This window comes from Atractosteus spatula, chromosome 5 (genome assembly GCF_055471065.1).
Source record: "Atractosteus spatula isolate fAtrSpa1 chromosome 5, fAtrSpa1.hap1, whole genome shotgun sequence".
In the NCBI taxonomy this organism is placed as follows: domain Eukaryota; kingdom Metazoa; phylum Chordata; class Actinopteri; order Semionotiformes; family Lepisosteidae; genus Atractosteus; species Atractosteus spatula.
In genome coordinates, this window is record NC_142710.1 from 37,581,311 (window position 1) to 37,725,489 (window position 144,179).

General features: G+C 36.7%; 1 pseudogene; it reads right to left on the bottom strand.

Moving 5' to 3' along the window:
* Positions 1 to 36,451: 36,451 nt before the first annotated feature.
* Positions 36,452 to 104,127, bottom strand: LOC148835055 (uncharacterized; annotated as a pseudogene).
* Between the last annotated feature and the right edge of the window lie 40,052 nt (positions 104,128 to 144,179).

The following is a 144,179-nucleotide window of genomic DNA, read 5'->3' on the forward strand; positions in this document are numbered from 1 at the left end:
TTCAAAAGATGAAGATTGGCTTTAAGACCAGGCAAACACTTGGCAAAAGGAGGTACTAAATAAAAGATTACATTAGGTGTTTGTGGACATCGATTGCATGTTCCCAATTGTTTTAGGAATACATTTAAAAGTGGTTAGGAAATGTAGTTAAGAGCATATATTTTAAAACAAAGGAACAAGTAATAGGTTTATTCCAGAGAGAAGAAAGAAAACACGACGTTTCGGCTGTTGAGCCTTCTTCGGGTGTGTGTGTTTCTTTGCAGTCATCCCAATGGGCTTCTGCAGAACCAACAATGAAACAAATCAGACGACACATGTGGAAAATAAAGGTTTTGAAACCAAGAAAGGGGGTCACTTCTTTATACACAGGGGTTATGGATGTTAAAGGCAAGCCAGCCATGTTTTGGAAGCTGATACCCTTGCTTCTTTCTACGAGGAGCTGGGTGAAGCTGATCTTGGATCGATTAGATTACTAATTATCAAACAGGTTAGAAGGGCTGTATGCTGTACTGTATACTTCTTTTTATTAGGCTCTTAAACAACTAAAACATGTCTTATGAGTAAATTATTAGTTAAATCTGAGGAGCAATTAAAAGTTATAATTTGAATAATTAATTTAAAAAGCGGCAGTTGAAGGGTTCATGGATGCCTAAATTGGCTTGTGGTAAAAACTTCTCACTCTCACAAATGCAGAGTACAGTATGACTCAGGGCTTCTGTTCTTGCTCCCTTCTCTGTGTTGTCTTAATAAAAACTGCAGGGGGCAGTATAGGCACTACCATGCTATCCACAAATAGACATCAGGACCTGAAACCTGTAGTAGTAACATAAGTTTTGTTTTTAAAATTATTAAAATTGTATTACATGAATTGGGAGCTTTTGATAGATGTTCTTCTGTACAGTTTTGACCTGAGGCATTTAATTTTCTTCCTTTACTTTTGTGTACAATTGGATTTAATAATCAACAAAAAGTAGAGTACAGGTGTACTGGAGGTATTAGATATTCTGGAGGTGTCTTGCAAGTCTTTCATTTAAGATCACTGCAGTACATAACAATAAATGTGACATAAAGGGTAATATACACTATAACAATTTATGTCTAAAGGCTCAATACCTTCTTTCTTCACATGGGCAAATCAACATTACCTAGAACTTTTTTCAGTTAACTATTAGATTCATGTTTCTAAGGCAAACAAGACAATTGAAGAAAGTACGCATGCACATTCTTTAATCCATGTGCTTATGATTAATTAAACCAATGATTTTTCACAAAACAGCGCATTTTTCAGGGTTTGACAAGAAATAAAACTATATTAGATTGATCTGTCAATCAGTGACAATGACATGGAACTGACTTCAGTGTACAAATATTATAGTTTTTAGGCTTTACCTCTACCAGCCTTAATTTCTTACACACCTGGAGAAAACATTTAAAAAACATTAAAAAAATCACACCCTTTGACATTTCTTTTCCATAAGAGCAATCAAAAGGATGCAGTTTAGTAGTTAAAGAAAATTGTTAAATAAAGGACAGGAAATAGAACTATAGACCTGGACATAAAAACTAATTAAACCATTCAGTAGTCATCACTATTCATTTTGAGTCCATTTCTTTGCTTGGGGTTGCAAGGTTGCCTACCTCATTGTCATTCAATTAATCAGAAGGGCAGCTGAAGCATACACAAATAGTACAATATTTAATGTAATGTAAATGATTAACATCAGCGACATTTGCATCATTGTGAGTTATTGTTCTAATGCAGGAAAACAAAAATGCTCATCCCTTGTTTTCACATAATTTCCCCAGTAATTTTATGAGGATCAAAAGACTGCTCCTCAAAATATGAATGATGCATAAAATTCCTCCTCTTCCAGATCTACCCATTCAGCTGCACTAAAGGTATTAGTTTGCGTGGAAACTGCAAGAGAAATAGTGTTTTTTTTTTCCATCACAAAAATACTGAAGTTCTAGAATACTGGAACAACATCTTTTGCTCTCCCTTGATCTTACTGTACTGTATGTTCTTTAAACTTGCAAATGTATCAAGAGACAAAGTAGGCATCAAAAAATAGAAATCATTCTTGAAGACACTTTGGGAAGATAGGAAGACATTTGTTTGAAGTGCAAAGATGGAAAAGCAGCTATTGCACTAGAGAAGAAAGCTTTGAACAGTATCCCATTAGTATTGTAAGAGACTCAAGTAGAGCCTTCAATAAGTACTGGCCACACAACATCTGATGTACTGTAAGACTCATCTGTCTGTACAGCTTGTTAAATGTCCAACTAAATGATAGAAAAGAGCACAGAATGTTCCCCCAGTACAATAGATATAGAAACATGTCATTTGCCATTCACTCAGTGCCTGTATTCCCTGTTGCTTCTTAAAGAGTGGCAGCTCCAGCAGAGCTTCAGATAGGACCCACCTCCATTCAGTCCCACTGAGAGAGGATCATGAAGTGCAAAATTACATTTTGTCCTGTAAATATTTGTCTAACCACATAAAATAATAGCACTGGTTATGTACTCAACATGTCATCAAGCTTCATATTAACAATTCCAGCTTGTTATTCAAACCCACGCACATTGCCACATTGCAGTAAAAGTACTTATGGTGTGAGGTGTGCCTTTTTCCTGACTTTTTTTATGTAAACCACGTTGCACCCACAAATCACACATTATTGTTGATGTGAACCAAATAAAAATCAAACACAAAATCTAAAACGCTTCTAATTTAGGACACTATCTATCTAATTTAGATATGTGAAATAAAAATATAATTTGGATTACATTATCTAGGGATTTATACTAGATCTGGCTATTGCAACCCTATCATTTAAAAGTAGCTCTCAAAGTTATTATTCCTTTAGTTAACTTCAACTTGTGTTATGACAATGGGATTTGCTTCAGGCAAGCTGAGAGTTGTCACTGAATTCTCAAATCACTTGCTTTTGTGTTTTGAGGCTTCATAACGATATATTCAGAGGTTATTATTTCTGTGGAATGTTTTCTTGAATTGAATCATGCCTACACGAAGAAAAGAAAAGGACCCAGTCACAATTTGTTTTTTATTTTTCTGAAGAAAAGAGATCCCAATACGATAACCAAATGTGCTCAAAAAATGTTTTAAAGGTATTTTAAATGAATAATTCACTCACCGTTTTAGCAAAACCTATCAATTTAATATAAGTTACAACAAAGTAGAGAAGCACATCCAGAGAGGTCCTTCAAAGGGGATTGCTGTGACAAGCACTAATCCTTCTCACTTAGCTATCACAACCTTATCCAAAAGTGTATGCAGTGATAGCCCATGTGCTACAGAAAAAGAAAAGTAAAATGTACTGTATAAAACAAAATGGAAAAATTCCCTTTAAAAATACATGTGCTTTTTTTTAAGGTAAAGGCTATTTTTATATAAGCAAATAAAAGCTTTCAGAGAAGTGTCTAATGTGTCAGAATGTAAGTATATTGAGCATCAAAATAATTTATTAGAACTGAATCAAATTCACAAAGTTATTATCAGGAAAATTGCTAATTGTGTTGCAGGTGCAATGACATTTATTATGTCATTTATTGACATGACATGTATTATGTTGCAGTTGCTGCCTTGTGTGATTATAACCCATTATGCTTGTAAAGCCTGGACATGCTTGCACCTCTTCAATAACCTCTAAGCCCTAGATAACACATTTTATCCTAGAACATTCCACAAGTGCTCACTTTCACATCTTGCAAGAAAGCCATTGTGTTGTCGAACAGAAATGGTAGCAGCAGTAGTCATCAATGTAGAACTGTGCAATCAGATTGCCATCAATCTAGTTGAGTTCTGTAATGACTAGCACTCTTGCCCAGACCATCACACTTGGACCTTCCCATCAATCTCACATGTAGTCTCCTAAAGCATAGTCTAACAATGATGGAGTGCATCTGGGACTGAATATCTTGTCTGGTTAGAAATTTCTGTCTTTAAACACTCAATGTCCAACCATTGGTATTTTTTTCTCTTGATAAGTGGGGCATGTAAGTTTCTTCCTGTGTTTTTTTTTTTGCTTTTCAACTAGCTTGTCATTTTACAGAATAAATAACTTCATCATTGGGTTCTACTTAACACTAATTAACACTCTCTGGGGGTGTTACCCTGGTGTCCTAGCCGAATTTCCGCCTGTCCTTTACCTGTCCTAATAACACCCATCTAATGTACGAACAGGCTTCACTACTCTGTTCTCCTCTCCATTGATAGCTGATGTGTGGTGAACGAACACAGCACTGCCACTCACCACTCACATTGGTGGTGGTGGAGGTGAGTCCCTTTTACCTTTAAAGCCCTTTTAGTGGAGTGTCTGGCAAAGCCCTAAATAAATATGATGTAAGAAATTATTATTAAGAAGGTGATTTATTGATTATTCTGTAGTCCAAGTCAATGACGTGTATTAATGGTTGATCATGAATGACAATTTAATCAAAATAATGCCTTAATCATTATCCAAAACCATATACTGATTTCATTATACTGTAGATACATTATCAACCAAGACCCGTGTTCATTTACATGTTAATTAGATCACTGCAGTTCTGGTTTACTTATACCTAAAGAAACATGGAGGGTATGAGGTGTTGCATCATAACAGAGCAATTCTGGCAAGCAAGTATTCACCTAAACAGAAAGAAAACAATGCAGGCATGCAACCTTTTTCTTAATCCGTACAGTACAGCATATTGATTACTGAAGTGGAAAATACACATTGTTTTTGCAACATTCAAATTCTGATTGCTATTATATATGAATTATTATCTAATTCACATATTACCTTTTCTTTAAATGGTTTTGTTGATCTTCTCATCATTATCATATCAGCCTGAATTTCCACAGACTCTGGTATTTCAGCCTCTGATCAGCTACCTGTATATGAAGGGGCTCTGGGTTTTGTCATTTGAATGTCGCCAAATCAGAAACAAAAAAGGGCATTATGTTTTTGAGGTATGTTTTCTGAAGCATCTGTGAAAACAATGCCAATAATCTTGTTTTTACACTCTGAATATATAAAGACTTATCAAGGAAGGTACATTTGCACTAGACCCCTTGAACTATAAATCAAATGCGATTGAAATAAATTGAATGCGCTTTCATGCTCAGATGTGTAGGGTTCATGAAGTCCATGAAATGCAAAGTGAGTGTCCAACAGTAAGTATTCTTGCTTATTTAAGGACTACATTGTGCTGAAGAAACCTTATACAGTATGTATTACAGCTGTTATCACTAAATTAACTTACATAGTCAATACTTAGTACCAACATTCTTACATAAACTTTGATGTATAAAAAGCTGATATTTTTATTCACTGTTCAACAAACACCCAACCATTAAAGATAATGCGATTTTCTGATACATCATTTGTAGCTGGGTTATATGTTTTCAACAACTTTGAGTTGAAGGCATTAAATATTTAATCTAAGCTTCCTATTAAGCCTACTTTCTAGTGTGAAAGATGCAGTATATATTTTAAAACTGTTATAATTCAGACAAGCCGCATCTCCTTAAAATCAATAGAACAAGAATTGTCCACATAATTCACAATTTAGGTTATTACTTTCCAGCCTGCATTCCTGTAATGAAATCAAGGCTCTGGATAGAATGCTAACACCAGCTTTGACTTTTTATTTGTGTAATGGATAGAGATGTTCACCCTGACTTTATAGATAATGTTTTTGTGCTCCTTATGAGTGTTGACACAGTTCATTTTTTTAATTTTAATTTTGTTCTCCAAAGCAGCAGTCATTATGATTTTTCAGTTGTACAGAAGCAAAACACTGGCTCATTTTTTTTCATGAGAAGTCACAGCAGTCTTTGAATTTCTGAAAACAGGAAAGCAATTTATACTAGATAATTGTAGTTGTGTTTTATTGTTTGTTTTTTAATCAGTTTAATGTTCTTTTGGAACTCAAGACTTGCATGATACAGTCTGTAAATAGATTAATTCAAACCTTTCCACTATTGTTTTTGCAGATCCTTTCTCAAGATTTTTTTTAACATTTGTTTTACAAAGTGTAACCACCATCTCACACAGAGAAAACCTGTTAAAACGCCAATAAAGAATATTGCACATCAATAATGAATTCACTTTGTTCCTGAAAAATACATCGATCATACATATTTAAAATCATGCAATCTAGCAGAATCAGTTATGTGAGAGCCCTCCTTTGGAGTAACAGCATGAGTGTCTTAAGTAGTCTCCAAGAAAAGATTCTAAGAATGTTTTCAATCAGGGACTTTGTGGGAAATACACAAAGAAAAAAATCATTTGGAATTAATTTAGTCTCTTTATTGGATGTTCTTTTTATTATCCAAAAGCCAAATCATGTGCTCTTTTTGTATGCTTTAAAATAGCAATCTTTTTTTCTCTTTAAATACTGTACATCATTTTTGGTCACATAGGAGTTTTTACTTTATACTTAATGAGCAACTATCAACAACAAGCAGACTGTATGTTAACTAAAAAAAGTACACTAGTCATGCTATGTCAGATATCTATGAAACTCCAGGTCTTGAGGTAAGGCAGCTTCTGCCACTACAGTATATTGCCAACATGAATGAATCATGAAACTGGTTCTTAATATACCGTAAATTATCAAATGGATCTACAGTTCAATTTGTCTTTCATTAAGATCCACATTTTCTTTCAGGTAACATGCTTTTAATATCCCCTGTCACCTGTTCAAATCCATACAAGTTTAGAAATGTATGTTCTTCCTTGACAGCTCTATATTTCAGGTTGTATTGTCTGCGGGACTGTCCTTAAGTCTAATGTCTGCTGGATGTCATCCACAGCTGCTAGGTTCATATCTTGTTATAAGCCTTCATGCAATGGCTTGAAGCCAATACCCTGTCTTCTTTCGTGAAATGGCTGACTGAGATCTTTGGATCAATTAACTGCTCACTACCAAGAGGTCTAGGTAGGCCGAATGGCCTCCTCTCATTTGTAATGGTTCTTATGTCTATTGTCACCATTTTTCCCACAGCTGACTTTGACATCAGAATGACAGCAGCCTCGAGGACTGAGCCTCCCTGCACTGAATGCAAGATAGCATCTTGAAAGGTAGTGCAGTGGAGTAACAGAAATTGAATAAATTGTCACAATGCGAACATTGAACAGAAATATTACAGACAAATCACTTAAACAGCTGAAGCAATGTGTGGGTATACATTTTACACTATTGAAGTAATCTCAGCAAACTGGCAAGAAAGTAGGGACAATAGTATTTCAAGGAGAATAATTCTTTTATTAAAGCCATTTCAAAGGAGCATAATACAATAGCCACCTTTTCCAGGGACAAAATGTAGACATAATTCTCAATTAGCCTAGGTCATACATAATATTAGATTTCAGAACAAATCCATAGACACTAAGAGTTATTAGAACATAAAAACATAAGAGGGATTATAAAGCAGATTAGGGTATTCTGAATATCTTGATCTGAAAACCTCATCTTCTCTTGACAGATCCTAGGGCATCTGCCTCAACACTGGCATAAAGGAGCTTATTCCAAACACACAAGCCTGTAGAAAAAATGTCTCAGTCCTATATATACAATACAATGTTTAATTTCCACTCATGTCCTTTCACCCTTCTTTAACAATTGAGAGGACACTGTTGTTGACTTTGTCATTACCTGTTCAATACTAAAGAAGTTCTGTTCCTTTAACCTATCCTTTTATAACATTCTGTAAGACCATGAATAATTATTTTCAATTTTCATTAAACTGATTTAAAAGTCATATTTCACTTTATCTAATGTGATGACCAAACTGCACACAATATTCTAAATTACAGTGGATCTTCCTACTTGTAATTTTACTACTACTTGTAAACTTTAATTTAATTTTAAAATAATTTCCTTTGATTTTAAAACTTCATTACTCACTGTGAGTTCTATTTATTATTAAATGTTATTTTTTCCACCTACCCAGACACCAGAATCTGAAAACTGAGTGTCTCAGCAAGACCTCGATAAATCTGGGGTGAAAATTTTCTCTTAGATCTCTCAGTCTGTATAAACCAGAGAGGGACCAAATGCCGGGAACTATGGAAAATATCTTGGCATCATCATGGAGGTTATATTTCTGATCAATTTGCTCTCTAAGCCTCTCTGTGATACTATATTTTCAAATCCAAAAATCAATGACTGCCTCTTCATTGTTAAGTTCCCAACAATGTATCTAATCTCACTGTCCTGATTACATGGGCACAAAAATCTTAAATGGTGAGAACCTGTCATATCAATATGGCTATAAATTTCGATTATCAATTTTGTTGCTCAACCTATAAATATTCAGCATAAACTAAGCACACCCAGTCACAGTGTAATGCGTATTTTTGTTGCAAACCAAAAATAAATTTTAGTCACTGGCCCCATTAAAAAGAGTAGGAGTACTCTTCCTACCTCGTAATTTCTGTTTAAGTTGAACTTTTGGAGAACTTTGTTCCATCAGTTATGAACAACATTTCTCTGGTTTTTTTTTCCGGGCTTATTTTCTAGAAAGTGTGACCATCTATCACAACTACAAAGGTAACTTTTTCAATATGAAGAAGGAAAAAAAGCACATAAAAGCTTCATTTTTTATTAAAAGTCTTTTATCAAAATCCGCACAGGAGGGATTTTGTCTAAGATTCCTCTCTTCTTCCGTCTGCAAATAAAGGCTAAAGCTGTTCACAATGACTGGCAAAAAGGAAGCTTAATTTTATTTCAGTGATGTTTTTAAAAAATACACATCTGGGTGCAGATGTTTTGAGCCTAGCTTCTTGCAAGCTGTGTTTAATAAGAAATATTTAGGGGGATCAAGTGTAATATTAAAGGCTACAAGGGTGAAATTAAGACTTTCCTTGCATGGTGGGTTAAGCCATTCCAGCTCGTAGCTGAAGGCTTCTAAATGTAAAGTACGTCAACACCAGAATTTGAAAGAACCTCTTTTCAGCAGGTTTACAAATACTAGTTACAATAGTAGTTACAATACTGTTAAATTACATTTGCTTTACTGATTTAACCATACTATGTTTACAAATACCTATTTAATGTCTGTTAGAATCTTAAACTATTTTCCATTCCTGGGCAACTTAGAGTTTCTGGACCCATTCTCTTTTCGAGTGGGTTTTTTTTGCACCATTTTCAATAAGCACATTCTTTTGCAAATCACTTTTGTTGTAAAATACCTTTTACAGGTTAGCAACGTTCTCAATAAATATGACCAATAACCCTGATGTCCTCACTTTCATTTGTTGCTTTAAAGGTGTTTTAAAAGTGTTATTGTTGCATGTACAGTAAGAGCATAAACTTTACACAAGCTGCAGTGGTTAGTGAAACAGAATGACCAAACTGGTATTACATGTATTTTGTTTTATTCGTGCTGCAAGGTTTACAAGGAGAACAGAAAGTATGTCTATCAGAAAAAAGAAACATTTATTTCATTGCATTTCATAACCTATTGTTGCCATTGATGCTATGCTATTCTTTTTAAAAACACAGATTGATTTAAAAAGACAAAAAATGGTTTGATTTGCATTCAAAAAAGGGGGTTTATTCAGTTGTGTTATACATTTAAAAAGAGATTGGTATATACTTGAGAAAGAAAAAGCAAGTATTAGGTGAGCTGCAAGTCATCAGACTTTATTTCTGAGCATTCAGAATTATTTCAGTCTCTTTCAGTGTTACCTGTTTTATTTCTATGAAAACCAAAATTTTTAAATTGCATTGCATTGTATTAAATTGCATAATTGCAAGAGAGTGTATTGGCTTTCATGGTAATGCATATATTTCACACACAGATATTTATAAGCTGATCTAAAAATGCAATAGAGCTCTTTAATGATTATTCTCAAAGTTAAGGTTCTACAAATATAATAACTTAATAATAAGACTAGAAAAGACTAGAAATTACTTTAAAGAAGGATTCAACTTTAATTTCAAATCATATTTTTGGGGAGGACAGTAAACACGTTTGTATATATAAATGTAAAATAATATAATCTATTGAACATGCACCTACTGTACACCTCAATGATGTTCAATGATTACTGTCTCTTCACATTTTCTAAATTGAAGCCTTGTCACGATTGTACCTACACTGTACTGTATCTCCTTTGTCATTTCTTAGTATTTTTTAACTGTTAAAATACTGTATGCTGTAGTTTCTAGGCAAGAACCTCTGTTGCTGTACATTTTTAAACCAATTCGTAGAGCAATTTAAATGCATACTAAAGTTTTTGTAATGGTAATGAGTTCTATGCTAATTCAATAGAAGGCAATATTGTCAAGATTGTTAGTTAAATAGAAAGAAATATAATATTATAGTATTCTCCTTTGCAGTTGCTGTTTTAAAACTGTGATCAATACAATCTATCATATTAATGTATACAGTATATGTTATTGCCAATATAAATATGTTTATATAATTTTATGCAATCCTCCAGTACTTCATTTTTATATGCTGTATATTGTTTCTTTGCTTTCAATTAAGATTATTAAAACAATTTTGTTAAACGAAATCAATATACATACAGTAAATCCTAAAAAAATACTTTCAATTTCATACTACCATTCATGGATTACTTGTTCTGTACAAGCTGTATATATTATTTGAGAGTTCTTCCTTCTTTCTCCTAGACTGTGACTGTTCATGCCAACTAGTCATTTCAACAAAACACACTCCACAGATCTCGTAAAAAAGAAATCTGATAGGACAGAATGTCAGTTCCTTTCAAATACAGTACATGCGTCACTAGATTTGTAGTCAGAACAGTAAGACTTCTTATTCTTCTGTGAAAATTTAAATTGTTGGCTGTACGAAGCAAAGCATTGTACAAGAGAAAGTAATATTTTTATTTGTTAGTAGTTAGATGTTACTCCTGAGAACCTAATAAGCCAAGCTTGGTACATTTCATTTGTTCCTTACCGGAATAAAGTAAGAATGTGGCTCATACTAATTGAGTTCTTTGGGAATCATGGTTAAGACATCCAAAAATACTCGTCAGCCTGACAGCCTTTCACATGCATAACCTCTGTTCTCTGCCATGGCAAGAGTGAGTAAGCATCCTTTTTCAGAACGTCAACTGTCATAAAAAATTCCTTGTGTCAACCATGAGCTCTAAGAGGTCACTTTCTCAGAGGCCGCTAGCCCCTTTGAGGAGCAAAGCAGGAGTTTTTTTCATGAAGATATTACACATTAAGATGCTACTCTACTGCACGCAACATCTTTTCAAGGGAGACTTTGATTTGTCTTTTAAAAAAGAGATGGATAAGGACTGAGAAGGGACACTCCTTAGACATATTAAATATATCCTTCCTTGCAGGGAAGTTTATAAAGTCTCACAAACTTCAGAAGAGGCCTCTTGTTCTCCTTTTATTTGGGTCCTGTGCCCACAGCACAACCATAAATGGTCAGTCTGCCCACCCTCATGCACACACATGGGTGTGTGGAATTAGTACTGTTGTGTTCCAAGGGCTCTACAGCATTGATTTTCTCCAGCAGCTTGTAGGCTAATTGCCCTTATCTAAAGCATTACCTGTTAAATGATTGCAATTTTAATCGCACACACTTTTGCCAGCAGCAACTGACATTTCAAAAAAGTTCATTATGCCAAATATTGAGGGAAAGGGCTTGGTGGCAAAATCAGACTGCTCTTCGTAAATTAAAGGGTAAACAGATTGAGGCTGATAAGTTAAACCTTGCTAGGCTATACAGCGTGCCTGGCACACACGTGCCATCTGCACTAACAAGCATAATCGATAATCAAGAGACCACGCTTTACACACATGAAAATGCCATTTCCGAGAACTGGATTTTATTTACATCTGCTTTAAGGTCAGTTCAAGAGGACTGTGCAAAGCTTAGTCAAGCTGAGCCTGCTACAGTACATTACATGCAAGAGCAGCAAAACCCTAGATTAATGACACAACTAACATATTACTTTGTTTTCCATCTTGTATTTATGGCACATTGATTTTCTTCTGTTTTCCAGCTATGTAATGCAGCAACTGCATTGATAAGCAACTGGAAAAAATCCTGTATTACAAAAGTCTTGCTTTCACAGTTTTCTTTTACATACAACAGACTGTTATGTTATTTCAGCAAATGTACTGAAAAAAGCCTTAATGGGTACCACTGTATATGTTCATTTGAATATTGTGTGGGATCAGACTGAAGCAGTATTACACTGTATTTATTTACAATATCTAATTTCAAGATTCTATTAAATACGTCTGTAGCACGTGTACAGTATAAGCAGTGAAAGCAGTGAAGCAGTGAAAATATCTGAAAATTTGTGAGATGTGCAGATTTGGCGCCACGGTTGAGCAAAAGGGGGAGTCGCCCCCTCAACTGAATTGTCCCGCCCCCTCATTTTTGGACAAAAGGAGTTTTGAACACTTTCGCTTACTTAACTTGCACTCTAAAAAAAAGTTATACTTTGTCAATGGTCAGATAACTACACTAACCCCAAATTCACAGTTACTACACTGGACTGTTTGATGTGCAGGAGGGCTATCCGTCCAGAAACAGCACATTACATAGCGTCTACGTTTTTGGGTGTCAGCATTATGACGATCTTGTTTGCTCAGGTGGACCGATTCCTTGCAGTCATTTATCCTCATACTTACAATCATATATAACTAGAACTGTAGTTATAGGCATTTGTGCTTTCTATTGGTTTTACAACTAGTTTTCCTTAACAATAATAATCGCGAGTGCTGATGAACGTGAAACTGTACTTCATTGCTAAATACCAGATTGCTCATCGTTATCTTCTATCATGAAGTGCTAATCAGTGGCATGGTTGCGAGATTTCACCTGGGTAGTTGCAACGGCTCCGTTTCAACCGAAATATCACCAACCCCCTCAGACGCCCCCCTGCAGACTTTTCCCCTGGTGCCGTCCCTGGAGATGTGTGATATAGATTTTTAATGCCAACACCTGGATTCTCCTCTAGAATTCCAGTGTCCAATATCACATCTGAAGGTAGGGATGTACATTGTACTTGTCCTTTAACTGAATTCTGAAAAATATTTTCTGGAAGGGGGTGGCACAGATGTGCAAAGGTTAGCATTGCTTCCTGGCAGCACTGGGGCCCTGCCTTCAGGAGGTTTCTGTGTTCTCCGTGTGTTTGAATGGGTTTCCTCCTGGTGCTCCAGTTCCCTCCCACAGTCCAAAGACATACTGGTTGGTAACTTGGCTTCTGGGAAACCTGGCCCAGCTGTTAGTGTGTGCCTATGTTCACGTTTGTGTCTGTGTGTGCCCAGCCTGTAATTTGTCCCATCCCATCTAGGGTGTGTCCCACCTAGCGCGTGTTGCTTTCTGAGAAGCTCTGGCTCCACCCATGACCATGTATCGAATGAAGCTATAAGAAAATGTGTAGATGATTTGCTGGAAGTTAAGTTTTTGGTTTTAAAATCACATTCTCATCACGACACTCAGGTATGACACAATATTATGCCCAGTAGAATAAATCCACACTTTCCTGACACAATTCCTAGGAGTCTTGGGAGGGATATCACACAGCTATAATAATAAATAAAATTTAGTATCAAGCAACAGTGTTTTATAAGCAGTAATGGTTAGTAATGTGATAATGACTACAGTAAGATGACTGATCAATTTAACATTTTTATGTGGTTTGTGATAAACAAAACGATTAATTAAAATATGAACGTACTACATTTAAGTGTAGTTACTGACAACTCTGGGCTTGTAGGTCTGATTACGGGCTGAGGTGCATTCTGTGTGGATTTTGCATGTTCTGTACTAGGTGCTCTGATCTCCTACTAACCCTGAACACATGTACAGTATTTTCGATGAGCTACCGTACATTGCCCCTAGACACCCTGATCACCAATACCTGAACAATTTGACCAATATCCCAATCACACAAGACACATGTGAATTTTTAGTTTTAATTAGTTTAAATATTTCATTTTCATTTGCAGTACAATGGAATATAAGATAAGATCAGATCACTTTATTTGCCATATACAATTTCTTGCATTAGGAATTCATCTTTTTACATACCCCAGCTTGCTTTCCAGGAGACACAGACACAGAGAGAAGCTAGGGGTCAGAGCGCAGGGTCAGCCATTGTACAGCAGCCCTGGAGCAGTTGGGGTTAAGGGCCTTGCTCAGGAGCCCAACAGAGTAGGATTCCGGCAACCTTCCAGCCACAGGCGCAGATCCTTAGCCACAGTGCCACTGCTCCACTTTCAATATATTGAAATAAAAGATTTTTCATCTAGTACACACTAAACGTGTTGATTTGGGATTCATTAACAAAACAAATTCCTCCCATTCCTCCCTGTGTTGAACTTGTGTGCTGAAATTAATCAAGCAGATAGATAGATACTGAGCAAGATACAGATTAAAGCACTCTACACTGTGAAGAGTTATCTCCTTATGTTTTTATAGTCTGCTTCACAAACCAGTGCAAATAAGAAGCTTGGTTACTTTGCATGTATAGTACATGTCCCTGTGTAGATTATGGTACTTTCATTTAAAAAAAACTTGGAAGTGATTAGTATACAAACAAAATATTGTTTCAATCATTTATCATTTTATTTAGAAATCACAAACCCTCCATTAATTTTGTTGAGTAATTTCTTTAGTTATTAATTGTGTAAAGAAACTATTGTGTAAAAAATGATGTTGTGGCCAGGAAATGTTGCGATATACTGTACTTAATACCACACATAATGTGCCTAGTGCATCTCTCCTCTAAATCCAAAATATCAGTTTGCATTTGAACTTGCATTCCTTTTTTTTCTTTCCTTTCCTTTTGTTGCTGCTTAATACCTGCCTTTGTACAGTAGTATTGTGGAAATTTCAGTCTTGGTGGCATAGTGAGCCAATTTAGTTAGTCAGATGATGGGGGGGATCTCTTCTTGTGATAAGAACTCTCGTCTCTTCTCAGTCTTTTGCAGTTCAAACTTCAGTGAATTACAGCAATGAGGACATGTTTGAATCTTCAAAACAACTTGTTCAGAGGTAAACAGCAATGAGGAATATGTTTTTGAATCCAAATCAACAATTGTTTCTTTAAGACTCAGCTCTCTGCACGCATGTCCCTGCCCGCAGAGACTTCTCTCATTTGGCATGCTGTAAGCTCCACATGGCCCACCTAGAGAATTAATTCCTACTGGAGAATCTGCACATCTCTCACAAAATGGAAATTTTGAACAGAAATTTGGGATGAGGTCAAATTGTAATCTCGCAATTTGTCTCTCTTACACATAAAAATGTATCCTCTGTGGAACCCTTTGAATGGATCTTTTCCAGCTCCTGTCCACCCCACCTCCATCTTCACCTTTGCAGCAGCCTCCCTGCCTCATTCCTCTTAAGTGTCACACATCCTCAGCCAGGCAAGTTAATGCCACTTACTACGTCAGCAAACAATTGATTTCACAGTACATGTATGCAGGAATAGTATAACAGCCATAAATAAGTCCCACCCTTCCTTTTAATTTCTCTGTCCATATTGATTATACTGTATATACTGTATTATATATATATTGTTTTTTACAAATCAGACTTTGACAGCATCAGGTAATTACTGTGGTTTTAGAGTGGTTTTATCACAATTGGAACAGAATTATAAAGTTATTAAAGTGACTAAAAAGCAAAAGTGAATTGTATATTTTCTGTTTTTATTTGTGTGATGTTGTCTTTGCAATTTAAAATAATCAGGCAGTTTGTCTTGACTTCACAAACAGTTTTATCATTTAAAACCTGCATTATCTTCATTACCTTATTCTGTATTGTGCCCATATAGGAGTTGTTTCTACATAGAGTAAATGTATAGGTTTTCCAGAATGTTTTTTTAATTTTTTGTACCACATTGTCAGCTATCAGGAGCTGATGAAAGGATTTCTTGTACATATTGTAGAAGGCAGATGAATGTTTACAGATATACAGTACAATACTAGATGTGGAAAACAGATAAAACCAATGAGCTTATCACTTCATGCTTATCTAAGTGCATAGCTGTTCTATGTAGAATTCACTGCTGCTGCCACTGTGGTAGGAATGCATAATATTTCTTCTCCACCTCAGGGATCAAAGAGCATACTGTAGGTTTGTTTCCATCAACAATGCCCCACAAGAAATACAGAGATGCAGCTACAACAGGCAGCAATTTTAAATGTTACAATTTGCTTTACAATAACAGAATCCCCTGACAATTCAAGCCTGGTATCATTGAAAGCAATATATGTTCTAATGAACTCATAATTTTACAACTAAGACTTAGCTGCAAAAAAAGGTCACACTTAGTCAGTTTTCTGTGCATTCTATAATGCCTCGAATGTCACATGAAGCAAGGAAGAGGAATATTGGCATGCTGCAGGCAGACATGTCATGTGCCAGTGTTGCCAGACACTATAGAGTAAGCCGCTCCACTGTGTCCCAACTGCAGAGAAGGTTTCAGCAGACAGGCAGGACAGATGATTGTCCAAGACAGGACTGACACATCAGACTGGTCCATCTGAGAGATTGCTTCAGATCTGCCACCCATACTGCAGTTGAAACTGCTGGTAGACACAATGCCAGCAACAGTGACAGGACAGTGAGGCTCCATGCTGCTGGCCTTAGAGCAAGGCAACCTGTCAGAGGCCCTCTGCTCACTCCTCCTAGACATCACACCCGACTCGCTTGGGCCAGACAGAGACTGCGATGGATTCGTCAGCAGTGGCATCAGGTCCTCTTCATGGATAAGTCAATCTTCAGCCTGTTCCACGCAGACGGGAGGGCCAGAGTATGGAGGAGGTGTTGCGTTATAATAAATAAGGAAGATCTATGGAAGAGTGCAACCTAGAACAAACTAAAGTACAGATTAAATGCAGAAAATGGGGCTTAATCGGGCACACAATAAGTAAAACCAATAACTAACACCACCAGGCAGGACCTCACTTGGAACCCACAAGAGAAAAAGATATGTGGAAGACCAACCATTCCAGTAAAAATAAATTGCAGAGAAACACTTCCATTTAATCGGCAGCAAGCATACAAGAAAATCTAATTCATACAAATTACACCTAATTACATGACTTTTATCCACAAGAGCAGTAATATATATTGCATTTATATTTTACCTCACTCAACATACAGTATAACTCTACCTTTTATAATTATATAGTAGAAGGAGAATCTTCATATTACCTCGACGGAGTTCCAGCTGCATTTGACATTTTCAACCAGAATGTAATTTTCTATTGCACTGAAGATATTTTTCCCTCCAGTACATCATGTTCATAGTAAACTTTCAAATGTACAGCCATTTAAGTATTAGAGGATAGTGCCATTTTTTCTGCTATTATTTCTCCATGTTTTATCTGCTGCAAAAAGGTTTTTTGTGTATAAGGCCAATTGGTTTGTATTGTTCAGACTGTAAGGCTCAGTAATCATCTGTTCCCTCAGCCTGCTATTTTGATCATATGGAGGCAAAGCCTGCAGATAAGCAGAATGTGTAATCATAACTCCCTGAAGACAGAGCTAACAACAGTTCTTCAGCTATGACTTACATTCTGATATTTATTCAGTCATTTGACAATACATTTCTTCTCATTCTATAGCCTAATGAAAGCTCAGATATTTTTTATAAAACTGTTTTCAATTCATCAACTTCTTTTCCAACTGGGATCCTGGAACATAGAGATTTAGTGTCAGCCAGAGGTGGAGATGGGGTAGCAGCTGGTGTTCACACTCAATCGTGCAGGTGTGCAATCTGGGGAATGGGGCAGGCGACACTGGTGTGAGGATCAAGCCTCCAGGTCCACCTGGCTCAGCCCCTTGCAGAAAGCAGCCTGTTATAACTTCTCTTCTTCCTTATGCACCCAGTGAATATAGCTACATACAGTACCTGTTAATTACAACCATTAAATAGCATTGCCAGTGTTTACCTGATCAGTACAGTAAATGAAATTGCCAATACATGCTTGTCCACTACAGCCAATGAATGACATTGTCAGTACATACCTGATCAATAGAGCTAGTGAATTTCATTTCCAGTGCATACAGTACCTGCTCAATACAGCCAGTGATTGACATTGCCAATTCATACTGTCCACTGCAGCAAGTTAATAACATTGCCAGTGTGTACTGTACCTGTCAACAATCAACCCAAGCCAAAGAATGCCAATCCAGAGCTGTTAAAATAAGGCATTGCTATGATTGATTCAGAAATCTGAGATTGGCCTTAACAGAAATTTGCTTAATCTGAATACTCTTTTTAATCAATAAGTTGACAAATTAAAAACAGACATTAGGATTTCTTCACTATATGTGAAATAGAAAACCTGTCAAGAGAGCTTTCTAAAGTAATTGACAAAACCAATAGATACATGTAAGCAGAACATGTTAAAAGCTATGAAAGTAAAACCCATGTGCTTGTATTTTCCACTTTTCTGGGATAAATAGTTTTAACAACGATTGTCTTGCTTCATTCGCTGGAGTTGTCCTTCCTCTTAAATTAATACAGGTACATGAGGTTTCATTAGCAACTCATAAGATTGGTTCTTCTCATTTGTGGTTAGTGTCAGCTGAGTGCTTGACTCAAAATGCCCAAGCAATGAGATAATTAGATTCTACATATTTGCCTGTGTATTCTGCACAGTTACCTCAAGATTAATTCTCTTCACATCATCACAATATTTCTTCATTGCAGCAAGCCACAAAATATTTTCATTGTTTTATTTTGTCTTTTAAAATAAGAATGAGTTTGTATGCTTCAGTGTTATCTGGGCAAATCTTTAATTCTTTGTATGGTATTATGTGGAGTTGGAATTTGTTCACTCAAAGGATTTGCCAGATTATTATTTATTTGCTTTTCTTACTGTGCAATATGTGCTAGAAATTAATCGATAAACACCATCTAGCATTCTGTGGTGACACAATGCTAATATTTGAGCTGTTCATCATCTGCATTTCAGAATAATGGATTTTGCACTAGCAGTACTGTATTAAACATGTTTATCGATATACTCACCATACTGTATATGGAGGCACATTGCACACTGAAAGAAAGGAATTAAATGCTGTGCTAATATAATCAATAACTTTAAATAAACTTTCAACAACCTCTTATCTAATTCAGGGTGTCTGAGAGCTTATTATGGGAAGCACTGGGTACACGGCAGGATTCACCCTGGACTGGACACCAGTCCACACAGACAAAAAAAAAACACACCATTTTTTTCAGAAGTCAATTAATCTGCCAGCATATCTCTGAAATGTGGAAGGAGACTGGGGCATCTGTAGGAAACCCACACAAACACTCGAAGAAAAATGTTAACTCCACACAGATAACACCCCCAGAATTTCAACCCAGGGCCCCAGAGCAATGAAGCAGTAATGCAAACCACTGCAGCACCACGCTACCATTTTTTAGACGAAATTAATAAATTCTGAACTGTGCAAATATAACATTGCCTCAAAGTTAGCACAGATATCACTTACTGCTGTCTATACTACAGTGCAGAAACAAACACATTTTTCCTTTGAGTGAATCTGAAGAAAATGCGGTCTGTGGTCACCAGATCTTATCATCCATATGCTTGAAAATGAAGCCTCATTTTCAGATCTAAATTTAAGAATACTGTTCAATACAAAAGGGTGAACTAATAAAAGGAGATCTTCAAAGTCAATGTTTTTTGATGAGAGCCATCCTTGCAGTTGTCAAGTAAAGACATATGTACTGGATGCAAGGGTGTAATGAAACACTTCATTCACTAGCATGTCCTGCATTCTGAAAACCTAGTACATCCCAGCTCCAAAGACGATGCCTGTGCTTCTCTGTGAAAACTTGTCCAAAACTAAAAATGATAAAAATAAACCTGTGTACAATAACTGGCATCCACCGAACTTTGGATTTTCTTAAGAGGTCTAATAATTCCATTTACTTATCAGCCCAGACTTAGATGGAGTTTTAATGATTCCCTCCTATTAAACACCAAGTCCATATTACAGATCTAACAGCAACTGAAGGAAATTCTGAGATTAGAAAAGGTTCCGATGCTCTGGAAGACATCTTGCCTGGTGCCAGTACCCAAAAAGGGGCACCCTAATGTCTTGAATGACTACAGACCAGTGGCACTTACATCACACCTAATGAAAACTCTGGAAAGGCTTGTACTGGACCACCTCAGAACCCTGGTGAGTACAGCACTGGACCCCCTCCAGTTCGCCTATCGGTCACACCTGGGAGTGGAGGATGCAGTCATCTATCTGCTACACAGAGCTAACTCTCACCTGGAGAAGACGGGGAGCATTGTGAGAGTTATGTTCTTTGACTTCTCCAGTGCCTTTAACACCATCCATCCACCTTTACTGAGAGATAAGCTAAGGGCGGCGCAGGTGGACACTCCCCTGCTGTCCTGGATTATAGACTATCTGACCTGCAGGCCACAGTATGTACGGCTACAGAGCTGTGTGTCCGAACAGATTGTTAGCAGTACTGGGGCTCCACAGGGGACTGTCCTTGCTCCATTCCTGTTCACCTTTTACACCTCTGACTTCAGGTACAACTCTGAGACATGTCATCTGCAGAAGTTTTCGGATGACTCTGCAATTGTGGGGTGTATTAGAGAGGGGAGGGAGGAGGAATATAGGAGCTTGATAACCAATTTTGTGGAGTGGTGTCATCTTAACCATCTCCAGCTTAACACCAGCACTCAGGTCCTTTGGTGTGTGTGGAACACTGCTACACATTTTTTATGAATCAGTGGTGGCGGCGGCCATCTTCTACGCTGTGGTGTGCTGGGGCAGCAGCATCATGACAAAAGATGCAAATAGGCTCAATAAACTCATCAAGAAGGCTGGCACTGTGCTGGGGATGAGCCTTGACCCCATGGAGGTGGTGGCTGAGAGGAGAATGCTGAACAAGCTCACAGCCATCATGAACAACACCTCTCATCCGCTTCATGGGACTGTTACTGGGCAGCGGAGCACATTTAGCAATAGACTGCTCCAGCTATGGTGTTCAAGGGAACGTTTCCGCAGGTCTTTCCTCCCGGCGGCTGTCAGGGTGTATAACGCTGCCCTAGGCTAGGACTGTTAGCCCTTCATTTGCTCCTCTATGGACAGCATTTTTACTCCATTGTACTTTTTGGACAATCAGTCTGTATAAACCTATGCACATTTTGCACATATTTTATTGTTTTTACAGCGACTATGATCAGCACATTTTGCACACACCTATGTATTTATTTATTTTTATTTATTTTGTTTGTCTTTTGTTTTATAACTATTCTGATGTCTGTTTTGCTTGTCTTGGGCTGGACTGCTGTAACACATCAATTTCCCTATGGGATTAATAAAGTATTATCTATCTATCTAAATCCATGAAATGAGCAGATCCAAATTATCAAATTATCCACAAACTCTGTTGGAAACAACAAAATGTTTTATTAGGCATTTTTGCATTACTTTCTCTTGAAAATAAAACTCTTCAAGAAATTAAAGATTCACTGAAATTTCAAATACAGCTTTGGAGAAGAAGCAAAAGGATAGAATACAACATTATTTCTTTACAGAGAGCACAATTTGCTATACACCAACCTAACAAAAATTCAAGCAGGTAGACTGAGTCAATGTCAAGCTTTGAGGTAAAACCAAAATCAAGCCAAAGCTTCTGTAGAAATCTGACACTGTCCTGGAATCATTACTCCTGACCTGGCTTGAGGGAATTTTAAACAGATACCTGCTGTTGTACATGACATCTCGGAAATAGGTGAATAGTGGAATAACATCATCATAAATAGCCACTAGGCCATAAGGGGAACGATTGTTCTTAAATCTCCATTCATGGTATTAACAAAGGGTGAACATGGCTGGACTCGGACTACAAAATCCTCTGTAACACTGTTGCAATTCAGGGCACTCCTTGTGTGTGTCTCCTTCAGTGTTCTCCAGAAGTGGCCATTTTCATTACAATTAAACTCATCTCAAACCTTCACTGGACTGTGCTGTGACTCCTTGATTTCCTACTGTATACTTCAATCAAGGATATAAGATCTAGTGGCCCAGTTAAAACAGACCCAGAACGACTAGTAATGCATTCAGATGGTTTTACTGTGATTTTTACTTCTCTGCCACCACATTTGATGCATACAAATGCAAATCCTTTCTGTGTAGTTTGACACTACCACATCTTGATCTATCAGACATTGTCACCATTGAAAAACCTGTAACTATAGAGGAATTGAAGGCTGCAGTCTGATCACATCAAAAGGGGAAGTCGCATGAACTAGATGGGATTCCATCCGTTATGCCTAGCATTATGGGAGAGGTGACCATAATGCTAGGCTAATGCTAATGCTAGAGGTGATTGGAATCCATTCATTGTGCAGTGGAGACTGGTTCATTCCACAGACCAGAAAATATAGCTCCAGAAAAAAATAGCTCTAATTACTCTTTTGTTGAAAAAGTAAAGACCTGCTGGAATATTCCAGTTCCTGCCTGTGGTGACATTAAGCTGTATCCTAAAGTTCTAGTGATGCTCACTTAATTGTCAATTTTGTGCAATTTGATTAAACTGGCTTTATAAGGTGGAGAACTGTATCAGAAAATATATGTGCGTTGTTAGATATTATCAACATTGCAAATACACTCCCAAATGAATGCATTGTTGTTGATGCAGAAAAAGACTTTGATAGCCTAGAATGGCCTTATTTATGGGAGATTTTTGAATGGTTTGAGTGCGGTCCAAATTTTATTTCCATGATAAAAACCCTGTATTATTCCCCTTCAGCTGCAGTATTAACCGGCACTTGTCAATCATTTCCTTTTCAGCTGCACAGACAAAACAAGACAAGGGTGTTCCTTATCTCCTTGCTGTTTGCTCTGTCTTTGGAACTCCCTGCAAAAGCCATCAGAGAACACAAAAGAATCTCCTCTATCATTAAATATGGATCAAAACATTTCATTGTCTCTATAGAGTACATATTCTTTTATTCCTCTCCAATGTAGAGTATTCTCCTCCCCATGTTTTATATTGTTCAGAGACTTGGGAAAAGTTGCCTATATCTTTGTTGTTGCATTTAAATACAGCAGTCTGCAAAATCCAATGGTCTAATTTTCTGTCAAGAATTGCTTCTTCTACTTAGGGGTAGAAATCTACATCACATTTCCTCTGTCTACTTCAGAAAATTAAAGATGATCTTCAGAAATGAAGCAGTCTTTCCATTTCAGCAAATAAATGTTTGCCTTTTTGTTTTTCCTGGTTCATACAGTATTTCACCATCACCCACATTTATTGAGGAGGCTCATTCTATGATTTCTAAATTACTTTAGAATGAAAAGCGACCTAAGTTTATGATCCCCGTTTTACAATGCCCTCAGTTAAAAGGTGGTTTAGGAGCCCCCAATTTTCATTTTAATTATCCGTCTTTCCAAATTTGAGCATCAAAGTACTGTATGTGTGTGGATAGATGAGGTGTCTAAAGTGCCTTGGAAGTCTATATATGTTTCCTTGGTGAAGCCATACAGACCCAAAGATATATTGTTTGCAAGAGTGTGTTGAATTAACACTCAAGTTTGGGAATATTATCCTGAATGTACTGCAAGTCTGGAAAAAGTGTAAAAAAAGATAATTAGTAGCCTCCCTAGATTTCATCAGCTACCGTATCTCCTATCTGGCAGTGTTCACTTACTGACAGAAGACAAGCCTTTTGCATCTACACCATCAAAGGCTGAAATATGTGTATGGTGAGACCAGTCTACTGTACATATATTTCAAGAAATCTAAAATATTTACAATCTTCCAGGCTCCTCTTAGTTTCTTTTATTGAGATTACAATCAACAATAAAGGGCTATGGGATGCCATGCAGAATACCACACCAAAACATCTAGCAGAAAGTTGAATTGATCCATGTAGCATTACCAAATATCAGTAACAAACATACCTGTATACAAATCTCTCATGGAGAGTACTGTACAGTACATGCATGAAGCCACCAGTATAAAAAACATGGGAGAAGGAAATGGAAAGGGGGTGGATTGCATCTGAATTGGGAAAAGATATGGTCAAATATCTTTAAAACCTCTAGAAATCTCAGTCACCAGCTTATTCACTTCAAATTAATTCATATCACAATATTTGTACTATTAGTACTCAAAGAACTTCTTTGTAGGAAAATTTCAATTCTATAAGGTTGTCACTCTTCTGAAATAATTACTGTACCAGTTCTGAATGCAGTTTGTGTTTGTATCATTTTGTTAGCACAATCCTTTAATTCTTGTACTAAATATGTATTTTCTGCCTTCACCGCATGGGGAAAATAAACAAGAACATATTAGCACATGGAGCAAACAGAGCATTTGGTCCTTAAAGCAACGAGAATCGAATTTCAGTGCATTTTAAAGAAATAATTAGTTAAATGGATGAGAATTCTTTATGTTTTGGTAGCCTAAAGCGAATCTTCAGAGATGAGAAACAGCCAACTTTATGAGAGACAGATATTCAAAGATTGCATTGCACTGCATTGTTTATTTACTCATATTTCAAATTCAGTTTAACAGATCGTGGGAAGACTCCTGTGCATGTTCTAATGCCTTGCCAGAATGGCTGATATAGAATGAACGTTTACATAAATGCTGACTATTCAGTCTCTGGGACAACGCTGCCTCAGTAATTTCCTTGAGACCTGTAGAAAAATTAGAAAAATGAATGTTATGTTTATGCACTGTTTGATATTTGTATTAATGTGTTGTAGCAATTAGATGTCCAAGAACATGTACTGTTTGTTTCTCTATAGTTCTTCAAAGCAGTAACAGCAAGTTTAAATGTAGTGTTTAATTACTGGGTAGTTTGAAAGATATATTAATAAAAACAGAATAATAATGCTAAAAATAACAAAGATACTGTATTATGTTGATTATTAGTCTGCGAAATGAATGATATTAAGCATAACTAATAAAATGTTATAAGAACATACTTTATTTAAAATGTATACAAATTGCCAGATGACAGAACCTTAAAATGATATTATTTGTGTTTTCAGGAATGTGGAGTTTAAGAGATGTAAAAGGCTGCTGGATCTACACAGGGCTCTAAAGAAATTACGTTTTGTCCAATTTTATTCTTACAATATATTTAAAATTACAATGATTTAAAACATTCTTTAAATCAATATTTTCAGAAAATCTACGGCATGTATATTGACACTGAGCTGCTCCATTGCCACTATTAAAATCTAAAAGTCAAGTTTTGTAAACTGTACTGTATCTTGCTCAAATGTGTTTTTTCCAGCTCTATCTTTCCATTTCTGTTTTAAGTGTAACCAAGTGTAGCACTCTTCATTTTAATTGAATACAGTATGTATCTCAAAACTAAAACTTAAGTCACAGACTGAAAGCAGATGTTCTCAATAGAATCAGATTCTCACTTTAAAATTCAATGAATGCTAATAGTGCTGACAACAGAGGAAATAAATGCTAACCTCTGGTTATACTGCACTAATTAAAAGAAAGGGTCTTAATCTTTTTGCTGCATGAAAGATTAAAAATAAAACTGAAATATCAGGTCTGATGACTATCTGGAGAAAATAGCATTTTTAATAACACGTAAGTGATGAGTACACTATAATGTTGATAAGAATATAGAAATTGAGCACTTAAAAATGTAATTTTCAGTGGAAATGTAATTTTTGTGGACTTAAATTATTGCACTGCAAATTACAAATGAGTATTGGAGTGAATGGCATTGTTGCCTCAGTATATAAAATACTGTATATACAGTAACATATAAAATGATACTGTACAATATATATACAGTAGTGATAACATTCATAACACAAACTGTTTTTAGAAGATTAAAGTTTAAATATTGATCCTTTTTTTGGTATTATTTTGAACTGGCTGTTACATGACTGAGAGACTCTGACTTTTGTAAAAACAATGAAACATCCCTTAAGTGAGAGATGTGATTGGGTTAAGGTGATGAGATGACTGAACCTGTTGAATGGCATGCCTGGTGAAAATCAAGAAAGAAAAACACAGAAAGGAGCCAATACATCTTGCATATCAGGAGTACAATGCCCCTGAACCATTAGTGGGCCAGGGGCTGGACTGATTCACTCTAGGGCATGCCAGCAGTGGCAGTCTTTAACAAATGAGAGTGCAGATGTATTGTATAATTGTACTAAAAGTAGGCTAAGCTTTGTGAACAAATTGATACAGTATGTCTCGGCAGGAGTGTATAGTCACTAAAGAACTCAACTTCAATATTCTGCATCTCAACCATACTGTACAGCGCTATGTTAATACAGGATATGTGACAGTTATGCCAAGGATGGGAATGCTCACCACAAGTGAGCCCCTTTTAACATTAGTGAGATGAGCCAGGGCAGCATGTGGCAACTACGATTTAGAAACCAAGTAAACAGGTTCATGCTTACCCAGGATCTATGAAAGGAATGGCACAGAATTCCAAGAGGACAGCATCTGCAACCTGGTACAAAGCATACATTCTATATATCTATTACTGGATGTGTAATGATCTGATGGCACTATTAAACACATACAGTAATTGTTTTAAAAGCCTTTCTCTGAAATATAAACAATTTGCAAATATACCAACTTTTTGACAATAGAAGACAATGTACAATACAATTCCATCCATACATCCATTCTTCTTCAAACCTCTTTATCTAATACAGCATCTCGGGGGAGCTGGAGTATGCAACAGGCGCAAGGCATGCTGGATAAACATCAGTCCACTGCAGGGCACACACACACATACAGTAGACACATGCACCTGGGCCACTTTTCCCAAAGGCCAATTAATCTACCAGTATGTCATTGGACTGCAGGAGGAAAATCCACAGTGATAGCACCCCAGGCCAAGAATTGAACCAAGGGCCACAGCACTACAAGGCAGCAATACTAACTATTGTGCCACCATGCAACCCGTTCTAAACCCCATTTACAGTCAATCAAATTTCTCCTACTATGTGTAGGACAGAATATTAGATGTAGTCAATTTGCTGTTCTACCACAGGGGAAGTTATGGTCTATTGCATGTCATCAAGCCTTTTTTAGCACAGGAACTCAGAGGATCTTCTCAACCATCAGCATTCAAAGGCAATTATACAGCATGTGGTAAGGTACATACTTGAAATTAGATGTTAAACACACATACAGTACAGTATATTGTATTAACAATGTAATTTAGGTATTAAACACTTCCCAAAGAGCTTTACATAGAGTATAGGAATATGCAAAGTAAATATACTGTAGAAATAGGGACTGATTGTATGCACTACTAAAGTGTAGCACTATTTATTACATATTAGTTGTAATAGCCATTATGTGCCAGCAGCCCCACTTCACAGACCAGATGTTATCAATTAAATGTGACAGATTTACAGTTTGTAAAAACGTACATCTTAAACTACGTTATCTCATTTAAAGATTACCCACATGACAATGTTGTTCTTATGGATTATTTGTGAAATGAATAAAATGTATTACACTTTATGTGAAAGTGAGCATGACATTTATTTATTTAATCTCCCCTTTGTACAAGGTGCTTTTACAGAACAGCATAGAGGTTTAAAAGTAATGCCACATTAAAGATGTGCTTTTAGTAAAGTCCACAGGGGTAATTACAGATTACCATCTGTATATAGCCTATCCTGCTCTCTTCCAATCCTTTAAGAATCATCCTGGGCAAACTGTGATAGAGATTGATTTTAAATTAAGGTCCAGTCGTGACTGAAAGTCTAAGGGGCAGCAATTAAATTCTAATTAGCCACCTTTACAGCTGCATGTTCTATTAAGCTGCTGGACAACACACAAATTAACCTTAATTCACAGAATAAAGGACAACCTTTACAGAATTGTTTAATTTCTACCTTAAGAAGGAGATACAACCCAATTAACAACTCTGTGAGTATACTGCTTTCACCATTTTCACTTGTCTTTTCCTGCAAACACATTTGCTTGTTGTCCACGTAATTCTGTAAATAAGTAAGGGAGAAAAGTAACTAATGCATCTATCACTTCTACAGAAGTCACACTGGCACAATTAAATGGATTTTAATGAACAAGATGTACAAGAAATTGTAATGGACAAAATTGACATGACACAATCAAGAAAATCCTAATTATTTAACTTTGCCCTCAGTATTAAAATATATCAATAATTATACATTAACTTTCTATAGATTAACAATGCCAAATGGTAAAGTGGTAGCAGAGTAGGCAATATGTTTGCCTGTATGTTTGTCATTAGCTATTACAAAACTCATTGCATCTTAAGGAAAAGCTCTGCCAGAGCTGTTAACATGGGTGTTGTTACTGTACAGTATGTGCCCGTGTTTAAGAAATGTCAAGCAAAGTCAATGTAAGAAGGACTGAAAAGGGAAAACTGCTGTCACATAAAAACAGTGGTCTTAAACACCTTGGGAGACTGTGATACAGTACTTCATTGCTCAAAACAGGTTTGAATTGCTTTGAAAGGGGTTCTAATTCACACAGGGAATTAGTATTTAATAAGCTGGACCTTTGCCTTTTAAACACTCAGCAATGATTAGCTTCCATTACCATTGTCAAACCCCAGACAGAGAGGCCAGCGCACTGTAGCTGCCACCTCTACCATTAAAACCAAAGCTGCCTCAGGACCCTGGGGAAGAGATGGCAAATTCAGACACCCAGCAGTAGGGTTTGTTTGAGGTACCTTCAAAGGCTTCTTCTTTGGCATTCCTTGGGAGAAGTTTAATTTTTAATGTATTAAAAATAGACATTCTGAGTATTCTTATGAACCAGTGTTTTGCTTGATACCATGCACATATTTTAATATGTATAGAAGAGTTAAGTTTGCAAAAAAAACCCCACGGAATTTTAATGTTGTGGAAATTTGTGTTTTCTCTTTTATTTGTATGAGAAAGACGTTAATAGTTGTGTGGTCAGATCAGCTCCTAGTAAGAGACTGTAAAGAATCCAATTCTCTGCATTCTGTATGGCTCTGTAACGTTTTCAACAAAAGCTAAATTTAAGTGAAATCAGAGGAATAGTGCTCTGTGGTATTTATCTTGTGTCTCATGTTTTCTTACTTTCCTGTGAGAAACACAATCACCCTAAAGAGAAATAAAACCTTGAAAAAGAAATTGAATATTCCCAGCTTTGAGAATCCATGCCTCAGCAATAGGAGACACTGCAAATAATTTAAACTGAAAGCAGAGTTTCTCATATAAACAATGTAAAAATAAAGGCTGGAATACCAGTGCATTGACTATAACAGATGCTGTTCAAGGCAGCATGCTACCACAACAAAGCCTTTATAGAACTGGAAACCAAACATGTGGGTCACAATCCAATTAATTTATGAGTGGGAAAAGGCTGTGACTTTTTCATGGTCCACGTCTTCCTTAGAAGCTAAAATTGAAAAAAAAAAAGGTTTTGTCTTCCCACTTCACCCATGAGCGCTAAAAAAGAAGCTGAAATCCCAAAGCCCTCAATGAAAACCAGATGTTGACCATTTAGAGCCAAAATATCATAGATGTTATTAGAGCTGTGACATTAATATCAGAGCTGACTATCTCGAGAGAAAATTTAAAGAACAACAATAGACAACTGATCATTCAATGACTTTACCACTACTCTTTTGAGAGGTAAGAGAAAAGGTACTTAAGCAGTTCGCTGAAACTATGCTTCTTCAGTTTTTAAGTGAGGCATTCTTATTCTGATTACAGATAATGTGTAACAGTACTCAGAAGGACATTTTCTCCCTTTTTTACACAATTGCAGATTTTTTCATGTCTTGAGGTTCTTCATAGCAAAGTTGATGTGAAATTGTCAATCACATGTAATGGTATAAAAATCATCCAAACAGGGGTATCCAATCCATGGACATGGAGAATCAAGTGTGTCCGCAGGTTGTAAATGTACTCAGGTTCTTTCAAGCCCCAGCAGTTACTGTAATAATTGGTACATTTAAGCCAATGATGGGCTGATTTAGGTTGATAAGAGCTGAACTGGAATGAAAATTAGAAGAAACACTGGCCTTCCATGAACAGGTTAGGATAGCCTTTGTCATATACTGTTTATCATTTTCCTATTACTAGGAAATGAGCTGCAAATTCAAAGAAGCATGTTTGATATGTTGTGTTTTGAGTAGATACCATAGAAAAAAGTTAGCAATTATGAAGCCAATTTAAATCCAGGAAATGTGTCTTGGAATAAACAATAGTTTTGCTTTTTTTTCTGATAAGTCAAAATTAGTATGGAGAGTTTAAGAGTTTACATTGTATTGACTAGGACTAGACTAGATCTCTGCTCTGCATATCTAAAGCATTATCATTGGAAACAGTTTGTAAATGGTGTAACTAAGAGAACTATACAGTATATCAATATTCTGTGATTTCTAGAATCATTTGAAACAAACATACACATACACAAAGGAATCATAGAGCCCAACTATTAAAGTAAAAGCTAAAGTGATACAAGTAACAGACTGTTTAAGAAAACATTTGATCTCTCTGTTTGAATATGAGAGGCCTAATGTTTAAGGAGGGAATTTTCCAAATACAGAGGTTACATTATATGCTAATGAAAATAAAATAATTTTACCACTAACATATTTGTGAAATCTTTTGTTAATGCAAATTTGATAATGTAATGTCAGTAATAATGTGCATGTCTTAATTTTGCACCAATACTTCATTGAGAACATACCTCATTTAACTTACTTTTTAAATATGGAGCAGCATGGTTTACTGATAGCTACAACCCTCTTACACTGTTTCCTTACTGTATGATAAAAATTAGAGCTGTCATGCCAGATGCTCACCTATTGGTATCTGACAAGAGTAAAATTTGTATAACTAGCCAATCGATCTAGTTAAACATAAGAACAGCAAGTGATACAATCAAACATCACTTGTATCATGAAGATTTACTGTTTGCCACTGATGTGACTGAAGGCAGCCTGACCATAAGAGAAATTGACCAGATAATAAAATATTTTCTTTCATTTTTACCTGATCTGCTTATGTGAGACCTTCTCACCAATACCATCACCAGAATACAACTGTAACTGGTTCCTTATGAAAATATTCATGACTTTAGATACTATTGTAGTAAGGATTTAAATACAATAAAACTTACCACAAGGTACAGTACTGTATCAACAAAGATATGAAAGGAATACTTCTGCATAGGAATACACCTACATAATTAGACAGGATTTTTAGTACATTTTAGTAAATATTCTAAATTACCCTTTGGTAATCTATCATATAGTATAAATTAAATGTGAAGGAAAGAGTGAAGCAGTTGTTGTTTAATAGAAATTTACTCATGTTTTGCTCCTGTCCAAACTATAAGAATTCTTCAGTGAAATTTTCAGCACTTTCATTTCAGGACTAGAATGTGTTACATTTTCTTGTGGTTGAAAAGCAGGACATTTTCATAAGGGCACCAACCTTCACCAGCATAAAATTTTACTTTGTTTCACATGGAAAGAATCTAAAGCTCTAGTGCTCTTGTGTTCTTTTGAATTGATAAAAATGTAGAGTTTAAATAATTTATCTCCCCTTTAGGCTATTGATTATTCTCATGAAGAACAGTTAATTAAATGAATGTTTATGCTTTCCAGTACAAGCTATATTATATCACAATCTTAATGAAATTTAGAAAGGAAGGCTTGGAAAAGAAGACAGTACTTTGTACACATGGCTAGGTGTTAGTCTCTCACCCACACAAGTTAACACCAATCACCAGGGAAAGCTGTCTTCTTTTCAGTTATGCACATAAATCTATTAAGTAGTTAAGTATTAACAGTATTATTTTATCATCTTTACATTTTCTAATTTTTTTTTCAAAACTGTGTACTGTGTAGTAGTTTTGTGAACGTGCTTTGCATGTAGTAGAGGTTTCTGTTTCAAAGGTTTCTTGTTTGTCTAGATGTTAGTAATAGCTGTGCAAACAAAGAAAAGGTGTCACTTTTAACAGTATGATGTTGTTTCTCTATATTCTCAGGGAGTTCAATTCACTGACAGTGTGAGAAATGCTTCAGTCACTGATGGCAGTTAGCACACATTGGGTAAACATTCAGGAGGCTAATTGCTGACACTGTTTAAAACCTTCCTCAACTAATTTGTGAATTGTCTCCAACTTACTTAATTAATTATTTTTGTGTTCAGCATACAGTACCTCATTTTCTTGATGGAATACTCTATACTCTGTTAATTAACTTCCCATGAATCTGGTATTGACTTCTAACATCATCAGCTTTGCCTGTGTTTACAAAGCTCTCTTTGGCCTCCAAGCTTATTGCTGCAATCAATATCACTTTCATGACATATTTTTTCTTTAAATTACACTCTTATCTGTAGCGGTGGGGGGAGGTGCAGAAATATTAGACTCTGCAGTGGACTTTGTTCCATCAGCCTGTGACTGTGGAACAAGTAAAGCTTTAGACAGATTTACCATGTTTTCTAGACAGGCTGCATGACTTGTCTGCCACATAAACTGTGGTTTCAGTAAAAAGGGCATTGATAGCATTAAAGAAACTGATTATAGTATTTTAATGTTCAATTACTTTTGCGGAGGAGTGGTGTTTCATATTATACAGGTTTCCTGTTATGCTGTTCTGTTTGAATGCATGAGTGTACTGTAGCATGCACTGGCTTACAGCTACCGAGTTCTTGTGCATGCAAATGCCGTCTTTTTAAATTGTCTTTATTTTGCACCCTGCCACGAGCTACTTGCCTCCATTGCACAAGATACAGTTGACAGAAGCTACAATTTAAATACAAGCACAAATGAAAAGAGAATCCTTACACTAATTTGTTTATGCTCTCACACTAGTTTGCTACCACAGTCACTGCTCATTGCTGCTTTCGAGTCCAGGGAAAAAATGTGAAGGATGCTCCCAGGAGGTAAATGGAATTGCTGTACGAGTTTTCTTAAATAAGTGTAAAATACACAACAAGGAATATCGTCTTATTTAGAAATGTCTCTATATATTGCTATAGGAATATATGTTTTAGGAAGAACCTCTTTTAGACTGATGCCACCCACCACCTCTTTCTTTCAGTGTTGAACTCAGACAAGTTACTTCCAATCCAAGCAAAAAGCCTTGATTCCTCAATGAACCTATATACGTAAATAGGGAGCAAGCACGGACATATTCAATACAGACTCTGCATTCAGTACTGCACCTACAGTATCAACAAGTACACCTAATCCCACTAATCAAACAGACCACATACAGTACACAGAATCACACAAGCCCCTTCGACCAAAGGCTACTCACATGACAACAATACCATTTTACTGTTACTGTTAATACAATTTTATTTACAGTAAAGATTGCCATTTATATTAAAATACGTAACTACAGTAGTTGTGTCATTTAATTAAGGTATTTAATTAGGAATAACATGTTTTTGCACCAAGTTTATTAGCAGTCAATATTCCATGTCTATTGGGGATTGACACTGTCCATTTATGATAGAAAATATCCTATGGTGATGTTAATAAAATTACAGCACTATTGGGAGATAAATGTTATTAATACACAGAGTGATTCACATGCTGCTGTAATCATTTACTGTATACCACAATTAAAATGTTCAACATAGAATCCTCCAGAGATCAGTCCTGGTTATCTGGACTCCCTGTACAGTATTTCATCTGGAGTTCCTTTATACTGTATGTGATACTGTGTCTTAGTTGCTTGAGATAATCTGATCCTCTAATTTAGCTTTAATTCTTACATTAGCTGGATTAGTGCCATCAAAAGTGTTTTTGTTCATGCTACTCTATATTCTATTTTTGCACTTAATTTAAACAGTGTATTGTCTAAAATGTATTGAATTCAGTTTGCCCCTGCTCCTTTTAAATGAATTACACCAGGTGAAAAGGCTCAGTGTTTCATTTCTTTTTTCATTGCTATCATAATTTCAAGATAATTGGGTCCAGAAATAAATGTAATGTATTCCTTCACACAATCATATTCCTACTAGCTTCTTTACTCTTGTAGAGTCCTGTTACCTTGCAAGTACAGAAGCAAAAACTCACTGGCAAAGAGATGTAAGGTTTAAGGGTTCAAGTCACAGTCTTTTGTTTTCCATTTGTTATAGGAGACAGAGGAACGAATGCTGGATTATATTTTTCCATCACAACAGAGTCCTTTTTCTTTTCTTAAAATTCAGGAATCCAATTCAAATGTGAGATGTGCCCAAACTTTTTTTCTGTTTGACGCAAAATAACAAGATCTCTGCACACTGCTCGGACACTTGATAATAAGCCTCTGTAGAAATAAAGGTGAGTTCATGTTTATGGTAAAAGCCACAGGGGCAAAGAATAACATTTTTCACAGGTCCCATCCCCTTAGAATTGCAATGGCAGTGTTTACACTTCTTCTTGTGAGACACAGCAGCTTGTTCTTTCCATGCTAGGATGATGTCACCACATCGCCTTGTCCCCTTTAATGAAATTAATTCCATTGTATTAATATTTACAGTACAGTGTGTGCTCAACAAGATGTAAATATTTCCTTACTTAAATTTCAGTTTGTACACAAACCTGACTTGTAAAGTCTGTGTGTTTGCTTCCTGTCCATGTTCATAAATTGGCACGTGACCCTTTCTCTCAAAGCTTGGCTCTTCATTAATTCTCGTGTCTGAGCTGTCAGCTTGATTATATGAGACCATACAGAATCTGCAAAATTAATAAAGAAAAAGGTACTGGTGAGTGGCATGGTGGAGCAGTAGCTAACTGCTGGGGCCCTGGGTTCAGTTCCAGACCTGGGGTGCTATCTGTGTGAAATTTGTATGTTCTCCCTGTGTTTGTGTGGGATTACTCCCACAGTTTAAAGACATACTGTACTAGCAGGATAATTTGGCTTTTGGGAAAAATTACCCTGGTGTGAGTGTGTCCAGGGTGTATCCTATCTTGCACCCTGTATTTACAATGATAGGCTCCGGCTCTCCTGCAACATATTGAACTACAGACCCACAATATAGTGGTTTATTACATGTGTAGATTGTAGTCAAGGGAAATATACAGTACTGTACTTTGGAAATAACGTAAACTTGGTGTAGGTGCAAAGCACTAGAGCACTTGAATCAGGCAACTGAGGATGCATAAGTGCTACTCTTTTGAAATGTCTGAGAATTTAAAGGAAAGGTATTAGTAATTGAAATATGAGGATTTGAATATTAAAATATTACTGTAAATGTATTTGGTCTGATTTTTCCAAAAATGTGTGGATTAGGCTAAGACACACGATTCTACTATAATACCACCTCTGCATTTTGAAAGAAAATGACAAATCTGAGATCAGTTTGCTTTGGAAATATTTTGATATTTTAATAATAATCACATTTGTTTCAGTTCTTTTTTTTAAAAAAAACACTTTTTCAGAAACACATGAAAAAAGATACTAATTTTAATTGTATTTGTATAAATGTATTATCGGATGCTCCTTGACCTCTTCGTCTCTTGAAACGTTCAAAAAGATCAGAACATGCCAGCTTTTCACTTTGGCTAAATAATGTCAGTGAGTGGCTCCACTGATTAGCAAACCAATGCTCTAAGCAGCCATCAGAGCACACATATTATGTTAATGTCTGTTTTTGTGTTTTGAAACATCCTAATGTGTGCTGGATGAACATGTTGCATCAGAATTCCATTTTTATTATGAAGCAAAGATGAGCCATGACCCCCTGATTGGTTTTATGTACTCAGAAACACAAAAAAATAATGGTGCTAGGTGCTCTGGGATGACTCAGACAAGGGTATTGTAGGTCACTGTTTTATTTTTTGTTGTTGTTGTTGCTGTGGATAGTTTACCATTTACATGAATGCATTACCTAATTGACTGGTTTGGTACTTCACAAATGGTAGAATCCGCATGCAATTATTAAAGATAAGAAAATAAAGCAATTTGGAATGTTATACCAAAATATACCACCAACTGCGACCAAGCATGTCACATTTGGCCCAGTCACAAATTAAGAAGCATTTAGACATTAAAAAGAAAAAGCAAAACAGCTGTGGGATGGCACTGCCATTAACACAGCCTCGGGGCAGCATCAGCAGATGAGAAATTAAAAAGAATGATCGTTATGATTAAATCGTTTTATTTTATTTATGCAAGATTATGTGACATAGATACATTCTCTAATTAGCTGGGGTGGTGTTTGAATTGCTGTTCAACCCCAGAGTAAAAGGTAATGAAAGGTAGTTAACGATAGTCACCTGATAATTGCATACTGTTACATTTATAGTATTCCTTAATCTTGTAAAAACACTCATGCTTGAAAGTGGAGGCTGAAGACTGACTTAACTATTATTTTTGGATGTATCATGCAATATAGGTTTTTGGCATTAACTATCATAGGCTTGCTGCCTAATTAATGTATTTATAGAAGTCTAGTTTGAATTAATATGCTGCTTGGGTGGGACTAGCAGCAGATCTACAGTATAAGGCATAGAGTGACCGACGTGCTGGGTGGAGGCAGCTGAGACATCATGCAGGCAGGGGACTGTGCAGGCAACATGCACACATGGGGAACCGCACTGGCAACATACACAGGGAACTGCGCAGGCAGCATGCCCACACAGGGAACTGCGCAAGCAACATGGCCACACAGGGAACTGCACAGGCAACAGGCACTGTAGTCAGTTAGGACTCAGGGAGGCGCTGAAGTGTATGCAGACAGACAGAGTGCTGTGGCAGGATAGGAAACCAGGAAATAAGCACAGTCCAACATCATGGGGGAACAGGTGGTGGTCAAAGCTGGTGGAGAGACACAAATAGCTCAGAGTTGAAATCCAAGCGGTGTGTACAGATCATAGCAAAAGAAAATTCAGAAGAAAATGCAAAAGCAGGCAGGGTCCAAAACAGGGTAAACACAAAGAATAAACAAACCAAGGGGTAATCTGGGAACAAAGCACAGAACACAGCAGAGGTCAGAAATCTTAGCAAGTCAACATTGGGAAAACAGGCATTATGAACCACCTGAAACTTGCATGGTCGTAAATTGTTTCCAGATGGTCCAGGTCTTCTGTCAATTGGTTTCTCCAGCAACCGGCAGTGGGAGAGCCGTGAAAAGTGGCCAGCTGCCAGATCAATACTAGCCCACTCTGCCACTTGTCAGCAAGGGTGAGCATGACATGGTTGTTACTGAGTGTTTCAGTTGTAACTTGTATGTAAATTGGTGAGCTAGCTTTGGTTTTATTTTTACTGGGGGAGAATTTTAAACTAAAATGGAATTTGTTTATATTTAATTTACTCCTCTGATATTTTCATATCAGACTTTTTAACTAACGTAATAACCTTAAATAACCATCAATGACAGAAAACAAAATTGCATAGACCATTTTTGTAGTGATGTTGTTACATTCACCCCACTGTGCATGTTACTGTTACGTCTGCCCTGCAGAAGTTTAGCTCTGTGAAGTTTCGTTCTACTTAGGTTTGCCCCAGCAATATGTCATTGCGCCACTCCTGAAACACCACCCACTGTTTTCTAGCATAGTCCTCCTTGCCTTTTCTGTGTTTCTGTTTTCCTGCCTACCTGGGCTTCCCCTGATGTTTCTCTACTTTCGGACACATCCGGATTCTGCCTGGGGACTCCATCTGTCACTCTGCTTTCCAGAGCCGATGCGCTTTGCTGAGTGTGGCAGTGAGGCTGGGGTCCTGTCATCTCTGGGCACACTGCTTCGACCAGTCCAGGGCTCTCCTTCAGTAACTCCGTTCATCCCAGTTCCTGGTTTCTGGTTGACCACCCTGATGACGTGTGTCCTGCCAGGCTCCAGGTTAGGCCCCTTTAGCCCTGCCCAATTCTCTGGAATATAGCACAGCTCCAGACTTTGGTAGTTTTTCCCTTCCTCACCTGGGACTGGTTCTGGTCCACAGTGGGCACACTGCTCAGCCTGGACAACGACGTGCCTTCTGTAACCCATCCTGATAGCATGTGCTTGACTTAGTCTCTGGAGAAGAACCTCGTTGGAGCATGCACCCCCCGTGCAGCCTGGTCTCTGGTTTGCTCCCAGTAGACATCCCCAACAACGTTCACCCTTGACCAGCAGAGCTCCAGGTGCAGGCTCTCCTGCCTGCCATCCAGCCTGCACTCCTGCCTGTTCTGTGCCAACCTGCCTCCCGCCCAGACACCACACATGGGTTTCTGCTTCTGCTTGCCAGCCTTCTACCTGCCCCTTGTCTTGACCTGTCCCTGGAACTCTGTAGGTGCATTGCCTAGCCTGGACCAGAGCACACCTAGGAGATATCCGCTTAGCCCAGTTCCTGGAGTGCTCTCATCTGTCCACCCCAATGACTCATTTAAGTAGTACTTAATAATACACTTTAAAATTCTTAATGTAGGGATGCTAGTGCAGTGCAGTTCAATAAAGTGTTGAAATTAATTTATTCAATGCCCAGGCCCTTCCAGAGAGCACTGCAAAACCTTCCTCTAAATAAATCATTCTCAATGGCCTCTTTAAAAGTCAATCTGTCATCAGTACAAACATAAGAGACACCACAGGTTTCTACTAGTTAACCACAGGATGTAAAAGGACATACATATTGTACAGTACAAACATGGTATAGTACTAGTCTTACTAATCATGGAGGGTACTAGTCACGCAGTGCATATTTAAATGTCCAACTGTCTGAGAAAAAGAGTCTGACAACAGATCTGCCTGACAGAGGCAAAAAGCAGATCTGTCGCTCTGAACTCTACATTAAACAGGGGTGGAAGTGTATTTTGATGTAGGTATAAACAAATATATGGTATTATTTCACCTGAATATTTCTAGCCTTCCCTTTCCCACTAGATAGATCTGCTCAATACATAAGACTGTAATTTATTTGTCAAGAGTCTACATCAAGCAATATCTGCATTATTCTTACACTGGATGACATAGTGATGAGTATTGCTGCCGAACAGCTCTTTGTCCTGGGTCTTATTTCAGCCTGAGGTGCATTCTGTGTGGGGTTTACTGTGTCTGTGTGGATCTTCTCCTTGTTTTTCAGTTTTCTCCTTCCTAAGTTATACTGTTTATGATTAATTGCTCTCTGTGATTGTTGTTGTTTGTATCTGTGTGTATGCTCTGCAATGAACTGTCATCCCATCGAGGGTGTCAAGCTATTATGTACCCCGTGCTTCCACAATAAGTACCAGGTTGCTGCAAAATGATATTAGGATTTTTGATATGGGATGATTGGGTCCTTGGAAGGTTTTGGGAATGTCTCTGGATATATCTTTTCACTTTTGTAAACTGAACTGAAAATGAAAGGCACATATGGTCCCGAGTCACTGAAACAAACTCTTCAGTCAAGTCATTTGAGATATGTAGAAACTTGTGGAATCGATGAGCTACCAGAAATTGAATAAGATGGATAATGTAGTATGTAAAATTTTTCATGATATTATATATTGATCCCTTGAAAAAAAAACTCACTAAGCCGTACCAAAAACTTTTCCCAACTTCTTTTGTCCATTCTTCATTTGACTATTTTGCTTGTTCAATATAACAAATGGAGAAAGAAAATGTCTAACACAGCAAACAGCTCTTAGGGACACCATAATAAATTTTCCAAAAAAATAATGAAGGACAGGATGGTTTCATTTTTCTATACAAAGTCCCCAAGAGGAAAATAAAGCTGAATAAGGAACAGCTTGTCACCAACAATTGATTATGAAACCACACTTAATATTCTAAATGAAAAAATTTCATATCAAAGCTAGGATAAAATATAGGTTAAACAGTCTCTGATAAAAGGGCATCATTTACATTTTATGAATTAGTGATCTCAACAGCTATCTTCAGAGCCCTATTACTGTCATACCTTTGGGTAGATATGGATAAAACAACCACTATTAGCTGATTTTGTGCCGTTTCTAAAGGTGAATAGGGGTATAAAAGGAAGGTAAAAGGAAGTAAATATTAGACAAATCTTAGATAAAGGTAAATTGGACCTCTAAAAAATTGTAACGGTGGCAAATAAATTGCCTGAGTGTCACAGAGTACATTTACCGGGACCAGAGAATGTAATTTAAATTTCCAGTTGAATACTCTATTTCACATGAAACATCTTTTATTATTATTCTTTTATTTTTCACTGCAAGCAGAGGGATTCTTCTGATATTAGATTTGCTGCTCGAGTGTATTCATGTAGCAAATAAGGTTTATGGTATCAGTTATACAGCTGCCATCCCTTCTGCTTTAACTTACATTGAAAACCAAACACCTTTACAACAGGGATGGAAGAACATAATTAAAAGAGCCACCTGGGTTTGATTACTAATAGAATGTAAGGAGGCTGTGAGGAGGCGAGGTACTGCAGATTTGAATTACCAAATAACATAGTCAAAGCTTGGCTTTCCTGTCACTGCAGTCCATTGGTAGCTGACAATGTGTCCACATTAAAAAAAAAAACATTACAATATTCAAGATGCTTGGCGCTGCAGAAATAATTTTGGAGATGAATTCAATACCAGCACCTTGAGCTTGACGCACTCTTTCTTATCTTGTAAATTGAGTTTCAGCTATATTACATGGAAGAAAATTAACTGAAAAATATATTCGCGATTTTTTTAGCAGGTCCAATAAAAACCAGCAGCTGAGGAGAAATCAGCTGTGAAGTTTAAGATATGGATTTAAGAAAAGTAACTCAACAGTTCACCAAAAGCCCTAAGAAGCATTCATACAGTATCCTTGGTTTTGTGAAATACATTTTTTTTTATTATTTCAAAGAGAGCACATGGGTTGTATTATTATTATTGTTGTTTTTCTAAATATGACATTTCTATATTCTAATATATAAATACATATTTTATATATTTTAAATATATTTATATATCCATATTTCAATATTTGACAATTCATGAATGAAGTGTTAGAATTTGACCGGTAACTGCAGCTAAGCTATTAAGCACAATAAGTAGAACGATCTAAATAAGGTACAGATACATCATAACCTAATTAATTCCGAAAGACAGTATAACAGTGGAAAGCACAGAATGAGTACCACAGGAAATGAAAAGCAAGATAAGAATATGTTTAAACAATTAAAGAAAAGTAACCATAAGCATCATTTAAGAATTCACAGCAAACAACAATTCATATTGTAGACCTTCTGCAGTGTTGTCCTGTAAAGTAATGTAGGTTTTCAAGGTACAGAGGTCATACGGCTCACCAATAAAGTCTGAATAGTTTAAGGGGAAACCAGGACGTTTTGAGATGGCACTGAAAGGCAATCCCAGTGGCGATGTCCACAAGCGATTGCTTTCTCTGTAGTGGTGACAGTGAAAGCTATTAATGTACTTTTAACCACATTTTTCCTAACCAGCTTGATTCATTTTAATCACATTTTCAAAGTAGTGACTGAAAGCATCACAGGCTTAGCAAAACTGAAAAACATGACTGAAACACATGATACCATTAAAATTAAATTAAAAATTAAAAAATTCCCAGGTACTTTCAAAGGTCACACATGCATGATGAACTGCAGTCCATTCTTCATGGCCTGAACAGGCATTGACATATTGGGCAATGATATGGTGATAAGCAAGGATGGTTTAACAAAGAGTGCTTGTTCTCTCAACAGCACCACAATTTAGAGTAATGAAATGTGTGTGTATCCCTAATATCTTTGAACAATCTATATTATGCAGCATTTTTTACACAGAGGATTTTCAGACATAAAATCACTTGTCTGAAATGTAAATACCAGCAGGATTGTTAATCCTATTTGGTATTGATTTGTTTTACAAAACTAATAAAAGTATTTCTTTCTGTTGTGGTCTCACAGCATTTTTTTGTGAAAACTACAGAAAAAACATAGGTGACACTCTTCCCTTTGTTTCTGAATTTCCAAACCAATGTAGGAATTGGACACTACAAATTGTAGGGAGTACTGTACCTTGTTTCACATGAAATGTTTACGTAAGATCTTAAGTACTTGGCCTATAACCCCTGGTGTCCTGGCTAGATTCTATTTTGGGTTGATACAACCTGGCCTACTTAAAGTCCCCCTATGTATTCAATTGGTGGAGTAGTTTCACAGCTAATCTGCTGTTTATTAGTGCTGCTGGCACATAATGGCTACTACTGTACATGTCATCCAAGTTAGTGGTAAATGAAGTGATTCTCCTCCTATACTGTACGTGTGGGATCTTTTGGAATGAAAAACACTATTCAAATGTCAGGAACTGCTATTATTTTTTATTTTATTTTAGCAAAATCATGTGGAAATAGCATTCTCTCTGATGGATTACAGACAATGTTTGATCTGGCATTTGTCTGATGTCCACAGGACTTTTATCTGTTGAAATGTACAAGGCATCAATAATACACACGTTTGCCTGTCTGAGACCAGGTCCCAATCCATCAATGTTTGTTTCCTACAACATCTACCACATTACTTCCACTTGAAGGATTCATTTGGCCAAAGATGAGAGAATACCCTACTATACAACAAGGTGGGTTAAATTCAGTTCCTGGAGCGTCAAGTTCCTCTGGTTGTGTTCTCCCCAGACTCTCAATGATAAAGTTACCTAATTAACTACATAATTATAACGCTTCTAAACAGACTCTGGGACACTTTTAGATAACTGTACCATTAATGAACTGTACCGTGAATGAAGTGAAGGCGATAGTTCATCAAATGTAAAAAAAAAACATATATGTCCAACAAAGGAAGAAATTAAATTAATCATTTAATTGACAGCTCAGGCTGGAAAAAAAACTCCAAGACACTAGGCCTTCTGGAAGTTGAGCTTGAGACTCTTGCTGTAGATGAAGAAAACTTTACCAACGTAACTGTGATTGAGATGTCTCTGCTGATATCGGTTGGAATCGTGAATAAATGTCAGAGAGTCCTCAAGGAATTATTAAAAAATGCTGAGACTTCTCCTGCAAAGCTATAGCCATTGGTGCAAAGCAAGTCCTAAGCAGCTGCCAATAATAGATACACGCTGCTGCAGTCAGCCCTCTTCCGAGCTGAGTGGGTCAGAGTTATTTTATTTCACAGCTCTAATCATTTCCCAGGCCCTATTTATCAGACTGTCATGTGAATTTCCAGGAAAAACAGATGCCCATCCAGACCTGCTTCTTCAATTTGAGCACGGCCTGTACATGTAATCACTTGCCCTTGACCAGCACTACTGTTTTGCCTTTTTAAATTGCCAGAGAGGCCTTGCCCAACAATATATATCCGCAGTAATCTAATTTTAGACCCTGTATAATTTATGTCACTGAAAAATATAGATATCCCACATTTTAAAACCTTGTAGAAAGCTTAAAGGCCACCTCTTTGTATAGCAAGTTGTAAAATTGAGATGGATGACTATAACATGTTCATACATTTCTGTCAAAAGATCATGTTGGAAAAGATCATGTGAGTGCATAGGAAAAAAATAATATGACTAAAATCAATAGAAAACAAGACTGCTTAAAAGTCGGCATAATGTGATTGGACTGCAGAGTATAGCTTGGACATTAGATATTAGATCCATACTGCAATACTTTCTGTGCTCCAATTTAAAATAAAATTAAAAATAGAGTTACACATTATTTTTCTTCATTTACTAATGTTATGTGTTATTTTCCACTACTTAAAAAATCAAGCATCTGCCTTACTTGACCTTGATATCAGAATTGTCAGGTTGTGTCCAAATGCATATTTAACTTTTTGTTTTACCAGTTGAAATTTAAATAATACTGTATAATTTCATGTTAAACTGAAGGAGGAGGTACTGCATTTTAGCTGAGTTATATATAGGTTTCTTTTTCTTGCACCATCATGGGCAGCCCTTACCATCAGATTGTCTGTGGAGGTAGAGATACCAAGTGAAAGAAGCAGCTCCTCTTTTTGGAATGCACAGAGTGCAGTCATCTGCACAACTGCAAAATGTGGTCTCCAAAGGATCTCCTACCACGCCCACAATCTCCTAGCTATCACTGTAGTGATCACCCCTAATCTCACACATCAATCTCCGCACAAGCATCAGATCGACTGCCTATCCTCATCCAAATTAAATAAAATTTTGTATAGCGGGAAAAACTGTACCACAAGGTGTTTGACATACCGTAATGCTTGTAACCCAAAGTAATTCATCAGTCTTATATGTGCTGCATTTAGTCAGAGAATGCTCCTTTAAGCAAGCTTGTGCCTGATTAGAATTGGGATACATGACCTCTGAGATAAGCGTGTTGCCATGGTAAGTAATGTTGATGTACTTATCACTCTCCCATCTGGACCAGAATTCCCAGTCCAATGACCCCAATAAAGTAATCTTGTAGGAGGTGCTGTCCTTTAGTTAAGACATTACATTGAGGTCCTGACTACCTTGTTATAGCAATGTTAATCAGAGTATGGGTTTAACGCAAGCATCCTATCTGCTTTCCACCCTAGGTTTGCACAATCTAGCAAACCAAAGCCCACCCTTAATTCAGCTGGTGAAGTGATTTTTCAGATGCACTGCTATATTGAAATTTGAAAGCCCAGTGAAAGAAAATGAAAGGAAATAAATCAAGTAGCTGTTAAAAGTAGAACACAACTGCAACAGCATGAATGTCAACAGCTTTGTGTAGTTGTGAGTTATCAAGTGAATTACCAAGTCATCTACATTGAAGCAAATGTACTGTAGTAGCACATCCCTGCTGATGGAATAAAAAACAGGCATCGTCTGTTAGAAGCAAGAACAGTACTGTAGCTGTGCATAAACCTTGCAAAGCTTTTAAATATGCACTCATTATATTCTGTAGCTGTGTGGTTCAAGTTGTGATAGTAATGAGCAGATGTGATAAAAAACATTGATTAAAAACAAGTGCTCCTTTAATTAAGGAAGCAAAGGCATTTTATTCCTTGAAGTTCTTAATGGGGTTGAGTGGTAATACGTGATGAAGAAAGTTTTTTGTGTTCAAATTAGTTAAAACTAAATGTTTCTGAATGTTTGTTTCTACATAGGCAAAACTGACAATAATTTAGAAAGCTAAGCAAACAAGAAGGATGATGATTATTATTATTGTTGTTTTGGGTATAAAATTGTGTTTTTTCTTAAACAGGACTGAGTGGTATCCTTTTCCTTCACTGTGTTACACATGACACAAAGCACATTATTTTTTTTCTCTTACCTGTATGATTCAAGCTCAATGCATCCAGAAATTACTTAGAAAGGTTTTTCATTGAGGCTTTTGCCAACTTGGGGTGGCGGAACATCTTGACGCAAGGTCAGTAACAATTATTATTAACTTATTAAGTTCACTTAATAATTAACTGAACAGTTTCTTCTGAGGGTAGGTCAACATTTAAAACCATCTGCTTTCATTGAATTAACAATGACCACAGGCAGATTTTGATTTTTATTAGATTTTCAAGTCAATGGAAACAATGCGGTTACTCACACTGAATAAATATGTCTGTTATAATCTTATTTAATATTTTAAAAATGTGTATGCCTTGTTAGAGGTGTTGTGTTTATAATTTAATTATGTCGTTGTCTTCATGCCAGAACTACTAATGGCCCACAGCTTCAAATCGCAAAGGGATGGAGGGGGTCAAAAATGCAAGAGTTGTAGTGCTGTTCCAGAGGTGAAACAAGAATACTGGCAGGCAATACATTTTAAATGCGATGTAAGATTGACATGAACCTAAGGTATCATTCAAAAGTTTCCAAGAACCCTTTACAAACAGGTAATGACTGCATCCGTAAAGACAGAACTGTCTCTTTTTATGTGAAATGCTACAAATCACACAGAAAAACTGAGTCTATATAGCATTGCGGGCTTCCTAATGGAAAGCAGAAAGAATTGTGCCACTGAAAGCTTTGAGTACTGACATTTCCTTGAAATGTATTCAGTCCCTTTCACATTCTGGTGCTTTAAAGTTTGCAGTCATAACATTTTCAAGTATCAATTAACAATTAATATATAGACATTTTACTCTACATATTCACAGGTTTCTTTTCAATATGAAAGAAAAGTCATCATTGTATTCAAACTCTTTGAAATGGCAAACCTACGTTTATTAATTTGCACAAAATGACTTATTTAGGGAGTCACACAATTAGTTCCCTCCAAAATGAACAGCTGGGCAAGGAGTAAACTGTTTAGTGGTGCTATTGTGAGGCCAACAGCAATTCTAAAAGGTTTACAGAGTACAGTGGCTTAGATTCGAGAAAATAGCCATGTGTCAAGAATATTCCAGTCACTTCACAAAGGGAGCTTGTATGGAACTGAAAAAAATATATCTCAAATCTCACTTGGGGTCTGCAGCAAAGCACATATGTGGCAAAGCATTTTGTAGTCGAAGATGAAAAATTGAACTTTTTTGTTTAAATGCACATCATGAAGTCGGACACACATCCAACACAGTGCATCATTCAGTCAACACCATCCCTATCACTAAGACCAGTGGTGGCAGCATTATGTTTTAATTCTGTTTCTCATCAGCAGAGTCTGGAAAACTTATCAAGACTGGTGGGAACATAGAAGAAGCAAAATACTAGCAAATCTTAGAGGTTTTCACTCATAACACTGGAACAAAGGACAATGATCTGTCACACCCGCTGCTATTCGGAATCCTCCACACAAACAGTCTTGCCCCAGCTGGAGGCAATCCCCTTAAACGCCACAGATCAGATCCATTAACCAATCAGGACAGCTCACTGGTTACCACACCCTCCACATTGAGATATAATGTATTTAATCCCTCTCCCACTCATCTCTTTGCTTGGTATTGGTAGCTTCTTAGGAATGCCTTGCTTCTATCTCTTATATTACTATTGGCCTTGAATTCGGAACCCGTTCTTGACTTTGTTTCTCATCTAGCGATTTGGCTTTGGTAGTACCGAAAACTTTCCTGGTTCGCATCTTTTCTGACCAGCACCCAGAACTCCGCATAGGGTCCATTATACTGCATCAGCAGTGCACGCCCTTATATGATCGAGAGCACAAAACCAAAGCAACACTGGAGTGCATTAAGAATAAGAAAGAGAATGTCCTTAAGTGGTCCAGTCAAAGTCTTGAGTTGAATTTGATTGAGAAAATGTGAAAAGATTTTAAATGTGGTGTCCATAAGCACAGTTAAAGAGAGCTTGAGAAAATAGCCAAAAATGGTACCAAGCTTGTTTACATAATTGGCAGGGACTTATCCACATAGACACATAGACATGTGGTTGAAATTGCTGCCACAAGTATTTCCACTAAATATTGACTTCACTGGTTTGAATCCTCATGCAACCAACATATTTCAGTTTTTATCTCTTTGGTTTTTGCTGGCACTCTAACTTATTTTACCCTTAGAAGTCTTCGGTTAGAGCATTCTGGCTTTGAGTTTAAGTTTTAAAATGTGTATGTATCATTTTGTAATTTCACAAAATGGTTAACTATAGGATCTGAATACTTGTGCAAGGGACTCCACTGTACTACAGACATTGAGAAATATCATGGCAGCCCAGAGCATTCTTTTTTTACTGAAATTGCTGGTCACCTGTTCACATACACACCCATATTCCTCATTTATATATATTTTGTTATATAAGGTAAGACACCTTACTGATCACTATCTGTATCCAGAAATATAAGTAAATTTTAGAGAATTTAGTGAAGGAAAACATAATACTGTTATGTATTCTATCCTCTTTTACATGGAGTTTATTCTGAATTGTACAATACAGTTTTGCCAACCAGAGCCAAAGGCCTTTCCACATGTTTTAATTTATTAAGTTTGTCAAATTATCTAGGTAAAAAATAACCCCAAATCAAACCTGTACTTTAGATTACAGTACTCAAAGCTTTTTGATAGGGCTGTTGTTAATATTTGAGTATTGTATATGACATACTCTGCTCTTCACCTTACATGTAGCTGATATTGAAATGCTGTGGAGTTTTAATTACCTTTTAAAATGCTAGTATACAGTAGTCATTCAATATAAAATAAAGTGAAATCTAATAAGTGAAATGGTACTACATTTGGCGCTTTAATTCGCATTATCAACCATCCACGTAAAAAGTCTACTTTTTAAAATCAATTTCTGTGAGACGTCAATGTTTTTGAAGTGGTGAAAATTTTAACACTGGGCAAATTAAATAAGCTTTTGAAAATACTGACCATCTCCATAAATACTTTCTAGTAGTTCTATTGAGGTCTAATTTGTACAGAAACACCAAAATAAGGCTTAAGATACGTTTGATCATTTTTGAGCAAATAACACTATCCCCCCACATACAGTACACTCATGCAATGTAATCACAGAATCAGTAATCATACTGTGTGTACAACTAGTAAATAACTCTGTTTGATTTCATGGTATATTAATCTTATAACTCTTTCCATGAATGTGTGCTATTTTTTACAGGCTTATGCCTATTAGTGCTTAAAAAATGTTCATCCCTTAAAGATTGAATATTCAGTAATGATTTTCTAGAAATGTTAAGGTGAGCTTTATGTACTTTATGTACCTTAAAAAACAATTGCCATTCATTTATCATTATTAAAACATTGGCTCTTTCCTATTTCAGACAGCAGCAGTACAAAGAACAAGTTTTTTCTTAGCACAGAAGCCAGCTTCCAACTGAAAACATTTCTGTTTTGCTTGGCCATTGTGAGATCACTGTCAGTTAAAATAATTCTATATGACATGTGGCAAGGAGACAAAGTAAATCGCTAAGGTTCAAATTTTCTTAAGTATCGACTTGACTAATAGTGTACATGACACAAACCCATCTTTATAAACTAACAATTACCGTGTACAACATGGGGAAAATAATGCACCATATATTTTTTAAAGAAATATTAATAATGTAGGACATGCTTTCACAAGGATTCATAGATAGAATGCACTCAGAGAAGGTCATCAAACAAAACAGTTCACTTTTCTCAGCCATGAAAATTCTGAAACAAAATGTCTCAAGTGTACTCATAATAGACAAATTTTGTTCCACTTTTGAATTTCCAGTTACACTCCAGTGTTTGTGGTTCTGTACTGTAATATTAGATAATGAAAGATAATAGCATCTGCAAAACAATGATTTAGTCAACTACCGCATATGACAAAATCTGTCATAATTAGCTGTTGTGCTTTTGCCAGGATTGATTGAAATTACTAAAATTGAAACATTTTCAAAAGCTGGGCAGGCTTTATACATGTATAAAAAATGAGACTTTGAGAACATTGGGAATAAAAGAGTAGAAAACCAATTTAGAGAGGGAGAGAGCGGCTGAAATATCTGTGGAAATATTATAGCAATCTTGTCAAAAAATGCAGAACATCTGGCGTTTAAAAGCACAGTGTCCTAAAAGGTATAATCAGGTTGTTGATTTACTGTACATGTGCTAAAACATACCCAAAACATTTTGATGAATCCTGCTTTTTAAAATAAAAAAAACATGTTAAGCTGATGTGACAAAAAAATGTTTAAAAAGTTACTAAAAAAATTATAATATTTATGCTCAGACAGCACTTGTGAGTTAGACTGTAGTGCAATGGTTGCTTTGTTGGCCATCAGTTATGTTGCCCCTTCGTTCTCGAGTCAGTGTGATAAGTATTAACATTAGTGACCTCGGTTCTGTGTAGCAACTTGGAGCAATTAATTTGTCACATTGATTTCTGCACACCGCCTTTCATACTGGAGCTTTGTGTGGAGCGCTTCCTCTACAGACCTTTTCCTCCATATTCTCAGCCATTTTAGAAACACTCCAGTTGATCAGGCAGCTAATTTGTTTGATTTATTACTCAATTGCCACAGACTTATATTGAATTGTTACTTCTGTTTGACAGACAATACAGTAAGTATCCTATTTCCTTTGTTTTATTTTGCTTTGCTTTGAGTACTGTAAATTGAGTATAGCTTGGCCTGCAAGATTAAGTAGCTTAACAGAGGTAAGGCACAAACTTTCAGGAGAGACAACATCCCCCCAAATTCATGCCACAGCTTTCTCATGCACACAGTAAATGAGGATCGTTGGTCCTTCCTTCCCTCTCCTTTTCCTCTTTAACTCCATTGCCACTTTTCCTTGGCTTGCTTGACTTTTGCTTTTCATGCCCAGGATACCTTTCTTCAGCAATAGTGGTTAAAGCTAATAAACCACTAAAATGCACAAAGCTGTAAGGAACTGCCTGTGCCTGGCTCTGTATCTCCTGATACTTTTTGCTGTCAAGAAAACAGCAACTGCAGTGTTTTGTCACATCACTTTTGCATCCTGAATGCAAAAAGTGAAGGATTCCATGACTGACTGGAAAGGTAAAGTAACGTATTGCAGTGGTAATCTAAACATTAAACACAATCAGCAGGTGAGTGGCCTGCTGATTGTGTTAGAAGAATGTCATCATCTGCCGACCTGAGACTTGAGGGAGGCTTAATATGGGAAGAATTCCTATCATCAAGCTTGAGTGACACTGAATCATAAATCAGAGCATCAGGAAAGCTTTGGCAGCTCTGTACTCCAGCTGTGCTGCAGAGCTCATCGAGTTGTGATTTACAGTATGCTGTGCCTAATAAAGGTGTCAGGAGATAAGAAGACATCAAAGACAGTATGTTTAAAATCCAAGTGCGACTCTGTAGTTACTGTATGTCTTTATGAACACATTTCTTTAGTTCGATTTAAGGAGTAAAACTTAGTTTTTAGCTGAGATTATATAATGGAATCAGATCAGGAAAATAATATGCACCACCATATCATGTTGTAGCTTGGTAAAGGTTTTAAACATTCAGAGAATGTCTCAGGCAAGCTGTGCTAACATATTCAAAACCATTTCATCTCGAGTAAATGAACTGCAACATGTTGACTGCCCAAAGGCATAAGCGAACCTGAATAGTGCAATGAAATAGTGGGAGACAACTCCCTAACAGTTAGCCAGAAGTGAATCTCAACAAAACGAGAACCTTTGGAACCTTTCATGGAAGTCCTGCTTTGAAATGAGCCAAACAGTATTGCTTAACCCTGTCCCCTGTCAAATCTTGCATCGAGCAACTTGAGGTTTATATGCGAAAGCATTAGTCTCATTCATTTTCTACTTGAAGAGAAAGGTTCTGAGATAGAAGTACCATTAGACCTGATGGAGAATAACATCATTGGGGAATTGAGCTTCAGGTTTGACCTTTCACAGCCCAAGTGCTTTCTGTTGATAGTCATGGATATAGTAGATGTGGAAAGATTTAAATCAGCGATCGTCTAGCCTATTTACAGAGAACCACAGGGTCTTCTCATTTTAATTGTTCCTGGATTTGGTTGTTAAGTTATTGAATTTATTATTGGGTCTGAGCTGCCATTATTCTCTGGTCTTACAATGTGAAACATTTAAAGGTCTGGATTCACTCAAAACATAACCTTACCCACAAATCACAAATAGAGCTGTCCATTTCTGGTGCAGAATGATAGGTTTTCATGGGAAATAATACCTTCTGTGAATGAAATATAATCCAATACCAAGTTCATGTTTTGGGATTTGTAAGTGGTAAAATCGTCAAGGTTTTTGCTTCAGTACAAACTTGGACAAAACATAAAATGTGATAGTTCTATTGAAGGTGTGAAAAATTCACAGTAACAGCAATGTTTTATTTGATGTTGAGCATCCATTTGAATAAGTTAATTAACTTTCCCCTAAAAGCTGTTTCTTTTTATTATTTCATTATTTCTAATTGGGTGCTTATTAATTGCTACTATACTGTAGGAATCATACAAAGACGTGAACCAACTATGAAATATTATGCATCACATTATAAATATTTTCTGCTCTAATTCTGAGTATAATGTCTCTGTTTTTCACTAAAGAAACCATGAGTAACTCACATAATATGTGATTATGTTTGGAACTAAAAAGGCGAGCACCACAAGACTAATATCATTAGTGAGGACTGACATTAACCTTAGCTAAAACTTCTAAGAAACACTGACTTTTATAAATGGTGGTGCTCAGATACTAACCTCAACTGATGTTTTCTTTATTGGTGTCACTGTGTTCTTGGCTTCTTTTTTTCACAATTGAACTAGGAACAAATTCATACGCACATACAGTATAAAAGTGTCGAGTTATTCACTAAATACAGAGGTTAAAAAGTTGTATTTAATTTTTACTAACCTGTAATTATCACCAGGGAGCTCAGTCTTCTTTATTTTTTGTTTAGGATGTATTGTAAAAAAACCTAGGCTAATGAAGAGCTGCATGTAGAATACAGAGGCCTCAATATTATCAGACAATGTGTAAATGTGTTGCAAATGCTAGTTTTAACTAAGTGACAGTCACAGATAATCACATAGGTTTTTCCCCTTGCCTTGTGTTGTCATACATCATTAACTTTGGAGCCAAAACACAATCAAAGCTAAAAACATGGCATAATGAAAGTGACAAAACTGTGCTGCTGAATAAATAAATTAATCTGAATTCATTTGCAGGTTTTATTTCCCCAAGGTTCAAAACAGAAATTTGAAAGAATGTTGAATATTTATACGTATGTGCCACTACAATTGAGGAATTTTATGTAATATGGAACTGTCATCTGTCATTAAAAAACTAATAGAGATGGGAGGTCTGGGAATATGCCAGATCTTCAGGAACATTGTAATTTTGAATTGTATATGGCTACACTAGTTTAAAAAGTAATAGACAATTTGTGAGATATTTAATTATTTAAAAAAGTTGTTAAAGCTGTGAAGGTACGATGTCCAATCACATGTATGGAGAATACAACTATTCATATGCAAAATACATTATTATGCTTTAATGTTACAATGCCCACATTTAATTATGTTCAACCTAAGGCAATTACTTATCTGCAAAAAAGGTAATTCAAAATGTTAACTTCCTCTGGACATCTCTATAAATAAAATAGCAGACCTATGGCAACAATGGCAACAATGTATAATGGTTGAATTCTGCATTGAAATAGTAGTCTTCACTTAGATACTGTACATACTGTAGCTACTGTATATTGCCTATATTGTCTGTCTTATTGTTACCTAACCTAACTAACTCCTAACCCAAGCCTATGAAATACACAGAAATTAAAGGGTCGGATATTTAATGTCAGGTTTTGGGATAGTAATGAATGTTCCAAAGAAATGTTCTTATAACAGTCAATATATATTTGAATGCAGATCTTCTATTAGGCTGCATATGCCACAATGCTTACCTTTCACTTAAGTTGCACTATGTCTTAAAGTTTTGTGAACTGGTTCATAAAAGGGAAATCAAAACCAGCAGGAAATGGACTGTTATATTTCTCATTCTTAAATTGGAACTGATCAATATGGAGACAAAAAATTATGTTTTTTTATGTAAAAGAAAAACAAGTTAGAGTAGCCAGAATTTGAATAAAACTGTTACCCCCTTATATAATTGGGATAAAGTAATGATTTTTAAATTCAGGTTTAAAGTAAAAATTCATTAAATAATCCAACAATTGTTTAAATTTTATTCTCGTATGCAATGGTGAATCTATCAATGAAACTATATTGTTGTTGCCCATTGATACACAATACTTTGAAAGTGAATGCATGTACTGTACAGTAATTTAAGTCTATTTCTCTCTTACGTGTCTAGAGAGCATGTTGTTGAATACTGCAAGGAAAATAATTCAATTAAGTCAAAGAAAGAAAAGAGTTCTTGGAAATAAAAGCCCAACAAAGCAAACAGGGAAGAATAGAACTAAGAAAATATTAACCATAAGTGATATAATTGTATTTCATGTTTAGCCATTATAGTACACTTCTGAATACAATTGAATACAATTACTGGTTTCACTTTTCTCAGTTCAGTGCAGAAAGTAATTCCAGTTTTATGTGGCTTTAAAAATGGTGTGCATCTGGCAAATTGCTCAGTTTCAATTTTCATCAGCTACGTAGAAGCTACTACAAAGGATTATGCTACAGTGTTTGCAAGTCAGACTGTGAAAAGTAAGCCACATTGTTTCAAATCTTTAAAATCTGAAACTTCACAAAAGAAAGAGAGAAGAATTCTGCAACCTATCATCTTCAGCACAATAAAACATCTCCAGGTGTAAGCTGAAAAAAACCTAAAGCTTTTATACTGTATAAAGGAATTAAGCTATTTAATATACCCATTTTGTCATCTTGCAGAATTTATCGTGATGGACAATATATTCATTCCCTGTTATTAGAAAATCAGAAAACATTTGATTCAGGGTGCAAGGGAAGTGATTTTTCAAGTCTAACTGCAGACAAGTGATGTATCTGTACAGTATACAATACCATGCACCTGTAGATTTTCTAGTAGAACCCTTTGGTCACATACACAGTAGTTTACCCCAAATTGCAGGAATCACGTTGTTGATAATTCTGCTTAATCTAAGTTCAAGATTGCTGAATGACAAGACTGATTTGATTTCACCCAATCTAAGCTGTATTAATAATTGTCAAAGTTGTTATAATAGTAGAAAACACTGATGGTGGTTTGCACAGGATGTGTCAGTCACTCTTCTAATATTTAGGTAAAAATAAAGGACATCAAACCGGACCCCAAGACTAAATCACTCCTTCCAGTCCCTTTAAATTACACATTCACATACTGTACAAATATATGTATTTACATGTATTGATCAACTGATTATATTTTAATACGTTCCATAAAAATCAAGGCAACAGTATTTTGAAACCAGGTATATTCATTCACATAATTTTTGTAGTGATGCATATTAGTGTAGTGTCATTCTGTATGTGCTACAATATTCTGCTGATTTCAACAGCAGACTATGATTTTAATTATATTTCCTATCTCAGTGGCATGCAATGATCCCTGAATTGGTGGTATTCATTTGTGACTAATTTGTCAGGCAACATCTTCATTGTTCACAGTTAAACACAAAATACCTAAAAATAACTGTCTGAGAAATCACAAACTGAGTGAGGTCTGGTTTTTGTCTGGGCCTGCCATTAGTACTTATGCAAGTAATAATCATTGGTGTCATGTCAGGCTTTGTGCACTCAATCTGTTCTTATGTTCCATTGAAGAAATATTGTCTTGTACTGTGGCTTCCACAGTGATGTGGCTTTTGACGTACAGTATGCCACATGACATTATCGTCCTGTACTTGATCCATCTCAGATTGAATAATATACAGTAGTTACAACATGTGGAAGAGAATCAAGTTAAAAGGAAAGAGTAGATATATTTTCAAGGCATAAGATATTCCAGATACCAGATAAGTCCCAATTAGACAACCTACAGTATGTTTCCTGGAAGTGGCAGGTCAGGCATCCCACATTTTAATTAGTCTGTGAAATTAGCAAATTATATTAATCATTCTTTATTTTCTGTTAATGCCTTTACGTTGATGATGGAGGAAAGCTACATTTTAAATCTAAGATCCTTTCATACTAATATCTTTTACAAAATTTTCTATCCTCCTATGAAATCCACTACTTTTCCAGCAAGCTCTTCTGTCATGCCCTCCTGGTGGCTGTTCATATTTTTAATTTACTATAAACACCACAGGACTTCAAAGGAGATTCAGTGGTGAGTGGGTTGTGATTTCAACATTATTAACACCATCTTTGTAAACGAGTATCGACCTATTTTTACATCCCTCTCAACAATGTTCCTGATATCACTACAGGTATGCAGCAAAGTCACAGAAGATACAATTTGTTGGAAAAGTGAGAGATCCCTGCAAAACTAATCTTAATCCTACTCCTGATGGGTGTCTGGCCATTGTGCACTATCACCTTAATTATTCTAACCTGGTTTGTTAGTCTCATTGTCATATAACAAAATATGCTGTATATGTAACTCTAAACAAGACAGTTAATCCAAGTCTTAAGGTAGAGAAGCTTAAGGACATGTTTTATTACCAGTTGTGTTAGAAGGGAATGCATATCTCTTCTGATTCACCTCATTTCTTAAATGAGCAATGCAATTTGCTTCACTTATGGATTTCAGCCTTTGTCTCTTACTCTGGTTTGTTCTCACTTCCAGAAGATTGTTGAGTTCTTAATGTTTATGTGTGTTATGAATGTTTCTCTTTGTCACACATTTGTCACAACTGAAGTCCCCTTAAGCATAAATTAATTTAATATGAATACACACCTCCTATGTTCATTTAAAATACAGGTTACAGTCTTCACTGTCAATGCAAATAGCATTTTAATGGGTTTCTTTACAAAATATGTTTTAGACTGATGGACACTTATTGACAGCAATAAGATAAAAATAATTATCTCTGAGAAGACTTGAGTAAAAAATAATTCTGTAGTTACTGAATATTCTGGTAATTTATTTTTTCTGACAACCTGTATGTCTCAGCAGTTTTGTGAACATTAAGGTAATGTTATCCATTTTCTTTCTATTTTAAAGTATAATAATAATTTTCAACATTCTGCATAATATTTGAAAAGCTCTATTAAAGGAATAACCGTGTTTTATTAAACATAATATAACACTAAAAGCATGGATGAATGTGAATAACAAATAAAATACAATCTTCAGTAAAAAGTTTTGTTAATGTTGCTCATTATTGTTTCCAGAAAAATAGAGATTTAATGCAGATTTGTGAGAAAACTGTAATGGTTTGTAAAAAGCATTTGTGTTACATTAGTTGTTGCATGTTTCTTATATTGATTATCTATTGCTTTATTATTTTAAGCAGTAATACATATATTTACCATTTCAATTTAGATTAACTATAATAAATACACAGTGCAGGCATGGGTGATATCTGTAATTGTTTAACACAAACGGGTGAGTAGGTATAGTATGTTTGGGGGATTTGCCATGTTAAAAGTATCGCTTTAATTCGATTGTATACCATGCTACCAATCAATAAATGTTTTACCTATTGATATGGAATGAAGAATATCCTGACCTGAAGCTGGAAAAATAAAATTTTATTGTTTACACGTTTTATATTTATAGAAATAAACTCTTGCTACTATAATAGTGTCGGGTTAACGAGTATTGCCTGAGCACCGGCAGAGCTCTTCTTATCCTTAGTCAGGAAGTGAGCGGTGTGCCTGTGTATAGTCGTGTCGTAAGGCGATTCTTCTTCGTTATATACGATGACGGGTTTTTCATTAAAGTGAAAAAATAACCTTTCCATAGCTGTTTCGCTACTGTTCTGATTCTGAGCTAGAACAACGTCCGCGCTCTCGTGGGGATCTTAAACAGCAAACCTGATGAGCCTCAGGTGGTGTAGCTGCGCATTCCCCACGTGTCGCGGAGTAGGGAGTGCAGTGGGAGGTGTGCTCCACTGTCACACTACAGATACCCTGTAACAAGAGTGTAGTTAAGACATTCATTGGAAGTTTGTTTCAGTAATACACTGGGCAATTAAAAGGTTAATTATAATACTGTACTGTATGTGTTTCACGACATTTGTTATGAATGCCTTTCTTCCACCAACACATAACATTAAAATTCATCCAGTTTCCTTGTTTTACTTTAATCTGCAACCTGCTGATTTTGGAATTAGACCTAATGGAATCCTACGGAGGGACTGGCAGCTGAGATGGCAGCACATTTGCTCATTTTCTGGTGCCTTACAAACCAGAGGAATGTTTATTGCTCAGTTCTTTACCATATACAGTACAGTAAGTTAGTTCAGATACTACAGTATGTCTTCATTGAAAATGTGGCATTTTTTTACTGCATTCACCTAAACATTTTTAAACTCCAAAAACACTTAAGTGGTGCCTTTTCACAGTTTACACCTTCGCTTTGTTAACTGACAAGTGTAAGATATTTATTGTGTCAGATGATGTAGAGGTACTGGGGTACGTACTTGATGCCCTTTGTGCTTCGATTCCCACTCTTCTAAGACATGATTATAAAATCTCTATATCATGTATTTTCTGCCACACAGCCTCCTGTTTTGTTTTTTATTTGGCTTTCATCTTCTTCTCCGCCATGCAGTGTGCTTTAATGCCAGCTGACATTAATGTAGCCATTCAATTACTATACTGTAGTTATGCCATTCTGTTCATAGTCATTGTGTTCATAGACAGCATATGGTGGTCAACTCAAGATCTTATGGATTAAGCCATACTGTAGGTAAACAAAAACGGTCTCAGCAGTCAACGTGTAAACTGTCTCAAGCCTAATACTTCAAAATTGTACCATTCAGATGGTTTATTCTTCTTTATGAATGGAAAAAGCTAAAATGTTGCAGAAATAATCATCCATCCATCCAGTTTCTAACTACTTCTTCCAACTCAGGGTCACAAGAGAGCTGGAGTCTATCGGAACAAGACAGGATACACCCTGGACAGGACGCCAGTTCATTGAGGGACAGACACACAGATGCAAACACAGACATGCACACATTCACAACTAAGGCTAATTTGTTTTCTGGAACCAATTAACCTAACAGTATGTTTTTTGAACTATGGAAGAAAACCAGAGCAACCGGAGAAAACCCACTTAATACGGAGGTAACATACAAACTCCACAAAGACAGCAGCCCAGATCTGAACCCAGTGCCCCAGCGATGCAAGAGAGCAATGCTAACCACTGTGCTGCCTAGAAAACATCATTATAAATAGAATTTGTAAAACATATTTGTATAATCATTATTGAATATAATATGAATATATAATAGTAATATTTTAAAATATTATTTGCATTATAATCATGTAATCACCATTTTATTCTCTGCTACAAGTATTTTACAAACTAGTGATGTGCTATATTAGGATGGTGTATGCTTTCTTTGGACTGTCAGATAAATCATTTTACATACTGCAAGCTGCTCTGTACCTGTACAGGAGAGTTATCAAGGACTGCAGGTTATGTTAAATAGTGCAGTATTGACTAACAACATTCTGCATTGATACTTCAGCTCTCCAGATCACAGCTGGTTAATAGCATAGCCCCCTTTCAATTTCCTAATAAATGTAACAGATGCAGATCCTTTTGCTGTTTTTCATATGGGCAAAGGGCAGCTGAATGTACCAGGAAGAGCATTTGTGCCAACTAAAGAAAGGAGAGCTGCCCTCTTAATGTGCTCAGCAATAAGATGTAATTCAGAGTCTCAGCAGGCTTCAGTCACTTTCAGAAAATGATGAAATGCTAACCTGAAGACAAAAAGCAGCAGTCTACCGAGACTTTACATCAAAACAAGCACCTCCTCCTGTGAGACTAATGAAAAGTCAATGTTAAGATAAGGATCAGGAAGTGTATAGCAAGTCAATATTATGTGATAGAATGGTAAAAGATAGTCAAAGAAATCTACATCAAAGTCTATTGGAATGACTGGTTCACAGAGCCTTATTTATCAGAGAAAAAGTCAGGCTAATAAAAATCAACAATTTCTCCACTTACACATCTAAGGGACTGGAGTTTGTCTTAAACTTCTGAATGCCAGGTAGGATGGTAAAATAAATGTGCTCTGTCTTGTTTCCCGCAGTACATACCTGTTAATGAATAACAGCCATTTTCAAAGTAAACAAAAATGCATTGCTTCCCATTATAGTCTGCATTCCCGAACAAATGGATTTCTGAAAGAATCAAATGACCTTCACAATTATCTTTGTGACAAGCAAATGTGTCATTGCTTGCTGTCATGCATTATTGTATGGGTTACAATTTTATTTCAGTAATGAATGGCCAGTAGTTGTTATTTGTCAATGTAACATAAATCTTGCCAATACACTGTTTTTGCTGTCTCCTTTTATTTGGTCTCATTTTCTGATCACTCTTTCTTGCTGTACTTGTCAAAAAAGCGCATCAAGACAACAGACTGACAAGGTTTTGCAGACAACTGTCTCACTTAATTCCTTCACAATGAAGTAAGTTGTCAAGATAAACGACCCCATTTGAGGTCTGAAACTGACACCAACATCATTTAACTTTGTTTTTTGCTTTACATCAAGTGGATTTTTCTCTTTCTATTACAGTACATACTATGAAGGCTTTTGTGTGCAAACAATAAAGTTCAAATTAAACTTACTTTGAACAAATTACTTTTTTTCAAACAGAATTTTATTTCTTTCTCTTTGCAGCCCTGAATCCCAGTATTATACTCATATTTCTACATAGTTCTGTTTATACTGCCTTTGTGTGTTGATTCAGAAGAACAACATGCCCCTGCTCCCGTGTCATTTCTGTTTTCTGTTTCTAAAGTATCTTCATTACAATTGTCTATATTTATTATTCTAGTATGGAAAAAAGAGGCACTTGGTGGAATGGAAAAAAGTAAATATTATCTTTTGAAAGTTCTGTGTTATCAACTCTTACTCAAGACTCTGTAAAACAGTGGTAAGTCTTAAAATAGTTAATTAAATAAAATAGTTAATAATAAAATAGTTTATTATTAGGCCCTGTTTTTACAACTACTAGATCAGACTATTCAGTTCCATACTTTAATGTCTTGCTGTTTTATTTTAAATTCATAAACATGACAACAACGGGGGAGGAATCTTTTAATTTCACTGGAGGATTGTGTGCTTGTGACTCACAGCCATAAAATGCCACAGTTTCTCTCTAGCCAAAACTGGCAGGCTTTACCAGGTGGTAGAACTCTCTTGGTGTATCAAGAATGGCACAAATTGATTACAACTGCTGTTAAACACAAGCATTAGCCAACAGCTTGCGGTTTCATTGCTTGCAGAACAAATGAAACTTAAGATGTTGTCTTAAGACCTTAACAATAAAGGATTGTGAAAAAATAAAGCATCTGCTATCAAAATCAGGTTAATTACCAAGCCATGCAATTACCATAATAACAAAAACTCTTTTTATATAATTAATTGTTTTAGGTTTTATACCTATCCTAATGGAAACTTTGCAGAAGTCAAACTCTAATGTTTCCACAAGAGAAAGTTAAACCTAAGAACTAACTTTGTAGCTTCAAGCAAGAAGCCCTTGTTGTGCTAGCACTTGGATTTAATCTGGCAAGGTACTCCAAAGCCACAGGCCATAACATCATAAGGCTCTACAGCCAAAAGGATTTGAGATCTGGAAAGCTCATGAACTCCAGCAGTTTGTACAGTGCCTAAGGCTTCTTGCAGCTTAGGGAACAATTACATCTGCTAAACTGCAGGGGGTTTAGTCCAAGCAAAATCTTGGAACTAAACCAATGAGCCATGAAATCAATATGAAATTTGATTTCACTAACAGAACGACTTTAATATACTATGAGAGTCTTTCTGACTCTTGTAGTTGAGATCTACAGCAACAACTATAACCTGGAATACAAACGTTATTCCTATTTTCTTCCACAAGCAAGAAATATGTTGACTATTTTTTTTTTCATCAAAGCAGAATTGTCTTGAATCAATTTCCTGCCTCAATTGGGAGAAAAAGTAGGTGATGGTGAGCTGAACAAAAACATTTCAACAAATAGTGTACCATTATGTTTAACAGAAAAGAGATCAAAATTCCCTTTAGGATGGAGCAGTGCAATAACCTAAAATTTACTGCATTGTTAAAGGACTCCTTCTGTTAGCCTGGTGGAATTTACAATGGATCATTTTTTATGTTGCTGGGTTATTACTTGGCATTTTTCTTATCCGGAGGCTGTTTAATTAAATTTACAATAAAAAACTACATGTTTACAAAATATATTGCTAATAGTTTTCAATTAGATCATACAATGCCTGTATGTGCCTGCCTGTATTATGCCTCAATTATGCTATTTTGTTGGTGATATACTGAGGAGAGTATTTAGTGTGACCAACAAAACATTGACAGGCAGCAGGCTTGTATCTTATCAGGATGGGCCATCAGGGTGTCTCTGTCAATTAAAGCCAAAGCCAAGAAAAACCATTATAATACATCACACACAGTTTGGTGTTCAGCTACATGCTGTGCAGAAGTAATCTTTCACAGTAATAGAAAACAAAATTCTGGTATATTTCCAAATTTAAACAGGAGCAATTGAACCATGCAAGCATGAATTATTCTGAACTTGGTTTTCTTCATAACACAAAGAGAAAACAAGTTAAATAAAAAAATAACCATTAAGGATGCACTGTTTACATATACTAATGCAGGTTAAAAACCAATGCTCTAAATATTACAACAATATCTCATTGGGTACTGGCATAATTTTATTTATTTAAATAGTAGGTAGGCTTAAAGGAAAGTTCAACTGACAGGATAAAAATCAATTGATTTTTTTTATTCCTGAACAAAAAAGACTACAATTCATTTATTCATCTGATTAAATTATTAAAAATCCTCAAGGGCATTAATTAAGTCAATCTATTAGACTTCTTCAGAACCAACAGTAAAACATGTGACAGACGATACAAGTGGAAAACTATAGGGATAATCATAACTGAGACAAGGAGGTTTTTACAGAAATGGCTCTAGGAGTAGTAGGTACAAGCTACTCAGCTACTCAGTAAAATGCTGACTTATTTTAAGAAATAGCTGAATAAAGTCCTTGGAATAACAAAATATGAGGATCATGTCATGTCTTTTTATAGAAAAGTGTATTGTTTGGTATTTGACTTTATATAAAATTGCCAACATGAGTTAAGAATCCATAAATTTAGTCATTCAAAAGACTTTAATTAATGCAAGATTGGTGAAGATTTGGAAAGAAGAGTGAAATACACATCCATACATTACTTCAGCAATGTGATCTGCTTAGTTGTCTGTTAGAGATTTTTCTTAATGACTGTGATGTGTTGTTTTGACAATCAGCAGACTAGTCCCACTGTGAGTGACAAGCCATGTCCTGGAAAAAATAAGATCAGGTCCAAGTTCATCCCATCTTTGTATTCCACCAGCATGATCATTTTCAGGCTATAATGATTAAGCATAGGGAATTATTTTACAATAGAAAGTAGAATGACTGTAGCTCGTTATCCGCATAAAATGATTTGCATATTCAAAGGTTTTGTGTCCTTTACTGACATAGATGATTGATGCAATTTTCATCTTCTGTGGACCAGAGAATGTCAGAGGTGCTGATAGAGTGGCAGAGTGTTCTACTGACCAGTGAAAGACCTGAAAGATTACAAAGGTTTTCTAGACATTGTGCAGATCTTTATGGTTTTAGTGTAGTGTGGTTTGAGTGTGGAAATGTGGTGATGCGGAGTAGAATCTCCTTTTACACACGGACATTTTTGGCAATTCAACTTGTTAGCAATCCGATTTCAAAGTACGTGAGTGAACAATTCCTATGTTTGCCAGTCTAGAAGAGTGACGTTTTCAGCACAACTTGCCGAGAACAGATTGTTAAACATTTTTAATTATATATCAGTACATTGGTCAATTTCAATTAATTACAGTTATAGTTGATATACATAGAGTTGGGGTAGCATGGCCGAGTGGTCTAAGGTGCTGGATTTAAGGCTCCAGTCATTTTGATGGCGTGAGTTTGAATCCCACAGCTGCCTCGTACGATAGGGGGTTTCTTTCGCCAGTAGCCATATCACCCTGCAACTTGCAACTAGCAACTCATTGAAGCAAAGCAGGTGTGAGCCTGGTCAGTATGGATGAGAGACCTCCAGGGAAAAACTAAGGTTGCCACTGGAAGAGGTGTTACTGAGGCCAGCAAAGGGGGCTCACCCTGTGGTCTGTTTGGGTTCTAATGCCCCAGTATAGTGACGGGGACACCATCCTTTGAATGAGATGTAAAATTTGAGGTCCTGACTCTCTGTGGTCATTAAAAATACCAGGGTGTTTCTTGAAAATAGTATTATTAGTAGCAGTAGAAGCATTATAGCAATTTGGGTTGAGGTGAGTTTGTAAATGCCAAATGGCAGTCCTGATGGGGATGGGAATGCAGTTTAGCAAAATACTTTTTTATGCGTAGATCCTAATGCAACAGCTTATCCTTCTTAAACTCTATACCTATGGTTCTAGTGAAAGCTGCTCCCAGTCCACTCTGTCATAGAGTGTACCCAGTATCTACCCACAAATGTTTTGGAAGTATCCTTTGATAGAGTACTTCTGGGTGTATGCCACTAATATGATTTAAGTTGTGATGGTTACATCTGTACCGATGAGCTCTCCACTGCTCCTTCTCAATGACAATTCCTATCTTACTGTCAAAGCTACTGAACTTCATTAGTTTCGTCAGGTCACTTTACCCTGATGTCTCTCATACTTTGATATCTATGCTTATACAAAGTCAGTTAAGGCAGATACACAACTAATGCTTTCCTCTAAATTGTGTAGCTCTCAGTAATTTTACACAAGGTAAGGCTCACAGAGCCTATTGCTGAATTAACATCAATTGCTGGAGAGATGTCTTACTGACATCACTGCAATCTCATAGGCCCTAGACATAACACAGATGGTGCTATTATGTGGGAAGCTAAGGAGATGTCACCAAGGTTTCTGGTTGTAATACTTAATTTTCTAAAGATGTAAAGGGACAAATGTACCAAAAGAGGAATAACTATACTAATACATCACCCAGGAAAAAGAGAGAATTTGGCTTACAGTTGGCTAATGACAGTATATCTGCCCTCCAAATGGATACTTTTCTTGTTGGGGTACTCTGGAGCCTCCTGTGTCATTATTAAAATGTGAAAAATAACCTTTACTTTCATACATATATATTACTTATATTGTTCCATGAATTTTCATAATTTGTTGGTCTTCTATCAATAGAGTGGTACACATTATATATTATGTGCATAAGTTGAAAACAAATTAAGTTTTATGAATGCTACTCTGACCTATTAAATTGGGAGTATAAAAGCTTAGAATGGTTCCTCTTGGAAAGATATGAATAGTAATAGTAATTCCCCAGTCACAAGTAAAGTTCATGGCAAGATATAATAGAAAATAATATTTTATGAAGTACTCTACAGTGAAACTCTAGTCATAGAACAATGTACTGTCCCATTTTTCCTTATCTCTGTTATATCATAACATGAATAGATGAATTGCTGTAACTACATTTCTTTGAAAAGAATGACAACTTCAATTCAGAAGCATGCAGAAAACTATTCCAAACTGACATTAAACATTTTAGTTTTGAATCCATTCTTCTCCAAAAATGAATTAGAAGAACAAATATATCCACAGCTGTGGCACAGAGCAAATGATAAACACTTGATGAAGTAAGTTATGTAAATTGTACTGTATGTGGACAACAGGAGGCTTTAAAAGCAAATTAAATGTTTCCTTAACTGTCAAAAGCATTTCCCAATCTTGTTCTTTGCATAATTAAATGCAATAAAATGAACTATTTACAAACGTTACAAAGATATGAGAAGCATTCTGCACAGCTACATTGCAGAAATGCTTAATTTCTTTTAACGTAATTATTGTAATTTTTACAGCATATTTATTTTTTATATTGGCTGTTTACAATCAGTGGAGACATGCAAAAGTATTCAGACCTTTTCTATGATGTCCCTTTATGGAAAATTATAAAATGATACAAGTAATAGGTTTTTTACATGCTGAAAGAGAAGAAAGAAAATACGCTCCGGCCTTGGAGCCTTCACCTGAAGAAGGCCAAAACGCCGTGTTTCCTTTCTTGTTTTTTTTTAGCATTGAATAAACCTATTACTTGTTCCTTTCCAGTCTACGCATGCCGACGCAGCTAGCCACCTGAACTATTATAAAATGATGCATACAATTTTTTAAACAAACAAACCTGAAGGTTAAAACTGAAGACTAAGGGTAAGATGAGTTACAGAAAATGGGAGCAAAAACAGAAAAATGTTGATTGCATTCAGATGCATAAAAGTCATTTTTGGGTAATCTTCACCCAACGGCAGTTTTCAAGCCTTTTCACATATTCTCTGGACACAGTTTGTTGGAACAGCATGATCTAGTCAGTGTCTGGGTGCCTTCCTACTTTCCAATGATGGAAAAAACCATGTTCAAAGAGATATCAAAGGTCTATGAAATGTTTTTACACACTTCTAGAGATCTGTGCACTGGTACAACTTTATGCAACTTTGTTTTGAATGTCTCTTGGTTTTCATGGTTTAATATTAGCTTGAAGTTCACAACCTAACTGAAGGACTTTACAGAGACAGGTGTATTCATTCTTAAAGAACAAAGAGGCCTAAAACTCAGTTAATTGTGTGACTCATTAAGGTTTTTTGTGCACCTAAATTAATTTAGAACTGACATAGTAAAGGGTTGGCATATTTTTGCAAACAAGACTCCATGACTTCAAGACTCCAACAAGACTTTCCAGTTTTCTTTCATATTAAAAAAACACTTTTTTTTTTTGCTTTGCATGTGTGGGGTAGGTTGTGTTCATAGCAAACATCATTGCAATTTTCACTCTTCTAAAAATAAATAAACATTAAATCTAAGGTTAACAACTAGAAACAAAATTCTAGAGACTCCAAAAGGATTGTCCTGAAAAATACCTGTCAGGAACCAGGATTTAGGAATCAAGCATACTTTTCTCATTAGGAAACATCAGGTGTCAGCTTAGCATGGTGCTACAGGCCTTAAATCCCATATTCCCTCCTTTTCCTCCACCATGCATTACTGTAGTTTGTTCTTTCTCATTCTACATTCTGCTTTTCACACTTTTACAAAGTCCCTGTGGCAGTAATGTTCTTGTTTCTGTATTTGCCAACTTTCTATTCATCTGAACTGTTAAGTTCGTGCTGTCATGATTGTAAACCAAAATAAGACAATGCTCTAGATATTTAGCCTAATGATCACCCCAGGCCAGTTACCAGCACTTTACCCTCAGACCTATTAGCCTGCGTACAAAATCAATGAAGCTCTCAAGCTGCGAAGGCATCTAAACTCCTTTAAGTAAAAGCTGCCAATATTTTTGACATTAACGAATGACTTCAACCACAGCCCCATGGTATCAAATCAGAGACCACAAACTGTATTAATAGATTTGACAGATGCTAATCTTTGCAACCCTCTAATGACAGATGGAACTTTTCAGATTATGACACTGATGTTTACATTATTCTGGTGTCATAAATACAAGCATCCATGGAGCTCTGGCAATAATAACTTCGGCAAGATTATTCTGACAATGTTTGATCCCTAATTATTAACGCTACAGCTCATTACATTTAGAAGCCCAATTACATGGCAGTGTTGGAGTAAATTGTTCTGCATGACCCATAAAAATCTTTTTTGAAAAGCTTTTATTTCACACATCTTAACAATTTGTGTCAGGGAATCACATACTGTATAAAGTACTTATAATCCTTTAAATTCCCATGTGAATTTCACAGGGGTTAATCTAAAAGTGATGCCAAGACAGTCAAACTTTATTACCCAAGATTTCTAAAATGGGTAATGCATAAATGGTGTAGATGTAATGTAAAAAAATGTGTAAATTCTAATAGTATGAACTTAGCAAAGAATCAAAACGAAGTGTTCACAGCCTATTACATTTGTCTCAATGGAGAAGGCTAAAATGCCTGTAATGCACACACAATTTCACTACTTTTTTGGCTACTATAAAATGTTTTCTCTTTGTATTTATGTTGATTATATAAATTTAGTTTTTCAGACAATATTTGTAAGCGATAAAGTGCCAAACAAATTTAACAGATATCCATCCATCCATTTTCTAAATGCTTTGTCCAATACAGGGTGGCAAAGGAGCCGGAGTCTTTCCTGGTAAGCAAAGGGCAAAAGGCAGAAAACACACTGGATGATATGCCAGTCCATTGCAGGGCACGCACAAACACAAACACAGACCATGACCAATTTTCATGGATGAAAATTATCCTATCAGTATACAGTTAATAATAATCAAGCCTATACATAGACGGGGATTATTAGGAGGCCATGACTGGTAAAGGCCAATGGGAAATTTGGCCAGGACCCCTACACTTTTTGAAAAGACCACAGAGAGTCAGGATTTCGTTTTCATATCTCACCTGAAAGATGTTAAAATGTTTAAAGTGTTGAATTTGATTTAGGAGATGTTATACTTAAATTGTACAGTGTAATGTAATAATTTATTTCAAATATTGTGTACATTTGTGGTCACCATGTTACAAAAAAGGTATGGTTGCAGTGGAATCAGTACCGAGTAGAGCAACCAGACAACAGATTTAAAGAAATGTCATACTCTGACAGCCTCTGATAACTTAATCCTTGTTTTATTTTTAACAGAGAAGGAAATTCTGATTCAAAATTCTGAAATGCATTTCTACATGAAATGCAAAGTCTATACCTCTTGAATATTTTCACATTTTCCTGTGTCAATGCCTCAGGGCTTCATGCATTTAAATGAGAATCTATTTCTTCTAATTATACTTTTCACTTTTAACAGAAAAATAATTTTATTTTAAAAACAATTACATATTAAAAATATAAAACTAAAATATCATAATTGGATGTCTCCACGCCCCTAAGCTTATACTTGGTGGAAACACAATGACAGCAATTACAGTTATGAATCTGTTGGAAGAGATCTCTACCATTTTTGATCACCTAGATATGGCAATATTTGACCATTGTTTGCAAAACTATTCAAGCTCTGTGAGGTACCTTGGAGAGCATCAGTGGACAGCAATCTTCAAGTTATGCCACAGAGTTTTTCGGTTGGATTAAGGTCAGGACTCTGGCTGGGCTCTGATTGAGTTACTCAGGGACATTAACAGTACCTTTTTGTTCCTTCAGCACTCCAGTATAACTATGGCTGTGTGCTCCAGGCTATTGTCATGCTGATAGGTGAACTTCCATCCCAGTTTCAGCTTTCTTACACAGGGCAGCATGTTTTCCTAAAGGACCTTTCTTTACTTTGTGTTACGGTGTGGAAGAAGGACCTTAAGGAGAATCCTCTGAACTCGAAAGTACCAGCAGGAGTTTGTCCGAAAATGTGGGTCAGGAGATCAGGCCAGGGTCAAGAACCAGTAAATCCACAAGTCGAGATCCAGAAGACGAAGTCAGAGACAAAGCCAGGGGTCAAAGCCAAAAACCAAGAAATCTTGTGAAACAGGGAACAATGCAGCTCTAGCTAGGTGAAACACAATACTGAGCAAGGAGTGGTGTGTCAGGTTGGTTTAAGTAGGCAGGTGGAAGAAGGTGTGTCTGATTAGTTAATTGCAAACTGCACTGGGATGTGAAAGAGTTGATTAAGGGTGGTGAGTTCTCCGAGGGCGTGACATAACACTTTGCTCCATTTATTTTCCCGTCTATCCTGACAGGTGCCCCAGTCCCTGCCAATGAGAAGCATTAACATAACATTATGCTACCACCCTCATGCTTCATGGTGGAGATAGTATACTTTGGGCGATGTGCTGTGTTGAGTTTTTGTCACATTTACTGTTTTGCATTTAGGCTAAATGTTCCATTACAGTTTTATAAGACCAAAAACATTTTGCCGTGTGTTTTCAGTATCAGTTAAATACTTTGTTGCTGTTTTTCACAGTTATGGAACGTCATCTCTTGTCATCCTGCCATACAGATCAGATTTGTGAATTGCTTGGTATTTTGTCAAGTTGCCACTGGCCTCTGTGTAGCCTCTATGAACAGGTTATTTCTTGTTCCATCGTCCAGTGCCATTCACCTCACACTTCTTAATAATCACCTTGAAGATGCTCCAAATGATATTCCAAGCCTTTGATTTTTTTTATACTTATCCTTAAATCTGTACCTTTTCACAGCTTTTCCCCAAAGCTCCTTTGAAAGCTCTTTGGTGGTCATGGTTGAGTCTTTGCTTTGTAATGTAGTACAGTATCTGGCAGAGTAAACCTACAGGAACTGATGAATGCATCCCAAAATCGTCAGTGAGTCACTGCAGTTTAATACAGGTGGAGGTCAACTAAATCGATGTGTCATTTTGGTTACATCTGAGCTAATTTAGGATTGGTATTACAATGGGGGTGGAAAGCAAGTAATTTCAGTTTTTATTTATTTGTATTATTTCCTCATAGAAAGAAATCTATAAAATACATAATATATAAAATTATGTATATACTGTATAAAAGTGGTATTGGGGATATAACGTGCCAGAAGTCTGTAAACCCTCAGTATAATTATGGGAATTACAAAAATCTTGCCATGTTACCCTTGTTTAATAAATTTGGTCTTTAACCAAACCAACATTTTTATAACTTTCTGTTTTACAAAATCAATGATTTTTGACACAATGCTCTAAGAAGTAGAATGACGAAGAATTAAGACTAATTTTATGTGAAATACGATAAAAATCAACCCTGTTTACTTAGTGCAGCTGGGCTATACAAAGGTAAGAAACATTGTCTGTATGTTTTTTTTTTCACCATACAAGTTTGAGGAAACACACTATGCCATGATCAAAAAAGTTAGTGATTCTCATCAGTCTGGAGAGAGCTACAAAACCATTGATAAAAAAATATTTATCGACTCTCACTATGACACAATGATTCTACCCAGGATCATTCCACCAAGATTTCCACAAGACCAACCAGGAAAATCATCCAGAAAATCACAAAGCACCCCAGAGTAATATTTAAGGATCTATCTGTCTCTCTAACCGGCTAATAGAAACCTTCAGGAAAACATTGTATTGGAATGGATTTTATGGTTGGGTAGCCAGGAATAAATCTCTATCTTGTAAAAATAACTCTGCTGCTCATCTTAAGTACTGCATTCCAAAGAAAACTTAGATGATCAATAAGACTATAGGAAGAATGCTTTCTTTTGACAGACAAGTCTAAAGCCAATCATTTTTGGCCAAGATTAAGAAACGTTTTGCAAGGTAAAAATAAAACACTGCCATCCAACAGAAGAACCTCATCTTGGCCATTAAGCATGAGGCTGCATTGCTACCTCAAGACATGAATGGTTTGTCTTTATCGGATGGAACCATGAATTTAGCATTGTATCAACAAACCCTGGAGGAGAATGTCAAGCCATTCATTCGTATGCTGAAGCTAACCTTAAAATGGGTTGTGCGGTAAGACAATGATCCTTTGCATTCAGTACAAGCAGATCTATAACAGAATGTTTAAAGAAGAACTGGTGCATTTTAGATTGACCAAGTCAACATGTGAACCTAAACCCCCTCATAATTTTATGGCAGGACCTGAAGAGAAGGAAGCCTGCAAACGTTAGGAAGTAATACTGTATATAAATGTAAATAGATTGTCTGAAGCCACTGTCTGAAGCTGAGCTGTCTGAAGTCACTGCTGCTCCGGAATGGGCCACTACTTAGTGAATCTGAGGGTTCACATACTGTACTTAATTACATGAGGATATTTACTGTTGCATCTTTTTGTTAATTAACCAATCCAAATATACCTTATGTCTTTAAGACTTTCATTAAGATTTAATTACATTTTAGATCTAAAACAGATGAGAATACAGACCAAGCTGGCAGAATTAAATACAGTACAGTGCCAATAGAAAGTCCATGCTGTAACACATTTTATCGTGTTACAGCATAGAACCATGATGCATTTAACTGAGATTTTCTGTTTTTTATTTTTAATTAATTTTAAGTAAAATGTCTGGATTTTTTTTTCACTCTGACATTATAGAGTACTTGGTGTTGATGAGTGGCAAAAAGTCTCAGTTAAATACAATATATTGTAACGCAACGAGGTTCAGGCGGGCGCCCTTGCCGCATCAGGTCGGCACCGCAGCGTCGGGGGCGTCACTCAACAGGGACCCAGCTTGTTGAGCTAAAGAGAGATCTCTCCACAGCCCAGTGGCTGTGGTCCTGCTATTACAGGGAAGGGCGGTGACGTCACCGCTCTGGTAAGCCAGCTATTACACAGTGCCTGTTGGCTGTATGCGTTACAATATCATGGTCCCATACTGTAACACAATAAAATGTGAAAAAGTCTAGCAGGGTGTAAACTTTCTATAGGCACTGTACCTTTTCTAGGCAATGTATTTGTGTATAAATAGAGTGCAGGACAAAAGATATACAAAATGAGTTTTTTATTTATTTTGTGTGATAATATGGTGATAAAATACTCTGGGATAGATCAAATCCTACACACTTCATTAAACACAAATTAATGTAAATTACATTCCTGTGTTAATTGCATGATAATTGTAATACAGCTGTTATATTATGAGCATGTGATTGATTACTAAATGCTCAATTTAAGTGCATAAAAACACATTTCTCTCTGGTGAAAGGTGAATAGTGGGCCATGTAGGCAAATATACATAAAGACATTCTTTAAAGGGAACATTTTTAAAAGCAGGTACTGGAGAAGGCAACATTTTATCATTTTGAGTCTTCGATAAAAATGAATATTGTCTTGTAAACTTTAAAGAAATATTGTATCATGGAATATTTTTTCTGGGGTAGAGAAGTTAACAATGTGAAACTGATTAACGGGTGCATTGCATGGTTCTGTCTTGTCGGTTACATTAGAATAATGGTTACCATAATGGTTTCTAATTTGTCCATTAAAAATCTTGTGGCTGAATAGATGTGATTTGGAGATTTTCTAAGTGGGTGCAGCAACACTTTTTGAGGTCTAACTTGAGGTCTACTCTCTACCGCTTAATTCACTGTATAATTTTGAATTATTTATTTTATTAAAACTGTTTAAGTTAATCACATCATGACTAAAGTGTTTCGAGTGTTTCTGGGGGTTCTTAATTTGATTGTTGCTTTTTTAATGCTTTGTTTATCCATTTCCAAAGCATAATTTGCATTTTTGCATAATTTCATTTGGTGCAATTTATTCTGTTAGTAGCTTGTATAATTAATTTGAAATTATGAGCAGTCTCCAGGTTCCTTGCAATCAACTCAGACAATGATTTCTGACTGAATTTTGTTTTGGTTCACCTTTGACTCAGTAAACACAGAAAACATGGAAGGGGTTCAAGGGGGAGCTCTTCTGCTAGCCTATAACTATTTGCTACTTTATATGTTAAAAAAATTCCATTGTACTCTGGCAATTTGCCACAGGGTCACAGTTGAAAGTATATGAGAACATTTCACAAACAAGGCAAGTTTGGATTTTAATAGTCAAACTTTGATTAATTCAACTCCAGAGTGAAAACAAAATCCCAGATATATCTTACTCATTTTTTACACCTTTGGGAATTATCATTATTGTTTAACTCCAACTGTATAGATCTGTGTCTGAAAATGTTTATTTTCTGTAATTTTCCAATAAGAGGTCCAGATATACACTATAATGCAAAACCTTATACTGTATAAATACATACAACAATTTAATTCATTTATTAAACTTCATTTCATTTCCATACTTTCATATAGGAGCAAGAATAAGGCATGTAATACAAATCTAAAGTAATAAACATTTTTTTTTGCTTTACAATTCTACCTCCCACTACTGTAAAATATCTTTTTTGGAACCATGTGATTGATAGTTTGATCATTGCTTCACAAATACTTCTTTGTTTTCATGGAGACATCTGAGAATGACACTCAGTGTTTTTTTGTTTTATAATAATATATTCATTTCTTCAGATATTATGCTTCCATGTCCTTGTATGAATTTAGTCTCAAGTTACTATTATAGGCTTTGAAGCAGTTATTTATATTTTGGTAAGCAATGTATTTTTTTGATTTTATGATTTTGATTTCTGTCATTCTGTCAGTTACCTTTAAAGCAGTGGCTGATTTGGTAGCAGCAGTAGTCAACTGAATTACAATCTATATCTCTGTGTTCTTAACCAAAGTTATTTATCTGCACCATTCTGAGTATGGAGAATGAAATCTTTATTTCTACTCCTCTGTTTTCCATTCATTGTTTGATGTAATCATGGCATTCCTACTGTACATCTTTCCATATATTTGAAGAAATCCAGTGTTCCCAAACAGACTTAAAAATTTTTATTCATACCAATGTTCCCCTGAGATACCATAGAATACACCGTGGCATTATACTGTAATAACATATATAATTACAACCTGCCATTTGGTGGAGAGATGCATGAAAGCTCAGAATTCCCCATTATCTTATTTTCCATCATTATAAACTCCTTACAAGTACTGTAGCTCACGTTTGTCTTTGTCCACTTTGGAGCGATAAAGGGATTCTGATTTTTTCTTTTACTTACATTTGTATTCTGCAAAGTGTGTATAGTACAGTGTCCCCTAGGATGTATACCATCCAAGAACACAACTGCATAACCTTCTGGATTTCAAGGACAAAATAAAGAGATCTGGCTTCCTCTAATTTAATTTTCTGTTAGAAGTTTCATACAACACTTTGCCGGCTGTTACTATGTGGAATTGGCACGTGAATATTGTACTGTAGAAATTTCCCAAAGACATTTCCTGGGAAAATTGTGTAAATCTGTCTTCCTAAAATCCTACTCATCAAATAGTTCACTTATGCTTTCTTGACAAGGTGTACCTGAACCGTCATAGGCACTGCTGCATAAAACCTGTCCTTAGTCATTTACTGTATGTTAATTTGCTCTGGAATTACTTTAGGTAACATTTTACACTTTTAAAAATTCTCAAGTACTTCTATTGTAATTGTCTGACTTATTTTGTTGATTGTCATTCAGAAAGGTAAATAGCAATAGTTTGTTGTTGCAATAAGTTGTTCTTTTGCAGATTACGCATGCTGACGCAGCTACCCACCTGAACTCATAGCAATAATGTGTGGGGATGGGTATAAAAAGATGTGATTTTCTGGAAAAATACAATTTAATGTAAATTCTAGTCATAAGAAACAAAATAAATAAACAGGTTCAAGATAATGATGAGATAAACTAGACATTTAAAAAGATATATTTGAAGATGTCATGACATCAAGGCACAAAAGGGAAACAGCAGATTACCCGTGTTTTTTTTAAGAGGGATAAATTAAGCAGAAACAAAGTACAACAACAAGGATCTATGAGAAGAGACTGGGTAGTTAACATACTGTATTTCCTATTGATTAAGGTATAAAAACGTCAGCATAGAAATATGATTCGACTGGGCCAGTTGTCATACATGAAGAATGGCCTTAGTTGAAGAGTTAATAAATGGCCTCATTCATCACACTCTGTTTATCTCAGTTTTATTCTGAGTGCAATACAGCTGAACTTAAGGCAGGGTTAGTGATGTTACAAAGACAATGATTAATCCACAGATTTAGTAGAATAGGGTTACAGACTGAGCTGTGCTCTCCATGGTCTCCTTATTTAGAACATAACCATTTGGTAAATGTCTGAGGCATTTTTGACCAATGATACCTCATATGCCTTATGGAAGGCAATTTAATAAAGCTAACCTTCTAACATATACAGACAGGGTAAAATCACGCAAAGGTTGCATGGAGAATTGCCTTTACTTCTTGACATTCTTCTACTTTCAAAATGATAGTTGTAATAAAGTGCCTTTTTGATATCGATGTCTTCATACATTTTTTAAATTATCTATCCAAATTACCTTCCTCCTTTGTAAATGGCCAGTTTTGATGTTGCAGATATCTAATTATATACAGCATGTATACTTGCTTTTTGTATCTTTAAATGTAAGTGCTCTGAGAAAATACCATTAACCTGTAGCAGTAATATTTGTGGAATCATATTTTTTTTCTAATTTGTATCTTTACAATCTGCGAATGCAAATTATACATGTAAATCAACTTGAGAAACCTCAGGATTCCAGTCTTACTGTCCACTGACCATAGATCTAGAATGTAGAATGATTGTTAGAGCATGCCTTGCTGGAAATCTGCAGTTTGTTTTCATCTGCAAATCACTTTATCTGCACAATAAGTGATATAAAAAGTGCGCTGTATTCCAGTGGGAATGGACAAAGAAATACTAAGTTTTCTTTTCTTCATGCAGAAAGGTGTGGACTCCACACCTGCACTGGATTTTGACCAATACCAAGACAGTGGGAGGGCCTCAGTACCTAATAAAGTTACTGTCTGTTCCACCATTTGTCAATGGCCTTAGGTTAGCACTGCTGGCACTTTCTTCTCTTTGTGACATGACAGTATTATCACAATCCCCGGTCTCATAGGACATATGGCGTGTGAATGGCATAGTTCCAGATGTTGTTAATTCTTTATTTAACCAGATAAGTTCATTGAGACCAAATTCTCATTTACTGTACAATGACAGCCTGGAGAGTAACCATTTGAACAGCAGGCAGGGCATTTCCTGGAATAATCTGAGTGAAGCACTTTGCTCTAGGGTACAACAGCAGTGCCCCACCAGGAATATGAATACTACATCTATACAGAAGCTAGAAGCCCTTCCTCATATATTCACTTGATTGACAATTTCCTTAAATGAGATTAAAATTCACACCACAGCGATCCACCAGGAAAATCCTTTCTTTCCTGTAATGATCAACTCATACAATACCATCTTCTACTGGTTATGAGGATGGCAACATAATGTTTCATAAACATGGGAAACATTCTGCATAATTTCACTAAAGATTCCAACTCAGCTATGTCTTTCATCATAGCTCGATGTAGCTTTGTATAAATAAAAATCATTAATATTATAAGAATGTAAGGAACAATACAGTAACTTAAGTCATTCTCTTCACTCGATAGCATGGTATTCACCAAGGCTAGGTTACAGAGAGAAATTACTTTTCAGGTTATTTTTCACCATCTTCCTGTCCTGTTTCAAGGCATTGAAAGGAGCAAAATATTAAATCATCGTAATGACTTACATTTGCAAACTTTTTTTTGCATCTTGGTTATACAAATAAGGAAATATAATAATGCTTCTAATCTGCATTTGTCAACAACAGACCTCTTAACTTCCCTGCCTGTGTTCTTTCATTAGCTCACACACTACCGATCATTCATTTCCACTTTGGCTTGCTCTGAATAAAATTAAACATCTGACAGAAAATACATTGCTTCAGGATACAGTTTTATAAGTGCTGGTGAGCTGTGAGGATGATGGGCCTCTTTAAGTACAGTATATTAAACCTTAAACGTAGTTCTTCTAAAGAAATCTAAGATCCGGAGTTCACAAAATGAAAAAGAGCACAGTACATGAATACATGTACATGTTAAATACAATGTCTCCACTGATCTTCTTTACTTATCATCTCCAAACTCCTATCCCAGGTCAAAATACTCTATCACCCAATTTTATAATGCCCAAGATTATACAATTAATAGTCATTTTTTTAAATTGATCTTTTTTTCCTACAGTACCTAAGAGTTGAGTGCAAAATCTTAAAGGTAAAATAAAAAAAAAATCCCTTTAAGCAATTAAAATCACAACATTAGAAGTTTCACATCACTGAAAAGGCTTGAGGCTACAGCTGTTTGTTGGAGAACCTTAAGAAATCAGCTTCAACAATATTGCTGGGTAGTTTGTATCTAAAATGTACTGATTTTTGTAAAGTAGTGCCTTCTAATTTCAGTTACAAATAATCGTCCATCCATCATTTCTTGATGAGAGTCACAGCAGCTCGGAACTTATTTCAAAACACAGGGCTCAAGACCCTGGAGTGAACACCTGCCAGTTCCAGGGTAAACATAACCAAGCACACAGGGACAATTCAGAGAAACCAAATAATTTAGTCCACATGTTTTTGGTAGGTGGGAGGAAACTGGGCTACTGAGCAAAAACCCATATAGACATATGGAGAGCATATAAGCTGCACAAAACCTAATCAGAACTGAAATCATGAACAGTTATTCACTTTATTCATAGCAAAAGGTCTTGCAAAGTGGAAAATCAAAAACATTTTTTTGCAAGGGCACTACAAGGACACATGACTTAGTCTACGTTTTCCTATCCTCAAATCTTCTATATTTCCAAAGAGAAAAAGTTGTAAATAAATGTTGTAAGCAAGCTTTATATATATACTGTAAAGGAATATACATATCTAAATATACATATACTTATGTATATGTATTTCAAACCTGAATAATGATGGTTTTTTTTAGATTTTAGTTTTTTTTTTGTAGATTTGTCCTTATAACCAGCTGATGTGCCCATAAAAAATTTACAAAGAAAGGATTTCCCAGTGTTCTTTGGATTTTTCTCCTCACACATGTTTATGAACAAGTGATGGACACCCCAAGCCTAGAAGAGTAAGCATGGTAAGTATGCATGGAGAGTCTCTCAGCTGGAAAAGCTGAAAACCCTCAGCTGAAAACATTGTGATATGGCATCGAGAGTATTGAAATATGCTACATATTTTGTTATCATAATATATACCAGCAAGAATTGTGTGTTCCTTTTGCAAGCGGATTAATGAATGCCTGACATTAGAAGATAAATGTTTTTTGCCCCACAGACACAGCTTTTTAAAACCCTTAACTCCCAGTAAACAAGAAAAATAGGATTAAACATCCTAAATGACAAATGGTTTTTTTTCTATAAGCTATGCAAAAAAAAGTGCTCAACGTGGCCATCTATTCACCTGAATAAATAAATATTCTATTGACTCTCAAACTAATGCACTGGCCAAACATCTGCCGGTGATTATGTTCAGATCTCATTCCACTTTTGGGAAACTGCCAGCTTCTTGCATTTTCCTAATTACAGCAAAAATATAATTAGGACACCAAATGGAAGGGGAAAGTATTTCTGAAAGCTCTCCAACGCATTTCACAAGTACAGTTCAAGACAGAGGAATATAAAAGGACCAGTACTACAAACATGTGATGCTTGAAATTTTATATGGGGGAAAAAAGATCCTGAAACTCACTAGAGGATGCAATACAATTCTTCTAAATGGCTTCGTATTTTTCCCGGAGGAAAGTAAAATAAAACAAAATAAAGAATTATTTCCCATCTTCCAAAAATATTGAAGTGCTTTATAAAATGTGACATCTCACATTTCATTTGTTCCATAGGCCTGAACATTTTATAGCATCAAGGCAGTCATATATTAATGGCCTATTGTTCTGAGGCACACATCAAGCAGTGGTGATGTGGCCTGCCTCCCAAGATGACAATAGTGAATAATAAAGTAAAACATAAAATCCACTCCTCAGGAAAACAGGGGGTGTCATGAACAGAGTGAATGACTGTTGGATTCTGGACAACCAACAACAGAAAGAAAAAAATCAACAGGAGATGTTGACTGACGAACCTATTAAATACTATTCCTATTAAAACAAAAAAAAGCAATTTATTATAAGAATGTAACAGATTTCTAACTCCTTCAAGTTTTTCATTGCATAAAAAGGTTTTCCACGCCAATAATTTTTCACTGTGAGCACTTTTTCATCTACACTATAAGATGCAGAAGGTATAATACAAGATTGAACCCAGGATGGGAGGTGAGACCATCACAGGGGACATACACAAGCATACAGGAGGCAATTTAGAGATCCTAGTGTCTAGCCTATGTCTTTCCTTACAGTTAGTACAGATACTGTATATAGTTTGTAAAGAGCTGTTTGGTACTAGAAAAGGTGAATGGGCTACTGAAATCGGCTATGAAAAGCCACTTTTTTTTCCTGTTTCATTTAAAACAGGAAATTCATTTTTCATTTCTCCAGATTGGCCATCTTTTCAGCCCTTTTCAATTGTAAAAAAAAAAAGTCTACATAATGAACTTAACGCAGTCAATTTATGATCACTTTTAGCTCCCTCACAGATAGTTCAGATAGTTTATGATTACAGATAGTTCCCTCTTGCATAACAATGGAGTTGGAAAATTTATTACATTTGACCAGACAGATGTTTCTAGGAACAGAGCTGCCTAGTTGTACTGATTAGTAAAACTAGGTTACTTCTGATCTTATAACTGATTGTAACTCAGGGAAAGTGGAGTGTGGCATTCAGCTTATATTATCTGAAATGTCAGTAACAGAAAATGCAAGGAGGACTTGGCAGGATAGTGACAGGTTCAAATCACCACTCAGTAAGTCCAGGGGAGGTCACAGAAGTTGTAAGAAATATAAGCAAACCAACAGGACAGAGTGCCAAAACTGTCCATTTACTGAAAGTTCTCTTGGCTTAAGAAAAATATTTACAAAGAGGAAAAGATAATATCCAACAAAAACAGCTTTAGTTTCACCAAAGAATTTCCTATTGACAGTTAAAGATGCTGGCCTACTAACCCGAGCTGCCTAACAGCACACAGACACATATACACCACACAAGCATTAGCCAAAAACAAAGACTAGCCAAAAAAAGTAATAGTTCAAAAGATTTTCATTGTTCTGAACTATAACTTAAACTGTGTTACCTCCATGGTCATGAAAATCATACTAGGAATTCTATGCTTGATGGCATATCTTCCACCTCATTAAACATAATCATAGTATCTTTTCACAAACCATGTTCCACCGAATCAAATGTTTTGTTTGCTTCAATAAAAATTTGCAGAGTGCCGTGACACAATGTGAAAACAGGCGTCTGACATCATAGAATTTCTGTCAGGTTTTTGAAGTTTCCTCTGCCTTTTGCTAAACACAACCTGATACAGAGAAACCAATAGATTTTTTTAATAGGTTTTTTAAAGGTAGTAATCAATATATATATATAATGTGTGGTAAATTCTGTTAACACTCTTTACCAAATGCACTGTAATTCAATAGAACTGAACAATTTAATTTACTAAAGAAACACAAAAAAGTGTATCTTGTTAAAATAATTTTGATTTACTGAAAGTTTGTCATTTTATTACAATTAATACAAATATATTTGAATTAGCATGTAGAAATATAAGTGGCATTGTAGTACAGTGTTTAGCATTAATGCCTTGCAGTGGTGGAGCCCTAGGCCCAATTCCTGGGGTGCTGTCTGGGTGGAGTTTGCATTGTCTCCCTGTGTCTGCATCGGTTTCCTCTGGGTGCTCTGGTTTACTCCCACAGTCCAAGGATGTGCTGTTGGCCTCTGTGAAATTGAACCTGGTGTGTGTTTTGCGATGGACAGGCATCTCTTAAGGTGTACCCCATCTTATGCCCAGTGCAACCCAGAATAGGCTCCTGGGCTCTATTTATCTGAAATGGATAATCTGTTATCTAAAGTGATGTAACATTATGTAGTAATATTGTAACATTTTACAATTTGCTTACGTGTCCATTGTAATGGCACCTAGTGACCTATATTATAATGCACAAAATAGCATAACAGTGGGTGAACACTTTTTACTATGATTAAATATATTAAATGATTTACAAATGTCATGCAAAGGAAGTCTCAAGGAGAGAATTATATTGCTCATTCTTTCATATTGTCGTAATATACCTCGGACATTGATGTTCTGAGTGTGACTTCATTTTTAAAATGAAAATAATCATTTCTAAAATGAAAAGAAAATGTGCAGAAATGGGAAGAAAGTGTGTGTTGCCTTAGATATCAATACAGAGATCTAAGGATGTCTTAGGATGCAAGACTTCCAATTCAAAGCCAATCAAATCAGTGCAATTAGCTTCAGTTTTTCAAATAAAAAAGACAAATTTGGGTGTCTTCAAATTTGTTAGTAAAAATCTTCATCAATGTCTTTATGGTTTTAAAGACAGCTATAGTGAAAAAAATATAAATATCTATGTCAAGATACATGGAGATAGGACTCCTTCAGAATGTACAAGATGTTATATCTCAGGGGTTTATCTGTTGGTATAATTTTACCATAAATAAAGACACTGCAAAAAAGGTGCACAGGTGTTATGGTATTTACAATACTTGCATTTGGCAAACTAATGTTACAGACAAACAGATCTGAGTGATGGAGGCTACTGGGGAGAGAGATATCACATCTTATCAAGTTTTTAGTTTGAAAGCTTAATTTGCACAGAATAGTAATAGGATCAATTACAGCTACTGTATGTTCAATTCACCAGTCACATGGGACTGACAACTGCAAGTTAATTAAAACATGTTTGATTTATCACAGTTCCCCAGAAATGTCATTTATGTGATGGAGACATTAAAGTCTTTGGCCTTTACCAGACCTGGGAATAAAAACTTAATTAAAATTATTCTTTTTATATAGTGTAAAAATCAACACTATTTGACAAATGTTCCAGGCATTACAAAAAGGTTGTGGATTGTAGTCAATACATTTATGTTCTAAAATTGCAGGATCAGGGAGGCTCTTCTGTTAGCACATTTGCTGGAGATTTTACAGTGAGTTACAAATGTACATTTTCTGTGGTATATGTATTGGGCCATAAAGCATCACATTGGTTTTCAGCTCATAGGAGACAGCTTGAATGGGTTTCATTCATGATGAGTCTTGTAAAACCAACGTGGGTTTATTAATTTCTAGTGTCATGTTTGGCAAGCATAGAAGAACAGAACCTCATTGATTTAATGTGAGCATCAGCAGTCCTTTGTTCAAGCAATGCCTTGTTGTTCTAAAACTTTTACAGATGAGCACAAAACTGTTCTTCCACATGCCTTACTTTCTAATCTCTCGCACATGCTGCAAGACATTCTACATTAAAAACAGAAACTAAACCCATTTCTAATGAAGAAATAAATTGTTTGAATTATTTAGTAAAGAAAATATCCAAAAATGCACATTTGCCACAGTTGGGCTGGAAAAAGTATTTTTTGCTGTTGCTATCCAGTTGTTTTGAGCATAACCATCTGTTTAAACCTTATTTTTATAGGCATGTTTGGCATGAAGCATCTCCAGTTCTAGTCCTGGACATCCCAAGGTCTTCAGGAAAAATCTTCTGTAGTGTTAGATCATACACATCTGTCAGCTCATGTTGTCAGCAAACTAGAAGGTAAACCAGTAGACCTTTAAGTCACCAGTACCAGAGCTGGAGACCTTATGCAATACATCATAATTAATATAATAGTGCCAGATCCTATTAAAATGTAATTCAAATGTATCTGTGTTCATTTCCAGTCACATTTAATTCCTGTGTTTTATTAACTACACATGTACTGTAAGAAATCCAGTTATGATTTAGCAAAATCATACAAAATAGGATTGTTAAGGTGCATTAAAACAACTTCCTTTCATTGAACAGGGATTTATAATGAAGCTAAATCACTTATATTAAAATGAGTTTAATTAATAGATATTCCATAGAACTGAACTTGTTTATATCCTAATGGACAGACGACTAATGAAAAAAAAACATTTGTTTAATAGATATATGTTTCTCAGTTTATAACTATACAGTATCTAAGAGCAAATGGTTTTCTATCCTCAGTCACTGAAATTGATCATTTTCCCCAAATTTCTAATAAATTCCTGCTTCCTCAGAAAAAAAAGTTAAATGGTAGTGTAATCTCTTTTACATTGTTTTGCTTTAAGGCAAAGCACAACTTGCTGTTATGTAGAGCACACTTTTTATAAGGTTGAGTTCAAATATAACCCCAAGGCTACACATTTTCTCAGATGAAATGCATTAATTAATTTTATTTCTCATCACTGTGACCCTGTCTACATTTTGCTAAAGAGAAAGCACATGTACAAAGTTCAGCAATATAAAATTTATAGTTAATTAAAAATTTAAAATTACTTATACAGCAGAACCTAGAAATATGAAAGGCAGATAGGAACAAAAATGAATAAATCAACCCACCTTGCTTAATTTGGCATGGTGTCAAGAGATTTTATTTAAGTTTATGTCTTGTTTTTTTCTAGAAATGAGCTATGACATTCTTGCTTTTTTTGGTGTGTGAAGCAGCTGTTGACATTACTTAAAGCAGTTCCTCCACTCACAACTTTGCAATCAGTGATTAAACAGTGAGACTGTTCATCTAATAGTACATTTAATTGTACTCAATGCACAATTGTACAGTATCTTGTCACTTAAACGTTTTATACAGTGGCACATTGGTGCAGTGGTTAGCATTCCTTCCTCACAGGTCTGGAGCCCTGGGTTCAATTTCTGGCGTATGTGTTCCCCATGTTAGTGTAGATTTTCATTGGGTGCTCTGGTATCCTCCCACAGTTCAAAGACATACTGTACTGGTAGGTTAATTGGCTTCTGGGAGAATTTGCCCTGGTGAGAGCGTGTGTCTATGTGTGCCCTAAAATAGACTGACATCCCATGGAGGGTGTAACTCTCCTTGCACCAGCTGCTTACCAAGACAGACTCCGGCTACCCTGTGACCCTAAATTGGATGAAACAGCTAGAAAATGGATCGATGACTTTTACACTTAAAAATCTCCAGCAGTATGGTTTGTTCTACACATTGCTTGTGTTCCCAAAGATAAGAGCTCAGCGGAGGGCATTCTCTCTGTGCTAGTTTGCCCTTTTTGTAATTGAGTGAAACATCTACTAATTTCCCTCAATTTTTCTGATTTATTTGAAATATATTATCTACAGTATATTTTTGTGGATCTATGAATAAGTCCTTTTAAACAAGGCACATCAAGCACATATTGAGTCCATAACCTCTGAAAATGTCAATGAAAACTCTGCATTATTATTACATTATTATGTTGTTTATTAAATTTTACTGTTATACCATTGAAAATTAGCTCTAAATTACGTCTTCAATAAAAATGGGAATTTATTTTGTTGCTATTTTATTTATTTTTAATGAACATGATCAAATGGAAAAAAAACCTTTCGTCTTTTTCTAGCTCCCACAGTTTGTCATTAAAATAGTTCTTTAAGGTAAAAAGACAGCACTTGAATTTTCTGTAAACAAAGTACTGTCTTCAGTTCTTTCTGCTGGGAGACATTCTTAAAAAGCATGAAATAATAACTGTTATTAAATGTTTCAAGAATCAGGATATTTACTATGTTTATTTTTAGTGATTCTCCATCAGCTTAATAAAGATGGCATTAGTACTGCTCCCTCTTACATTTGTTTTTGCTTTTTTTGTTACCACAGAGAGGTTTTCCCACTTAGCAATAATAATAAAAAATTACATAAGAAGACAGATCTGGAGTAGCTCGAAATACACAGAAACCCACCTACAGTATCTCATAGGAGACAAATTTGTATTCCTGGAGTACAGGGGGTAAGGCAGGACTTCACCCTGGATAGAATGCCAGTCCTTTGAAGGGCACAAACCATAAAATAGAAATGTAGGGTATTGTATTTATTAAATGTATTATAAAATAATTCAGCCTACTCAAGCCACTATTGTTAAAACGTGGCGAGATGAAGAACCCAAGAGCCGTAACCAAGCGAAGGCTCTGAAAGAGACGAAGGGAGACAGAGATGGCCGAAGCAGTTCTGGAGCTGCATGGAGACAGACGTTGTTTAATGAAGCAAGACAGAGAACAGTAGCCAACAGGACCGGGAGGTGAGCGCAGCTGTCGGAGCTGAAACAGACAGCGCGGCTACCCGCCACACGGGATCACAGGCAGGGAGTTTGGAACTGTGCCACTGGTCCAGTGTTCCCAAAAGCAACCGTCTAGAGACAGGCAGGGCAAGTTAGAGACAGACAATGAATCTTTCGGCCAGGATTCAGGCTGTCCTTCTGAGGCACAGGTTAGTATTGCTGAGTGCACTATTTATAGTAGGTCCGAAGGTGACCGGATTAGCAGCAGAGCAGGGTATAAATATCGAAAGTTGATGGTATTAACACTCGTTAATAGAAGGGAGGAGGTTGGGAGTGAGTCCGAACAGCCCTGGGTGAAAATGGACTCTTTGTGAAAATGCGAGAGGAGAGGGCTGAAAGAGTAGGCTCAACTAGGCATAACAACTGCATTGGGTAATCTGCACACTGCAGAGCACACAAACAACTGGGACCAGATAATTTAATTGAACTTGAACTTGAACTTTATTGCCATACTGTATGTAACTGGTACATGTACTGGTATAATGGAATTCTTACTTACAGAAAGTCTCTCGATTGTTAAAAAAAGTGCAAAACACAAAGTGGAGACAGTGCATCAAGACAATATACAAAACAAACAGTAGACATATTCTCATCTACAGTGATAGCCCGAGATCCACTAATAAAGGAGGATATTTAATGGAGCTCAAGGATGCTACAGCCCCATCCTTCGCTCAGTTTCAACCTCCCGCCACCCTTGTGTATACCTTACCAATATTCTATTGTTCCACTGTCATTGTCCACAAGAATGGAAACACAGGCTACACTGTTATATTTGTAAAGACACAATGTTCACATATCTACATAAGAATAAGAGCTCACCATTTGATCTGTTCTAGCATGTGGTATTGACATTTGGTTTGAGGCTGATGGGAATTGTTATTGATTGTTTTACTAGCAATTTATTTGTGGTTTTTTTTCAATCTTACTGTTTTACAACATTTACACTGAATGACTGAGTAAATATGCATTTAACATAAAACTGTGAAACAAAGAATGAATCATTAGCCAAACTTTCAACAAAATTCCACAAAGGAATGTTTTCTGCATTTCTACATTAGACTCATTGAAGCTTCTTCAAATGAATGCACTTCAAAAGAAACCACTGTGTGCTAAGCTGAAATGATTATAGAGAGGGCTGATAGACTGAAGCTGTTTAAAGTGTACTGTTTACCAAAGCCTACTGAATATCCATGGAGTTGGAGGTAAATAAATCACTTGTGCTGAAGATGACACTGTTTATTTGAACTTGATGAATTAAACATGGATTTTATGTGACATTAAACTTTTCTCCTGTATGTGATTAATGTTTACTACCCCTTAAAATTGACTTTAAAGTTTATCATTTAGAAAATGGTCAAAAACGTGCAAAACCTACATCTAATTAAGTTGATGCATAGTAAAGGAAGTAATGATAGAAGCAAAGCAAAAACAGGTAAATTATTAAATTAATTAATTAGATGAATAATTATTAAAGCCTGTATACTGTTAGCACAGGCAGCAATACCAATGCAAAGTTTTAATTATTGGAACAATATGTCTACCCTAGGTGGAAGTCTACAAATCGATAAGGCTATTCCTATCACAGATTGCAGCCCAACTTCATGTTTCTCCCAATGTTGTATGTACTGAATACTGGGTCGAGCACCTAAACATACATTCTCTATATGACGGGTATTTCTGTATTGACCGTGAGAATAATATTGATGCAAAAACAGGTATTACTTCAAGAATGGTAAGATACACATTGGCATAAAATCATCTCCATGGGCATGTACAGTAGCTGCTTCAAAATGTCTGCTTCATCCTTTCTGTTTCCTCTCTGCAGAAAAGGTTTCCAGTGAGATTGTGACATGTTAATATAATACTTCATTTTTTTATATATATACATATCACAGGAAACACAAAGTCAATTTATTGAGCAGATACTGTATAACAGGTAAAAGTATTATTCTGACCAAGATTTGTCATCAAAAGAATTAATCAACAGGGATCTACAGTGAAAGTCATAGGTTATTCCTGTGTGACTACCATAGGAAGCAGTATAAGCTGTACGTCGGTGGTGCATACTTTAAATAAGGTTGCAGATGCTGTATTGTGGGATTCTGTCCCATTTCTCTCATAAACACTTGTACCTGGTCATTATTGCCCAAGTGTTACTTACTGTAACACACGATGTTCCAGTTCATCCCACAAACATTCAGAGGGGTTCAAGTATGGCAGGTAGGACGTCTACAGCATAACAGTCAAATCTTTCAGGAAAGACATTTATCCAAGTCACATGAGGGGCATAGCTGTCTTTCTGGACTTTTATCACATCAGGACAATCCTGCAGGGAAGCCCGAGAACTATCAGTGTGGTGCTGTACAGACGGGCAGCCAGCACTCGCTTGCTATGACCTTGAGTTTCCAAAGCCATAATACCGTGCCAGAATGACCACAGAGATGGAGAATGATGATGTATCAATCTCTGCAACATGACTTGTTTACTCCTAGGTTGTGGCCAAACGTTGATTCACTGTGGTTGCGTGTAGTATTTTGCCAGATTACAAATCTCTCTCACGTAAGTGATCAATACTCAGGTTTTGGTTGTTGGCATAAGCCTCTTGACTGAGGGAGTAGTTATCAGAACCCTCCAGTACTTGGGGTGAACCAGGGAGCTGCTGTGAGGGCAATGCAGCTGAGGGAAGAATGTTAGAAGTTAAATATCAGGTTAAAAACCACATATGAGAGGAGAATGGAAGCAGAGAAGATTTCCTCTTCCCCAGCTTTAGTTAAAGCTGCGTTATAAACCCTTTATTTACTTCCAACCACTAACTATGTACATTACCTGGGATTTTTTGTTAAATTTTATGATGAGATTGTTAAAATTAGTAGATATTAATAGGCATCTTATTAAAATGTATACCTTGTAATAAGTATCCCTTATTAAAATAATTATAGTGCATGATATGCTATTCTGTAGATCCCAAATGATTAAAATTATACCCTCCAGTATGTATTGTAGTTTTTAATGGTTTTTGATTGGAAATCAGTCATCTGAGACAACAATTAATATTCTGTGCACATTATTTTTATCTTGTTCTTCACTGTTTATTAGAGAAAGGTTTCCATTACCTTTATAGTTGATCTTTTGAAGCAAGGCGAGCTAGTATTCCAGGAGAATTAGTGAGCTTAGGTACAGTATTTATTGCAGTGGTACAGAACATGTTCTGGACTTTGACCTCATTGTTTCAAAGTCAATCCCTGGGATGCCTGAGAAGAGGTAATAACTGGGCAGCAAAGCAACCAACAAACAGGAGGCGACTGTGAAAGAGGAGGGGAATTACTGTATAAAACACAGCACGTTGGATTGAGAGAACTTTAACCACTTTTTCATTACTTACCAAATAGATTAGTGGTGCAATGAGCCTTTGTTGAAATGATCTTAACATTTTCCTTCACCATTTGACAAAGAACTCCTTTCTAAATGAATTCCTTTGTAGTGAATAGAAACAGCCAATGTACTGTATGTTTGCTCTCCTCTTAACCTTGCTTTAAATGAGAAGGTTGGTATTTCTGATTATAAGCAGCTTGTGTCAAGAAGAACTAAACAGAAGTGTTACTTTCTGACCCAACATGGATTACCCCCATTCTTTATCATGCTTCTAGGCAATTAACAAGAAATGTTATGCTGTCTGATTACACTGTGAAGACTAAACAATAATAAACTCAAGATAAAGAAGAAATGCTCCAGTTAATCGTTTTGTTTGTCTATCTTTCTATCACATTTTGGAGACTACACAAACTAAAACATTGCAGTGCATTTATTGTATCATTTAGTTACAATATTTTGCTTTGTTTTATGAGTTTGTGATTGAAACTTTATCACCATAATTTTATTTTGCATAACTCATATTCTATTTTTTTAAAATGTTTAATGGCAAATGTAGTATTTCTGTCCATTTCTGTAAATTTTAAAGAACAATTGGGGTAACAACAGTCCTATTGATTTAGCCCAGTAGTTCTTCAACACCTGAAACTTACAATATTATTATGTAGCATAGTGATGCAGTGCTGGAGCCCTGTGTTCCATTCTGGATCTGGGGTGCTCTCTGTGTGGAGTTTCTACGTTGTTCATGTGCATTTCCTCTGGGTACTCTGGTTTCTCCCACTGTCCTAAAACATATTGGTAGGTTAATTGGCTTCTGGAAAAATATGTGTATGTTTCTGTGTCTGTCCTGCAATGCATTGTTGTTGTTGTACCCCTTCTTCAACTACGTCATCTCTGAACTGGACAAAGTGGTTAGAAAATGAATGAATTATTATTTTTTTTTGACTGAACCTTCACTCTAAAAGGTGTCAAGTGCTGTTTCAGTTTGCATCGTAGCAGGTTAAAGCTCTTAACCTCAAAGTTAAATCTTTGCTTTTGGACATGGAAATCACTCTTTTCACTTGTGATATCCTTGTTTCATTGTCAGCTAACTGACATCTACCATGCATTTTCTTCAAAAATGTCATCTGTGCACTTACAATTACTACAGTTACTTCTTAAAACGTCAGATCATTGAATCATATCAAAATGTATTTACATATATTAAATAATATGAGGATTTATATAAATAATGTTGGACACCTTGAATGCATTTAGAGATGTCATAAAAATATCTTGAAATACAGTATAATTTAAAAGTAGATATCAGTGATGCTTTTAAAATATCACTACATAAACAGGAATTTTCTATACAGTATTTCAAAATGAACAGTTATCACCAAGTCTCATTTTAAATTAACATTCCTTCACAAACAGACTATTAATTTCAAAATGTTAATTTCTTATGGTCGGTATTTCCCTTTAAGTATTAGGCAAAGATCTCAGTGTGACAGTAGTGAAAAATATCAGTTCACAATATGGCTAAATTAAAGGTACATAATGTTGAATTATGTAAACAAACTAGAAGAAAATGTGCGAACACTTTTTTCTCTTAAATTTGTAAACTTAGCAATCCAGTGACATTTTAGTTTTGGTGTTGGTTATTAATACAAAACTATGTAGCACGCATCCTCAAATACTAATAATCGATTTTAATAGGAAAGCCTCCTACTTCAGAACATCACTGAAGTTATAAGAAAGCATTAAGTCACCTGTTTCAAAACCTTACAAAGAAAAACACCCATTGTATGTCATCATTATATTCCTAATACAGAGTGTAAGCCAATATCACTTGATTAAATACAAGACCAATGAACCATCTTTTCTATCTTGTGGTTTTAATAGCTTAATTAAATGCATAGGATTCCTTAGAAGTTTTTCCTCTGAGTAACATTTAGAAGCACACAGAAATTGCATACCCATTTCTTGTCGTTTAATTGCTTCATTGTATTCTAGAGCATTAGTCTTCATATCTGTAATTGATTTCAAGCCATTATTGAAGTTTTCTATAAATCCATCTATTTTGAGATAATTAGCATTATGGTTGGTAAAACATATTATTCCATCGATCATTTAAGTTGATTCAAAAGCCATTGTAATATCATATGAATATTGTTCCACACCAATATCATGTATTTAATCTTCAAAGAACACTAATATTATTTTCAGAACATTCTGTTAAATACACTGAAATTCAAATTACCTGTGGCATTAAAATAGTTATTATGCACAGTATCTCTACAATAGGTACATACTGTATAGCAAAATTCATTTAATTTCAAATTATTTACATGCAAGCACTGAGATACTGGACATGGGGAAAGAATAAAATGTTAGGTAACGTTTTTGGTAATTTCATTGATTTTGTGTGCTTTAAAATATTTAAACCAGGAGTGTCCTACTAGTTTCTAGAATGCTAATTAGAGAACATATTTACAGTACCTTTACTGATCAATAATTATTATCAGTATACAGTATGTTACTGATATAATATACTATAAAGTTATAATTGGCACAATAGAACATTTTCATTTTTCTTTTCAAACTGATGTCTTAAAATATATTCATGATTGAAAGTAGAAATTGCTATGAAAGCCTTTCATTCCTAAATGGAAGTGAGAGAAGACTAGGGCATTGATACCCAAGAATTAAACTTGATATAATTGCTTTTGACAGGCAGTATGGTTGTCTATGTGTTAGCATTACTGTGGTCCAGTGATGAGGCCCTGGGTTCAATTCTGGACCTGTGGTGCAAACTGTGTGGAGTTCATATGTTATAATATGTTGGTGTGGGTTTCCTCCCATACTCCAACAACATACTGGTAAAATAATTGGCTTCTGGGGAAAAAATCCCCAAGTTGTGAGTGTATGTGTGTGTGTCCGTGTTTGTGTGTCTGTCCTGATGACTGAATAACATAATATACTTAATTTAATTTACTACGTATACTGTTAAACTACCAGTAAAAGGCAGTGTTACTTCATTTTTAAACTGATTTTATCTGAAATGGAGGCAAATGCCACACTAATAAAATAAAGCACTTAAGAGAAATTAAAACTGACATCGCTGCTGACCTCATGAGATGACTAACCCAATAAAGTCACCTCACTGTGACAGAAATGTGATTATTAATTCAAGGATACTTATTATACACTTCTACCCTGTTAAGGCTACTTAAATAATTGTAGTCTTATGATAAAGGTGTTTTGAAGATGAGATTGGCTAATGAAGTGGATACCAATTACTTGGATTCAGTAAATACAGATCACATGAGATTTATCTTAGGTGATGTGAGCAAGTATTGCAAAGCAGAAAAGACTGAGGTGATAGCCAGCTACAGTATATAATCGGCACCCCCAGAATGGATACATGTTTATAATTTATTATATGCAAAAATGATTATATGATGGGGCAGCACAGTGGAACAGTAGTTACCATTGCTGCTTCACAGTATTATGGTCCAGAGTCCAACTCCTGGGATGTTTTCTGCATGGAGTTTGTACAGTTTGTTCTCCCATTGTTTGCATGGGCTTATTCCTCAGTCCAAAGACATATTGGTACTGTACGTTAATTGACTTCTGGGAAAATTGACCCTGGTGGCTGTCTGTGTGAGGTTGTCGGTGTGTACACGGCAATTGACTTGTGTCCCAGCCAGGGTGTCAGGACAGGTTCCGGTTCCCCCTTGACTGTGTATTAGATGAAGTGGATAAAAAGGGATAGGTGATGTTCTGATGTCACAAATAAAATAATGCAGACAACAGTAATGGGCATCATGCCATAATGTAATAAATGCCAAACTTTTAATAAAGTAAATGTAGTTATCTCATCTGAAGTTTTCCCATAGTTTTTACATAATTTGGAGCAGTTAAGAAGTGCTTTTTGAGCACAATTATGATATGACTAATAAGGGAAGATTACTGAATATTTTGAAAAGCTGCCAGTTATGTTGTTGAATGTTCAGTTGTCACAGATTTTGTTCTGTTGTCATACATTATAAGAGACGTTCTAAAGAATAGAATGAATCAAAGAACATAGCTTGGCATCCTTTTATAAAAGAGCTAACAAATACTTATTTGAGTCAAATTATCTGATTAATTGGAATATTTTAATGTTTCACCTCTTCAGACCCTGAATCAATTATATTCCTTGGCTCATCAATAGTAATGTACTTTAACAAAGCATTCAATAGGTGCAACTGAGAAAAACATTTGAAGTGCTGAAATCTAAACTTAGAATGCAAAGCAGCAGACGCTGTAGTCCCTTGAGAATTGAACTTTGACATCCCTGCCTTAACTAATCAGATACATTGACAGTCTGACGTGTTTCTGGGACGAGTAAAGCCATCAAATAATGCCCAGACTACATCAGTTGCTTTTTAATAAAAAAAAGACATTTCCCAGAGGACAAATTACTTATTTTCACTGTGAGTAAAATGACATTCCACCTAAGCCTGTGCAGGAAACGAACATATCCATTTTATCAGCCCTGGAGAGATTATCAACTGTGAAGTAAAAAAATGACTTTCCAGTTAAGAAGTTCAGCATGTCCTTGAAGGTGTGTCTCGTTTTAGTTCATTTTCAAAAAGAACTCACTCCTTTTAACAAGCCCACGCCAGTACATTTCAACATTTCACCTGGTTTTCCAGACAGCACATTCAGTCAAGCATCCATACAGTATGTACTAATATATCTCAGTACTGTGTGAATCTCAGTTTCAGTTAATTCTCTAATTTGCATAACTGTGTAATTATAAACAGCATTCTGTAATTCTTACAAGCCTGTATTTGATTTATTTTATTTAATTACATTTTCAGAAGGCTAAAGGCCTGTTGACACTGGCAACAAAGTAATCTGATAGCAGAAACATTGCATTAAGCTTCTGATTAAATATTCTGCTCATCATGGCTAAGTGGTGACCAAGGGGCTACTGTATGTAATGAAATATATTCAATCTTTTATTTTTTTAGGAACTATTGTTTCATGCTTGCTGAATAGCAGTTAGAGGGACCCTCGTTGATTTGCATAACAAACCAAACTGGTAGTTCTTTTCTTATTCTAAAGTGATGACAAGACTGTTTAGAGAATGACATCTAATAACTCTATTTTGCAAGCTACAGTACAACACTAATGTCTATTAGATTTCTATAACAAAATACATTCTTCTGTCATTACGTATTTTTTTGTAACATCCAGACACAATGCCAGTTTTACTCTATGCCCCATTATGATTAAGGTTTGACCTTAATTTCTCTAAACGGTAATGGGCTTGATGTAGGTTTTTTATGGGGGACTTTGCAGAACTTGCCTTTCCAGTACTGTGTCTGATTTGGCAGCAGAGGAGCACACGTGTACAGGATAGCCCACAGGAGGTTGTGATGTAATGGTGATGACAGCCAACTTAAATAAAGCAATAAAGCTGGTTTTACTCATTTCAATCTCACTCTAAAATGTTTTGCTGATTTCATTTTGTGATCTCTGCTCCGCTTGTTGTTATAGCACTATCAGCGTTAACAGAATCCCTTTAGTCTTTCAGCACAGTAATATTCACCTACACACATCAGGACTCCCAACTTTATCACTAAACAGCAAGGTGGAATCAACATCATTCACTCTCCAGCTCTGTCACTGGATCTTAACTGAATCATGTGCCTGTTGGACAGTTTAGGTAGACACATAGATCATCATCAACCACTGCCAAGCAACACAGTGTCTCTGGTGGCTATTCTGCAGATTGCACAGAGAAAGATAACTGTTGTCCATGGGCAACTTTTCTGCAAGCTTATACTGTATAATATCATGTCTTGCTTATGTTGGAACTCATGGAGCACTTGCCAGCTGCTGACCATTTACATGGAAGCAACTGAATGCACCACGTGCCTTCATTATCTCATGAGTGTTTTGCTGCACACTTGCAAATAATGAAACAATGTCAACAAAACGTATCATTTCAAACTTAATTTTTAAGTGTTGCAGCATACAATAAACTAACAAGAGTGCAATTATGAGATGCTTCTCTAGCAACTAAAAAATATGTTTTAAACCGCAGCCATAAAAGGCTAAAAGAATCCTTTTAAGAGGTTTGTGTGGAAGCTTTCTGGTGAGCAATGAATGTCGTCTAAACAGGTGATTTCCTAGAAGGTGATGGGAGGAGGGAAAGACATATATTACTAATTTGAGGAAGCCATTCTGCACATCTTTCTCATTTGGTTGCTAGTACCTCACCTTTATATAAAAGGAATTTGTGTGACTGCTCCTTCAAAGATCCCATGAAATGAGGTTCAGTAACATGGGTAGGCAGCTAGTTTCCCATTACAGCATTCTCAGTGCAGTCCTGATACTCAGTTGTAATCACTGGATATCAGGACAGTTGGACCAGGGAAGGAGAGGTCTGGCTGCATGTGGACCTAAAATAGGTCTTTATGATAACTAGAGGAAGGGCAAACATCCAGAAAGCAGAAAGCAGCTGTTTGAGTGTCTGGGAGAACACAAGACTCATCTAAAAACAAATGCATTTTTGTAAATATTATAACTACAGATTTGTGATATGACCCAACAAAAATGCTTAAATGTTGGCCACTATTAAAAATGACTTGGCAAAATTACTTCAACAGTCTAGAACCTGTGACTTAATCTCATTTTCTTAATTCTATTCCTGGCAAGCTACACATTGTAGGTTAAGTATGAAAAAGAATGTTAAAGTAAGTATTGCAGTAATGTCTAGTTACTTATGTGCACAGCGCTTAGCTGAGACTCCACAAAAGAATCTAGATGCTCTTATTTTTAGTTTAAATACTTAAAGAACAACATTTAACAATATATGCCTAGTCTTACTTGTTGCTCAATGCTGCATCTAATTGAGGAAGGCTGCTCAATTATTAAACACTTATTTGTTTAAGTCACTGGTCTCTTCAGTTGGAGGGTAATTGGAATCCAAGTGGGAAGGTGGTCAGAATAAATTCTATAAATAACAGCTGAACTTGACTTAATGTGTATGCAACAGCTTAAAAACTCTTAGTGGAAGACTATTGTGTTTTTTAAAAAAATGTTACTCTTCTGGATTTTATGCATTGTGCAAATAAATAGTAATAAGGTGAAAGTGACAAAAGTATAATAGTTATATTAGTTATACTACAATAATAGTATAATAGATCAGTCCCATATTATGTACATGCCCAAGGGGAAAACTCTATTATGTTTGTTTAGTGCTATTTCATGTAATTTGCCTTTTCTCCTTTACCTATGGCCTGTATTCCAAAAACTTTATTTTTCCCATGCTGTTCAATATTTTTTGAAGTACCTAAATGTCTATAACCGTCCTGCTTTGGGCTTTCTCTCAAATGTATTTCTTGATCTCCAACTACAAAGCACTATGAGCTGGTCATCTTTTAATTCTGTCTGATTTAAATTCTTATTCTAATTTTAATTTCAAATCTGTTCCTTTTTAAAAGGTATTTTTATTGTGCTGGTACTACAGGTACTACAGCACAGTTTTCTCATATAAAAAAGAAGCCTTTTTAATATACTTTCTATACAGTAGATAAATTACTTTATCAAGGTCTATCCAAGGCTGTTCTGTCAATTTCATCAGTTATTTAAAATATTCAGAGCATTAAAGGAAGCTTAGGCTGATAATTTCCACAATTGCCTTCTTTTTATTTGCATATCCTTCTGGTGTACTTAAAATTCAGCTTATTCGCAGTTCCCTGACAGAATTGCAAGTGTGCTCATTTAAATAAGGGTTTACAGAAAAAGTGCTAGCTATTAGTAAAATATGCACTGCATAAGGTAGATTAAAAATATGAAGGGTTATTGCCTGTACTAAGATCATTCTTACAAACAGTAAGCTATCAGACATAATTTGCAAAAGTGTTTCAAGATGAACCTCTAGTATGAAGCACATTGACTCTGCAAAATATTAAATTTGGCTTCAATATATAGTTTTGTATTTTGCAACACAAAAATAGCATACATTCTACTGAAGGCATTCTAGTGAAGAATATCCCTGCAGATCTTATTGTAAATAAGATCATCCCAGCAGTATTCAATAGACAAGTCTAACCATTAATAAAACATTTAAAAACATGAGCATTGTTGGTAATATTTTGTCACGAAAAGAAGCAAGTGCCTGTGTGTACTATATGTACAGTACAACATATTTTTTGGACCACTATTTCAGACATTGTGTAACCAGAGTTTTAACATCCAGAAAAAAATGCACTAAATTGCAAACACTGGGAAATGCAATTCCATACAATAATCAAATAAAAAATAAACTGACAACAGATTAATTGAATTGTGTAGATTATTACTGATACTGCAGGGTGCTAGCTGAGTTACAACAATAAAGAAAGAAGCATGTAATCCTGTATTCAAACTCTTGTTCCCCCTTTTTCAACCAAGGCCTAGATTGAATTTTTACTGGTTTCTTTTTTGCAATAGAGTTACAAGCACAAACGTCAAATTTATCATATAATTAACTGTGCTTGGATTGCACCAAACCTGTGACTTGATAATATATCATTTCATCCATAAACTAAAAAACCTAAGTTGTAAAAAACAAGGACACAAATATGCCATGCCAGTGACTGCAGCAGAACTCAGGATTGTGTTTTTGTGTTCCATAAGCACGTCCTAAAGCTCAACATAAACACACTTTGGCACAGCAAATAGCAGTTTCTGGCTTGTGATGTCAGCACGGTAAACTGGAGTTTCAAACCAGGGAAGAAAGGGAAAGATGAAAGAGATTTACTGCTCAGGAACTTTGGCACTGATCTGGAACATTGATTCCAGAATCAATGCAGAATATGTGGAAAACCCTTACTGTCTATTAAAAATATGGTGGGCAGCTGGAAAACAAAAGGTCAAAGGGTGCTATGTGGTACTATTTAAGAACATAAAAAAATTGTGGAACAAGCCTCTAGGGGAGAGATGGTTAATCGTGGAGGAGTTAACTAAGGATTAACAACACAAGACATGTACAGCTGCTTTCTGTTCAAACAATGCAGCACTCTGACCTTGTCCTCCAGACGTTACTTGGGTTGAACTACGGAGTCTGACTAAGGGACTAAGGTATTGCTTCACCCAATATCCCATTCCAGCTTTGCCTATTACCAAAACCTCCATTCCTAAAATAGTTTTTACTCTGGGGTTTTTGTTCTTTTCTCCCTCAGCAGGAAGTTTTAAGTGTTTTTTCATGCTGTATGTTTACTTTTTTCAAGAGATAGCCATTGCATACAGTATTTCAGAGTGTTTTCATTGTTTTCCCAAAAACTTTAGGTTCTTTATGATTCTTTATGAAAATCTGCTGTGGTAAATTTACAGTGCAGTTAACTGTGCTTATACCATGAATTTACTTTGGTTTGCCAAGGTTTCACACTGTTTTTATGTTTTTTTTCTATGATTTCCTTTTTTGCCATTTAATGGCAAACAAAAAACGCCAAGGCAATGTACCTTTTGATAGAGAAATTGCTGAAACAAAAGTGTTTGCTTGACACAAAACATCAACTTCTTTTTGTTTATTTCTGTTCTGCTCCAGCATAATCTCCTGAGCCTTGTTTGGTTTGATATTTCTGTTTCTACCAATGGCATCAACATTCTTCATAAGATTCACAAGTTCCTGATTCGCATGATCTCTTTTCTCTTTGCCTTTTGCTTCACTTTACCATCATTCCATACTAGCAGGTTGTTCTACTTCAGTGTGATCCATCTGTTTCATTCTGATGGCAAGACTCGCCTCCACAGACTTGAAAAAGGAAAACAAAAACCTGCAATTAAATGTCAGTGGTATCCCAGCAACTACTTTTTCGAAGGAACTGAGTGAAGTGGTACCTTCAGACAGAAGAAACTTGCTAAGGTTAAGGTTAATTTACCATAATTAGATGCCACAGCTCCATTACTCTATAAGGCATATCGTGTGGAAGATATCAAAAGATGGGAACAAAGATTAATTGGAAGATGTTGTAGATGAACCATTAAAAGAATGCTGAGAAGGCTTGGAGAAGACATAATTACAAAGCATAAAATCTGTACTAATTACCCAGATATTTAATGAGATTAACTATTTCTCAGTCATCTTGGATTGTGAATATACTGTATACTATATAGTAAACCAATATGGGCGGCATGGTGGTGCAGTGGTTAGCAGTGCTGGGGCACTGGGTTCAATTCTGGACCTGGGGTGCTGTCTGCATGGAGCTTGTATGTGTTCCCATGGGCTTCCTCCAGGTACACCTGTTTCTTCCCACAGTTCAAAAACATACTACTAGGTTAATTGGCTTCTTGAAATTTGGCCCTGGTATGAGTGTGTGCGTGTCTGTGTATACCCTGTGGTGGACTGGCTTCCCGTCCAGGATGTACCCTGCCATTGTTCGCCAGAATAGTCTCTGGCTCCCCTGTGACCCTAAATTGGAAGAAGTGGTTAGAAAGGGAATGGATAAACCAATACTAGTAGATTTAATATCTTTATTATTACCTATGCAAGATCGTATTTCTCCGTCTTCAGTTGTATTTAATGGATATTTAAGAGATATTTGAAAAAGTAGATGGGTCTCTACATAGAAGATTTTAAAAATTGGGGAACTATTATTGCGAATATTTCCCTTTGGTACCACAATGATGAAGAGATGAAAAACCATTTGGTACTTTTTGAAAATTAGCAGGATGACTATTCCTTATTCACATTCCAGTGTGAAACAGATGGAAAGACATGTCACAGGAAATGTGGCAGCATTTTTGGCAGCTAACATGATATATTACAGGATAAGCAATAGAAGCTGAGCATTTATAGTTTGATTTAATGAGAATCAAAACATCTGCAGTCAAATCTGAAAATCACTCACAAAGAAAGGAGAAAGGAGTGTGATGAGCAAAAAGTGTCTAATGTTACATAAAACAGGATCCCTTTTTTTCAAACATTTATTTAATGCCATAAAATTCATTTGTATACTAAGACATGTTTAAAGCTTAATGTACCTGCTCAGTAACAGGCATTCAAGCACCTTCTGTAACAAGAAAGTGGCATGATTTGCTTTAATGAAACAAGCATAATTGACCCTAATTAGTGTCATTGTAAAGCAGCATGGCCATTTCAAGATGGTAATCAAATCTATAGCATCTAATACAAAATGTAGCACCAATATAAAAATAACGTTGGTATTGTGTTATGTTTATTACGCTATTACTTTCTAAGGAGAGTAATTGCCTTCCCTACATAAATCACTGCTGAACACCAACTAAAAAAAGCAAAATGGCTTCCTTCAGAAATTCCCATTAGTACTGCACAAAATTAAAAGTGGTTAAGCATTATTATTAAAAGGTTGTCATATTAATCAAATGAATTAACTATGCCAGTGAATTTCCTAAGGGTAGAGCTCTTTAATTGTTCATTTCAGGTTAAGAAACTCTTGCAGCGTTCTCCACATTTTCATATGTGGAGATGTGAAAGTCTGAGCTCCTACTTGTTGTCATAATATTGTTGAACACGGAAAAGTGATTGATTATTTGAATGATGCCATTAACACAGTCTAAGACTGCATGGTCAGTACAGAAAGTTCTATAAGAAAAGAGAGGCTGCATCTATACCACAGTAGTGGAAGCATGTAACATACTATTCTGTGTTGTCACTGAAACAATCTGAAACACTTTACTTTATTATTTATTGTTCTTTTCCTCTTGCATTACTGCAAAACCTTTTAGCCTGCATTGTATTATCCTTTTCAATCTCTTCTTAATGATTTGATTAATATAGACCACTGCTTTCTTACCTCTCTCCGCTTATTTATGGAAGCTTTTCTTCTTCAAATAAGATATCGTCAAACAGTTGCTATCCATTCTCTAGTCATTTCACATTTGGCTTCCCTTATATTCCGCATCATTCTTTTAATGTCTGCATGCCAGGAATTATAAACATTTGTTTTGGATTATAAATATATACTTTTAAAATATACACAAAATGAACAGGAAAGCTATTGTTAGACAGATCTACCATTTCATTTTTGGCAGCTATCATCTGCATAAAATCTTCCATAATAACTATTACTTTCTTCATTACTTACTTTACACATACATCCTTGATACCATTATATAAGACTGCAAGATAATAAATGTCTGAATTTGGTGATCTGTGGCACACTCCTAATACTAACCTTTTAATGTGTTTTTTGTTTTCTGTCTAATTCTGACCCACACTGTTTTCAGACCCTTGAATTATCAAAGCTATGTTTTTATGGCTGAATGACTTTTTGATGAACAGTCCTACACCTCCACCTCCTCTAACTTCCCTGTCTTTCTGAAAGGGTGTGTATTCACTAATGCTGTGTTTGTCACAATCACTTTCTGTTAGCTATATTTCCGGCTATGCCTAAATCTTTCCTGTTTTCTGCATAACATTCCATCTCTCTTCAATACCTTACCAAAATCCTAAAGATGTTACTTTTTTTCATTTGGATGAAATGCCATGTATACTGCTACAAAGTTGCAGGCATAATACCTAGACTGTAGAACTGTGTGGTGAAAATGTTTAAGGCTACATCAATCTAGAATGTTCTCTACTAAACCTAAGGGAACTAATAACAACTCCCATGTTACATGTTGTTCAGTGAGGAAAAGCAGTGTGATGCTGTTGTGATTTACTGAAACAGGAATTGGAAAAGTAAATTGCTTTCAAAGACAACTTTGCTTTCAAAACTGTTAGGAAGCAATCCAAAATAATGATTTACAGATAATTTTCTAATCATGCAATATACAATTTAATGATATTACATCAAAACATGCATACAGTAGCTTGCTGTAACAGGAGGTAGGAAAGGGAGTATGGATCCTGTGCAGGACTCTGGAGAGAGAGGGAGAGAGAATTCCAATCCAAATCGCAAGGCAAAAACGTAATCCAGGAAACAAGCAAGAAGATGAGATAATGCTTGAGACAGCAGGAGATCAACAATCTGAAACACAAGACTAAATCGTAAACGAGGGGGCAGACAAGAAGGTATGATACCGAATAGATAGTAATAATAAAGAGCATGCGCTTGGGAGCTTGAGGAGAATCTGCAATAGGGAGCAGGGAAGTGAGAAAAGGGGGAACTGAAATAGTGACAGGAGTGAACGGTGATAGGTATATTACTTGCGGTGTGAGCGTTTGTTAAACAGTGCACGTGGGAATGTGAGATGGGTCAGAGACATGTGCGGAATGCGTAACTGTCACAGTAAGGTGAACCCTTTGGGCGAGGAATGTTCCTGCCTCGTGTACGACTACGCCACCTAGCAAACACACGGCGTGCCAGGGCCCCTCTACAAAGCCAAAGGTTCTGTTTATCTCCCAGAATCACCAATGCACACACAGACCAGCGACAAGTATTGTATTGTATAAGTGCTCTTTTTATTTTGTAACTACATTCACATTCACTGTTACCCAAAAACACAACCAAAACAGCATTCGCAGCTACACAAGGTCCTTCCAAGGGTCATAATGAATCCAGAGGGACAACAATCTTTCATGTAAAGTATTGAAGAGAGGCCACTCGAACATTTCTTCTTAGTCCCTGTAGTCTCTAATGACCCACTTGCAGGAGAGGGGTACCAACCAGTCCTAATTCCCCAGTCTCTGTTCGGGTTACGCTAGAAATCCTCTCTGGGCTGTGTTACATTCCTCTCAGTTTGTATCAACTAGCTGGGACGGTTTCTTTGTTCCTTCCATTCAGGTATTAAAGGTCTCTGTACAGTACCTCTGTTCCAATGCCAAAGTCCCCCATGGTCATCAGTTCCTGAACCAATAGTTCCTTGCCTCCGTGGTCTCGCACTCTGCAGCTTCCCTTGTGCTCCCTGCGTTGTCTCCAGGGTCCAGTGGGAATCGGGAGCACACCCTGTTCCGTCTCAGGTGTTTTTATTCCTCCTCTTAACCAATCCCCCTCAGGGGATTTTCCACTGTTCTTGTCAGAATTGGGTTAGCCCAATATTTTACCAGGAGGAAGCTTGGATTGTTTGAGGGGTGTGGGATTGCTGAGCTAGGTGTTATGGGCCCTTATCGCGTCTTTGTTTATTCTATGGCTTCCCATCTTCCTCCCTTGGTCTGGCTAAAACTGACTCAGTGATTCCTCATATCTCCAAGTATCGATACCTAATTGCTCCCTGAACGACTTGGGTGTGACCGTTGTTACTGACTGTTCCTGCTAGACTGTATTAATTAGAAGTTCAGGTGGATAGCTGCGTCAGCGTGTGTAGGCTGCAAAGGAACAAGTAATAGGTTTATTCCATGCTGAAGAGATTAGAAAAAAAACACAACGTTTTGGCTGTGGAGCCTTCTTCAGGTGTGAGAAAGTAAGGGCAGTAAGCGAAGGTAATGTAGCAGGAGAACAAAAGTTGGGAGACAGGAGGAGTGAGAGGTGGGAGCAGGGGACAGAAAAATAGGCCAATCAGGAAGTGTGAAGTCAGGATAGGTGAAGAGAGGTGTGGAATGAAACCTACAATGAAAAGAGAGAATTTAGAAGGAAAAAGTAGTCTGTCATTGAGAGAAGGGGGAAGGTGTGATCCTAGCTGCAGGATAATTTTAGTTTCTGTAGTCTTTCTGATGTTTGAGTTCGGAACCATCTTTGAGAACACAGATGGAGAGATTAGTGTGATCATGGCCATCAGAGGTGAAATGAGAAACAGTGGGCTTGGAGAGATCTTTAATTTTCACAGCCCTAACATGTTCTCTGAAGTGGTCTCCAAGTCTCCTTCCTGTTTCTCCAATGTAGATGGCTGGGCATTTACTGCAAGCGATACAGTAAATAAGGTTGCTGGAGGTACAAGATGCCATCTGAGTGATCCAGAATTGTCCTGAGGGGCCTTAAATGAGTGTGGTGTTAGATATGTACTTGCAGGTGATACAGCAAGCTCTGTTGCAAGGGAAAGTGCCTGGTGTGGATGGTTGCTGAGGGAGGTCAAGGGAGCTGTGAACATGAAGGTTACGCAGATTAAGAGGTCGGCAATATGAGATGATGGGGCACTCAAAAAAGAGGGCCCAAATGGAGGGATCATCCTGTAGGATGGAAAAGTTGTCGTTAATAGTCAGGGGGATAGGAAGTGTGTTGGGATTGTAGGGAAGCACCAAAGGAATGCGGTTGTTACGGCGGGAGCTCCTGATTGAGTTGATGGTCCGAGGGGTGTTTTAGGCTCAGGCAAGTGCCCTGTCAATAATACTGCTGGGGTATCCTCTGTTGATGAAAAAGGAGTACATTCTGAGGGCTTGGTTCTAGAAATCGATGTCGTTGCTGCATAATCGTCGTAGCTGAAGGAACTGTGAAAAAGGGAGAGAGTTTTTAGTGTGTCTGGGGTGAAATGAGCTATACAGGAGATAGCTGTGTGAATCCGTGGGTTTGTAATAGACCGAAGTAGAGAGTCAGGGGTAGTTAATGGAAAAGTTGATGTCTAGAAATGGAAGAGTAGTGGAAGATATGTTAACTGTATATTTGAGGGATGGGTGGAAGTTGGTGAAGTGATGCAGAAAGTGCTCAAGCTGGTCGTTAGTGCATGTGGCGCCACTGATGCAGTCATCAATGTATCGCTTGTAGAGGTCAGGGACGTAGCCAGTGTAGGGAGCGAAGAAACGTTCTTCTACCCAGCCGACAAAAATATTGGCATAGCTGGGTCCCATTCTGGTGCTCATGGAAACTCTACTAACCTGTTGGTAAAAAAGGTTAATGAATGAGAATGCATTCAGTGTGAAAACCAATTCTGCAAGGCGTACCAGGGTGTGGGTGGGTGGATCAAAGCACTGTGAATTTGTCCAGCGTGTGCTTGAGGGCTGTAAGGCTGTCATTTTGGGGAATGATGAGGATAGTTAATAGATCTAATGAGGATAGTTATAAAGGGAAGATAATGTGGAGTTGTCAGACGTAAAAAATTCCTTAGCCTCTTTGATGTTGATGTTGGAAAGGATAATCTGTTTTTTGAGGGAGAAAATGGTAGAAAGCATTAGTTTCCTAGAAAATTGTTGTAGAAGTCTCTGAGTGTTACTCTGGGTGGTATCAGAGTCAAAAGAAAATATATTAAATTTCAGGCGAATCCTTTAGGAATTATATTATGTCGATGACATCTGTAAAGGAATTAAAGGTGGTTAGAAAGCCTGGTCTTGGAACAGATACTGTAGGTGTGAAGAGATGGAATGCTGGTTTAGTGAGAGAAGGGGGCAAGTGGCCCAGGGAGGAAGAGAAGGATTGATGAAGAGATCTAGAAAAAGATTTGGAGGAGGGCATAGTGGGTCGCAGCAGGTGTAGGCTGTAGTAGTTCAGGTGGGAAGCTGTGTCAGCATGTGTAGTCTGCAAAGGAACTAGTAATAGGTTTATTCCATGCTGAAAAGTGAAGAAAGAAAACACAACATTTTGGCCATGGAGCCAAATTAGAATAATTAATTAGAATAACTGCAGTTGCCACCCTTGAGTGAGAGGCAACATTGACACCATCCTGGAAATCAACATAATCCAATCAATTACAGCCTGTTACTGCCTCAATGGCCCACATCCTGCGACATAACACTTGCATAACAATACAGTAAGAGTAATAGAATATATTTGAAATTTGAGAGTTAATACTTCAAATATACAGCAATATACAGTTTGCAGTTTGCAAAACACATTGCTAGATTGTTAGAAATATTTAATAACACTTAATTCCAAGTGTAATAATATGCCTTGCCACTACAACATATTTCTCACATTTCTCACATTTTATTTTTTGTGCATAGTTAGTACACAGTATATTGATTCAGCAGGCACATCTACCTAGCTTGTAGTACAATACTGTACATAAGTTCAAAGATAGTACAGATAAATCATTTTATTTCCTATACAGAAACCTGGCCACAACATACATTAGAGTACCTCTGCCATGAACTGAAACTGCTGAATTAGAAGAAGGATCCAGTTTCTTATGTCACTAGAAATTGTGCTTTGTCAGGATTTCTGAAAGGGGTGAGTAGTTGGACCCCTGTGCAAAGCCGTGAGGAAGGTACTGCGAACAAAAGTAAATCCAAGATTCCAAATCCAAGTTGTTAGGCAAGAGCCAAGTCAAAAGTAGGAGAATCAGGTCCGGTAATGAAAGGAGTCAGGTCGAGAATAGTAGAGCGCACAAGAGACAGCTGTGGAAGACTTCTCAATAGTCATCGTAGGTAAGCCAGAGTAGAGTGTTTAAATATTGAAGAGAGAGAGACGTGGTTGGATAATTAGTTCCTGGATGAGCATGTGGGAATGCCAGGGTGCTTACTGGAGAAGGTACGAGTCATGACATGCTTCAGGAGCAATGGTGCTGTTTTCCAACAGCCAGCCATCAAAAAGCCATGGGACCTGTCCCTTCTTTGGCTACCTTTAAGAATGTGGATGGACCTACTCCATATTAAATACTGTACATTCCAAGTATTTTATTATTATAGCTCTTTATTCCAATATTTAGAGAAGCTAACATTTATTTGTAAGCAGAAACTAAAGTTGTGCTGGGTTGTGTTCACACATTTGCTTTGAAAGGAATTCACTTCAATTGCCATAAGGTAATCAGAGAGCTTGACAGATATACCATGGTAGGTTAAATTACTTTCTAAAGAAATGCTTTTTCCTTACACAGACAAAACCAGATTCCTGGGAAACAAAGCTAAAAATTGGTATCATGTACTGGGTTTTCAGAGGATCTATTCTAATAGAACCCTCAAAAGAAGAAGGAATTCTGACTACATTTGTTGGCAGAAGTTTGATAGGGGAAAGAGCTGAAGGCTGAGATAGCATCAGCTGGACACCTGGTGGAGTAAAGGAGGGTAAGCTGTGACCTTAGCAACCAGGGCTGTGACCTTCACACCCTCAGGGCATAGGAAGGGGCTCCTAAGGGGACAGTGAGAAAAGAAATGAGGAAAGGGGAAAGAAAAAAAGTATTGGGGAGTAGAGTGGAGTGAGCAGAATTAATGAAATAAGAGAAGGGGGGGAGGAAATGAAATAGCTGTGGTTGTTCAGAGTTCTAGCAAGGGTTGACTGTTTGTTCAAGAAGAGGCAAGAAAGCGATTCCGGTCATCTCCTCCTTGTAGCAGGTGAAAATGATTAAGGTATGAACACATCTGACTCCGGCGACATTGAAACACAGAGTGCTAGAAAAGATCCAGAGTTGTGGGTAGCCTGGGAGTATTCATACAGTACATACTGTACAGTAAGTGACCAGAACTGTCGGTTTGATCTTCTTTTCAATTTCTGTTAAATAATACTATGTCCCAAAAACATCCATCAGCAAAACTCTCCAAAATCAGTATCCTGGCGCACATTCATCTTCTGCACCTAAGAAAGAAATTAAACCTTGTATAGCCCTTAACTGCCAATGGCACCACCTTACATGTAGGTCTTGACAGTCTCAAATAATATGTTCTATTTTACTCCCATATTATCCCGTCTGCAGCAAATAAAAGATAATAAAAGAAAGACGACCGTGCCCGTGCTTTACTCATTCACTCAGTCAAGTGAAGAAGACATAAACAACTGAGGGCTACTTGAGGACAAGCACTGTATGCAGTTGTATTGTCACAGTGTATTGTCTCTCTGTGCTTTGTCTTTCCACTCTCTCTGTTCCAAGTCTGGTTCCAGTCTGTTCAGCACCCCACACAGTTTCCTCGCTTTTGTCCATGTGACAGAAGGATGTGACCCAGGATACCAGATGGTGCTTATCTGGGAGAGTAGTGCTATAGAACTTTTTTTTTCTTCTGGGACTTTTGGTTTAGTTTACGTGGGACCATGAAGTTAATGTTTGTTTTTCGTGTGTATGTGTCCCTTGAGGATATTGTTGTATGTTCTCTTATGACGTAGCGATATGTCATAATTATTAAGGGGAATTAAAATACTTCTATGGAGTATAACTGTTTATGCAGGTGTGTGGATGGTCCAGGAGCATACAAAGAACTTGTTGAGGGGAGATTTGGCCTAATTAAAATTACTAGGTGGCATAGTCGGCTACAAGTAATGTATACTACATATTGGGGTCACTACTGCATATATTATTACATTTTTCCAGAAAGGTTTCAACTTAATAGAATAATCTAAAAGAAAATAAAAATTAGTCCATCAACTTTTAGTCCATCAAATCCCTTTATTTTTCATAAAGTACATACAGTATATGTTAATTCTCAGATTCCCAAATGCTGAAAAAATGGTTGTACTTACAACACAATTCTGGAAAGTCAGAACTTTTTACTTCATACAAATACTGTTGCCTTTAACATCAAATATATGTTTCATCACAGTAATCAAAGCAGATGTATTCAAGTTTCACTCCATCGTCATGGCAGTATCAAACATACTGCTGAAAGTAAAGCTGAAAAGCCTGCAGGAAATATAGTTTGTTACAAACTAAACAGCATTTTGCTAAGTGACAGTGAGCACCTTTTGTATTTCAAATATTATTGGTGATGTCACCTAGAAAAATCTGTAGATAAATACATATTAATTTAGTGTTAATCTTTTAACTCCAGCCTTAGGACATGAGAAGTGTTTCTGTATATACATGTATTTCTTTCGCAACATTTAATTTTGAGAACGGGGATATACATATATTTTCCCCAAAAAACAGTAAGCAGTAAATCTTTTACCCACATAGGAAAATATAATTTATTGCTATAAACCTATTAATGGTTTTGGTACCATTTTCTTTTAAATAGATAATGCTTATTTTACACTAAAAACTATGTGTAAAATATGCTAAAATATATTTTTCAACAAACAAAGGAATAAAGAAATCAATGAACTAACAATAAGCATAGCAGTCTTTCATTATGATTTAAGATCTGCTGATTTACAGGAGAACAGTAATATTGTAAACCAATACTACACTTCAAGATCATAGTAGTTGAGCATCACTCTTCTTAGACTGCAGTAAAATATTTTCTATTTTCCATCAGCAACAATATCTACAAACTCTTGTCTGCTAAAAATGTTCATCCCTCTTGGTGACACTGGCAACAAAAATTGTTTTCATTCAATTAGTCAAATAATATAATTTCTTTTACTGCTTTCTTAAATTCTATTTTTAAATCATTAAAAAATGTTAGTTTCTTAAAATAATGGGAGACGGCTTATAGAATCTACTGTATCGACTTTGCTGACATTGGTTTTCCATCTGTTGCATTTCCAGTAAATGTTCAGAGAACAATTAAATTATTTTTTGACTAATGTAAAAACATGTTTTCAAAACTATAAAAACTCTGAAAATATGTATATTGCATACTATTTCATGTATATTGCATGAATGCAATTTGGAAAATGTATTTCTTTGCAGACAGCATAACCAATTTAATGCATGCACTAAGCTTATGGAAGTTTGAACAGAGCTGAACACATGCTTCAATTCACTTCATCACATTCTAATAACTTCCCACTCACTGACTCACATGATCACAGATGACACGTGGAACCATTGCTTCTTTTTTTTCTGAAGTCTAACCTGACACTTTCACTTATTTCACTTTTTGATATATGTTGTGGGCATAAGGTTAATGCACTGAGTTCAACATTTACACTGCTGTATATCTAGCCTAGGTACAGTCTTAAAGCATACCAGAAAAATAGGAAAGCCAAATGTTAATGTAATGATTGTCTCTATATTGTAACATCACTAAACCATGTCCATCTTCAGCCTCGTGTTCTGCAATAGTCTTACATTTTATGTAGTTTTCTTGGGACAAGAGTTTATAGATCTTGATGATTATCTTATAGTATTTGAAATGTTTCTAAATGTATTATGAAATTATACATTTATTGCATCAAACTCTCATAATATAAAGTTTACATGTTGTGCTCTCACTTCAAAAGATGGAGCAATTAATTGACTCAATTCAAATAATTTTGTTTAAATATTATCTATCATAGGTGGTATAGTAGCATGGCAGTAAGCGTTACCTCCTCAAAGCTCTAAGATCCTGTGTTAGATTCTGGACTGGGGTACCTTACAGTATATCTGGACTTGACTCTGGACATGTTCTCCTCATGGTTTATGTAGATTAGATTCTCTGGTTTATAATCACCTTCCAGAGACATGCTGGCTAAGTTAATTCAATATTAACTTGTTCAGCAGAATATACTGTACTTTTTTAGTACATCTCTCAGTAATTCCATGTACGTTTTCTTTTAGCGTTCTTTATTCATATCATTTTAGTTCAAAACATTTTGGGTTTATTTGGTTTCACTTCCTCTGCAAGCAATTATAACAGTATTAATTTTTATACACTGTATAATACACTGTTAACAGTCCAAATCTCAGAGATTTTTTTGTTTTCTAATTACAATTTCTACACAATTACTACAAATTCTGTGTACTGTATATAATACAAAAATGAAAAATTCTGTTAGTGTTACTGTACAGTATGATTAGCACAGGAAAGCACTAATGGGGTAATAAAAAATAATGTTATTATTAAAACAGGATTTTAACATTTGTTTTACAACCATATACAGTACAGCTGAGGTACATTAAAGATTCACTGCGCCACCTGGCAATCTCATAGAGTAGCACAGTCACGCATCAGATTATTTGAAAAAATAAAAACAGTGAGACACGGTACTGTTTGTCATGCCGTGGTGCTTGTTTTGCTATGCATCTGTAGCTCTCAGGTACAAGCTGATTCAGCTGCCACTTTGCTGGGCAGTAATGGTAACAGATCCAGCTGTTTCTGTGTCATAGATTCAGGTTTGTCTTATTATCTAGCATCCATGACTAAACAAGATCAGTGGGTTTTAGGCTATTAGGTTATGGGTAATGGTTATTATTACTTTAGGATAAAAAAGAAGGTTCTGTTTTCTCTACCTAAGTTATCTGGTTACATATCCTGGAGGCCATTAAAACTAAAGGTCTGGAACATACACATTGTACACTGTACTGTATATGTTGCAGCCTGACTCTCCACAGTCTGCTATTCCTCTGTCCCATGCAACAAGTCAGTGGTCACTATCTCCCAAAGGATAATCAACCAATGAGCAACCTGCAGGGTGGATACCAGGCCTATTCTTAATAGATCACTAACTGTGATTCTGTATCTTTAAAGCTTGTACCCAATTCATTTTGTTGGTTAACTCACTGGTTTCTCTTCTCTCTCCAACTAACCTGGCACTCTGACTTTACGAACCAGATGAGTACAAGCAGTCCACATCAAGACTTAACTTTATCCAAGACATCAGGTCACAGAATTCTGCCCAAGATATTCTTTCTACAAGTAGAAATCTTGTGTTTCATGAGTCAATTGTAAATTTCTCCTCACTAATGAAATTAAGAACTAGACGAGCATATTCAGTGAAAAGCTATTGCTGGGACAAACCAGGTTTCTCTCACCCAGCTTCCCTATTGCCTGACCCAAGCCAATGACTGTGCACAGACTGCAGAACTGTCCTCAGTTATCAAAGCTGAGCCAAAGCTCTCCTCTCTCTCTATGCACCGGGACACTTCCAGCACAGAACATGTAACTAAAAGAAACCACGGTGAGAACCCTGCTCATCTCTGTCTTCAGAGGGAAGTTTAAACACTTCAAGAAACATTTTCCCAACAGATGATAGAGTATAAAATTTCTTAATTCACATTATATTTCCTAAGAGATAAAATATTATTCCAAACACTTGTTTGATAAAGTAGTTCACGATAGTAAATGCATCTTTACATGTCTCAGAGAATATAAACGTGATCAACTGTATAAAACTGATATAGCCTACAAGTTAGAGCATACTGTAACTCATTGTATAGTCAATATATTAACTCTCACATTAACGCTTATCTATGTAATCTCTGAATGAACGATCAGCTTTCGTATCACAAGTAGATTGATTCACAAATATGACTTATTAGTTGTCAGTATGTTACACATTTTGGCGTAATAACAATAAATTGTAAATTATATGTACAGTATAGAATCCATGTAAATGATTATATGTGATGGATTCCCAGCAGTCTTTTAAGCACTCTCGCAATTTATACTGTTCCAATCTCTAATCGTTTCAGTACATTAAAAACCCTGACATCATTACAATCTGATACTTTATATGTGCTTTTTCTCTCTTCTTTTTTTTCTGTTGTAACCGAAAACATGGTACTTGTGAAAGCAAGAAAAATTAAATGATCTAGCAGTGTTGGAAAAGGCCCTATTAGAACCAGATTATTCATTCAAGCATTTATACTAATTATACTGTGTGCTACACTGTAACACGGTGTTTTACATTAAGCAAGGCACTTACCATCTTTGTGCTATGTGCGGTGGACAGCATGTACTGCTAGTGCCAGTGATCAGGGGCATTTTAAAGTCTTACCTTTACTACTTTCCTCAGTTGAAAGATGGATTTTCCTTCCATTAGATTATTGTGCTCTCCTTTTACAGTATGAGCAACCGGGTCCCCCAAAAAAATGTTTATCTCAAACTTAAATTAAATAACCTTATAAATTATGTTTGGAATCTGAAATGGTGATCATCAACTCATTCCCTTTTTTTTTCTTTGCGTACCCTATGCTTCTGATCTTTATGTAATTTTACTTTGTTCCAGGTCAAAACTTTGATGACTTAAACAGAGCCATTGGTGATTTAACATTTCAGTCACAAACCCAGAAATAACACTAAAGCTCACAGAATTTCGTCTAAACTTAAATGGTATTGCAGTAAATGCTGCAACCAACTCTCTATGACACTGTGTTTTCTCTTCTCTGTGATTCATTTGCTATGAACATCTGGGAGAAGAACCACAATCAGAGCTCATTCTACTGTAAGGAAAGGAGGAGGGGAGATATGGGTGAGGTTAATTTGCGGGATGACTTGGGAACAGTTGCAAAGCCGTGGGAACCAGGCTAGAGTAGCCCATAAAACAAAATTTTTATAAGCCTCAGTGTCATATCTATAAAATGTGGCTTTGTTTAAACACTGTTGGACTGGGAAATTACTCAGAAAATGAAAACATCTATCTTGTTGTGAAAGGTCATGGTAGTGAGTGAGAGGCACAAGAGAAACAATACATTTTGAGGCTAATGTTATCACCACAGAGATAATAAATCATAGGTGATGCCAACATTTCACACAAAATCCAGAGGCCCTGCGACATTTATGTAAAATATTGCCCTACTTTGCTACCATGTTTCCTTTTCATACAGTAATATATATGTCATACAAAAAAGCCCATTCTGAAAGAATGTAGCAATTTCCTTTGGCCTTTGTTAATTCCCCAGTGTGGCTTCACTGTTGGATATGACAAGAATCTCATGCCATGAAATATATTTTGAAGTTTAAAAATACAGTTTTTCATGAGATAAACCAGAAAAAAAGCTTAACATAAATATATTGTTAATCCTGTTTATACAATATGAATTTATCTTTGTATTTGATATTTTTATGACATTTGTCGACAGATTATTGGAATGTAATAAGTGTGCAACAAAAACAGTTTGTAAGCAAAGGAAATAGTGAATAGTGGCACAGCGGTTAGCATTGCAGCCTTGTAGTGTTGGGGCCCTAGGTTCAATTCTGGACATGTGGTGCTATCTGTGTGGAGTTTATATAGTCCATGTTTTTGCATGGATTTCCTCCTGATACCCAAGTTTAATCCCACAGTCCAAAGCCATGCTGCAGGTTAATTAGCTTCTGGGAAAACTGACCCTAGTGTGAGTGTGTGTCTGTGTCAGCCCTGTGACATTCGGTCCAGGGTGTACCTCACCTTAAGCCCGTTGCTTGCTGAGACAGGCTTCAGTTGCCCCGTGATCCTGGATTGGAAGAAGCACACCATCTTGTTTAATAAGATGAGGCAGGGAAAGTATTCAACACCTCACTCCACAAGACTAACCGAAGAAAGAAACTATAAATAATCCAAAACTTTCTGTAAGAAGTGATAGTGCTGTTGAGTTAATTATTTCAGAACAATAATAGATTTTACAGTTCATATTATTATAAATAATTGGATGGAATATGTGTGGCAAATGTACCTTGAAACTATTCCTTATAGGAATAAATGGTTACGTGAAGTTATATCAAATCTTTCATAATTTAATAACAGAGCACAATGCCTTTGGAAGTAGGTAAAATAATCTTGCAAATGTGTCTGTAGAAATTCTGTAGAAATGCAATTAAAACATAAAAAAATCAATGTGAGCTGTATATAAACAAATATGCAACATTCTGTTATTTGTGTTTGTGCCTTTCAAGGTTGCATTTATGATGGTCTTAAGTGGAGATAAATTTCAATAAAATTAAACGTTTAATCTAAAGTAATGTAAGTACAGTGGCTATCAAAAGTATTCACCCCCCTTGAATGTGAACCTTTTCACATTTTATTGAATTAAATTAACTTTGTCACATTACCTGGAGGTATGTCAGTAATCAGGCTGAGGAATCCATGTGTGAGAGAAATGAGAGGCAATAGAAGATCAAGGGGAATATGAAGCAGACAGGGCAGGTGTCAACCAGAACAGGCGGAGCTCAGGTTGCACAGCAGGGGCTAGGTAAGCGCAGGCAGGGGCTGCAACAGTGCAACTAGCAGACAACTCTGGCACTGATTAAAGGATAAAACAGGCTCATGGTAGTCCAGGCAGAGTTCAGTAACAGGTCGTCAGAAAGCAAAGGAAAGCCGAAGGGAAGATCCAAAGACAAAGTCTACTGTACAATGTAGTAAAAAAAATTCAGGAGTAAAGAGAGGGCTGAACACAGAGAACAAAGCACTGAGGGCTTGTAAACAGACTGAATGACAGAGTACCAAATGAAACCCGGAAAAGGTTTAAGTAACCCTACTGGGTAAGGAACCGTGGGCCAATATTGAGGGATGACAGCTGGCTTGAATTTGGCTGGCAATGGCCTGATCAGAGTTCTGCATGGGAATGCAGTTTTTTACCATGGCACTGTAGTTGATGAGTGCGAGCCCTGACTCACCACAATGTGACAGTGCCCCCCTCCCTTAGTGGGAGCTCTTGGACACTATACGTTTTTGTTTCCTGGGGTTCCACACATAGAAGGCATGCATCATGCAAGGAAACCTGCAGAGCTCCTGTGCCTTTCTTTGGAGATCCATCTCCTACAGTGTACCAAGTATTGGAGGCTCCCACGTAGCTAAGAGAGCTAGAGTCTAGTATGCTCTGTGGCATGGGTTCTTCAGATCCCTCAATGGGCCATGTTTCAGCATAGATGAAGCTGCCACTTTGGTGGCAGGAACCTTCAGGTATTTCATAGAGAGCCACACTTGCTAACCTGGCCTCAATGCAGGTACAGCCTGCCAATGACAATTGGTGGACCATTCATGTCTGTAAGTGGCCCTCTCCAGATTTTAATTAATAACCCACGTTCAGGACTATGTTCAGTCACATTACTTCAAGATCCTGTGTGACCCTGTCAGCAGCAAGGAGTTCTGTGGAATCCAGACAAAGTCTGAGGAGAAGTGGTTGAAATCCATAAAGGCACTGAAAAGGAGACATATTGTACCAGAGGATGTATTAATAAGGATGTTTTTGGTCAAATCAGCCCAAGGTTGGAGGTGGGCCCAGTTATCCTGTAAAATTGAGATATGGATCTTCAGGTGGATGCCTCATTGAGATTGTGAATTCTCGACAGGGTGTCGGCCTTCCCATTCTTCAAACCCAATTGATAAGATCATAAAATTGAACCAGGAAAAGAATAGAGACAAACATGCCTGTTGAGGTTCAACCTCTTGGCCTTTTCGATATCATGCAGGATTTTTTAATCAGTGCAGACCACGAATGGATGAGTAGCCCCTTCGAGGAGATGCCTCCATTCATCCACAGTCATCTTTACTGCCAAGAGTCCCCAGTTCCCCACATCTCAGTTGTGCTCCATACTGGACCGTTTCCAGGCGAAGAAAGCACATGGATGGAGATCCGGAGGGCATCGCACATCGTCGTGAAAAGACTGCACATATCCTTACTTTAGATGCGTCAACTTCCTCTTCGTGTGTTAAGGAGAAAATTGGGTTTCAAAGGAGAGAAGCCAGGCTACAGCAGAGTTTTAATTCCTCAAAGGTATCTTGCATTGTGGCATTCCATATTTCCAGACCAGACTTGTAACCAGAGTTACAGACTCGACCTTCCCAGGGTCCATCTGGAGGCCATAGGGTGAGATGATATAACCAAGGAATAAAGTAAAATACTTTAGCAAATATTTTTTTGTCTCAGAGTCTAAATCACCATCAAGTGGTGAATGGATGTATCATGAATTGTTCATTTGTCATTATATCATGGGGGCTAATTAAAGATCTCATATGTATTGTAAGAATGAAAAAGAGGGATGATTGAACAGCCTGAGACTGTGAATGCTGAACTTGGGAAGCAATTACAGTAAGCACACAGAACTATTATTAGTATTGATATACTGATATCAGTAGTGATAGAAATGAAGTTCATAGGGTGATGGTGATAAAAGGAGAGTCTTAGTCGTTTTGGATTCCAAATACGCAACAGGTTAAAATTTCAAGTGTAAGCATTGTTCGTAAGGCAGAGTGTTTCCGTCTTTTCATGACCTTTGAGGCAAAGGCTAATTTGTGAATGTGCAATGACAAAGCAGAAATCTCCTTAGAGTAATTTATGGAAGAATTTAATGCCAGATAAGTATGCTTTGATGTTTGTTAAAATGTTTTGTTGCAATGCACCATTGTTCCATTAACTGAATGAATGAAACCTTAAAAGAAACTTTCTACAATACCCTTCAACCTATTGTCACATACACTAAATTGTTCTGCCATTCATGGTGTAATTTAACTGAAGTTTAACTGAAGTTGGGTGGAGGTCAAATTGTAATATCATGCTTCTGCGTCTCTATTTATAAAAGCTTTAGTGGCCGAACATGGATGTGCCCTGCGTGTCTTTTCTTGTATTGTGTTTTTACTTTCTCGACTCCTCAGCCTCAACCATTCACCAAAAACAAGCAGCTCTGTTACCACTATTCCATCTGCATTTTCTTTGTCAGTGCTCCAGGTGTTTTCAAGTCTTCCAGAAACTACAACTGTGGCAGTTGTGTTTCCCCTTTTTCCTCCCCTTTGCTCTCTTCCTAGTCTTGCTCACTCTGCTCTCCTTCCTTGCCCAATTTCTCTCCATTCCTGTTTGAGTTACTCCTACGGATCCTGCCTATATCTGTATCCTACCAACCCATATAACCTACTGTATATCTCTGCCACCCACCAATCCTTTTTGCTGTCCCCACAGTTCCCCTTGAATGCTGACTCCCACTCTGTCCCGTGGGTGTCAACCTGCACCAGATTTAAGCCTCATCATTCAACTCTTGCTGTCTGCAGTGCTCCGACCTAGGTTGCTACGATCATCCCTTCTACCTCCCCCCACTTACCCCCATCAATGTTCAACTGGTAAGGTGTTGGCCCTTGACTAATATTTCTTGTTGGGGGCTTTGAGCTCAGAATAAGTTCTCATTCATTCCATCCAGCAAACTTCCACATCAACCATTTTGTCTGCCCATCACATAGTTTCAATCACCCCTCCATCCATCCCAACATCACTGTTGCAGCATTTTTTCCTTAGCTCCTACCTTATGAGGAGTGAGTGATCTCAGACCAGCATTGTCATTTCTTCAGAAAAACGAGTTAAAGACAAAGCATTAAGCATGCTGTCTCTCACAGCTGAAATGTTTTGTCTTTTCCTTTTAGCAAGAATAAACCTTTACCTTCTGTATTCATTTGCACCCCTCAATAATTGTTGGCTTCTTTCATAATTTTTTAAATTTGACTGAACAATTGAATTACTTTAGTTTTGAAGTCTGTCAAAATCAGTCTGGTTATGTAATACTCAGAAATGAAATACTAGAATAAGACGCAAAATAAAAAGTACTGTTGCCTGTTTCAAATTTCAAAATAATTTTTAATAAAAAAACTTCTATCCAGAAAATATTCACTCATGTCTCCTTGAGTTTGTACAAATAATATAAAAAATCATAGTTTCTTGTAATCACATAACGCTGTTTGTTCCAAAGTACTTTCTACATAGGAGAGGGTGCACTGCATTCACCAATGAAGTCCACCACTCACCTGGGTAATGTATGGCAGCTATTCTGCATCATCAGAATAGCTGAACATAGATACAAAATAGATCAGGAAAAGAAGTGAGAAATTGCTTCACCAATTGAATTAAGGGTTATCTTATATTGGATGGATTGAGGGAAATTTAACCAGGCCACCAGAAATTTAACCAGGCCACTACACTTTCTGCAAAAACATGCATAATCATTTAGGACTTTTTGAGTTAAAATCTCAGCTGATAGATAATATCCTACAGCACAGTGTCCTTGTCACCTGGGGTATTCTAGTCCTCCAATACTACCAGGTGTAAATAATCCTTGGAGGTCTCCCATATCATATTCTGACCATGTTCAGCCTTACTTAAGTTGTAAGATCTGTCCACATCAGGAGGTATCACTGCTAAGAACCTCTAATGGTGCCTTAGAGGTTCAAAGGAACTCATGACATTATGTTTAAAGAGATGTAAGCAGTTTTTTAAATAAACTACCTGTAGGAAACTGTGACAGAAATTATTCTTTTATTATTCATTGGATAGATTAGAATTTATACTTTTACAGTCACAAAAAATTGCTTGTCCTTGTCATTTCATACAGGTAATAAAAATGAAAATTCACAAGAAGGCGTTTTTTTCATCTATCTACTGTTACTGACTGGGGTCAGTTTTAAAAGAGGTTGGAATTTTTGTTACAGGTTTTACAGATGTATGACAGCTAAAATAACACGGAAAATTACTCACTCAGCATATCTAGAAGAAAATGTCTGCTAGGGTAACATTTACCCAGCATTTTCTGAAGCTGATTTTACAAGCCATAATAACCTGAAAATGACTGCAATATTCAGGCTGGCGTATTTCAACTTTATATATCCCAGCAAGAATGCCTGGCCTTCCCGCAAAGCTTGCTGCTACAAACAATTCACAACATGTCATGTAATTGTGTTAATGCCGTGTGTCATGACAGTGAATTTTGTTTAATATTGTAAAAATAAGTATATTTTTCCCATCTGTACAAAAAAGAATGGTACTGGTAATAAAGGGTACTGTATAAACAATCAGAAGACCACTAAAAGGTTTATTAAATATGAAATTGTCCTGTTTCTACAGGTAATGTGCAGATGTAGAACAGCTGTTGTTATTCAATTATAGATACAGATATTACATTTCCATTTAAGTTTGCCCTTTACTTCAGAATTAGCCAACCTGAACTTATACTGTTTGAAACATGTAGCCACAAGGCATCTTATTTCATTTAGAATTAAGTGTTATTAAAGATTTCTAATAATCTTTGCGTGCCTTGACCAAGCAGCCTGGTGCCTGTCTGTGTGATGGCACAGGAGTGTACAGTAGCTAAAGAGGGCCCTAGAGTGACCTAGCGATCAAGGCATCTACCCCAGGACAGTGAAGATCTAAACTCCTACGATGGATGTCCACTGCTCTCGCCTGGATGTCTAGCAGAGAGCCATCGGCACATCTACTGTAAATCTGTTCTTAAAGTCACAGGATGTGGTCAATCACCCAGAGGCAGATCCACTATTAAGTGATCTGTAGGATGGGTACTAGAGGTATATCTGATAGCATCTCAGCCAATTAACAATGCCCCATATAAACTAAAACCCAACATTTTTTCACTGCTAAACTTACTGGCTCCCTCAATCTGTCCATATAATCTAGCAAACGGATGTTTACAAACATGTGAGTGCAACCAGTCTGCTTCAGTTAATCTGTTCTCCAAGAATCAAGGCAAAAAGAGTGTCAGTAAGGTACAGAAGATATTCTTCATAAAACAAAGAAATCTCGTGCTCGTAGTCCCACTGTTATTGTTGCCTGATCAATGAAATTAGACAGTTGGACTCTTTCTTTTTGTCGACATTCAGAATATCCAGAAGTATTCTCTGAGCAAAAGTTACAACTGGAGCAAACTAAGTTTACTTGTCTACCTTGTGGCCGGACCTCAAGAAGACAAACTGTGCTCAAGAAGACTGTTTTAAAGACTGCAGTCAGTGAAATGCTACTTTGGCAGAGCTAACTGAGCTCCAATGCAAGTCAAAAGCCCTATCTCTCCATTGTCTGCAACAGGACTCTCCTAGCACAGAGAAGCTACCATGGACCAACCTAGCCCAGCTACATCTGTTAAGCATAAAGTTCAGGGATATGTGGAAACAGTTTCTTTGAGTAAAACTTCATTATTTATCTCATAATTCTTGAAAGTTGAACTATAATTCCAAATGTGTCTCACAATAGTAAATGTATATTTACTTGTGTCTGAGAATATAATTGTTATTTAGTTATACGTGACTATTAGAACCTATGAGGTAGACTGTAAAACATTATTGTCGATGGGTATTTTAACTCTGAAGTTAACTCTTGAGTGAATGATCAGACATTCGTGCTCACAGCAGATCATTTCACAGATATATTCTAATACATTGTTGTTTGTTATGCATGTTTTGGTCATATCAATAAATGGTATATCATATATTTGGAAACCGTGTGTGAGACTGTAAAGTATTATGCTTGATCGGTTCCTAAAATTTGTCAGGAAATTAAAACACCCATCTCCTTCACACACCTCATCATCAGTCTCTCTCTCCCCATCTTGATTTTTCTTCTCCTTGCATTAACAAGCTTACTTTCTAGTTCCACATTTCCTCTGTGGTGTAATGCTTGCCTTGTGGCAGTAGTCATTGCTAACGCCCTTAAATTCATGCCTATCATCCCTAGACCTCAGGCATCTCATATGGTCTGATAGATAGATAAGTATTTCATAATGTCACTCACTGAATGAGCCCAAAGCTTTTCTACACTTGAGCTACCACTCAAGAATTGGTGGGTCCTGTCAGCCTCATCTTCATGAGTAAGCTGTCTTTCCCTTAGCCAGGCAAGTTATGCCAAATAAACTTTTAATGTGCTCTGAATTTTCAATATGTTTACACATTAATTAGGATTTGGCCAAACTACTGAACTGGGTAATTGTGGAAAGAGCTTTACATGTACTGTATGATTTTTTTTCCAGTATCAGTCTCTTTTATACTAATTCAGTAGTAAAAGACAGCTCATTCTACTGATTAAACTACTGCTACAGCTGAAGCTTTAAATGCCACAGGCAAAAGAGATTAATTTTTTGGAGTTCATTCTTGTTAGTAGGAATTTTTTTATCATCTTTTTAATTTTGGTTGTGTTAATTATTGGTTAACTGGATATCCCAATGAAATCAAGCCCGATCCATTTTTCAACAGTAAAAAATAAACATTCTCTTTCTCTCTCCACCACAATTTAGGTTCAAAATCTGTAGTTTAACAACAGGTTTTTAGAATCTGTACAATCACAAAAATAAACATAAAATCATCTGATTGCATTGAAATAGAAGTAGTTGAATGCACTTCTACTTTCTCTTTTATTCCAAAGAAGCAAGCAAACAAAGTTGATTTTGGCAGTTATATTTCTGTTGTATCATGGGTTTTTCTGGCAAAGTTATTGAATTTATGTGCTCAGAGAAAATGATACACTATGAACAGTACAACGCGATGGTGCATTAAACAAAAAATATAGAAAATGCATTGACTTGAATGTTTCAGGTATCCCCTATGAACAATAAGGTTAAAAATTTAAATACTTTGTTCTCCTTTGTAACAAAATGACAACAAAACAAATGCAATATATAAAATTACTGCATAAATTTCCAAATGCTGATGCCCACAAATTGTTTATTCAATTCCAATCATCATAGTTACAGTACAGTAACAGAAACAATCCAAGTTAAACCTAGCCCTTTCTCAAAATATAAGAATTAATTTCTCCCTTGGTCAGAATTTTTGAAACAGATCTTTTTCTGTTTTATCTATTGCTATATCTAATCTGTATTTTTCTAAGGCTTCTGTTCGCCTCCCTCACTGTACACAGATGTATGTTTCTCACAAAATGGATAGATATTATTTACAACTAACTACCACACTGCTTTACAACAGAAAATGCATCTTGTAGCAGTGTATCATGATTTTTAATATTATGATGACACATTTTTCTTTAAATATTTCTTTGCTAGTAATATCTTCTCCATAACACACATACTGCCTCATTGCTTTATATTGTATTTCATGACAATGAAAGTTGCTTGAAAGCCATTGAAACTGCCTGCAGGTCTAATTGTAAACAATAACTTGAATGGTTCTATTTGTTTTTGCTTTGTGAATCTAACAACCTTATTTAATCATAAAATAGATTCACGAGTTCAGAAGAAACAGGTTTAACTGAATGTTTCCATAAAACCAGTGTTAAAAAAGCACTATTTTTAAATTAGATTTTTAATAACCTCCAAATTCAATATCATGTCCAAGCTTTTGTCCATATTATGTTTAATAGGCCCTTTCACTGTTATAGTTTAGAATTCACCTGTGCTTGATGTTTAAACCAAATTACTAGAAATGAATTAAGGTAGTAATATGATAGATTTTGATTTTGAATGAATTTCAAAACAGTTCAATAACAGAGATAACAGTCAAGCAAAACCTGCTTTATTTAATTGCATCTGGCACAAAAGTAACCACATCACCCCCCAGCGACAGAGTCCAGTTTTGCTTTAAAAGATTGCATTTAAACAGTGACATACTGTACAGTATGTGTCCTTGCACTTCATCATTATTAATTTGTGAGAGCTGGGTGACACCCAGGTCAACAAATATCAATGTATCCATTCATTTGAGACCTAGGCTGTCACGAACAGTTCTTTCCGGGTCCTATGCAGACGACACGATCTGGAAGGGAGTGAAGAAACACTGGGGAAAAAGTCATGCAGGAGAGGGTATGGCGACAGGGGGGCGTGTCCAAGGTGAGCAGGTGTCCGTGAGTCCGGGGCGAACAAACAAAGACGAAGTCCAAACGGGGAATCCAAAACAGAAGAGTAGAGTCCAAAGCCAGGGGATCCATCCAGAGAATAAAAGCATGAACCGGGTCGGGACCGGCGGGGCGGGGAATCAGGAACAGAAGGTTAAAACCATAACGGAGCCAGACGCAGCAGGACCCTGGGCTCTCACGAAGCGGAATTCAATGAGGAACCAGGAGTGACATCTGCGTCTGGCTTTTAAGGTGGAAGGGAAATAAGAAACAGGTGCAGGTAATGGGGCAGAACAAGGAAGGGCTGGAGTGCCCTTAAGAGGAGGAGTAGCGATCATGACATAGGCTTTCAGGTAAAAGGAAAAAGGGACATAGGAAGATACAACATGAGGGACAGACAAATCTAACACTAAAAACAGTGCATTCAAAGATTCACTGGCAAGGCATTCAAGTTTTCTATTCTCCTCTTTCCTCTTCTTTTAATATGTTTTCCTTAACTTTTTCGCTTTATGGAAAAAATTAAGAAAGTCTTCTCATATGATATAATTAGCAAGATTGGCTGAATGACCTCCTGTCTTTGTAACCTTCGTATGCTCTTAATGTCTATCTGATTCCTTTAGTTGTGAAATACTGGTTATTTTATGCAATACCCATCCTCCTTGCATTACAATGACATCCACTTAAAGCAAACAATAAATCCTCATTTTCCTTTTGTCTGGATTTTAATTCCACTGCGCAGAAAAAGTGTTTTTTCACAGTGTGTGTGACAGCACGAATTACACAGGATGTTATTTAGTATGAGGATGCCATGATACATATGCATTATGCACATTCCACCTCAATATAAACAACACATCACTGGGTTATACAATTCAGATGACGCTACAACTAACGACTACAGAGCCAGGACCTTGGGTTGTTGAATGCTAAAATATTGCAGCACTTGGTTGAGTTAGAAAACAACTAACTTCTTAACTTTAATTCTTGTACTTACCTTGAGGTTATTACCAAGAGGATTGTTATTTATCAGTACCCAAAGTTATTTAGGCCTTGAGGCAATGGGGCACTTGTCTGGTAAAAATTTATAATGAACATTTTTTGTTACAATATATGCACATTTAAACCCCTGATTCTATCATTATTCTCAATGCACCCTGTCTCACAGTGTACAAGGTGTGTAGTTGATCATCTCTGCGTATTAAATAATAAAAACATAAATTTTGTTATGAAATATCTAAACTACAGTATTTTATTTATTACAGCTGAAGCATGCCAATGAATAAAGACAGTCTAAACTGAAATGTAGCCCTGGGGGATGCTGGGATAGAACTCTAGCCAATGTGTTTCACTTGATAAATAGCTATGCCCTGGATTTCACACTGGCATGACAAGTGACATTTTAAATGTGAAACAATGATGCCTTAAGAAAGACCTTCATATACGGTAACAGAACAGCAGTGAAGGCCTCTGGGAAAAGAAATGTATGAAACGTAACAATGCCAGGGGACTGCTTAAGGACAGTTTATCTTTTGATTCAAAAAGGTATTCAAGCTGTCCTTTTATGAGATAAAGTGATTGTTTCAGAAACAGAATGACGTCTGCGATTGATTTTGAACGCAGGCTATTTCGCGACTCGAATCAAACGTACCGTACTCATTCGTCAGAAGGAATAATCAGACAACTTGATAGTATTGCTCCCACACAAAAAATGGTTGTTTACCTTCGGCAGCATTTTCATCTTTATTCAGCAATCCTCAGGCTAAACTAAAAACTCATATTCTTTCCGTAGATTCTTTAAACCATGATTAAAAAACAGAACACCAGACATAAAAGACAGATACATTTATTGCACCAGAGGGAAGAGAGGATACTGAAGAGTGAATAATTGAATTGGTTAGGCACTACTGTAAGAAGCCTGTGACACTTCTACCCTTTCTCCTTGCCGGCAGAAAGCATCATTTGTAAAACAAGAGGGTGTTTATTTTGTGGGAGGAAATCTATACAACTTAATCCTAATTTTGGTTGTGACTGTTGGTGCTTAGAAAAACCTTGTTTCTGAAACCTAATAAAAGCCTTAAAAAATGAGAAAATAAAAATATTTTTAACAGTGTGTTTTTTACAGGTAAGATTCTCTCGATGTAATTGCATGCTAGTGTCCTTTATGAACCAGCTTGCTTTTAGTTTTTTCGGGGCAATATAAAACATTTTTACAGAATAAACAATATACCAGCAATAACTATAAAATGATACTATATACAGTGTTGAATGTAACCAACATGCACTCATATAGAAGTAAGAATAATAGGAGTTTTAAACAAAAGTTCAGGAGGGTATCAAATCTTAAACTCACCCTCTTCTGTTTATACCTATCGTGATACAACAGAGCATTGTATGTCAAATTGGTATCTTTAAAATAGATGGTTCTCAAAAAAACAAACATAAAGGCAGCCATTAGGTACAAAAAATGCTCCTTTATTTACACTGCAAGGGAAACAAAACACAAATAAAAAAAAATCCTCACTCCTATTTGAACTGTTAATTGACTTTTTTCAAAAGGCTATTACTCTCTGTGCTGCAACTGCAACTGGATAGAGCTAAGCTGCTTACTGTCTCACTCAGCCTTCTAAAACAATATGGTCTCATTCTTCAACTCCACTCAAACCTAAGTCTCTCTGGGACTGTTTTCAGAACTTTCAGAACTCTCACAGCTTCCACAGTTCCTGCAGTTGGGAACTGTCCTTCTCCCTCTGGTAAGTTGACATACAGGGAATGCGCTTTCTGTCCCCAGATGATAACTAAACCTGACCCTGGAAGCCTCTGTTTTCTGCTTTTTAAATTAGCACTTGGTTGATTGTCTTTTCACAAGTGGCCTGGTGATCTCATGGAGTCAGGGCTGGCCCTGAGCATAGGCAAACTAGGCGACTGCCTAGGGCACCAAGGCTGCCAGGGACATATGTCATGCCCTCTGCAGCCAGAGGGCGCTCCTACTCTGTCCTGTCCCTAGTTTCCTGCCTGGCTGTCCTTCCTGTCCTTGGGCTATATATTTCCGGGTCTTGTACTCTGCCCTCGCTCAGCATTGACGTTCGGATGTCCTGAAACCCGCCTAACCACCCAGGTCGCCCCACGTCCGCTGCCTGAGGGCATTGGTTTCTACCTGACTCCTGAACTGCTGAGCCCGGGCCATTTTCCTGTTCTGCCGCTACGCATATGGGTCTTTTTCCACTCTCCTGCTCTCCGCGGTTAGTCCCTTTGGACGTCCGTGACACATATTTCTAATGGAAACCCAGTCCACAAATGACCAATCAAAATTGAATCATATGTTTCTGAAACGCAGAAAAGAAGAGCGGGACAAGCGATCTTAAAACAAAGGTACACTTAAGTCATAGTAATAATGTACAATACGCATAATAATGTGTTCCATTTGGTTTGGAGTCTGTCAGATCCATGTAACTAGAGAACGGTAGACATGTCATATTTTCAAGCGAGACACGGAGACTAATTGAGATGTTTAACTAGAAGTGAACCAATTCACTTTTCCTACAATGTACACATACAGTGTGGGTTGCCTGGCTAAAAATCGGAACTCCCTGGACAAACAAGAGTGTAAAAGCGAATGTACAGTACAAACAACAGCTATACGTAATCAGCATTAAATGCATTGTTTTCCTTGTAGTTTCTCCCTTAGCCTTTCAACTCGCAATCACTCTCCCCGTAACAGCAGCAGGAGCAAAGTGGAGCTATTCAGAGATCAGGATGACTAAAACATACCTGAGGTCAGCCATGGCGTTTTTTTATAAAACTTTCCCATTGCTCACCATTACTGAGCTCACCTCCCTTGTTATAGTGCACTTATTTGTTGCTTAATTACATACTGTATTCATTTCTACAATTCCTTTCTACAAAGGTTTCAATGCAGTAATTTGTACGTTATGATTTGCTATAATTTTGAAGTAACAGAGATCCTGTTTATCGTTACTTATTGTTATAAATGTTCCTATTTATTACTTTCAATGTTTGTAACTTTATTATGTGTTATTATTTGTTAATATACATGCATATATAAATGTCATATTACATATATATAAATGTTTATTAAATATCTTTGAAGAACACATACTTTATTACTGTATGTGTTCTTCAAAGCTATTTAATAAACATTTTCTAGTCATATAATAAATGTATTGTTCTAAATAGTTAAATAGGGTTGTGTTGAGAGCTGATAATACTATGTCCCAATTGTGATCTGGAGGGACCCCTTCCCAATTTCTTGCCTAGAGTCCCCAAAGTTCTAGGGCCAGCTCTAGGATGTGATGTACTCACAGGTCACTTATTAAAGTAAAATATATTCAGAGGCTAGGCTAACCTACTGTATTCCACCATACCCTAATCTTATTGTAGAGTTGTAAAAAATGGTGTCCATGACTATATTCTTTTGCTTGAACCACATGAAATGGAACAGAATTAAAGACAAAGCTTTTTACCATTGATCACTTCCATTTTATGTCAATCATGCCAAACCGTTAAGAGATACATTGAGCCATAGCAAAGAGCAGCAAGGACAAACAAGAGATTACTAACTGCTAACTGGATGAAAGTGTTCAAATCTTTGGCTGTTCATCCTCCTGATCTTTGCCAAGGCTTTAATACGGATGGGATTTCCATCTGCCGACCTTGTACACCACCTTGTTCAAAGAGTCCCAAAAAAGACAGATCAAAACAAACTCTTATCCTGGCTCCTCAGCTGTTGGAATTGAGATACCAATCTCGCAGATATTATAGTGCAGAAAAAAGTTGTGTCACGAATCCAACGCGGGCTTGCAAGCGCTCCTACTCTCACGAGCTCTTCTCTCCCTCAACATCCACGCACCAATCTACTCAGCACTATTTAAACCCTCACTAGTCTTCTTTTCCTCGCTCATGATTGAGGTCTCCTCCCTGAGCTCCATACTCATACGTTCCCAACCTTACTTCGATTATTACTAGACTCCTGGTATTTTAACTCAACGCTCTTCCTTGACCTCGACTTCGCCTCCCGATTTGGTACCTACGAACTCCTGTCCTCGACGACGAGTCTGCCTCCTGTGTCTTTGCTCTCGGAACCTACCCGGCTTTTGACCTCCTAGCTTTGTCTTTGGACACGCCTTCATCTCCCGTCTCGAAACCGAACCACTGATATCAGAGGTCCCAATCTACCGAAGTCCGGTTCGACATGACAAGTTGCAAGTGTGTGCCAAAGATAAAATATGATCAGTTGAGTTTAGATTTCTGATTGTTACACACACTGAACAAGTAAGTTTGTGCACAATGGGCACGCACACAGAGAAATAAATAAGTACATTCAATTAGTAGCATGCATTGAAGGTAGGGTGGTGACAACATGTTTTTAAAGTCCAAACCCAATTTTCCATGAAGACTTTAAATAATCAGTGCCGTGAGCAATTAAAACACAACAGCTCTCATACAGATGCAGTCATTCAAAGTGGGCGGCACAGACACGTACCGGAGGTAATTGGCTACGGCCTCGCGCATCGTGACGCGCGATGACGCAAAATACCGCGGTCCGTGATTGGTTGACTGACAGGGGCACTCATTGTCCGTTGGTCGGTCGTAGAAAGATTTAAATGTCTTTACTGTGCCCGTTTTAGTATTGAATATTTAAATGGAATTTTACCACTGAAGGGAAATCTTAGTAGTTGAGCATAAAAAGAATAGGAGCATAATGTAAAGCGTGTGAAGGCCATAAACGATATTAATTTTGGAACATAAACATACCGTACAGTATATGGCTGGTCTCGGTACTTTAAAGAAAAAATACAAACCAGTATTCCATTTCCCCCTAAACATTTTAAGCATCGAAGTCTTTAACCAACGTGATACCGGAGTCAACAAACATACTTTTAGAATTTGATCAAAAGGGAATATAATATGGAATCGCGTATCTAAAGAAATTAATAACTATATAATTATATTCATGTACCGCAACACAAGAATAGTACATGCTGTACATTGTCTGTTGATAATGTTTCTGTAGGGCTTTTTCAACACTCTTAATGTGACCTTGCCAGTGGCGCTGGGGGGTTAGGTTCCTGACTCACACATTGGGTGTTCAAATCCAGCTAGAGCCATGAGCCATGACTTTTTTAACAAACACTTCTTTGAAAAAATAAAACTTTTCCCTGGGTCAGAGATCAAATAAAACTTCACTCGCACCAAACAAATGTATATTTCTAAATATCACAACATGATCGAATTTAAGTCATTTTAATAACAATGAATAGTCACCTATGCGTTACAATATAAACATTTATATTGATTTAAATCGCGTTTTGATTTAAATTGCAAATGCATGTTTAAATATGTGTTTTTTGATTCACAATCAGACAAATGCAACATAAATTGATATCTTTGTCTTCTAAGTATCTTAATAAACTTTCAGCATAGCTTTCTCCCCGTTTAGATTTATTTTTCTTAGGATCTTGGGATCAAACGTGGAATGATTAGATTGTAATCGTTTTTATTTTTTAAATACATTTTAGAAAAGTGAAATCTATACTAAAAAGCTGTACACCACCTGCTATAAAGATACATATTGTAATACTTTCGGGTTCGGATAGGACGGACACAAGAACTCAGACTTGCGGAGTTAAAGCAAGTTAAAGCCTTGATTTTATATATCACCTTTAAAAGTGGCATCTCAAAGCAATACAGTAGATGTAAAAACAGTTAAAAGGACCACAGATTACAAAGTAAATACCCAACACTGATTGTACCCATCTGTCATGCTAATAAAGCACCTTGAATTGAATTGAATTGAATTGAATTGAGAGAGAGGGGGAGGGCGAGCGAGAGAGCACAGCCAGGACAGGCAAATAAGATACACTCCACAGACATCCACAACAGCGACATATCATAAAACTTTTGCACATATTGTTAAATTATTACTTGTTTTTCAGGAAGTTAAAAAACACTTGAATTACTTATCCAGTCTCTCGAAATAAAATTATTTTTCAAGCAATGCAACTAACGTCGGGCAATATGTTTTTTTTAATCCAACATTGAAAGCCACATCTTAAATCTTGTCAGTCAGCTCTTTTTTTCTCTATTTGAATTGTGGCGATTCAAACAACTTGGGATAACAAGTGGTCTCAAAGTCACCGAGCTCACAGAGCTTCAACAACAGATGACAATTTCCTTAGTCCTTCCTTAATCTTCCTGAAATTGTCAGATTATGAGTGAATAAAAGCATTTTATTAAAAACACGTTTGCCTTTGTTTGGAAGCTATATTATGTATTTTTCATATGTAGGATATAATGATGTGTTCCTGCTTACACATCGCACGACTTTAAAAGCTAGAAAAACAGGTTTCGATTGACATTATCTGGAGAGCCTTGTTTTGTCAAGGGACAGCACATACTTTGAAAAGACCGCAAATGTATTAGCAAGGTGTGATTTGGGGTTTTTTGACAGAGGGCAAAAAACTCTCTCTCTCGCTCGCCCACCCCCCTCTCTCGCTTGCCCTAAACAGACAAACACAGGGGGGAGGGCAAGTGAGAGAGAGAGGGAGAGAGAGTGAGAGAGTTTTTTGCCCTCTGTCAAAAAACCCCAAATCACTCGGGGCAGAGATTCTGGGGGGATCATTGTGTGGTACAGAGCGGAGCTCAGTCACTCACTCAGTCATTGAGGAGCCGGGCGCAATAATTGTTTTGTTCCTTGATTTACTGATCTGCATTAATTACAGAAATCGAGTTCCTGCTCTTTGCAGACGACCTGGTCCTGCTGTCGCCCACAGAACAGAGGCTGCGGCAGAACCTGGCACTGCTGGAGCAGCACTGTCAGACCTGGGCGCTGACAGTCAATCTGGACAAGACCAGAGTTATGGTTTTCCAGAAAAAAAGCCAGATCTCAGGGAAACAGGTACAAATTCACACTTAACAACAACACATTAACACCTAACAATGGGTACAGGGCCGAATTAGGCCAGTACCCACTATTGTTAAACATACAGAAAAGAATATTAAAGTATTGGCTTTAATATGAGCAGTACAGAACATTAAAGTGCCCCTTTCCATTCATCTAAATATCAAAATATACATTCCCGGGCAGAGGCCGAAGAGCACCCGGCTGGGGTGCGCGGGGAAGAGCAGGACAGGAGTGAAAGTGGTCAGGGCGGGGTTTAGGAAGGCCGCTGACCAGTGCGGCTGTCCCACAGTGAAGCGGGCGTACAGTCTGGGGAGGTATCCGTTTTCCTTGTAAATAGTTCCCTGCTTCTGCACCCCTGGGTCTTACTCTCTCTCTTTTCTCTCACTCTCTCTCGGGCGCGCGGGCTGTGTGTTGGCTTGCGCTGTTGGCGGGCAGGGGCGTGGGAGAGCCGGGCTAGCAGGTGGTGACGGAGAAGAAAAATAAAGGCTTTCACTTCCTTTAACTCCGCAAGTCTGAGTTCTTGTGTCCGTCCTATCAAACCCAAAAGTATTACAATATGTATCTATATAGCAGGTGGTGTACAGCTTTTTAGTATAGATTACACTTTTCTAAAACGTATTTAAAAAATAGAAACGATTACAATCTAATCTTTCCACGTTTGATCCCAAAATCCCAAGAAAAATAAGTCTAAACGGGGAGAAAGCTATGCTGAAAGTTTATTAAGATACTTAGAAGACAAAGATACTGTATCAATTTATGTTGCATTTGTCTGATTATGATTAAAAAAACACATATAATTAAACACGCATTTGCGATTTAAATCAAAACGCGATTTAAATCAATATAAATGTTTATATTGGAACGCATACTGTACAGCCTCCATTTCTCTATAAAAATTTAAAAGATTGTGTGCGCAGCCTAAGAGGGGGGGTCTACTGTCAGTGACAGCTGACAATCCTCCATACACCCATGTGAAAAATTAATAATGCCAATGTAAACGTCGTATTTACAATTTGTTGATAATAGAAATGTTAAGTTCTCTGAAGCTTTGTGATAGTTGACCCAGGCAGCAAAAGATCAGCTGCACTGGTAAGATGCGACACCGAAGATATGATTAATAACCTTTTAAATCTGAAGGGAGATCTGAAGGGATCCCCCCCCACACACACACAATAGAAGGAGGAAGCAGAAGCAGGGACCGTTGTCAGAAGGGAAGAAGGTGACTATTGATTGTTATCAAAAATGACTTAAATTCGATCATGTTGTGATATTTAGAAATATAAAAGTCAATTAATTGTCCATAATATTGCTATTCTATTTTTTCAAAGAAATGTTTGTTGAAAGAGGAGTCATGGCGCCAGCTGGATTTGAACACACAACCTGTAGGTTAGTAATCAGACATGTAGACCAGTGGGCTACTGGGGAAGTTGCATGAAGGGAGAAGCGAAACAGCCCTACACAGCCCTGCCGCAGTACACGAATATAATCATATCGTTATTAATTTCTTTAGATACGCGATTCCATATTATATTAGCAGAAAAGCTTAAAACTACCACTTTTTTACACCCTATTTCACATGTTAGTTAAAGACTTCGATGCTTAAAATGTTTAGGGAGAAATGGAATACTGGTGTGTATTTTTTCTTTAAAGTACCGATTCCTGGAATCTGACTGGCTGACACCCTTCTGAAGTGGTTCCATAATATCTGGTATACGGAAAAGAAAGCGTTGATAAAAAAACCTGGATTCTCATGTATCTGATACAAGTATCTTTTAATACAGTCTTTGATGTGCTCTTGAGGATCATTGTGATATTTTGAGCTCTGGTTGAATGATAAGTGTCGCAGTTTAAATAATTTTCGTAGTTAGAAATTATGAAACGCTCTGTTAAAAGCAAGGGAGTTTTTATGTCCGTTGCAGTAAAAGAAAATGCCTGACAAAGTAGGGCTTGGACAGATTCCAAGTGCTTGTACAAATGTGCTAAAGAAATTAGCAAAAAAAAGTCATTCCTTTATCGTATTGGCTAGCTAATGTCCTGTCCTCGTTAGTTAGATCAACGAAATGCTGTGGTGTTTGTCAAAGAAAAAACTAAAAGTATTTTCGTTTAAAATGACGGTTAGAAAGAATGTGGACCAGCGTAATACTTTGAGTTTACAGCTTGTCCAAAGTCATTCATTATTAATACTATTAGTAATATCTTCGGTAAAGGCTTTGATGCATAAATATTTCTGATAAAGGTAGGTTGTGTACTTTTGTCCAACTGAGCAATCTTGCTTTCATAAAATATACCAACTTTTTAATGACTGATCTTTAACATGCTGTAATACACAGTTTAAATTTAAAAGCTCAAATGCTGTACATGAGAGGTTAAGCTTTATTGGCTCCTCCTGGCGGTTTTACAAGGTGATGCCGGATACTTTCCGGCATGACGTCAAATGACGCGATATACCGCGTGATACTGCATGGTACTGCGTTTTGATGCGACACGCCCACCGGGGTATACCGCGAAATACCCCACCCATTTTGAATGGCTGCATCTGTATGTACTGTATATGAAGCTACTGTACAGTTAGGTATTTGGTTATGCTTTTTCAATCATTAAATCACACTAGTTGATGTTTGCAACACTTTAATATACTCATTGTCAATTCACTAGGAATGACAACACCCAAGATTAAAGCATGATGAAAGTATTATGGAGTGAATATTTGGCTCAACCTGCTTGGCTGAGGGCTGACCTCCTGGATGTAGGACAAGGAGGCCAGGACCCCCATGCAGGGCAACCAAGGGGCTGCTGCAGAGGAGGAGATGCGGTGGAGGTGGGATGCAAAAGACGTACACTAGGGAGAGATGGGGATCACATAGGTATTTATAGCATTTGGTAGAGGGAAGGACGCCGGGAGCGATTGCTAATTACTGACAGCTGAGTACGATTGAGTTTGATCGTTGTCATCCCTCCCAAGCTTTTGTTATAAACTCCATTTATAGATAGTGATGGAGTCAAACTGCAAGGTACAGTAATAAGCTTTATAGTACCGAGACAGTTTTCACCTGTAGTCCAAAGTGAACAAATCCAGAAGGAAATCCAACAGAAAACCTCCAAAGGGTTTTAGAACCTTTCCAATTAGTTGAGTTCCAGTCGCATTCCTGTTGGATTTTCTGTTGAAATACGTCTATGAGGCTTCCTGTAAAACATTTTTAATGTTTTAATTACATTAAAACACATTTTGATAATGTCTTTAGGTAGTTTAAATAAAAGTTAAAACATCCCTTAAGTTCTCTATAGGCAATTAAATCATCAAACATCATCAGAAAAATGCACGCTTTTGAAAAACTGTATACCCTGCAACAGAGGACTTTAATATTCTTAATGTTTGCAAAACTATTTTCTGAAGAACATAATTTAAATGAAACTGTATACTTTCAACCAATTGATAAGTTTCTTTTGATGTTTGGTATATTTTTCTTCCATAAAGAAGATGTGTTCCAGGTGATTCTTACTGATAAACCAAAACACAGAAGCAGGAGACTACATTTTAGACAGTACCTTTGGAATAAACAGTACCCTCTGGAATACCCCCATGAAGCCTACTACATCTGCTAAAACGGCAAAAGCTTTGAATTACTATCAGGAATTATTTTCACCAGTGTGATAAGAGAGAATATTGCTTTCTCTGATGTGAGTGAGAGTGAGTCTGGCCCTCTGGAAAAACAAAAGCTTGGATCAGAATAAAACCAAATGGAAATAAAGGAGAATGTTTTCAAAACACTCCCAGTGGCAGCTGGAAACAAGACATTAGAAAATAAGGGAAATATTGCCAACAGGCCAATGTTTGAGACAACAACATTATCTGTGTGACAGTGGGGGCACTGGCTCTGCTGTAAGGCATGCTGTGCATCCCTTTTTCTCACAGGTGCTCTGTTTTTTGAGCAACCTTTTTGTAAATACTATAAGATTAATGGTGGGAAACATTACTGAAAGCATAAATCTGGGGAAATAAGCATTCTTTCTATGAATTATAAAGATCCACAAAATAAGCCTTATTCTTTCAGGCTAAAAAAGATTTTTTAAACAAAAACTGCAATTTTTCTCAGGGATGTGTTCAGAGGTGATCCACATCCTTATCAAGTGGCTGTTTTTCAAAGCCCTTTCATTTTTTAATGAATTCTCCTGCTTCCAGCTTTCCAGTGGCTCTGTAGTGTACACAATGAGCTTCAAACTAACTCCTGGATGAGTAGAATACAAGAACATCTGTTATGATGCCCATTTGCCATTTAATGGGCAAAGTTCCTACTAAACCTTAATAAACTTTAAAATAATAATGAAAGATCAGGTCAACATTTTCAAATTGTGTGCCTATACACCATAAGGTTTTTATGAACTAAGTGACCTCACTGAAGAGTAGAGTTTTCTGATAGATTAAGCTACTCAGGGAGTTTCAATCATTTCTTCAGGTTAAAACAAAATCAGTTTAATCGACATATTGTAAATAACAGAAAGAAGTTAAACTACATTAACATAATCCTAGGTAGAGTAATTTAAGACTTGATACAATTTTTTTTCTGAGTAATAGCACTAATACAGATGCAGCCATTCAAAGTGCGCGTCACAGACACGTACCGCAGGTGACGTCGCTCAGTATGACGCAAGATGACGCGTGGCACCGCAGTACGTGATTGGTTGACCGACAGGGGCACTCGTGGTCCGTTGGTCTGTCGTAGAAAGACTTACAGTAAAAACGTCTTTGCTGTGCCCGTTGTAGATATTGAATTTTACCACTGAAGGGAAATCTTAGTAGCTGAGCATAAAAAGAATAGGAGCATACTGTAACGCGTGTGAAGGCCATAAACGATATTAATTTTGGAACATAAACATACAGTATATACTGTAGCTGGTCTTGGTACTTTAAAGAAAAAAATACACACCAGTATTCCATTTCTCCCTAAACATTTTAAGCTTTGAAGTCTTTAACTAACATGATACCGGAGTCAACAAGCATACTTTTAGAATTTGATTAAAAGGGAATATAATATGGAATCGCGTATCTAAAGAATTTAATAACGGTATTCGTGTGCTGCGACAGGGCTGTGTAGGGCTTTTTCGCCTGCCTGTTCATGCGAGCTGTCTTCTAGCCGACTGGTCTAGGTGCGTGACTAGCAACTGGGAGGTTGTGTGATCGAATCCAGCTGGTGCCGGACTTTTCTTTTAACAAACATTTCTTCGAAAAAATAGAATAGCGATATTATGGACAATAAATTGACTTTTATATTTCAAAATATCGCAACATGAACGATATTTGCGATATTTTGAACATATCTTCCCTTCTGACAGCGGTTCCTCCTTCTATTGTGTGTGTGTGTGCAACAGAGTAAATTTTTATAGAGAAATGGAGGCTGGACAGTATGCGTTACAATATAAACATTTATATTGATTTAAATCGTGTTCTGATTTAAATCGCAAACGCGTGTTTAATTATGTGTTTTTTAATCATAATCAGGCTAATGCATTTCTACATTTTCTGTATGAACCAGCTTAGAGGTTCATACAGAAAGACAGCTTGTGTTTAAATTGAGTGTAAGGTAATTTATGCTTCTAAAGTCATGGTCAGCATTTATTATTGTACTGTGCTGTAAACTTTTTCTGTGCCTAGTCACATTATTTTATAGCGTTTTTATTGTGTTATTAAATCCGGTGGCGCTGTGTGTTAGAGTAGTTTCCTGACTCCCTTGTCACATGGTCTGTGATTGAATCCCATAGAACTATGACTTTATTTTTTAACAAACATTTCTTTGAAAAAATGAAACGTTTCCCTTGGTCAGAGATTAAATAAAACCTCACTCGCACCAAACAAATTTATATTTCTAAATATCACAAAATACGTTCATTGTCTTCCAATCGAGTCGAGTTGACATTGGAAGCCTGCCACACCCGGACTGTTAAACCAACGCATTAGCACGTCAAAGCCCATCGAGGGTATTGAGCCAGTATTGCCTTTAGTATTCCCCCCTCTCCCCTCAATTCAATTCAATTCAAGGTGTTTTATTTGCATGACAGATGGGTACAAGCAGTGTTGGGTATGTATATTGTAACGCTTACGGCAGACAGGCACTGTGTAAGAGCCGGCGCACCAGAGCAGCGCACCGAGGGAGCGTCTGCATTTCTAACTTAGTTTTTAAAATTAGTCAAGCAATATGAAGCATCTCCTTTTACTTAGTGCCTGAGCATAAAAAGAATAGGAGCATACTGCAACGCGTGTGAAGTCCATAAACGATATTAATTTTGGAACTTAAACATACAGTATATGGCTGGTCTCGGTACTTTAAAGAAAACATACACACCAGTATTCCATTTCTCCTAAACATTTTAAGCATCGAAGTCTTTAACTAACGCGATACCGGAGTCAACAAGCATACTTTTAGAATTTGATTAAAAGGGAATATAATATGGAATCGCGTATCTCAAGAAATTAATAACGATATAATTATATTCATGTTGCAAAAGAACTGCAACGGACATAAAAACTCCCTTGCTTTTAACAGAGCGTTCCATAATTTCTAACTACGAAAATGCCAGGTGAAAGGATTTGTAAACATATTTTGTTAAAGCAAGTCAGAACCCATTCAGAGCCTACATTACATTTTAGCGTTTCATTCTGAGCAGAAGACCCTCACACCTGAAGAAGGGGGAGGTGTTTTTCGCTGGAAATCTCGCCTGCTTCTACTTTACAACCGGAGTGCTGGCTGTGACGAATTAAACCGGTATTACAGGTTACAATCACAGACCATGTGACATGGGAGTCAGGAAACTAACACAGCGCCACCAGATTTGATAACGCTATGAAAACGCTATAAAATAATGTGACTAGGCACAGAACAAGTTTACAGCACAGTACAAAAATGCTGACCATGACTTTAGAAGCATAAATTGCCTTACACTCAATTTAAACACAAGCTGTCTTTAGCCCTCTAAGGTGGTTCATACAGAAATGTAGAGATCCAGGCTCAGAACACACAGCTTCATTAGCGAATACATATGCAGGACAACTAGAGAAGACGTTTTACAGAGGATGGATTTTTAGAAACATCCCATCAGTGACATCACTGAAGTCAACTCCTAGGTACTGTAACTGTCGTGTGGATAGTTTCACAAGAATCAGACAAAGGTTTAAGCATCGCTTGTTCTAGATAAAACTGCAAAAAAAAACAACAACCCATAATGTACTTCTTTGCGGCTCTGTTTGCCCAAATCATATATTCACAACGTGAAATCTAGAAAATAATATTACGTAACCAAAATCCGCAATATGGAAACAGAACCTGTGTAATTGTTGATAGATGATGTACTCGTAACATTTTTTCAAGACGAACTACAACATTTAAAAAATGACTTGTATGTACTTGATATCTCTAATCAATCCACGGGTCCCAGCACGAAACGAAAGTAAAACGCATACCGTTTCGCGCTTCTTATTAGTTGCTCAAAAGTAATTTGACCGTATGAAATGCATAATATAAACCTAGAAACATATACGTGAGTAGTACTTAAGCACTGTAGTATCGGTGTTAAGACATACCTCTCAAATACTGTAAATCAAGTTAAAAATATCTCAAGATTCTGGTCATAATGAAACCATGTTTCGTGTATGTTTTCTTTAAAGTACCGAGACCAGCCATATACTGTATGTTTATGTTCCAAAATTAATATCGTTTATGGCCTTCACACACGTTGCAGTATGCTCCTATTGTTTTTATGCTCAGCTACTAAGATTTCCCTTCAGTGGTAAAATTAGATATGAATATTCAATACTTAAACGGGCACAGTTAAGACATTAAATATACATATACATACTGTATACAGTACAGTTTGCATACGGTAATATGTTTATGTCCCTAAATCAATCTCTTTTATGAGCATGTGAAAGGCATGGTGAATCACTGTACTTTGCATGATTGGAAAAAAATGCGTGATTGCGAAATGCTGTGGCGTTACTTTTACAAAGACGGTCAATGAAAAAAAGAATGTGGACCAGGGCAATACTTTGAGTTTACAGCTTGTCCAAGGTCATTTATTATTAATACTATTATTAATATCTTCGTTAAAGACTTTGATGGCTACAGCTCAAACATGAGAGGTTGAGCTTTATTAGCTCCACCTTGCGGAAATTCCGGATACTATTATTTTGCTAGCGGTATTTACCGGTAACTCGCGGTATTTACCGGTAGCTTGCGGTAGACTGCGTACAGCATACCGGAAAATAATGCGGTATCGCCCGCGCATTTTGAATGGCTGCATCTGTACATGTATCTGTAACGACCGAGTTCTTTCAGGGCCCTATGCAGACGACACAATCCGGGGTGGAGTGAGGAAAACACAGGGGAAAAAGGCATGCAGGAGTCGGGAATGAAAACAGGGGGCGTCTCTGAAGTGCGCAGGTGTCCAGGGGGATGAGTCCAGGGCAAACGACCCAGAAGTAGTCCAAACAGGGAATCCAAAACGGGCAAAGTCCAAAGCCGGGCTGTCCATCAGTGAGTATACAGGATAAAAACAGGAACCGGATCGGAACCGGCGGGGAACAGGAACAGGAATGGAAAATAAAACCATAACGGAGCCAGGCGCATCCAGGTCCCAGGCTCGCACGATATGGGAATCAATGCAGAGCCCCGAACTGAATGGGCGTCTGGCTTTTAAGGTGGTCTGGGAGGAGGGTGAAACAGGGGGCAGGTGCACAAAAATCAAGTCCGAAGTGAAAGACCCGGAGCGCCCTTAAGGGGGAGGGACTACAATCGTGACAGTATCTGTATCTATTTTCTATGGGTTTGACCCTTCCCCTGCCAGAGCTTGGAGTTAGGAATCACAAAACACTTTTAATAAACTCACATCAATGTTAGGCACTATAACATCATCTCCCTGTATATTTTATTTCATACACATACTGTATAATGTATTTTTGCATAAACATTTGTTTAATATCAAGTGCCATGTGGCTACATCAGTGCCAGTAGTTCACTGTCTTAATGTATATAAGATGCACAAGCTTAAAGAAAATATATAACTTAGAATATCTTATAACTCAGACTTTGGTAGTTTGCTAAAGCTTATTTTATATTGCAAATAGAGGAGTCCTCAAGGATGAGAAGGTTATAACCTATTCAGAAAGAGTGCACTGATGGTACAGGAACGTGTATAAAATAAAAAAAATCCAAAGATCTGAACAGAATACTAAAAAAGAGTGAATAAAATTAAATTATTTAGGGTGGACTAAATCAGACACTCCAAACGCTGGTCCTAAGACCACACACATCTGCTGTTTTTTTTCCAGCTCAGCTCTCATTTACATAATTGATCTGTTAATTGGTGTAGTGATAGGATTAATTTAAAATTTGTTGATTGTTATCAATTCCTGATGTTGAACTCCAATGTTGGATGTAGTCTTTAAACTATTGTATTTACTAAGCTACATAACCTCTGCAGCTCTTCGATAGGAAAAAAACTTCCAATCAAGCAGCTTGTTAGTTTAATTTAAGATTCAATTAAGTACAGAAGCTGGGATGAATATCAACAGGTGCATGGAAAAAAATAATTTCCTTTTAACCACCGACTTAATGATCCTAATAAATCACACACATTATACATGCTGGACATTACATAAGTGTATTTATGCTTTCTTTACCAAAACATGGTGTCTCTGTATACTCTGTTTCCTTTACTGGCTCATTATATGGAAATTATCATCTGATGTTATATCAACAACAAGTCAATCTCATAAAGCTGTTCCCAATCATCATCATTACAGAAATTAGCTATATATTGTATATATTGAAAACAAACCTCCCTTTGCATTTGTCTCAAGCATCCCTCCTCTACTTCATAATCACCTTGTAAATACCGCTCAGTTAACTCCTCTCTGAAAGGGGTTTGAGCTTCTTCATCCTATGATCAGGAGGCTACCCATTTACCAAGCATTATATGCCAAACTGATCCCACCAAATAATCCAACATTCACAAAGTATCTAATTCTTTGATGTTGTCTCTTGTGAACTGTTACATCTCAGAACACACTGTTCATATTGTGGAGCTGACTTTAATGAATTGGATAGCTAGTGAACAGTCTAATTGTCCAGATGGCAGGTGCCTAATGAGGTTACATTTTGTAGTATTGGTATAGCTCCTTCACCTTATTACTGCTGCGATTCACCATTGCTTCTGACTTGTGTGTTGAAATTAAATAAAAGGATGTGTCTCCTGATTTATGAGAACCACAAAAAATAATTCAAGTCTCTTATTCTGAGGATATGTTCACCTTAATAAGGCGTAATCACTTTAAATCAGTAATCAACATATATCAGTTTTAGTGCCTTGAAAGCAGTCCAAAATCTGAATCCAATTGTCTGAATTTATCGAATGCATTGTGCAATTAAATAAATGCATTAAAAAGAAGAAATTAGCTTTCTGTCGGAGAGAAAAAAATGAGGTAGTTTTCAGCCTTTGCTGTTATTTTATTTACAGGAAGGAAAAAATACAAAATTATACTGTAGAGTACACTGTATATACTGTATATTATACAGAAGAGGAGAGTACACAACCTAATCTGGAATAAATAACATCTTTATTTTTTGAACTGATCTATTTTTGCCTTTACTATTGGTAGTTTATGTGCTTATTTATTTTGAGGAAATGTATCACTGTAAGGAGCCTCAGAAAGCATTTTTTCTGTATGTTCAACTAAAACATATCCCTCAATTGGTGGTTGTATGCATATTTTTATACTGTACATATATAAAGTTTTCTGCTCTGCACTCATTGTAATGTAACACTATTGAGTTGTTTTTGTTTGTCACCACATGTAAAGGTGGAACTCCACTGAATTCATTTGGCAAAGGTTTGGTCATTATCACCGCGCAGAGAAAAGGAAGCTCAAATGTTGTACTCACCTGGAATATGATTAAGTACGTAGAAGCCAGGCCTGACTTTCCATGCAGAAGAATGTTACTATATGTGGTTAAAATGGATTTGGGGTATTCGTCCACTTCACATGAATGGAATCCTGTAGTTAAATTCATCCATTCATATTCTAACTGCTTCATCCAGTGCAGGGTCGAGAGGAGACTGAGTCTGTCCCAGAAGTAACTGGCAAAAGGCAGGATGCCAATCCATCACAGGCCACACACAGACACACACTCACGCCAATGTCAAAAGGCCAGATTTCCCAGAAGCCAATTAATTGACCAGTATGTTTTTGGACTGTGGGAGGAAACCGGAGTACACAGAGGAAACCCATGTGACCAAAGTGAGAACATACCAGCTCTGTACAGATGTTAATCACTGTGCTGCTGTGACCCTAACTTTATAGTCTTTACTGTAAATCTGGTCTCTTTGCTAGCAGTTTACCTACAGTATAATGTGCTTATTATTAATCTTCATTTAAATGAATTGCCTTGAATAGTTGATTGAAAGTAATTTATGTTTTAATCTTAGTATTACACTAAGTACTTGTCTTGGAATGCGTGTTACGATATTACATGTGAATGTAAGTAAAATTTTGATTTTTAATGTATACTTTAATTAACAAGCTTTGAGCAGTTAAAAAGCCAACTCCTTGAAATGATTTAGAAGGCAACTTATCAGGTGGCTGTGTGTGGGTTAGTCAGACAGAATGGATGAGCTTGGGCTGCAGGGGGCTAAAGACTGGTTAAGCTTGTCTGAAGTTGCTGTTTTTTTCTGCATGCTATGGGATTTTTGTTCATCCTTTCTTTAAAGTTAATAAATTCATTATTTGTGCACCTGCTGTCCCTGTATTCTGTGCTTTTCTTCTATAAAGCAATCTCCTTCATTGTCCAGTCCAGACACTCCAATATAAATATAGCAGTGTTATTTTACATTTAAGGTTATAGAGTTTACATTTGTGTTTTAAACAGAGACTGTTTAGTATTCTGTTGATGATTTTATTGCAAGGATATTGATATCCTCCAGCCCAAGACTACTTTCAAACTTTAACTTGGCTAATCCTTAGGGTCTGAGCCTGTCCAGCAAAGAGGCATCAATAACCATAAGGCTGTCTTTCTGGATGTACAGAAGTTGTCCCACCACCTTATATTAACTTGAAAACAGACTATAACCCTTTATAAACTTCATTTTGATTAAACTAACTAGTCAGAAAATCACAGGAAATCTAGATAATCTTATTCAGTCTAATCAGACAAATAATCGAAAGCTTGGCTCTCATTAAAGATCCTTTTTTGCTCCTTTTTTCCCTCGGTACACCAGTGAAGACATCAGAAAGAAGTCTTGAGAGTTTGTGAGGGAAGAACAGCCCCTGTGTTCATTCACAGGCTTCTTACACAACAGCTTCCTTATACGAATGTTCTTCATGAAATACCTGCAGGTGATTAGCTACTAGTTAGAAACTATTCCAGTTTCACTGAGAGGGATCACAAAAGTTCTTTTTCTATCTTCCATTAAATGTTCAAACCATTTAAACCATTTTGGCTAGTTGGTTCAATTTATCCTTGCTATTTCAAGTTTGATGTTGTCCCAGCTATAATGAGGTCCATCAAGCACTTATTCTGTTGAGTATGCACTGCCTCTTGGTCAGTCACACCCTTGAGTTTCACTGTTAAGATAATGACACTCCACTTTATTTGCAAAGTGAAGACAATTGTTGTGGTTTCTGCACTTTTGCAGGTCCTTTCTGATATTAAAATACGGATATGTGTAGCATTGCTCAGTTACGGTCTTTTCTCTTTCTAATGCTGAAATAATGATAATGCCTTTATTTAATTAAAATTAAACCACTTTAATGCTGTAGCTTTATGTAGTGGATTAGCTACTAAAGTCTTAAATAAGCTTCAGTATGTCCAGAATTCTGTGGCTTCTGAACTAACAAAAAATATTTTGCCTAAGCATTTAATTCCCTTTCTGTGTAAATAGTATGGACTGCCTGTGAAGTTTAGACTATAATTTATTGTATTTACAATGTTAACCTGGAGAATATATTTTTTGGCTTTGGAACTTGGTCTAGAATTCTTCAAGACTCCTTTCCTGTAGCTTCCCATAGAATTTAGTCTGCTATTCGGATCATTAGCTTCACCTGGCATGTCAGGGGAGCGACATGAATGCAGGCATTGCTCCAAACTCAGAAATTGCAGCACCATCCTACTCCCACATACCTTGGAGAGATGCTTGCCTGCCAGGAGTGCTGCTGGTTTTACATGGGGCACTGCCACTACCACCCTCCTGTGTCTCCCTATCTGGCCAAGATCATCACATACTCCCAGAGTAGACACCGAGCTGAATGCCACCAACTGTATCATCTACGGAACCCTGTGCTCCATTCCACTCTTCTGGCTCCCTGTCCTAGCAAACATCACTCCTCCACACATCCGATAACCCACAAAATGCTCACACAGTCTAAAACGCTCCTCACCTGCCATACATGAGGACATATTTAATATGTATTAATATGCATTATAATATGTAATTTCTGGAAAAATCCTCCCCAACAGGAGTTTAATGCAGACTCCACCTGGGTTTAAGAAAGGGATTCACTGGACTTCACAAAAAAGCACCTCATCACATGCCTTACCCAACATCCTCCCGGCTTTCACCTTCCAAGAAAAGAGTGGTCCACTCTGAACTGCTTCAGAACTGGTCATGGTCCATGTCTTGCCTGGCTCTATAGATGAGGAAACAGTGCAGCTCTCTTTGTCTCTGTGGGATGGAGCAAACTATGCAGCACATCCTAGAGGACAACCCAATCCACAGACTCAGTGGACTACTACACACCCTCCACACAGCTGGACCCTAAGCTATCACTTGGCTCAGGAACTTTGCATTCACTAAAAAATAATAACTGAATAGTTTGTTAAAGGGTAAAATAGCTGCATCCCACCCAGAAATCCCCTGGTTTTGTCTACTGACCCTCAACCATCATTCTACACTGCTTCCAGACCTTATTTTCTGGGAAAGAAAAACTAAAGAAGAGAAGACTTGAAGAGAATATTTTTTCAGTCCATTGTCTCAAATTGCAGTAGCAAATAAATTGCAGTCTACTTTTGCTTCAGGCACGTGGTTAATTTTTCTAGACATTGTTAAAATGTTCTTCTCTTCATGCGGTATTA